Below are 131834 nucleotides of genomic sequence, written 5' to 3'. Positions count from 1 at the left end.
GAAGACCACAGACCATGCTTCAATCGCAGAGCAATGGCCCCTGCGGAACAAGGCCCAAAGGCACAGCCAGGGCTGACCCTCCACAGGGACCAGCTGGTCTCCTCTCTGCTCTTGCCAGGTGGTATCACCTGGCACTTCTACATGGTCTGCACTCCCGAGGGCCCCGCAGGATTCCAATGGGCCAGCCCGACTCCCCAGTCTCCAGGTCCACCCCCTCTCTTCCTCAGAAGAGCTTGGGAACTCAGGAGCCTAGGATGTGGGATGAGGGGCAGCCTTGAATGGTCACAGCTTTGCAGGAAGCCGCAGGGTGGCTTCAGAGCAGAACTAAGGAGCACACTGAAACCCCAAAACCCATGTGAAACCCCTGAACCCCCAAGGTCTCAGGCGCCCTGTCCCAGGGGAGGGGTATGTCCTCAGGTGGGGAGCGGTCCCGGCCCACCATCGATGGACTCAAGCTTGGCGGGGCTGGCGTAGGCCTTGAGGCGGAAGTCCTGCACCCAGCGCGCACTGCTCTCGGTCACGTCCACGAAGTCCATAGCCTTCCCCTGGAGGAGCAGAGCCCGAAGGCCGAGTGTCAGCGACAGGATGTCCCTGCTGACGGCTCACAGGAGACTGGAAACACTGAGATCTGTAACCCCATGGCAGCCCCTTGGGCCACAAAGGCACTGACTGCCCAGACACGCTCACGGCATCCCCGGGCAGAGGCCTCCTGCGGCCACTGTGCCATAAAGACGAGCCTGTCCCAGCAGCCACCAGGCAGGGCCAGGCACAAAGGACCACAGCTGAGGAGGGACCAGTGGGCCAGACCCCTGTGTGAGCCCAGCGCCATCCCACATCCATATCGGCACACCCCGAGGTCTAGCCGCAGGCTCCCCCACACCCCCACTCCCTCCTAGTCCTCAATCCCCTGCCTATAAAGCAGCAGCAATTATCCCACCCACCTTGGAGGTGACCTGGAAATGTGCAAAGGGATACACACAAAAGCCATCCTTGCTGTGACCTATCTACGTCTGACACTCCTGGGCCCCATGCCAGAGGGTCGAGAATTCCTCCAGTGGAAACATCCGTGCACGTCCTCACGCTGGGCCTAGCCTCATCTGCTGCTCGCAGACCCACGGGAAGAGTGGGGTCAGAGCCCAGGACTTAAGGAAGCTACTGGGGCTTGGCTACAGACCCCCCCCACCCCAAGCCATCTGCCTTGCCCCTAGAGAAGTGGGGACCCTGAGCTTCCAGTGTGTGTGGGGTGGGGGTGGCTGGACTTACCCCTGGGGTGGCTACCTGCAGGTTGAAGGCAGCACTGGCCAGCGTGAAGCAGTGGAGGAAGGACTGGGCAGACACACCTGAAGGAGAAAGTCCCTGGTGGGCGTGGACATGACAACAAAAGTGCCCACCCCAGAGGCAGGAGGCAGGGAGCTGCCCAGACTCCCCGGGCTGCTCCTGGTCTCAGAACCACCCCGAGGAGCAGCCCCTCTCCCCAATCCTGCAGCCCACTTCCCCCAGCCCTGGGGCTGGGGCTGCCACCATTTGGGTCCAGAAGACAGAAGGTCAGAGGGTGTAAGCCAACCAGTGGCCCTGCACCCCCAGGGTGGGCTCTCACCCCAGCCTGGCCCCTCCACCTCCCATCCCCCAGCCAGAATTAGGGACAGAACCCAGCCCACCTCAACTGTCCCTACCCTACCCCCACCCTCCGCCCAAGCCTCACCCCACCCTCACACATGGCCACTAGAGGCCTTTCCGGAAAGTAAACATAAGTGTCAGGTTCCCACACACTCAGCTCACCCACTCCCTGACCCATCAGAGACAGAGGCCCCCACGCCCACACCCCGAGCTCAGCCAGGGAAGGGCGGCAGTGAGCAGAGCCTGTCCCCATGGAGGTGGGGCTGCGGCAAGAGTGTCCCGGACAGTAGGGTATGTCCTGGCTCCTCCGCACACCCCCAGGGGGGACACTCACGCTCCCTCTCCTCACAAGGGCTACAGGATTCTGCCCCTCCCACCACGGTGTTCCCAGCTCCCTTCTGTCCATCAAAGGCCCTTTCAAAAAACAACTCGACCACACACCCAATCCAGAAGGTTCCAGGCTGCCAGGGACGGGGGTCCCGCCAGGAAAAGCACACGGCCCTGCCCACCGCGACCGCTGCATCTCTTTAGGTGGTGTAATACACATCCTTCTACGTTTTTTAAAACGTAGAACCCAACTTCTCCACCTCACTTTCATCTGTACTCTCTCTTACCAATTAACACACTCACCGGAAGATGTCCACATACCACACCGCCCTCAGCCCCCTCCCGAAGCACTGTCCCCACCCCGCGTCCTCACCGTGCTTCCCCGAGGACGGCCGGCCCGGCGCGACCCTTCCTCGCCCTGCCTGCTCCCACCAGGGCCGCCGGTGAGCAGCGGCAGCCCGCGGACCCACGACCCCCAGGCCCACGTCGAGGCGCGGACTTCCGGCGCGAGACCCCGGTCTCCGGCCACACTCCCGGGCCGGACTTCCGGCGGGAGACCCCGGCCCCACCTCCCCGCGGCGTGACCCCGGGCTGATCCCGCCGTGACGGGGACGAGGGCTCGAGATGGTGCCGAGCAGCAGCTGCCCCGAGGGAGAGAGGAAGGACTCGCTGCCTGGGCCGCGGCTCACCTTCGGTGGCACCGCTGGCCACGAGGAGGCAGGCGGGCCGGCTCGGAAGCCGCTCGGACGCCATGGCGCGGCGGGCCCGGCTCTGTCTGCGCGTGCGCGGTGCGAGCCTGCTGAGGGGCGGGGCAGCTGTGTGAGGGCGGGGCGTGCGTGCTGAGGGGCGGGGCGGCTGTGTGAGGGCGGGGCGTGCGTGCTGAGGGGCGGGGCGGCTGTGTGAGGGCGGGGTGTGCGTGCTGAGGGGCGGGGCGGCTGTGTGAGGGCGGGGCGTGCGTGCTGAGGGGCGGGGCGTGCGCGCTGAGGGGCGGGGTGCGCGGACGGGCAGCCTCGGGTCAAGTGCCGCGGCGGCTCGGGGGCGGGGCTGCGAGCGGCGCTGGGCACGGGTACCCGTGTCAGGGTCGCGGTCACCGTGCGCTGCACCGGCTCCTCAGGGCCCGCAGCCGTCTGAGCTTGGCGCAGGGCCGCAGGAGGGAGGCTCGAGGGTCCGCCCCGGCCGGTGCCGCCGCCGCACGAGCAGGCCCCTGGCCCGCTTCGACCCTGCCGGAGGACGTAGGACGACAGACGGAGTGTGAAGGCCGCGACTCTGAACTCGGCTGCCCACCGTCCAGGGGTAGAGCGAGGGTTCCGAGGAGCTGAGCGGGGGAGCGCGACCCTCTGGACACAAAGCGGGCTGAAGACATCGGACACGCAGATGGTCATTTCAGGTCCTGTCCTTGCCAGGAGCGGACAGACAGACGAGGACGGGAGAGTGACCATCTACTTAGCGTCAGGTTCTGTGCTAGGATTAAAGCAGAGGGAACTTCAGTGTCATGCCCTTGAAGATTTAAACTGGTCTGGTCGGAAAACTGGCTGTTATCGCTCCTGATTTTCCAGAAGGTCAAACATCTTAATCTGGGTTTGGTGATGTGCAACTTTGGCGGTTGCGACTCCTTTTAGATTTTTAGTCTGGTCTGTTGGGCCTAGTGCAGGAGGTTAGTTCAAAACGGTAGCCTCTTAAGATTCTTGTTTTAACTCTGGGTACTGGGGAAACAACACAGGGATGCCCGGCCCAGTGCCTGCCCCGTGGGGCTCATGTCCTGGGGTGGGGGCCAGACCACACACCTCCTGGAAAGGGGACTGCGGTTTGTTAGAGATGAGAAGAGCATGGGGACAGTGGAAGGGTGGGAGCAGAGATGTAACTGGGGTTCAGAGTAAGCCCCCTGGAAACCCACCCTGGGGGTAGGCCAGGAATCGTGGGTCCCTGGTCAGATGGCTGGGGCCCTGGAGGTCCCGGAGACCAGGGACGGGGAACCGCAGGCATGGGGGAGTGTGGGTGGGTTCCGCCTATCCAGGAAAGTTGGAAGAGGCAGAGGGGTACCCAGGATCCCTCGGGTTTGGCTGAGCTCCTGGGAGTATGGTGGCTCAGGGGTGCTGGGTTTGGTGAAGAAAATCGGGGGTGTCGTTGGGCCAAGCTGCGTTTGAAGCGTTTTTCCTTAGGTTGCAGTTGCATGGGCTCAGCAGGTAGAAGAGAGTCCTTTAAAGCCTGACTGGGGGTCGACCCCGTGGCTCACTCGAGAGAGTGCGGCACTGGGAGCGCAGCGGCGCTCCCGCCACGGGTTCGGATCCTATATAGGGACGGCCGGTGCGCTTACTGGCTGAGCGTGGTGCAGATGACACCAAGCCGAGGGTTGCGATCCCCTTACCAGTCACAAAACTAAAAAAAAAAAAGCCTGACTGGAAAGAGCAGGGAGGCCAGAGGAGGTCTAGGGGCCAAGTTGGCGGGTAAGGGGGTGGCCAGTATGGAGGTCCCACCAGCCTCTGCTCTAGCTAAGAACACTTTACCATGGTTGGGAACAGCTGAAGTGGCTGAGTCTAAGGGTGAGGAGCTTTCCCTGGGCACCCACTACTTTCAATCCACTGGCTTCTGCCTCCTGTCCAGCCCAGCCTAAAGCAGGAGGCCCTGACTACCCCCAAACACAGTCAGGAGCACCCTGCACTCACCCACTGTAGGGTCCTCATGGGTGGAGTGACGTGGGATCTGGGGCTCTTGGCACAGGCAGGGCCGAGGGTTGGGTCTAGGAGAGGAGGACACCTGAGCCCGGTGCCCCATGTTGGTGCGTGGAGGTGTTTGAGGACCCAGAATCCTGAGGTCAGACCACAGGCTGGGCCTACGCATGCAGGGAGCTTTCTGGGCCTGCAGAGGGTCCTGTCCCACACAAGTGTACGTCTGTGGGCATCGAAGCTGGGAGCTGGAGGGGTTAGGGTTAGAGCAGAGAGTCTGCCTGCTCACCTAGCCTCACCCGCACTGCCACCAAGGCATCCCCAATGCTCTGGAGCTGGTTGAGCCAGCTCCTCCCTGGGCTGTGGGTGGCACCTGCTGTCACCTCCTTAGGGGAGTTGTTTCTCTCTGTTTCTAAGGAAGAGGATGGAGGAGGAAGCGGGTGGCCCCGATACCTGTGGCACGTGTATGCATGCACCCTAGTGTTCACTTGGGACATTGCAGAGTGCCTGCTGGTCAGTCCACACCACAGCTGAGCCCGGTCCAGGGCAGCATGCGTGTGCGTGAGCATCACTGGCTCCCGGCACGGGCGAGCCTGTGAGGGTGCACGTCCCGCGGAACATTCAGAGTCCAGGGTGGGCGGCCTGCATGGGGGCGGCGGGATGGTGTGGACAGCAGCCAAACAGCAGCCGTATTGTGGGTCTGCCTGTGGCCTGCTTCTCTGTGTCTTCTCCTGTCTACAGTGGTGAGAACAGGACAGGGTGACCCCCAAGGCCCTATCACATTGATTGGGGTCGAGCCCTCACCACTGACCAGCAGCCCCAACCCCATGTGCCCTCGGGTTGCACTGACACATCTGCTCCCGTCCTGAGTGGCTTCCTATTCCGATGGGCTGGCCCCCTGCCTCTCACACCCCCCACCCCTGGCGGGTGAGGGAGGGGCTACGTGATCACGCTGCTGTGGGGGCGGCAGTGGGCAGGTGGCTCCTCCTCTGGGGCCAGAGCACAGAAGGCCTCGTGACCAAACAGGTGTGTGGTCAGTGGCCCAGGGCAGCGGGGGGGGAGGGATCTCACTGATATGGGTTCATGGCCCCAGGGTGGGGGTATCCAGAGCTGCACCTGTTGGACTGGTCCCCTCCCCATCCTGCCTGCTGAGCCTCCTCCCAAGGCCTTGCTGGGGGCAAATCTGAGGTCTTCATGGCAGAGCTCCTGGACCTGCCCCTGGAGTACTGGGGCATCCTCTGCGTGCTGCTTAGGTTCGCGATGCATCGATGGTGATGCTGGTGGGGGGCAGGTAAAGGGGGCACCCGGGGCTCTGCCAGAGTGGGTGACAATGACCTTGAACCTGGGGTTTTGCCTTTATTTGGAGACCCTGAGACACAAAGTGTGTGAGGATCACAGGACATGGTGTCATGCACCAATGAAGAGGTTTTGTTTTTTTTGGCAGCTGTCAGTACAGGGATCCGAGCCTTTGACCTTGGTGTTACCAACACCACGCTCTAACCAGCTAAGCCAACCAGCCAGCCCTTGTCCATTTTTAAATTGGGCTGTTTGTCTTTTTATGAAGTTGTGAAAGTTCTTTATATATTTTGAGGGGTTTTTTGTTTGTTTTTTTTTTTGACTGCCCAGTACAGGGATCCAGACCCTTGACCTTGGTGTTACAACACTGCACTTTGACCAGCTGAGCCAGCCAGCCCTGGTTTTGTTGTTTCCTTTCCTGTCTCTAGAACTTGCTTATGCCAGGATCCAAGGATGAGTGGAAGAAGCCGTTCCTGGGGGACTTCTGTCCCATGGGGCTGGCGGTGCCTCAGGGCCTCCAGTGTCTGGGCGCCCCTGCTGCTTTTCTTGCTGAACCCCATTTTTGGAGTGCTCCTGAGCCTCCCCAGGCCTCTGCAGCTGCTCCACCTACCTCAGCCCGCAGTGCCAGAGCTCTTCTCTGCCCATCACAGTCCTGACCATCCCTCAGAGCCTGTGGGCACCAGAGGCACTGTCCACCCAGTGCTTCCTTTCTGAGAACACCCTGCATATGTGGGGTCACCCCGAGTGCCCTCTGTGAGCTCAGCCTGACTACCACGTGAGCCTGGGATGTGGGCACTCGGACTGGGAGATGGGGTTCTATCAAGGTGTGCATGTGTGTCATGGGGAGCCCTCCTTGCCCTGTAGACAGTCCTCAGGGTGGGGGTGGGAGCACTGCCCAGAGACCAGAGGCAGCCCTCCAGGTGGCCTACGTCCCAGGGCCTAGATGCAGCCCTCTTCCCAGCATGGCTCAGGCTGGTTCTCCTTTGACCGAGGCTGGGCTGGGTGGAGTCTGGAAACTTAGACCCCAGCCCCCTTCATGCAGACCCTCACAGTCCTTAAAATGTGAGGCTGCTGAGGCCAGGGCAGTGGGCTGGGGGCACGAGGGTGCCTTCGCCTTGGGATGGGACGTCAGCAGTACTGATGGGAGGACCAGAGCAGCTGGGTCCACTGTCTGCCTCCAGGCTGGCAGGGTCTAGCCAGAGGATGACAGACCCATGGGTGGGCATTAGTGTTTGTGGCTGGAGATGGGGGATGGGACAAGGAAGCAGGCTCTGGCCCAAGTTGGCAGCTCCAATGCCCAGGACATTGGAAAGACAGGGAGTAGCAGGTGCCTGCGAGGGTCCAGAGGAGGGGACTGAACAGGCTCCCCTCAAGCACGCCAAGCCGGACTTACCTTGTGCCTCTGTTCCCATGTGCCAGGGGTGGGTCCAGGGGATGTCACCTCGGCACTGACTGCACCACCACAAGCCCATGCTTGTCTCCTGCCAAGACTGGTGGAGCCTGGGGAAGGCAGGTGTCAGGTAGCCCCTCGCTCTTCTCAGCAAGCCTCCAGAAGCAGCCCAGAGGGAGGGTCCAGAGCAGGGAGTGGCCTACCATGTCTGCCCTCTCTTGGACCAGTCACTCTGCCCAGTTCTGGAAGACTCCACCTGGCCCCTGCCCATATCTTGGGGAGGTGATTGGCAGTCACACCAGGAATGCATTCTAGGGTGGGGCCCCAAGGAGGGGCTTCCTGCTCTTGGTAGGAGGGAAAGGATACTGGAGTGGAAACAGAAAGCAGACCCCCAGCCCACACGTTTTAAAGCCTTGTAACATGACCACACGCACTCTAAGAAGCCCACGCATGAGTCACTGGCTCGTGACATGAGGACAGGGGAACTTAAGATGCTGGTGCAGCTGCTCAGAAAGCAAAGGCACGGGCTGGCCGGTTAGCTCGGTTGGGTAGAGAGCGGTGTCATGACACGAAGGTCAAGGGCCTTGTACCAGCCAACTGCCAAAAAAAAAAAAAAGCAAAGGCTCAGGGTCTCCAGGGAGTTCATGCAGAGCCCTGGCGGGGTAGCTCCTTGCAGTGGCACAGCCTAGGCCTCGCTGTGGGGCAGGGCCTCCCAGAGAGGCCCTGTCCGTGGACACATCTCTTCCTGGAGACAATGCTGCCCATGTGAATTTTCCTGTTTTCCAGATTTCCTCGTGGGTCTGATTTGGCATTAGTGTGTACTTTTATGCACTGAATACTTTTTATATCTGGTATTTGATTAGGCCTTAAAAGTAGTTCTATAATAAAAGTAATATAAACCCAGCGCTGGGTGTCCTGACAATTTTTTTTCCTGAGCATCAGAATCCCATGGGGCCTCAGAGATATCTGATTCTAACATTTCCCTGGAAGGGACTCCAGTAACTGAGCACATGTGGAAAATTGGAGCGATAGTGCAGAGCCACAGTCACAGACGCAGTGTGGCGTTGTGGCAGGTGCAGGCAGACACAGCTCAGAACAGGCTGTGCTGGGAGGCGAGACGGTGGGAGGTCCTCATCCTGATGCCAAGGCCATTGTGTCTCCTGGTGGGAAAGCAGGACTGTGAGATCCCTGGCTGACTCCCTGCAGAAACCTGAACTCCAGATACATTGAAGGCCCAGGTGCAAGTAAATGCCACGAATATTACCCTGGAGGACGGCAGGATATCCTTCCAACCAAGATTCCAAAAGTAGTCAAGGGACAATGGTGATGTTTATGAGCTCAGGTTTCAGGACTGCTGTGCACCAGAAACAGTGAAAGGCACGTCAGCCACCGACTGGAGACGTTTGCAATGCACGAAAGCAGCAGAGGCTCAGTGTGCAAAATACATAAAGAAATCTGACAAAAAGTAGGGAGAAGGCCTTCCAGTCAACAGAGAGATGGACTAACCACATGAAGAGGCGAGACCCGAGTGGTGAAGAATCTTGTGAAAATCACGTGTAGGATCAGTGCAACGGGACGACCAGGAGAGGCCAGTTTTCCCTATTTGGACCAGCAAGAACCAGAGGGCTTTGCCCTACCCTGTGTCAGCCAGGGTGGGGGAGAAGCACGTCCCCCGTGACCCGCTGGCAGTGGGTGCAGCAGGCACGTGGCGCCTGGTAGAACTTAAGCTGGGCCCCCTGCAGATGATCCAGCAATTCCACTCTGGGTATAGCCGAGGAGAGCGGAGAGCAAGGTTTCCAACAGACCCTTGTTGCAGTGGATTGAATTGTGTGCCTCCAAAACTTAATGTGTTGGAAGATCGTTCCCCACGGTGTCAGTGCTGAGAGGGTGGGAAATCCTAATATGGTAATTGAAAGGTGGGGCCTTGAAGAGGTGATTAAGTTAATGGTTTAATGGTGGTCACGGGCATGGTTCTGAGGGCTTTAAAAGAAGAGCACATGAGAAGTTCTCTACCTGCACTGCCATTTTCTGCCATGTGGGACCCCTGGGTCACTGTCACCACCACCAAAGAAGAACTTCACCAGATGTGTTCCCTGGACTTTGGACTTCCCAGACTCTGAAACTGTAAGCAGTAAATTTCATTTTGTTACAAACCACCCGGTTCCAGGTATTATTGTGTTATAAGCAACAGAAGTGGACTCATTCACTTGTACACCCGTGTTCACGGCAGCATGACTCCCAATAGCTAAGAGGTGGAAGAACCCATGTACCCATCGACAGATGAATTGATAAAGTGTGGTCCATGCATACAGTGGAATATTATGCAGCCTTAAAAAGGAAATTCCGACACGTGCTACAACGTGGATGAACTCTGAGATGATGCTGAGTGAAATAGCCAGACACAAAAGGACAGAGGCTGTGCGACCACACTCACACGAGGTGCCTGCTGCAAAAGTTTGAATGTTTGTCCCCTGCAAAGCTGAAGTGAAGCTTCATCCCCAACATGGCATTTGAAAGGTGATTGGATAGTGAGGACTATGCCGTCATGAGTGGATTAATCCACTCGTGGGTCAATGGGCTAATGAGTTAATGGGTTATTGGGTAGTAGACTGGGGGCTTTACGGGGAAAGGAAGAAGTGTGTTAGCACATGCTCTTGCTCAGCCCTCGCTGGGTGACACCCTGCATCACCACAGGACTCTGCAGAGCCCCCAGCCTGAAGACCCTCACCAGATACGCAGCCCCGACCTTGCCCTTCCCAGCCTCCCAAACTGTAAGAAGTAAATGTCATTTTCTTATCAATCACCCAGTTTCAGGTATTCTGTTCGCAGCAATAGGAGACTGACTGACACACCTGGAGCGGTCAGATTCATAGAGACAAAAAGTACGGTAGTGGTTGCAGGAGCTGGGGGAGGGTGAACGGGGAATTAGGAGTGTCTGGCAGAGACAAACTGACTCTGGGGAGATGAAAGGCCTGGGAGTGCACGGTGGTGATGGCTGCACAGTCAGCACACTGACTGCACACGTAAGCATGGTTAAAGGTGGCTAATGTCGAGCCCGTCTCATCACAGTGACACGAACAAAAGGGCGTGAACGTTGTGCCCACAGGTGCAGAAGGGCTTTACGAGGGTTCCATTCCTGCTGTCTAAAGTCACAAAAATTTTGGAACAACCTAAATGTCCTTTAATAAAGAATCGATACATAACAAGGTATTGGCATGGGTGGAAGGTCACAGAGTCAAAAGGCCGGGCTGTGGTCAAAGATGACAGACCTGTCCTCAGCCACCTCCACTCCCTCCCACACCCACCGTAACGTCAGGGGGGGTTGGCTGATTTGTTTTAAGGCACCAGCCACAAATGGAGAGATTGAGAGGAGCATGGAGGGCAGGAGGAGGGTGGGTGGCCCAGTGACCACTCAGAGTGGCAGCGCTGGCACCTGTGGGGCATGTGGGCTGGAAGCTGCAGGTGGGGCCCTTTCTCTCCACATGGCCTGGCTCAGGTAGGTAGCTCAGGTGGTCTGTGTGAGGGCAGTGGGGCCCGTTTTGGGTGTTTTCACCCCTTGGGGGCTATCCAGATTTGTCCGGGCCTAGATGTGGGTACACAGATGGGGGCTGCCACTCTGGGGAGGGCGAGTACCAAGAGGGCTGAAAGAGATCTGTGTCTCCCCTCACCAGCCACAAGGCAGCCTGGGGTAGGAGGTGGTTAGCGAGCTCTCCCGAGGTCCAGGATGACAGACGCTGAAGCAACGCTTCTGGGGCCCAGCAGGGCCTTGTTCCATTCCAGCCCACCCTGGAGAGCCTCGCCTACAGCTGGGAAAAAGGTAGCCCCAGCCAGTTGGACACCTGGTCAAAGTGGGCTCAGGGAGCTGTGGACCGGAGGTGACCAGAGGAAGAAACCTCCTCCCCGCAGCCTCTTCTGCACCCCTCTGGAGGTGGGGGACCCATTGCAGAGAGGGGACTGAGGAAGGGCCCTCCTTGGCTGGGGAGGTCAGCCTGAGGAGCAAGGCCTCCCCCCGCATGTCCTCGCTGCTGCGCCTGCCCCGTGCACTGTGGCTGGCAGCCCAGGCCTGGAGGTTCATTCTGCAGCCCCCGGGTGTCCATCTGGGATCAGGGCTCCCAGGAAGGCCAGCGTAGGGTCTTCTAGGATGGGGCAGGACCTGGGCAGGGCTGTGAGACGAGCCCAGCAGTACTAGGGCATGGTGGTGGCAGGTGGGCCCAGTCAGGGGGACGTGGGGCTCCCGACCTCCTCCCTGGAAAGCCCGGGGTTGTGGATCTGTTACCCCCACCCCCCAACGCCCTGTTGGGAAGCCCCTGCCTCTCCCAGCCTCATGCAGGTGAGGACACCAGGCCAGCCTTTAGACAACAGAGTTTATTTCAGACTCAGCCTCCACTCAGGCCCAGGGTTCCTGTGGCCACTGCCAGGTAAGGGCACATCATGTTCCCACGGTGCCCACCGCCACCTTCTGGGAGCCTGCCCCCTGCCACTAGGCTCAGATCCAAGCTGGGATCAGATCCGCTGAGGAGGGGCTGCACAGCGGGTCTCCCTGCAGGCATCATGGGGCAGTGGACGGTGGGGCATGGTCACCTGCCAAGCGGCTCTACTCTACCTGTGTTATTGCATTTATACGCTTGTTAGAGGACTCGGTGCAGGCAGGAGGGGGCCGTCTAGGGGGGAAGTGGGCAGGCACAGCTGTGGGGTGGGGTCCTCGATGTTCCCCCTGCCTCCTTCTCAAGACCAGCCTTTAGGCTCCATCTGTCCACCCAGCCAGGGCAGGATGATGGTGCAGGTGGCACTGAGGCGAGGCTCTTCCTATATGACACCCGCCACAGGGCCACAGGTCAGCCCCACTACATCGGGCCCAGACAGACCCCCCCCCAGCTCCACACAAAGAGCAGAAATGGGAGAGTGAAATAGCCATGCCCTTTAATGTCCCCACGAGGGCCAGACCCTGTTCAAAACCCATTCCAGTGGCCCCCCACCCGCCGTACTTCAGAGACCAGCCCTGGGGGCTTCTCAGGATGCTGCTACCAGGAAGGCCCAGGACCACTGGGGCCTGTGGGGACAGACACCCGGGAGGGCGTTCACAAGGACACACGTCCAGCTGGGCAGCAGGCCACGCTCAGGGTCCATTCCTTCCTGGCTTCCCCCGGCTGCCCTGGCCCAGGCTCGGCCCTCTTGCCGATGCCGGAGCTCCACCTGTCCTACCCTGGAAACCCCAGAGCCTCGGCTCCTTCTGCCAGCCCTCTCCTGCTGTGTGTACGTGGGAAGCATATATTCATATATATGTAGAATACGTATGTGCGCATGTGTAGCTAAACACGTGTGAACTCTGCATGCACTAGTTTCCCCAGGTCTGTACAGGAAGTGGCTCCATGCCCCCACCTGGGCACCAGGCATCATTTCTTCCGGGCCAGGAAGGCCACACCAAGAATCAGGGCCACAGCTGCCACAGCCACACCCCCAGCCACCAGCAGGGGGGTCAAGTTCTCAAAAGGCCAGGGACCATGCCCCCCTGGGCCCCTGCTGGCGGTCTCCTCTTCCTCTGCCCCGTCCCCAGGACCCTTGGGCTCTGGGGTCGCATCAGGACTGCTGGGTGCCGTGGGTGCCGTGGGGGGTGGCTTCAGGTTGCTGTGGTTGTTGAGAAGGGCGGGGTCTGCCTTGGCCGTGGTCTTCTTGGCAGGTGCTGGGGCAGGGGCTGCCGGCTGCTCCTGCTTCTCTGCTTGGGCTTCCTTCTTCATGGGCTTGGTCAAGGGGGCTTTCCCATCCACAGCCAGGGGAGCCTTGGCCTCAGTGGTGGCCTGGGGTACCTTGGTGTCAGGCTTGGGGCTGCTGGCTGACTTCCCTCTGGACTCCATGGTGAGTGGTGCTGATGCGCTCAGTGGGGGCGTGTGGGACAGGCAGGTGGCTGGACCACGTGGATCAGAACAGCTCGCCCCTGGGCATTATATGAGCCTGGAAGGAGACACAGTGAGGCTGTGGCAAGGGACGCGGCCCCCTCCTGTCCAGCCTGCACCACCTCGTGCCCATGCAGACCCTGTCCAGTCCTCTGGACTCCCCAGGAATCCCAGCTCAGGAGCTTCCTGTGGGCCTCAGACCCTTCTCTTCTGAAATCTGGACTCCATCCATTCTGGACCATCCCCGGAGAAGCCCCTGCAGCCACAGAGGCAGGGGGCTTTGGGCCGTGCACAGGTGGGAGCAGGAGGGAGCTGGATGAGACCTCAGAGGCCTCAGTTTTCTCATCTGCAAAACCATCTTGCCCACGCATGTGCTGCGTCCAGCCTGCTGGTCTGGGTAGGGAGGCCCTGATGGGGGAGTGAGGGTCAGCCCTGAGAACTGGAAGGGAAAGTGTTCGCTCAAGGGGCGGTGGACGGGAGCCACAACTGACTGCAGACCCTTCCCAGGAGAGCGTTCCTGTTGCCCAGAGGTGGACGCTGAGACTCCTGGACTGTGACCTGGCCTTGGACCAGGGTCCCAGTGGAGAAATGGCAGAGCAGGACAGGTCAGGGCGGGAACTCAGGGTCTGGGCCCTCAGGTGCTGCTGGGTGGGAGCGGGCCCAAGGCCCCAGGACCTTGAGGACCTGATGTGATAGACTGAGGTGTCCCCCGGGAGGCTGGAGAAGCCAGGCGGGAGGAATGAGCCTGTGCCTCCTAGTGGGCCATCTGCCCCTCTACAGCCCCTGGTGCCCACTCCCCAATCCTGGCCTCACCAGCACCCAGCTCAAGGGCAGGGAATCCTTGCTAAACTCAACGCTGTGCCTGCCTCCGGGGACAAAGAGCGTCCAGGCATGAGACTCAGGTGGGCATGCGCCATATCTGGGTCTGCGGGTCAGGACAGAGGATAGGGCTCTGGGCTGCAGGAAAGGCCTTGCCCAGGTTCTTAATGCCCAGGTGGGGGCTGGAGTCCTGGGGGCCTAGCCAGCCTGGACCTGGGTTGGTCTCCGCCTGAAGACCTGGAGGCCCCCTGTCTGCCTCCCCCAGGGAAGGGTGGGAAATCCCTCCACCCACAGGGAGAGGGAGCAGGTTCCGGAGGCTGCAGCTCAGGTTCCCCATCCCCCGGGCAGGCAGGCGCCTGGCCACACTGAAGGTCACCTGAAGGTCACAGCGTGATGAGGGTGACCCGGGGAGAGCCCCAGCCGCCCCTTCCCCCTGAAGTTCTGGATGGGGCCCAGCTGCTGGGCGTCAAGCTTGCAGGGGGCAGGGGTCTGCTCTCCCCCTCACCCCCGGGGTATTTTTGGTTCCCACTTAGGCCCCGGCCGCCTCCTCCCCCTCCTCGGAGCCGCTGTGCCCGGGACAGCGAGGGGACCCCGCACAACTCCGGTGACCTTCCAGGCCAGGGAACCGCCGCCTCGCCCGCTGGACCCAGCATCCCCGTCCCCGCCTTACGCCGTGCTGCGGGCCTCCCACCTCGGCGGCGCCGCGCTCGCTCGCTCCCTCCCGGGCGACGGCGGGCGGCGGCTGCGGAGCCAGGAGAGCTCGCGGGGAGTTTCCCACAATGCACCGCGCCCGGCGCAGGACGCGAGGACCCGCGGGGGCGGGGCGGGCATCGGGGCGGACATGGGGGCGGGGCGGGCATGGGGATGGGGCGGGCATCGGCGTGGGCATGGGGGCGGAGCGGGCATGGGGCTGGGGCGGGCATCGCTGCGGACATGGGGGTGGGGCGGGCATCGGCGTGGGCATGGGGACGGGCATGGGCGCGGGCGTGGGGCGGGCATCGGCGTGGGCATGGGGACGGGCATGGGGGCGGGGCGGGCATGGGCGCGGGCATCGGGGTGGGCATGGGGGTGGCGCGGGCATGGGGGCGGGGCCGACATCGGGGTGGGCATGGGGGCGGGGCGGGCATCGGCGTGGGCATGGGGACGGGCATGGGCGCGGGTGTGGGGGTGGGGCGGGCATCGGGGCGGACATGGGGGCGGGGCCGACATCGGGGTGGGCATGGGGGCGGGGCGGGCATCCGGGTGGGCATGGGGGCCGGGCGGGCATGGGCGCGGGCATCGGGGTGGGCATGGGGGTGGCGCGGGCATCGCGCGGCCCTGCCCGGCTCCAGCGCCGCCCCAGGCGGTTTAGGGTCGGGCGCGGAAGCCGCTGAGGCCGGGCCTCCCACACCCCAAACCGGGCTGAGGTTTCCGCCAGGATCCCCGACCCCCCAGGCCAATGTTCCCCTCACTGGGTGGGTAGACTTAGGTCTGCAGGAGAAAGGAAAGGAGCCAGTTATGGGAAGAAGGGGCTGCCCTCCCCACTTCACCCCCAAACAGACTTCCAGAGAGGAGGGGTCTACATAGAATATTTATTTATCCTCTCACATGACAAGACACAAAAAATTACTTCTTAAAACTCTTCAAAAGAAAAAAAATATAATTCTGTAAGCAGCAGCAGCAGCTTCCAAGGTACAGATGTAATGGGAGGGGCAGCTCCCAGGAACAACCGTGAACTGGGGGGGACTCAGGCCTGAGCCCCAGGTAGTGTCACTGGAAGGGGCCCCGCGGAGGGGGCCGTTTTGGGGACACAGCACCAGCACATCAGGATCAGTCACCAACACAATCACAGGGCAGTACTGATGGGTCCGGGGTCCTGGGAGGGGGTACTTTTGGACTGTGGTCAGAGGCCTTGTGTAGAAGCCCAGGGAACAGGGTGGGCCCTGGGAGGACTGGGAGTCAGCTCCTGCCCCCTCCACAAGCACAGCAGGTGTCCCCAGGCTCCATACTGGTCCCCATGCCTGCCTGTGGCCCTGGACAATCCCAGACCAGGTGGGGATGGGGGTCTCAGAAGAGGAGCTGAGATGGAGAAATAAATTCCTGAACGGGATCAGCAGAGCCTGGGGCGCACACGGTGCATGGCCACGTGGAGAAGGGAAGCAGCCCCCACCCACAGCCCCATTCTGGAGGGGCCGGGCCAGCTGAGGGCTGGTGGGCACGAACTGCTCCCCTCAGCACACGCACATTCACACACACCTCATACAATCTGGGCCCCGGCCTGAGGTGGGAGTCAGAGTTCAGCATGACCCCCCCACCTCGGATTCCTAGCTCCACAGCGGGGACAGGACTCCCCTGCAAGGCTGGCTGGGGAGGCAGAGTCGAGTCCTGGCTGAGACGGAAGAGCAGCAGGGGAGGACGGATGGGCGGGTGGACGGACAGTCAGGTGGGCAGGAGGACGGATGGGTGGGCGCGTGGGTAGAGCCACTGGGGCTTGGCAGGGTCAATAAATAGGTTTGTGCAGGGTCCCCTTTGTGGACCAGGAGAGCCTTGGAGACAGGAGCTGATGGACTGGGAGGTAGGGTCCAGCCTGCCAACCCCAGACCTGAGGGCCCCCAGCTCAGAGACCAGCTCCGACCCTGGGGGTGTTCAGGCTGGGACAGGACTGGGACAGGGGCTGGCTTCAGGAATGTAAAGATTTCTGCATTTTCTACATAGGACTTGATCCCAATGGTTGTGCAGGCAGGACCCCCAGGGGGCCTGTGTGCGCGCCACCCACGTGGACCCTTCACCCCTCCCCTGCCTCGCAGTCCAGGGCGAGGGCTGGGGAGCGATCTTCCCTCACGAAGCCCTGGGCTAGCCAGCCAGGGGGCTCAGGCCTGAGGGTCCTGCAGCAGCCCCAGCAGGGACTCGGCGATGCCCAGGAAGTAGACCACCTGGGCAATGCCAAACAGCGGGGCGATGACCAGGGCTCGGCAGTAGGCGCCCTTCAGGAAGGCCGAGGGGCCCTCGTGCCGCCAGATCTTCCTGTGGGGGAGGGGAGGGTCAGAGCTAGGGCAGCGGCCCCGGCCCCAGCCCCCTGCCCTCATGGGATCTTGCCCACCTGGCACAGTCCAGAATCCCCGAGTAGGTGTCCTCATTGATGCCCCGCTGAAGCGACTGGAGCCGTGTCTTCACCACTGCAAGGAGGTGTGCGGGTCAGCGTGGGAGCCCCCCTCACCTCTGGAGCCCACCCTCTCTGCCCCATCCCCAGCCTGGGGCCCAGGCCCAGCACTGACCATCACAGGGGTTGACGGCCACAGCGGCCGCACTGCCGGCCACACAGCCAGCCAGGAAGGACACGTAGAAGGGCGACTTCTCCTCAGACGCCGGGCGGCCCAGCTGGTTCAGGTTGGCAAAGAGTGGGAAGTAGACAATGGAGAAGGGGACGTCCCTGTGGGGGGGTTGCGATGGTGACCAGGACGTGGCGGGGTAGGGGCAGGCCTCCTCCTTCTGCCCTCCCCGCCCTCCCACCTGAGCAGCGTGGCCCCGAGTCCCTTGTAGAGGCCGGAGATGCCGCGGCTCTGCAGCAGGTCGCGGGTCAGCTGGGTGGCCGTGGGCCGGGGAGCAGCCGGCGTCTCCACTGAGGTCTGGGCACCCCCCTGGGCTGAGAGCTGGGCCTGGGCAGCCAGTACCTTCTTCTGGGCAGCTGGGGAGAAAGGGGCTGCTGTCTCCTCCTCCTGCAGGGGGCAGGTGACGGGGATCCAGCTGTGGCCGCCCCCAGCTCTCTGTCCCTCCCACTCGCCCTCACCAATGCGGCCTGCGTCCTGCAGCTGGATCTTCAGCATCTCCATGGGGGTGGTCACGATCACCTGGCAGGTACCAGCCCCGCAGCCAGCCAGCATCTCCCTCAGCAGGGTCAGCTTCTGCCTGCCGTGGTGGGAGTGGGGCCGCGATGAGGGGGAGGAGGTCCCCACCACTCAGGGTGAGACGGGGACTGCCTGCCACACACGGGGCTCCCTGCTCCGCCTGGGTGTAAAGGGGGACGGGAGCAGTGGAGCAGACGCAGCCCAACCCCCACCTCGAGCCCTCTAGCAACAGGCACTGAGCCCAACGGACAGATGGCCCCATGGCAGGGACCTGGGAAGGGCAGTGGGGCCAGCCTCCTACAAAGAGAAATGGGGAACTGGGGGTCTTGAGTGCCCCGAGAAAGGCCCACCCTTGCAGCTCCACCCTCCAGGGAGGGGAAGCTCATTGGTGGACCCCAAATCCTGGCCTGCAAGGAGCAGCACTGCGGACTCAGCATCTGCTCACACCTCCCCTGTGGGGGTGGGGTGCCCACAAGGTCAGGAAGCCCCGGGAAGGGGCCTGAAGGAGGGCAAGGTCCCCAGGACCTCCCAGGTGGGACTCAGCTGGCTGGGCGGACCTCCCTTCTTTGTCTGGGGCCTAAGGCCCACTCAGGTGCTTGCCACAGTCCATGACCGTCACAACCTGAGCCCCCAGCAGCCAGGCAGGCTGGAGCCCCTCACCCATCCTTAGAGAGCTGATGTCGGAAGAAATCGTTGGCTGCCAGCTTGATGGCTTTCTCAGGGGTGACGAGGGTCAGGTTCACAGCGGCACCTGTGGGGCACACGGGATTAGACCGTGATGGAAAGCAAGTGGGTCAGACAGAGCCAGGCACCCGGGGTCAAGTGGGGTCTGGGGAAGACAGGTAGGGGGACAGACACGCACAGTGGCCTGGGCTGGGGAGGCTCTCGGCTGGCACTTGCCTCCCACTGGCAAAGTCCTACCCAGCATTTGTTGGCCACGGCCTCCTGCCCTCTCACCCACATTAGGGCTGGGTTTGTGCCAGGTGGGGGCGGGGACCAGGCAGGGATAGAGTGGGGTGGGGCGGCCCGGCCTCCCCCCCGCACACTCTGCTCTCCCTCCCTTGTATGATCCACCCCACCCCACCTCCATCTGTCTCTGGCAGGAATAGGCTTCACCCCGTGCTAATGAGTAGTGGGGACCAAACCCTCAGAGCCCATAGGTGGGCCTTCCTGGGGAACACCTCCATCCCTGGGGGACAGAAGGTGCTACACTGGCAGGGGGGCTGGGGTGAGAGGACACAGGTGTGTGTGGCAACGGAGAGCCCCCCACTCAGTGCCGAGGCTCAGGGCTGCACAGCATCTGGGCAAATCCAGGCTTGGGGATTGTTTCCTAAGCTGCTTTGCAGTAATGCCCCCCACCCCCTCCCAGTCTCCAGGCACAGGGTCCCACCTATCCCAAAAGGCAGGGGAGGAGACTGCAGCACCACGGTGGAGACCCAGATCACGCGTGCTGCCACACAGGCCTTGGCATCGAGTGGGCAATGGGGGTGGTGCCCAGAGGAGGGGCTGAGCACTGCTCCTCACCAGAGACCCGGCCCCTCAGTCTCTCCCCACAGTACCCAGGGCTGGGCCAATGGCCCCAGGAGAGGTGCAGCCAGCCCCCATGGGACAGGTCCACACTTACACAACAGGCCCAGGCTCAGTTCACTGCCCCTGCCCCTGCCTCCGCCTCCCAGCGAGGCTGTGGAAGGTGCTACCCAGGACTGCCCTGTCCCAAGCCTTACCCCGGTACATGCCAAAGTAGCCCTCCGAGCGGATGGTCTTGATGAGGCAGTCAGACCTGCAGCCAAGGGGATGCGGGTGAGCTGGGGGCCAGCCTGGCCACCCCTCCCCACACTCCTGAGTGCAGATGGAGGCCAGCCCCTTCCCTGCCAGGCCTAGCACAGGGGCTGGCCTGGGTCCAGGGTCCCTGGAGCATCTAGGGTTGACAGAGGCCAAGTCCCAAACCCAGCAGTGACCCCAGCCCTGACCCAGATGGGATCTCCCCCAGGCCTGCCCTGCCCTCAGTTTTCCCTCTTGTTAAACTGGTGGCGGGGGCACAGGAGCACAGCTCAGAGGTCTAAGTCTCGCCCTGCCCCCACGGCCCTGCCGGGCACACTCACATGCTCGAGTACATGCGCTGGCCATTCTGCTGGTTCTGTAGCCGTGTCTTGGCCAGGTCAATGGGGAACACACAGGTGACCCCGATCAGCCCAGCGATGCCGCCATTGATGAGCTTGGCTGGCAGGCTGTGTGGACAGAGGGGTGTCAGGACCCGCTTCCTCTACCACAGGTCGGGGGCAGGTCGGTGGGGGTGTGGGGGTTGCATCTGACCTGATCTGCTTATCAGCCATTTAACTCGAGTGCACCCAGGTAGGAGCTGCAGAGGTGGACGGAGACGGTGGTGGAGGTGGACGTGGAGATGGGGGAAGAGGGAGAGGCAGCGGCGGCCGTCCGAGGGTGGGTGGGGCCAAGCGGGGAGGGGCAGTCCTCCACCTCCAGAGGAATTTCAAAGCCACCACCACTTCTGTCCTGGAGGGAAGAGGGGAAGGAATCAGCGGAGGGCGGGCCGCACCAGCCCCCTCACCGCCACCCAGGGCTGGAGCCATCACCGTGTCCTGGGATGGATGGGGGAGGGAAGGAGCCTGCCACCGGGCCCCATCCCTAAGGCTCACACACGCACACGCGCTCACGCTCACGTGCACGTGCACACGGGGTGCGCTCTGGCTTTTAAAGGGCCAGGCGCCTCTGGAAGGAGAAGTGGCAGGGGCCAATCAGCCCACAGGAGCCTTGACGCTGGACTGGGCTATGGCGCCCGTCCCCCTGGCTTGAGCTGAGGCAGCCAGCACCTCCCCTCCTCAGGATGGGGGCTGAGGTCTCCTCACTGGCTCCTCCCTGGCACCCCCGGATGCCCCAGCTGGGCTCAGCTCACGGCTGCCCAGATGGACTCGGCCAGGTACGGCCCCTGCTCCCATGGCAGCTCCACTCTGGCCCCGCAGAGCCCCTGCCCACCCACTCCCAGCCCTTTGCCCACCCTTGTCCTCCCCACCCCTCCCAGGAGCTTCACTCCCAGACACACGGGAACGCAGCAACCGGACTTCTGGAGGCCTGTGTGTGGCATGAGGGGAGGGGTAGCTGGGGTGAAGGCAACCCCCGTCCACTCCAGGGGTAAGGGGAGAAGGGGCCTCTCCCGCTAGGGGCAGGGCTGGGGAGCCACATCAGATTCAGGGGCCTCCCATGGGGGACACAGCCACAAAGACTGCGCTGTGGGGGGCCTCCCCTGTGTCTCCCCGCTAGGCTCCTGGAGGCCAGCTGTCATGGGCTCACACCGGCAGCGCTGCCCCAGGTCACACGGCTGGCTCACATCCGCAGTCCCTCAGAGGACTTGTGACCTTCACCCCAGATGTCCAGGGCCCGGCCATCTCCCACCTCCCGCAGCCCCGCTGCTCCAGCCGCTGCTGGGTCCTGCTCACCCCGAGGTGCACACAAGTCCCCTCCAGGGCTCCAGCAAGCCTGCTCACCAAGGAGACAAAGTGGGAGGGGAGCAGGAGAGGGGCTGCGGGGATTGGCCACGGGGCAGGGGGGGCGGGCCTTGGGGGGGGCGACTTTCTCTTTCACTTTGGGTAAGCTGGGGCTTCCTGCAGCTTTGGGAGAAGGGATGGAAGGTATGAGACAGCTTCTGGGGGACAGGGCCTGGCCTTGGAGCCCGAGGGGGGTCAGGGGGCTGAGGGTATGACTCAGGCCAACCCAGCAAGGCCAGGCAGCCCACCCACAAGGACCCCAGCCCCTGGCCACTATGCTTCCAGCCACCTAGTGGGTTCCTGTCTACAGCCTGTGGGCTGAGCCCAGCAGTGTTTTCGGGCCCAGAGCTGCTAGGGCCCTGGTACCGAGGATGGGGCTCTTTCTGTGTACAGGCACCTGGGTGCCCCTACGTGGGGAATCCAGCACAGTGGGGTGGAGATGGGTTGATACCCACTATGTCTGTGGGATCTGTGTCTATTAGGGGCAGGTGCATATCAGGGGAACCTCACAGTGGGACACAGAAGGCATGCCCATCCCCTGAAAGAGGCAGGGAAGGGGTGGCTGCATCTCAGAGGCCACGGGCTGCCACCCACAGGCCCTGCTCACCTGGCAGGTCCAGGAGGCACGGAAGCCAGCATTCAGAGCCTCTGCCTCACCACCCCCACACCGAGGAGCGGCCTGACCTCTGAACTTTCACCCGAACTCTCTCTCCCCATCCCCCCATCCCAGGTGTAGAGTCCTCTGGGCCTTCTCACTCTTCCTTCCCTGGGGTCTGCCACTGCCCTCCGGGGACTGAGCGAGCCCTGCCTCCCTGAGCAACACCCTTCTTCCCCAGACCCTACCTCCTGTCTGGGGTGATGGACACCTAGATGATTGGGGGGAGGCTCCTGACAGACGTCTACAGTGGAGAGGGGCGCAGTTTTCCAGGCCCAGAGATGCCAAGGCCTGCGAAGTCAGCAGGAGCATGGTTTCTGGGCTGGGAATGACAGTCAGGGGCTTTGCCTGGGGGGCCGTCTGGACCCCAAGCCCTCCTTTTTGTGTCTTCACTCTGAGATTCCCACCCCTGCTATGGGACAGCTGTCTAGGGCCCTCCCCTTGCACTCCAATGTTGCCATAGAAACTTGGCAGCTCCAGCCAGGCCGCTGAGGCCCCAGGGATAAATGAGCCCTTAATGTCCCCCCTTCCAGGCAGGTAAACTGAGGCTGCAGGCAAGCTGGAGAGCAGGAGAGCCCAAAGACCACCTACCGGACAATACTGCTTCTTCCAGGGCTGCAGAAATAGAGTCTCCCACAAATAAGGCCACCAGCTTCCCCTACCCCCAAGAAAGACCACAGGCGTGAGGCTCAGGGGTGGGGACTAGCCACCTGCCCCCCTTCAGCCTCCCCCAGTCCCTTTCTTCTTGTAGAAGTGCTTTCTGTCTTGGTGATGGAGGGACCGGAAAGAGGTCTCCAACCGTGCCATGCCTCACTGGCAGACAAAGGAGAAGCGAGTTGGGGGACACACGTCCTGTTCCGGGCCGGCTCAGGCCCCTGCCTCGCTGTTGGGGCTCAGCCAGCCTCGCCGCCCACCCCACCTCCACGAGGCGACTGCGACTCAGGCCACGCACGTGTCCACACACGTCTGGGGGCGCCTCCTGTGCGGCCCCGCAGCCTGGCTGCTCCTCCTGGGGCTCCGGCCCCAGCTCCCACCCCGCGGGGACACGTGTGCGCGGGGAGCGCGCCCGGCACTGCGGGGCGGAGCGCGGCCTCCACACCCGGGCGGCAGCGGGTCGGAGCATCTGCTGGTTCAGGCACCGCCTGCGCCACTTCGTCTGGGCAGCTGTCGCCCCTCCCGCCCGGGCCGCCGCGGCCCAGCCCCTACCCCGTCCCCGCAGCCCCGCCGGCCGGGCACTCACCGCGCTCCGCCGCCGCCGCGCCCGCCTCCCCGCCGCGCGCCTGCACCTCGGCCCGGGGAGGCGCGTCCGCTCGGCGCCGCGCGCTCCGCCCCCGGTCCTGCCGGGCTCTGGCTCCCCCTCCCGGCCGCGGCGGCCACTGCGCCCAGCCTGGCCACAGCCCACGCCCACCCGCGCCCGGGAGCCTGGGGAGGGGACCGGTAGGAGGGCAGGGCGGGGGTCCCGCGCGCAGAGGGCCGGCTGCGCGTCGCCAGGGCCCTTCCTTGGTCTCCGGTCCCTGTGTGTGGCAGGTGGCAGGGAGTGCGTGGATGAGGGTGTCCTGGGAGAGGAGTGGGTCCCCAGGCCAGACAGTAGGTGCTTGCATGGACTGAGCTGGCCAAGCTCTGGCCGGCAGGGCAGATGCAGAGCTCTGCCACTCTGTATCCGTTCAGGCTGTTATCTTGCAGCCCCTCCATCCCTGGGAAGATCAGGACTAACGAGGCACCGGCATGGTGCACGAAGGGAGCAGGAGCAAGGGCTGTGGGGACATCTGTGCACGCGGGGGCACCCTCCCAGCAAGGGCTGGGTCTCTGATCACCCGCCTGCCCTCCAATCGCCAACAAACAGACGGAGCGCTGAGATGGCACAGCCAACAGTGCAGGTTTGTTGCCCATGGAGGACCACCAACCCCATTCACAGGACAGGCTTGAAGGTAGGGGGATCTGCCCATCGGCCACGGTATGTCAGGGGCCAGCCTAAAGTCTGGGGCCTAGGCCTGGCCAGGCTCTGGGGACTCTGAAGGCAAAGAGCCAGGTAGAGCGGGGTCCTCGGAGGCCAAGCCCGTGCGCCGGATGCCATCTTGGTACTTGCGGCGGCCGAGCTCCAAGACGGCGCGCACTTCTTCAGCCACGTCCTGCCGGTCACTCTGCTCCAGGGCCTGCACCAGTAGCCCTACAGCCCCAGGCTGCCCAGCCTGGCGCTCAGCCCAGGAGAACAGCATATGGCGGATCTGCCCGTCCAGGTCGTCCCTTGTAGAGAGGAAGAATGGTGACGGAGGGATCCTGCCCAGGACCACCCACCACACTCAGAGTTGCGCTCCCCCTTCTAAGGGGTTCACAGCTCCTTGGGCCAGTTGTGGCCAGACCCTCCCTTTCCAGATTGCTGTTTGTCCTGCCCCCACCTCTGCTGAATGCAACTTCTTGCATCAAGCAGGGCCCTCTCCCCAGCCAGGGCCTGGCCCTGAGGCCCACAAGGCACCAGCAGAGGAGGCTCACCGGAACTCATGTCGGATGCGCTGCAGCTCACGGTAGGGCATGCCCAGGTGCAGGGCCACAGCCGGCCAGTCAGGACCCAGGCGCCCAGCCACGCTCAGCAGGTTGCTCTGAGTCAGGAAGCCGGTCTCAGCATCGCCCAGGTTCAGAGGTGCCAGGGAGAGGCTAGCCCCCCACCCTTGCCCCTCGGATCCCCGCAGTCTCTGTCAGGAGGAAGGGGTGCAGTGAGCCCCAGCCCCTGCTCCTGATTCCACTCCCCTACTCCTGTCACCGCCTAGGCCTCCATCCTGCCCCCGCCCCTTCACCCTGTCCCCCAGCCGCACCGGCAGCTTGATGGGCAGAGTGGCCATCCACAGAGCATCCGCATCCTTCCTCCGCCGGGCGGCCTCAGCCTCCTCGGGCACTTCCATGGGCACCGTGCCCCGGTAGAAGGACACCTGAGGGCGGATTAGGTGGGGTTCAGAGCTCTGGCCTCGGCCCACGCAGCTGGGGGGAAGGACCCCGTTGGCCTACCTGGCCCCGCACAGCCTGAGCCTCCCGGTCCAGAGTGGTTGTCACGTACACTTCTTTCACGTTCTTCAGGTGTGAGTAGAACACGAAGCAGATCCTGCCCTCCACGCAGTCCGGGCGGTCTGGGGAGCGGGAGATGGCTCAGCAGGGAGGGATGAAGGGGCAGAACGCAGGCCCCCTCTCCAGGGGCAGGGACGCCTACCAGCATCCACGTCAATGCCCCTCTCGAAGGCTGCAAAGAACTGCTCGCCCTCAAACATCCCCACGGTGTCGGAGGGCTCCGGACCACGGTACCGCTCGAGCAGCCGCCGCAGGGTAGCGTCCACCTGCAAGGGCACCCATGCAGCTGGGAACCCAAAGCTCTGCACCCCACCCCACATGCTGGTCACCACCCGCTGCCCTCCCGCCCACCCCCCACCTTGTTTCGGGGCAGGCACTGCAGCAAGACCTGCTCCGGGTCCCGGCGTCTCTGCAGGGCAATGAGGTTCACGCGGTGCAGCCGCAGCCGCTCCCAAGCCTTCCGTGCCAAGCCCCCCACACAGGTCTTGGTGGTGTACCAGAGCCAGTACCTGGGAGGGCTGGAGGGTGAGGTGGGCTGTACAGACTGGGGAGGGGGCACTTAGGAAGTTGGGGGGGCACTGACCAGGAGAAGTGTGTGACCTGGAAGCGAGCATACAGGTGGGTGAGCTCCAGTACCACCTGAGCTGTGATGTCATCCCAGGTGGCTGCAGGAGGGGCCAAGTACAGCAGGTGCAGGCGGGAGCGGTCCACACTGAGGCCTGGGGATGGGAGGGGGCAGCGGGCTGAGGCACCCTGGGCTGGGGCTCCCCCTCCAAGCACTGGTCCCTCCACCCTGTGGCCAAAGGCCAAGGGATGCTGCATGGCCACCTCTCACCTGTGACGCCAGGGGGCAGAGGAAGCTGCACAGTGACTGGTCGGAGGAAGCTGGGGGGGCCGCTCTGTGAGAGGCACAGCAGGGGGCTGACTGCAGTCTCCGGCTCCCCCAGGAGAGCTCGCAGCTCTCGGCTGGCCATGCGCACCACCTGGGGTAGACAGGCCCCCTGAGCATCCACCTGTGCACTGAGACACCACCTGCCACCCTGTGCCGCCTTGACCATACCTGCATGGAGACTTGACGAGGCTCCTCGGTGGCCCCAGGGGGGAAGGTGACCTTGACCCCAGGATGACCTGAGGAGCACAGCAGTGTCCCCTCTGGTGGCACCAGGCAGGTGTTAGACACAGGGCGCGAAACCACGAGGAACCAAGAGAAGTGGGGCACCTGGCAGTGAGCCCAGAGCCGCTGGGTATAGGCACACAGAGGGAGGGAGTCAGAGACATGGGGTCAGTGGGGAGACTGAATCAGGACAGAGTTGCCAGAAGGGAACAGGGTCAAGGCAGAGATGGTGGGCAGGGGTAGGCAGGATCAGGGCGGGCTGCTCCCCACCGCCTCCCCCAGGCAGGCCCGGGCGGCCATTACCTTGGGTGCCTCTTCCTCCAGGTGGGTATCCAGGTCACTCCAGTTGTTGTCTGTCCGGGTCCTGATTACCACCTCACGGCAACGCCGGGCCCGTGGGGGGACAAAGAGCAGCCACAGGCCAACATCCTGCCAAGCAAAGGTGGTGTGAGGGCTGGGGCCAGGCCTGGGGCTTCCACACCTGCCCCCTGCCCCACCCTGGCCGCACCTGCTGGAAGGCCACCCCATGGGGCCGCAGCTCTAGGACACCGCTGAGCAGGGAGTCATGAGGACCCAGGGGGACGAGGCCTGGCTCTGGTAGCCACAGCTGATAGCCGATGGTGATGGGGATAGTTGTGGCCCCCGCAGGGAACTGTAGGCGGACGCCACAGGCCAGGGTCACAGAACAGCCTTGGGGGGTCACAGGGAAGCTGAGTGAGGTCAGACACAGAAGGGCATTATGTGTCAGAGCCTGCACCCCAAGAAATCTAGAAGACCCATGAGACACAGGCAAGGTGTCCAATGTGGCCAGGGTGACAGGGTGGACAGATATTCCTCCAACCCTCCCCTTCCCCCCATACCTGTCCACATCTGAGGTCAGGAACAGTCTGGGCATTTCCAGAACCAGGAGTGTCCCTGTGAAAGAGGCAGATGAGACATCAGGATAGTGACGGCATCTGCATCCTATCTGTGGCTTGTCCCTACCCCGCACCGAGCCTACCTGGGGAACTTGGGGGCTCTGGTGAGGCCTCACCCAGGGGGTTCCCCTGCAGCCGCACAAAGGGGGCACTTAGTAGCTCAGGGGGCACGTCCCGGAGCTGGTTGTCCCTCAGGTCGAGTCGGGTGAGCAGCGGGAGGTGAGCCAGGCCAGCAGGCACCGAGGTCAGGAGGTTGCTGTGCAGAACAAGGAGCCGCAGGGACCGCAGCCCCACTGCAGGCAGGTGCTGGCTTAGAGTCAGCAGAAGACCCCTCAGGGGTCTGGAGTGCCTGGCTGTGGGTGGGGTGGTCAGCCTATGACGGAACATTCATGCTACTGCCTCCCAGAAAAGCCACTTCTATTCTGTGATTAGATTCCAAGAGCTCAAACACAGCCACACAGGGAGGTGGGAGGGCACCCAAGGGGGCCACCGACGAGGAGCAAAGGCTCAAAGGTGGGCCAAGCCTATGGGTGCAGGGGCCCCTGCAGAAGAGGAGACAGGGCCAGTGCCACAATCCAGCGAGACTATGGGGGCCCAGGCAGGAGTGGAAGCCTGGGCGGGGGCTGAGGGGTACTCCCACCAGGCCCAGTGAGCCAAGGGGGTGCGGCTGCTACTCACCAAGGGAAGCCGGGAGGCTCTGCAGCTGATTGGAGGCCACACTGAGCTCACAGAGGCTGCTGAGGTCTCCAACCTCAGGGGGCAGAGTGTCCAGGAGGTTCTCAGAGAGATCAAGGCGCTGCAGGGTGGACAGGGCCCCTAGTGCTGTGGGCAGCGTTTGCAGGCAATTGTGTGTCACACTGAGGAAGGTGAGGGCCGGGAGGGCCCCCAGGGCCTCAGGCAGCTCTGACAGGCGGTTGTGAGAGAGCAGGAGAGCGTCCAGGCCATGCATCTCTAGGATGCAGGCCGGCAGTGTCTCCAGGCTGTTGAAGCTCAGGTCCAGGTGGGCCAGGGAGGCCAGGCCACTCAGGCTGTCAGGCAGCGTGTTCAAGGTGCCACGGAGGCAGGCACCCAGTGCATCCCGGCATTGCCCACCTGAGAAGGGGAGAGGCAGATGTGGCCCTCAGAGCCAGAGTCCCAGGTCTCAGCTTGGCCCTGACAGCCAGAGAAGGAGCTGCTTGGGACGCACAGACCCTCCCTCCCTGACTCCAGCCAGACAGAGACACTGGAGGGGCACTGGTAGATGGAAGGAGGCAGGAACAGGGACCACTAGCTCATTTCAGCTGACAGCCATCACCCGTGACCTACTCCAGGAACAACACCCACACTGGGGTCTGCGAGAGACCCCACTGGGCAGCTTCAGGGTCTGGGAGCCCAGCCTGCTTCACCTTGGAGAAGAGGGTTGAACAGGGCTGGGCTGAGGACGGTGATGGGGCTGAGGACAGGTACCAGGAGGAGGACTGGGGTTTCACACCCAGGGAACAGGGACGGGAGGGCTGGAACTGGGGTGGGACAGGAGTTTGCCTTTGAGGAACAAGAAGCAGAAGCAGGGAGATCTAGAGACGCAGACAGGATCAGGGATTGGAGGGGCTCACCTTTGAGGACCAGGGAACGGAGGAGTGGTAGGCTCCAAGGCACCCGGGCCAGGGTGGCCTCCAGCAGCTGAGGGTCTTCGTGGGTGCTCAGCCGCAAGAACTCCACCTGCAGCAGCTGAGGGGGCTGCTGAGCACACAGGTGCAGCAGCCGGTGACAGCCCCCAGGGTACAGGTCCAAACTCAGCCGGTTCCCAGCCAGGAGAGGAGGTTCCTTGGGCCCTGTATCCACAGCCTCCGCAGCATCTCTTGCAGCATCTTCTGCAGCAGCAGCGGCTGCCTCGAGCTCCAGCCCCTCCGCCACTGCAGACATCACCCACCAACTGTCCTCGGGGGCCAGACATGTCCTAGCTTGCCAGGCAGGCCTGCTCAGACAGTGCCCAGGGAGGCTGCAGAGGCAGGGGGAGGAGTGGGTGGGAGTGGGGGCTGGGCCCCTCCTCCCTAACAGGGGAACAGGGACTCTGGATGGCATGGGGGATAGCCCTTGAGCCAGGCCATCTGGTGTAGAGCCCAGGGCCTGGGCTGGGAGGAGTGGGGGAGACCCTGTGGTCACTCTGCAGCCCTGGGGCCTGGATCATCGCCGGAAATGGGGTTGGGGAATGGGCCCTCCACGGCTGGGAGGGGCACCAGGCAGGAAGACTCTTGGGCGCAGCAGAGCCTGGGGAGCCGCGCTTGGGGTGGGGGTGAGGGTTGTGGGCAGTGAGGCTTCACATCCGTATCCTGGAAATCTGGCCCAGTGACCCTTAGACCTATCAGGTCACCCAAATGTCCCCCTGATTTGGGGAGGTGTCCACCTTCAACCTTCACACACACCGACTTTGACGGGAGGGCCCGTGACTCTCATCTACCGCAGGGTGATTGTGCCCCGCACGCCAGAGAAATCAACGTAAGGTGGGGGCACCCGGGGCGTGAGCCATTGGGCAGCTTCGGGGTCCTGGGGAGGGGACCCCACTTACAGTTGACACCCCGGTCCGCTGGAGAGGGCGATGCAGGGCGCGTTCCGGGCTTAGCTGGCATTGGGGGCCGCTCCCAGCCCGGAGAGCGCTCTGCCCCGTCCCCTCCGCAGCAAACACCCCCTCGCCGTCTCGGGCCAGCAGCGGCCGGTGCGTACCTGCGCTCCCGGCGGGGCGCCGTCCCGGGCGCCGGTCCGTGAACCCTCGCGCGCGGTTCCCGCCTTTGCGCTTCCGGGTGGGCGCGGACTCCGGGCCCCGCCCCCGGGCCTCGGCCCCGCCCCCAAGGGCGCCCGCTGCGCCGGGCTGGGGTCCGCGGCGTCCCTCCCGGTCCCGCCCTGCCCGTTAGTTCACACACGTGCGTGCCGTCCCGCCTCCCCCGGGAGGCCGGCGTTGCGCGCGATGGGACGCGCTCTTTCAGAGGTTCTCGGCTCCCAGGCCCAGGTGCGAGCCCAGGGCGGGGGCCGGAGGGGTCTTTCGAGGGTCTGCCGCAGCCGCTGCCCTACGCCCACCCCTGCTAGAAGCTGGAATTCTGAGAGTGCCCTGCCCCAGCCAGCCCCGACGGCCTCCTCCGCGAAGCCTTCCGGGACCTCCTCTCGGGCCCTGCAGAGAGCCGACCTGCCTCGGCTCAGATGACCCTGCTTTATGGGCCATCACTCTGGGCCAGGTGCCCAGGCTTCCTGGCGCTGCCTCCTTGAATCCTCCTCTGAATCTCCCAAGGTTAGAAAAGGATGCTCTGAGGGCCGAGCCCGTGGCGCACTCGGGAGAGTGCGGCGCTGGGAGCGCAGCGACGCTCCCGCCACGGGTTCGGATCCTATATAGGAATGGCCGGTCCACTCACTGGCTGAGTAGCGGTCACGAAAAAGACAAAAAAAAAAGAAAAGAAAAGGATGCTCTGAGATCAGATTTTGCCAAAGGCCCTGTAGCTGATGAGTGTCAAAGCCAAGAACTTCAGACCGGGTCTGTCTGCCTCCTCCACCGAGGGTAACCTACCTACTGGATGGGGCCTGTGCTTTCTTCACCCAGCATTCTCATCCAGCAGAGCAGGTGCTCTGGAGAGGAACAAACGAACACATCCACTTCTCTGCCTGTTCTATTCCACATTGTATCATGTGCCCCCCACGCCCCCCAGCTACCATTGTCCCTCACACTACGATGAACAAGTTCCTGCCAGGCCTGCTTCCATTCCCCCATCCCCTGTCTCTCATTCTGAATTTCCCCATACCTGCTAGGGGGATCTTTTTAAAAGCCAACCATGGGATGGCTGGTTAGTTCGGCTGGTTTAGAGTGCAGTGTTGTAACACCAAGGTCAAGGGTTCGGATCCCCATACTGGCCAGCTGCCAGAAAAAAAGAAAAAACAACCACAGAAATATTCAGCCTTCTTAGACATGTTACAAACTGGATGAACCTCGAAAACATGCTGAAAGAAGCCAGACACTAAAGGACAATTGCTGTAAGATTCCACTCACACGAGGTACCTAGAGTAGTCAAAATCACAGAAACAGAAAGTAGAATGGTGTTTGCCAGGAGCTCGTGCAGGGGGAAACGGCAGTGTAATGGGTACAGTTTCAGTTTGGGATGATGGCAGAGTTCTGAGATAGACAATGGTGATGGCTGTACAACAACGTGAATGCACTTAATGCTATGGAATTGTACACTTAAAAATGGTTAAAATGACAAAATTTTAAAAGTGTTATTTTGCCAAGGAAAAAGAAAGAAAGAAAGGGGCAGCCAGTTAGCTCAGTTGGTTAGAGCATGGTGCTGATAACACCAGGTGCAGGGTTTGATCCCTGTATCGGCTAGTCACATACACACAAAATAATAATAAATAAAATAACAATAATATCGGGGCTGGCCAGTTAGCTCACTTCGGAGAGAGTGGTGCTGGTAACACCACGGTCACAGGTTCCGATCTCTGTGCTGGCTCACTGCCAAAAAAAAAAAAAAAAATCACAAAATGCCACATCCCTGCTTGAAACACTGAATGGCTTCTTATGATTGCAGTACAGCTCCATCTTTGCCAGGATAGTGTTCCCTTTACCCCAGCTGTGTGACCCTGAGCAAGAAAACCTTTCTGTGCTCAACTTCCTCATCCATAAAATGGGGATAGTGACAGGGGCGACACCGGGAAGTTGTGAAATCTGAGTTAACGCTCGATGCACTACACGCAGGAGGGTTTGCAGTGTGTTCCAGCCCCACGCGGCTGGGGCTGACTGCACGACCCACTTCCTCCTTACAGAGCCCTGGCATCTGACCCCTCGGCCTGGTGGCCGCCCAGAGCTTAGCAGGTCCGGCTCCTTCTCTCTCAGCTCAATGTCACCGCCTCAGGGAAGCTTTCTCAGGCTGCCCAGGCCGAGGCCTTCTCCATCCCTCTCCCTCGGATTCCCTGCTTTACTTCGTGTGTCACTACAAAAGCGTGCTTTGTTCCCTCTCAAGACCCAGAGCGCAGCAGGGCCCCCGACTAAAAGGGGAAAGTGAGGGAGTGACATGTGCTGATGTCCACGTGAACACCGAGGTCAGTTCTGGGCCGACACGGCCAGCGCGGAGCTCTGCCACTCGTAGGCAGCGGGGGTTAAGGGTTGCTGGGGCGTCGGGTACACAACCTGGCAGCGGTCCGCTGGCCAGGCCCCCTGCCCTGCCCTGCCCCACGTGGGTCGCGAGGCCCGCCCTGGCCCGCGCACTTCCGGCCGCGGAGCATCACGGGACCGGACGCTCGCCCCGATGGCTGCGTGCTCGCACTGCATGCTGGGAGGTGTAGGAGCCGCGCGGCCCAGGAGCGCCAGGCGCTGACGGCAGGAGACGTCCCCTTCGGGCTCGCTCGCCCGCCGGCCCACGCTCCAAGGGAAGCCGGTCCCGGAGCCACCCTTCGCCTCGGCCGCGGCGACCGCCTCTGTCGTCATCGGTGGACGCCCCCGGCGCCCCTTTCGGCGCCTGCGCGATCCCGGAGGCTTCTGGGTAGCGGCTCAGCCCCGCCCCCGGCGCCGGGCCTTCCTTTTCCTTCTCCACGCCGCCGAGGTCGCACGCGTGCGCCTGTCCCCTGCCGCCGCCGAGTGAGTGGGACGGCCGGCCCGGGGCGCAGGACGGGGGTGCGGGGATCCGGGGAGCAGGACGGGGTGCTGGGAGTGGGACGGGGGTGCGGAGTTCGGGGTGCTGGGAGTGGGGAGGGGGTGCGGGGTCTGGGGTGCTGGGAGTGGGACGGGGGTCTGGGGCCTGGGGCGAGGGCTCGGCGCCGATCCACGCGCGGCCTCGGAGTTGGGGTGCGAGGCCGCCGGGTGACGCCGCCGCGCACTCCCCGCCCTCCTCAGGATGCGCTACGTCGCTTCCTATCTGCTGGCTGCCCTCGGGGGCAACTCCTCCCCCAGTGCCAAGGACATCAAGAAGATCCTGGACAGCGTGGGCATCGAGGCGGACGATGAGCGGCTCAACAAGGTAGCTGCCCCCGCGGCCCACCTTCCTGATCCGCTCTTGCCTTCGGGAAGGTGCACTTGGCGTGCTGGAGAGTTTGGGGGGAGGCCTCTGCCATTTCGGGCTTTTATTTCCCCGGGTGGCCTTTTGGGGACCCTGATAGGAGCAGAAGTAGTGAGGAGAGCCGTGGTCAGCGTGGTTCAGTAGCATTTAAGTGCGAGTCAGATGTGTAATCTGAAGTTCCTGAACAAGGCGAGGTCAATTTTAATGCCACTTTATCTCCCTCAACTTAAAACGTTGTTGCAACACGTTAACACAATCAAGAATCGTTTTGTGCCTTTTTCTCACGACCAAGTCTTAGGACTTCGGTGTCTAGTGCGCTTACAGCGCGGATCAATCCAAAGAACCCACGTGTGGTGGTTAAAGGCTGCTTTGTTGGACAGTGTGGCTCTGGAAGTTTAAAAAGTTTTCTGTTAGTGCCCTCACCAGCCCTATCCTGAGTCTAGAAAGAGCGGATGAAGCCAGGGGTGCCACAGCATGTCTCTGATCGCTGCTGCTTGTGGTTGTTTAGGTCATCAGTGAGCTGAACGGAAAAAACATTGAAGACGTTATTGCCCAGGGTGAGTTTATACGGAGGAGGCTTTTGTTTCCATGGTCCATCCTAATTCCTGCTGGTCAACCTGTGGCCTGCCAGGTTTCGCTTGTGGACCAGAGCACTCTGGAAGCCTCACTGAAGGAGTGAGCAGGGCTTTAGTGAGCTCATGCTGTGGGTGCTTCTAGACACTCCCAGAAGCCGGTGGCAGGGGGCGCACTGTGTGCTCACTGGACCTGCTGGTGACCCCGCCTGTAAAGCCTGACTATCCCTGTCCCTGAGCTTTTTTGCCAGGATTTCTCTGAAGCTTGGTTTCTGGAAAACCAGGCTCTTGAAAACAGTTCTTGGGGCCGAGCCTGTGGCGCACTCGGTAGAGTGCTGCGCTGGCAGCGCGGCGACGCTCCCGCCGCGGGTTCGGATCCTATATAGGACTGGCCGGTGCACTCACTGGCTGAGTGCTGGTCACGAAAAAACGACCAAAAAAAAAAAAAACAGTTCTTGGGCTGGCCCGTGGCTCACTTGTGAGAGTGCAGTGCTGATAACAGCAAGGCCACAGGTTCAGGTCCCTATATAGGGGTGGCTGGTTCGCTCACTGGGTGAGCGTGGTGCTGACAATACCAAGTCAAGGGTTAAGATCCCCTTACCGGTCATCTTTAAAAAAAAAAAAAAAAAAAAGAAGAGAAAACAATTCTTACCACATGCTTTTCGTGAAGGGGTTCGGAGAGGAGGCTGAGGGTGCCAGGCGTGGCCAGAGGCTCCTGCTCCCATTGGCTGGGCAGATGGTTTTCTGGTGACATCAGGTTGCAGCTCATGGGAATTGTTTGGAAGCTGAGCTGTTGAGGCAGCCGTTCCTGTCCCAGTGCATGTGACCAGGGCAAAGCCAAGTCAGCAAACAGCCTGGTCCGTGACTCATTGCTGTGGCCAAAGAGCCGGACACTGGGGCAGCAGACTCATTCCTTGCCTAGTTAGTAAACATGTTTGTCCAACTTATCTCTGAGGTGGGGGCCGTTGTGGATCCCATTCCTAGAAGCTGAGTTCCTGCATAGAAAACTCATCAGTGGGACAGGGTAAGGGAAGAGAAGCCCCTGACAGTGAATATCAAGGAGCCTCTGGTTTGGGGGGTGGGGCAGCCTTGTGTTCTGGAAGGACAGGGGACCCTGTGACACTAGCACTGTATACCTGGGTCTCCACCCCTGTGGACCAGCCTTCCAGACTGGCCACCTGCTCTGGTCTCATTTCCTCTCTGCTTTCTGTAGGTATTGGCAAGCTTGCCAGTGTGCCCGCTGGTGGGGCTGTGGCCGTCTCTGCTGCCCCTGGCTCTGCAGCTCCTGCTGCTGGTTCCGCTCCCCCTGCAGGTAAGTGGAGGCCTGGTGGCTCGGCAAGGGTCTGAGGCTCATACTGTGTCACTACTGGTAAAGATGGGGTCTGCACTGAGTCTCGTCCTGCAGTGTGGGCAGTGTTTACTATGCCCTTTATTTTCTCTGCAGTAGAGGAGAAGAAAGCTGAGAAGAAGGAGGAGTCCGAAGAGTCTGACGACGATATGGGATTTGGCCTATTTGATTAAACTCCTGCTTCCCTTCAAATAAAGTCTTTTTATGTGTTTCTTGAATGGCCTATGAACACTTTGTCAGAGCGCCACCTCTGCACTCTTGCCTCAGCCTAGCTTCCATGGCAGGGGGCAATCATGAGGCTGAAGTGGGTGGGGAAGAGGAGCTGCCTAATGAGTCCAGGGAGGGGTTCTCTAGTGCAAAATTGTTGCTTTGCCTCCCACGGATTTGTCACCCCTTTTCCCTTGGGTGACGAAGCCGCCAAAGATTACTCAAAGCCCATCTCTTCTGAGCAGTGAGAAGCCCTGAAAAGAGGTTAATTCTCCAGAACCCTCAAGAGCGAGGCATTTCTTCGATTTGGGAAACTAACCACGAATTGGGGTTCTCTTCCCGCATTTATTCTCCAGACCAGGAAGTTACAGGAAGAGAACATAGGTGAGGTTTTGCTAAGTACAGTTTTAACAAGTTTAACAATAGAAGCTGGTAACATTCAGTAAGGTGATCTTCCATAACGCAGTTTGCAACAAAAGCTTGATTTTAGCAAACGTTCTCTTCTTACAGCAATTTCTCAGTATCTTTACATATCAATCAGTAACCTGTCTGTCTCTGAGCCAGCAACCTTGCTGTGCTACAATTCTTTATCTTACAACAGAGACTAGCCTGGGGAAAATTTCCTGTCCTTTGCAAGGTTAACATTTGAAACCGCAAGGCTTTGGAAAACCATGCCCTGTGAGGTACATTTGCTTTATGTATATTCCACGCAAAATGAGCATGGGGAGGGGTAGTCTGGTCATCCCAGCTGCCTGGGGTCACTTCCTGTGGGCCTGGAGTGTGGTTAAGCTTTAGGCAGGCTCCTGGCTCCTGAGGACTATCAAGACCTTCCCAGGGAGTGGAATCCTCGTAACTTTTAGGGGAGCACCCAGGAAAACATTTTTCAGAAATGTGAACAGCAGAGGCTGATCTGAACTGGAGGATTTGAGCGATATCCAGGGCTCTGCTGGGAGGTGGCTTGGTTCCTGGCTAAGGCCAAGATTGATGGTCCCTGAGTTTTACAGATGAAGGCAGGACCTGAGTCCAGCTGGGGGGCGGGGCGGGGTGGTACCTGAGTCTTGGTCACAGCTCCACCCTAACCCCCTGAGCAATTTGGGCAGCTACTTAGCTCCTCAGGGCCTGGTTTCCCTGCTGTCTCATGGGCCAACCCCTGTTTTGATGGGCAGATTTGGACAGCGTTTTGTGGGCAGTGACTGGAGGGCCATGTGCTCACTAAGTTCTTTTAGGGTGGGTCCGTCCCCTTCCCCCCACCTCACCACAGGCTCTGGCTTGGAATGTGGGGCTGAGGACAGAGGTTACAGCCCTGCCTCTCCCTCCCCATCTGGCCTCCTGCCCTGTTTCTGTGCAGTCTCAGGGCTTCTGCCCACCAAAGCCAGGCACCCCAGGAGCTCTGGTCCTCCTCCCCCAGGCTCAGGATCAGCAATGCGTCCTTTGGCTGTAGTGTGTGGTGTACTAACTGTGGGCCAGGCCCACCTGGGAGCGGGGGACACTGCAGTGGCTGCCTTAGTTCTCCTGGGGAGATAGAGTAACAGAGGCTGGCGGAGGCCACCCTCAGCCAGGGGGACAGACGAGCAGAGGCCGTGGCGTGGGGCGTGAGTGTGGAGTGTGGAGGAGAGGCAGGGAGCCACAGAAGGCCCTGAGATGAGGAGGTCTGAACTGCGTTTGTAAAAGAGCCCTCTGGTTGCCCAGAGGAGCAGGGGCTAGGGTGGGAATGGAGCCAGACGAGCCATGGGGGCGTCCCAAACCCTGGGTGGGGGGAGTGGATGGAGGAGGGAAAGAAATGATCACACAGGAGTCCGAGCCCGGGTGCAGCAAGCAGCGTGCTGCAGGCGGCGGGTGAGGGAGGAGATGTGGACGCCCCGTGCTCTGGTAGGAGCCCCCCAGAGGAGTGGACCCAGGGTTCAGGGTGGGGATCTCATAGTTCCAGCCTCAGACCCTGAACGGAGGGGGCTGTGTCGGCCAGAGGGCACCATGGGAGCGGGAGTTGGCCTGGGTGGGGGATTTTCTCCAGTCGCCCCATGGAGTTCACGCTGATGGGGGGGGTCCCAGCCCCAGCCAGGATTCCAGGAAGGACCGCCCTGTTCCTGGCTCCCAAGCCTCCCAGGGGCCTGGAGGGAAGAATGTGTACCCAAAACAGCCTGACCCAGCTGTGGTAATGGGGGCAGAGGTCTCCCTGCACTGGCCTGACAGTTCTCTAGACGGAGGCAAGGCCTGCATCCTGGCCCTTCCTGGGCCTCTCCTTGGAGCAAGTTGTTAGGAGAACACTAAAGTCCTTGGCTTCCCCTCAGTAGTTACCCTGATGAACCAAGCCCTGGATTTACCAGGCCGGCCTTGGGGGTCCGCCCCCACCCCTACCATACTACACGCTCGAGCCCTGATGCCTCCAGTCGCTAGGTTTGTACTGACAGCCCCTCATCATCCTGATGGAGTCACACCCTCCACAGCAGCCGCTGCTTCCTTCTCCCCTGCCCCAGTGGGCTGGGTCTGGGTTGACCTTCCCCGCTGCTCTGCCCTGTTCTTGTCCCCATGTCAGGCACATGGCCGGTGCTGAGGCTGAGGGCTGGATAGCATAACCCCAGATGGCCGTGTCCTGGGAGGTCCTGCTCTGGCTGGGCCTGGGTGGGGGGCAGCTCCAAGCCCCAGCTGGGACCCTCTGCAGCCTTGGCACCAGCTGGGTCCAGGGCTGAGCTCCTGCCTAACGAGTGAGTGCTCCTGGGAAGACCGACGCCCACTGCCTCCCGCCCCCCAACCTAGACTGGCCCCTTGCTGCGGGTGGAGGGGCGGGTAGGGTGAGAGGCAGGGCTGAATCCTGGATCCAAGCCACGCCCGGCCGGCTCACAGTCCGGGAGAAAAACGCGGAAAAGGGGCGGGAGGGTGACCTCACCCAGGAGAGCTCCACCTCCAGGGGCAATTAGCGGGGGCGCGGCGGGGCCCGCCTGAGACCCAGGTGGACCCCGCAGCCTGAGGAGCCAGGGTCGGACCCAAGCGCAGACCGAGGTAAGTGGCGCGGGGGCGCGGGGGCCGTGGAGCTGGGGGTGTCTGTGTGACTTGCATCCGGCCTTGGATGTTTATGGGTCAGAGTCTGTGGATCCTGGGGTTCTCAAGACCCGTGTGGCTGCCGTTTGCTGGTCCCGGTGGGGGCCGTGGGTGTGTCCCTACCCAGGGGAGAGCTCCTTAGTGTCCCGTGTGGCTGCCGTGGGTGGACCCCGGAGGGAGGGGGCAGCGAGTGCCCAGAAACCGGGGCCCTCCCCTCGCGGGCACCCGGGCCGGTAGGACCCCCAGGCTCCGGCCCGAGCTCGGCCCTCCCCACACCCCGAGGCCACCGCGTGCCCCCCGCCGTCGCCCCCGTGGGAGCTCGTGGGGCCCGGCGGTGGCTTCGGCGGGCGGGGGCGGGGCGGGGGCGGGGCCCGAGGGCGCGGCCGTTCCCCGCGCGCCCGGATAGGGCCGCGCGCGCCGCCCGCCCCCGCCCCGCCGCTCGCCCCACACTCAAAACGCCGCCTCCGCCGCCGCCGCGCGCAGCGTCTCGGCCTCCGCCTCCGCCGGCGGGGACCCCAGCACGAGGGCCGCGGGCCGGCGCCGCCGCGATGTTCCCCGGGGAGGCCAAGTGGAACATCTCGTTCGCGGGCTGCGGCTTCCTCGGCGTCTACCACATCGGCGTGGCCTCCTGCCTCCGCGAGCACGCGCCCTTCCTGGTGGCCAACGCCGCGCACATCTACGGCGCCTCGGCCGGGGCGCTCACGGCCACGGCGCTGGTCACCGGGGCCTGCCTGGGTAAGCGGGGCCGGCGCGGCCGCGGGCGCCGTGGGTCGGTGGGGAGGGGCGCCGTCCGGCTCGTTCTGCAGCCAGGGCGCGCGGGGACGGGGGGACTCGGGGCGCTGCCGCCCGGGGCCCGCCTCTCGGGCGCCAAGGCTGGGGCGGGCAGGTGCAGCAGAAGCTTTTTCATTGGAAAGAGAAAGTAGCTCGTGGGCGGGACCGTGGCAGCCGCAGGGGGGGCTCACGTCGCCCCTGCCGTCCGGGTCACTGACCCGGTGCCAGCGGTCACTGTCTTGGGGCTCCGCAGCTCCAGGCGACCTTGGCCGGGGCCTGGCGTGGGGTGGCCTCCCAGGGCATCCGGGTACTGTGGCGCCTGGAGAAAGCGCCCAGCCGAGGTCGGGGCCTGGCGTGGCAGGCGCCCTTCTGTCCTCTCTCTTCCTGCGCGCGGTGCCTGGGGGGCCTGGCTCCCCGGCCGCGGCCCACCCCCGCCGTTTTTGCCCACTCAGCGGGGTGCGGGTGCTTGTGGACTCCCGTGCCCTGTGTCTGGAGTGCGGTCTGTGCCGGGCCGGGCTCCTCCGCTCACACACACTTCGGGCTGCCGCCTGGGAGTGGGTGGTATTTGCAGCACACAGCGTTCGTTCTTGGGGGGCTGGGAATCGCGGCCCAGCCCCCAGCCTGCTGGGCAGCCAACGTGGTGCGGGTGCCCTGCCCAGCAGGATCTCCCTCGACCCCTTCCCGTGGCCTTTGTCCTGAGGGTGATGGGAGTGGGCAGAGCACAGCTCTAGTTATGGAGGCCTCACACCTCTCAGTCTGCCTGCTGCCCCCCCAGCAAACCTCATTCATACAAGTGGTCTTAGGCAGCTGGAGCCCCCACGATGTGACAGGTACCAGCTGAGGAGAGCCCCTGGCCTCGCACTGACCCATTCGGGACCAGAGTGATGGTCCTGGAAGAGGGTGTGATCCTCAGCTCCTCCCCCAAGGCCTTACTTTTCCCTGACCAGCCTCTCCTCTTCAAAGAGCATCGGTGTGCTTGGTCTTGGCTGAAGGGGGACACGTTTTGCCTTCCAAGGAGATGGGCTCACCTACTTCCAGCCCAGTGCCCGCAGGCCTGTGAACCCTGGGCTGGGCTGAGCTGGGCTTTGCGGGTCTGGCCCCCCTCTCTGGATCTGGCCAAGTGGGTTAAGGTTGAGACCGATTAGAGTCGAGCTTCTGCCTTATCCCCTCTCCTGGGCTGAATGCCACATCACACCAGGCCCAATGACTCATGGGGACAGCAGTTGGGAAACACTGGGCAGAGGGCAGGTCCTGGTCCCAGCTGGCCAGCCCGTGCTGTCTGCCATCCCAGGGTGCTGGCCTGCCTCTTTCTCCCCAGTGGCAGGTGGCAAATGTGCCAACTGTGGGCCAGGCTCCATCGCAGGCACTGGGAATTCTCCAGAGAATGCCAGGAGTCTGTTTGCCTTGGGACCCTGGGCATGGAGCCACTGGAGGAAGGGGGATTACTAAGCCCACAGATGCCAGACCCTGAGCTTGGCCCTGCTGCCCCAGGTGAGGCCGGTGCCAACATCATTGAAGTGTCTAAGGAGGCCCGGAAGCGGTTCCTAGGCCCCCTGCACCCCTCCTTCAACCTGGTGAAGACCATCCGTGGCTGTCTGCTGAAGACCCTGCCTGCTGACTGCCATGAGCATGCCAGTGGGCGTCTGGGCATCTCCCTGACCCGTGTCTCAGATGGCGAGAACGTCATTATATCCCACTTCAGCTCCAAGGATGAGCTCATCCAGGTGGGTCCTGGTGGGGCCATGCGGGGCAGGGGTATGAACCCCAAGGCCCCTGCTCACTACCCCGTCTGTGTCGCTGCCCTGCAGGCCAATGTGTGCAGCACCTTCATCCCTGTGTACTGTGGCCTCATCCCTCCCTCCCTCCAGGGGGTGGTGAGTATCTCTATCTGGTCCTGCCTTGGGCACCTTTCGTGGGGTGATAAGAGTCAGCTACTGTCTGAGCTGTGGGACAAGGGGCAGAGGCAGAGGAGGAAGGCTATCTGAGCCCCACCTTAAGCCCTCGCCCCACCATGGCCACCTGTTGCCTCACTTCCCCCATGTTGCTCAAGAGGCGCTCCAGCCCCAGCAAGGTGGAGGTGCCCACTTCCTGTGGCTGTCCACCCTCTTCCCCCACTGTGGCTGCTCAGTGTCCTGGCCGGCCCGTGGCCAGTGCCCAGTGGGTAAAAGGCCCTAGTGAAATAGCCACTGGGTGGGGGCCCTCAGTGGCGGGATGGGGAGGCCGGCACGTCCTGCAGGCTCCTCACCATGTGACTGTGTGTCTGCGTTTTGGCGCGGAAGCGCTATGTGGATGGCGGTATTTCAGACAACCTGCCGCTCTATGAGCTTAAGAACACCATCACAGTGTCCCCCTTCTCGGGCGAGAGTGATATCTGCCCACAGGACAGCTCCACCAACATTCACGAGCTCCGGGTCACCAACACCAGCATCCAGTTCAACCTCCGCAACCTCTACCGCCTCTCCAAGGCCCTCTTCCCACCGGAGCCCATGGTGAGCCCGCCGCAGCGACTCTGTGACCTGCACAGTCTCTCCTTCCTGAGCCCTGGGGAAAAAGCTGCCTGTATGGCCTCCCTGAGTGCCCGCGGGGGGTGGGCTGGAGGACGGTGCCATGGCTTGCACGTCCTCTGCAGGGGCAGACCGCCTGGATCCAATACAGGTGGTCGGTGGTTGGGGGCAGAGGTGCTGTTGCAAGGATGACGCCACCGTCTCGAGGGGGCAGAACAGGGCATATCTGGCTCCCTCTGCTTGAATTTACTCATCCCCTGCCGCAGGTGCTGCGAGAGATGTGCAAGCAGGGCTACAGGGACGGCCTGCGCTTCCTGCGGCGCAACGGTGTGTGCGCGGCCCCTGGCCCGTGGGGTGGATGGGGCTGTTTGTGTGCTGCTGCCCTCTGCGGGCAGGCAGGGGCCACAGCCGCGCCAGTCTTGTCACTGCCCCTCCCCCTGGCAGGCCTCCTGAACCAGCCCAACCCCTTGCTAGCCCTGCCTCCTGTGGTCCCCCACGCCCCCGAAGAGGAAGACGTTGAGGCCGCGGCCGCAGGGAGGGCCCGAATGGAGGGTCACTTGCAGCTGCCCAGGGAAGATCACATCCTGGAGCACTTGCCTGCCCGGCTCAATGAGGGTGCGTGCCAGGGCGAGGGGAGGAGAGGGGAGACGGGAGGTAGGGGAGAGTGGCTGGTATGTCTGGAAGCCCAAGTGCAGAGAGGTCCTGGGCTCTGTGTCCCCGACCTGCTGCCAGCATCCCACCCGCACCCTATCCCACCTGCAGCCCTGCTGGAGGCTTGCGTGGAGCCCAAGGACCTGCTGACCACACTCTCCAACATGCTGCCTGTGCGTCTGGCCACGGCCATGATGGTGCCCTACACTCTGCCGCTGGAGAGTGCTGTGTCCTTCACCATCCGGTGCGGGTGCAGGATGGGGGCTTGGGAGAGGGGGCGCTGGGGACAGGACTTTGGGATCATCTGTGAATGATGGTCACCCAGGGCATGGGCGGGTAGGTGCCCGTGTCAGGGCAAAGAGAGGGCCCCCACAGGTGGGCATAAGGGCCTGGCCATAGCCCCTGAAATCGTGCCTCCCACCCCCTCCACAGCTTGCTGGAGTGGCTGCCTGACGTCCCTGAGGACATCCGGTGGATGAAGGAGCAGACAGGCAGCATCTGCCAGTACCTGGTGATGCGTGCCAAGAGAAAGCTGGGCAGCCACCTGCCTGCCAGGTGAGCCAGCAGTCAGGGCGGCCCAGACTGCCTGACCCGGCCCTGACTGCTGTGTCTACCCGGCCCTCGGCCTAAAACCTCTCTTTCTCTCCCACCTGAAGGCTGTCGGAGCAGGTGGAGCTACGCCGCGCCCAGTCACTGCCCTCGGTGCCGCTGTCCTGCGCAGCCTACAGCGAAGCGCTGCCCAGCTGGGTGCGCAACAACCTCTCGCTGGGGGACGCGCTGGCCAAGTGGGAGGAGTGCCAGCGTCAGCTGCTGCTGGGTCTTTTCTGCACCAATGTGGCTTTCCCGCCCGACGCTCTGCGCATGCACACCAGTCCCCCTCCTGCGGACCCCGCACCCCCGCAGCACCCGCCAGGTCTGCCCCCTTGCTGAGGGCCCCAGTTCTGGCTTTCCCCAGCACCCTGGGGTCCTGGTGCTGAAGGCCAGGCCCTCCAGATTCCCTGCCCCAAGCATTGGGGCGCTGGGGCTGGCTGCGAACCGGATCCCGGCCTCTCTCCGTTACCCAGTCCAGTGTGAGGAGACGGGGCCCACACGGCTGCGAAGAGGGAGCTTTGCTGCAGATCTCCCTCCACTGACCCCTCACATGCTGCGCTGGAGTGTCCCTCCCCTCGGGGCGGGCCCCTGCCCAGCCTTGTCAGTGCAGTGTTACTCCCGAGAACTTTGCACCTGCTCCCCGTCCCCACTTTTCATGTTTTGCTGAAGAAAGTGTATGAAAATTATTTATTTTCGCCAAAGCAGATGTAATAAATGCCACAGCTCAACCTTTGCCTACTTTACTTGAATGTGACTGCTGCACCCCTGCTTGGGGGGCTTGGTGAACAGAGCCTGCCTTTCACCCCACCCCCACCCCAGGTGACCCGTGTCTCTGCAGCACAGGTCGCACTGTTGGGCCTGGCTTCTGTAGCCTGCCTGCTGGGCCTGGGGCTTTCTCCTACAGGTGCGCGTGAACCTCCTGGGTTTCCCTACCCCTGGCTAGGACCCACACGTGTGCTCCCACTCTGCCCTGAGGCCTCCTAGTTGGCTGATCCTTGGGTACAGCTTTCTGAAAGCCAATGGAAATATCTGGGACCAAGATCCTTGCTAAATAAAAACTAAAATGTTTACGAAAGGTGGTGTCTGCCGTCTGCTCCACGCAGTGACACAGTGGGGGCGTGGAGCTGATTTCAGAGGGTGAGGTTCTTGGAGCTGAGCGCTGGGGCCTGGGAATGTCGGGCTCTGCTCCACCTTGGGCTTTGGCCCAGCGCTCTGAGCTGGGCCTTCCTGGCACCCCACCCCCACAGTTCCCTGTCTCCTGCCAGTACATCGGAGGGGTCAGAAGGGGTCTGGAATACTGAGGCAGGGTGAGGTCCTAGCTGAAGGGAGCTTGACCTTGTTGTGGAGGAGACATGGTTTCCTGAAAGTGTCCTCTGTCCGGCGGGAACAAGGCCAGCAAAAAGGACCCAGTGGTGAGGAGTACTGGAGCCGTGGGCTTGGCTGGCTGTCCGGAATCCCGCCAGGTTCAGTCCCCACCTGCCCCTCCCAGAAGGTGTGGTGCAGCTGCGGTGGCAGCCCCCAGCCAACAATAACGGTTGGTCCTGGGACCTGGTACCTGGGACTGGGCAAGCCGGCCTGGCAGGTCCCCGTTGCACCTGTGCCAGGGGCCGCCCCCCTCTAGGTGTCAAGGTCCTGTCTTGTATGCCCAGGCTGTTGTTCAGCAGGATCCCATGCCCCTTCCTTTGAGAAGCTGAGGCCTCCCAGCGCCGCGGGCAGGACAGTGAAGCCAGCCTTCCAGGTGGGTGCCGGGCCCGATGGGCTGGAGAGGGGACCCTTGGGAAGTAGATGGGATTTCCTCCCCCAGCAGGAGGACTGCGCTCAGGCCTCCCCCAAGCGGAACCCTAATCAGGGCGGTGCCCCCAAAGGGGCTCTGGGGGGGCTTCCCGAAGTGGGGCTTCCCTCTGCCCCCACACAGGCACTTAATGCTTGATGGTGCAAAGGTAAATTCCACCTTCTAGTATCACGTTTATTCAAAAATCGGAAAACCCCAAACTGGGACGGTACTGTGTAGACAGACCAGAGCGAAGTGTCCCCAGCCCTAGAGACCCCCACTGAAAACATCTGGTCTGTTTGCTGCCGGCTTTTCCCACGCGCGCTTCTGGCGTCTTCAGTCGGGGTCCTCCGGGCAAGGGCGGCTGCTGGCGCGACACTGGTGTCTGCACCGCCGCCCCCCGAAGCCTTGGCCCTGCTCCGGGAAGGCCGCCAGGTCCCCGGGGGATGTCGCTTCCGCACTGCTCGCCCGGGCTCTGCGGGACAGAAGCTCGGGCCCGCCGGGGGTCCGGCCGCCAGGGCAGCGCCCGGAGGCGGTGACAGCGGGACAGCTGTCGGGGTCTCGGAGTCTGCAGGGCAGCAGTCGCGGTCGGGGCAGGGGCGGGCGCTGCGCCGGCGTTTCCGGGACGGCGGCGCTGGCGCGGCAGGTGCCCCGCGGCTCGCAGGTGGCGCTCGCGATCCCGCCGTGGGGCGTCGGTCGGGGACTCCGGCAGCGGGGACGAAAGCGGCCTCCGGAGGGGCGGGGAGCGCGGGCGGCCGGCGGGCCCCACCCGGCCCTGTCCTCCCGGCTCCCCGGGGCTCCGCGGGGCACAGCCGCAGCGCAGCTTCCGGTGAGGGCGCGGCCTGAGGGGCGATGACTCTGGTCCGTCGTGTCCCCCCTGTCGCCTACAGCTTCCTCTGACCTGCCCTCTTTGGTGATCGCCCCACCCCAGGTATATGGGTGGGGGGAAGATCACAGGCATGGACTGAGGCCAGAGAGTCCCAGAGTCCCAGAGTCCCCGCACTAGGAAGGAGCTTGGGGAAATCCGGCGTCAGGACGTTCTGGGAAGACAGCTGGCTGTGCCTAGGGGGCGGGGCGTCCCAGCCAGGAGGTGGGGACGGAGGCTCCGTGGAGGTTCCAGGACGTGGAGGGGCAAGTGTGGGGGAGGACAAAGGCCCAGGTGCTAGCGGGCGTTAAGCCCAGAACCTGGGGGTGTTCCGGACAAGGGCTATCAGAGATACCTGGTGCCCGAGGCTGGAACTTGGCACCTGCCCCCGTGGGGCCTGAGGGCCGGTGGCAGGAAGGGAGGAGCTTATACCGTCTGCCAGCTGTCAGGAGGCCAGGGCTGCAGAGCCAGGCCAGGGGCTAAGGACTTCGCCAGGATCACTGGGTCCTCCCAGGGGGTCAGCCCCAACGCAGGATCCCCAGCTCTAGGTGGGGAGCTCCCCCCAGACTGACCACTTCTTCACCCAGGCTCTCTCCTCCCAGCTGCCAGGAGCCCACCTCTCCTCGTCACAAGGTCTTCCGTGCCTGGCCCCTGGTTTGCCCCCCAGCTCTTCCTCTCCTGCACTGGCTCCCTTCCGGGGCCACAGCCTCTCCCTGGGTTCCGGCCTCCTGCAATGTCTGGTCCACGCCACCCCAGCGACTCCCCAGGCCTGCAGCCCTTCCCACCCCCACCCTGTGCCTTGCTGTCCGTCCACTTCCCGCCCAGCGCAGGGAGGGCCCCTCAGCGCAGTGCTGGGAACGAGCCGCCAGCCACACTCTACCCACCCTCTCCCTGCTCCCGTCCCCCTCTCTCATCTCTTCTGATGCTCCGCTTGGCCTCGCAGCACCCAATGGGCCGCTGAGACCCCCACGCCCATGGCCAGCCCTGGGAAGCCTGGAGCTGGGGAGGCCCAGGAGCAGGACGGGAACAAGGAGGGGGGCTGCACGGGGCCGCAGGCGATGCTGGAGCAGGCCCAGGAGCTGTTCCTGCTGTGTGACAAGGAGGCCAAGGGCTTCATCACCCGGCACGACCTGCAGGTGGGTCCCCAGCCCGCAAGGCCGCCCCTGCCCAGGGCTGGCCTTACCTTCTCACCGTGCCACCCTCGCTGTACCAGGGCTTGCAGAGCGACCTGCCCCTCACGCCCGAACAGCTGGAGGCCGTGTTTGAAAGTCTAGACCAGGCCCACACTGGCTTCCTCACCGCCCGGGAGTTCTGCCTTGGCCTGGGTGAGCCTGGGCCCTGGTCACCCGCAGACATCCCAGGACCCTCTTCCTCCGGGGCACGTGCCGGTGTCTGTACCCGCAAACGCCGCGGGAGCCCCCACCTGCTGTGCAGTGTGTGCAGCTGACCTTTCTGTCCCCGTCCTGTGCCAAACCCACGCGGGACTGGGAGTCCGGCGGCTGTCACCTCCCATTCGCAGGCCGATAGGACCAGAATCAGGAAGAAAAACAGGAAACTGGGCCCTGGCAGGAGCAGGATGTGTGCTGGGGGGCAAGCAGGGCTGGGCCAGGCTGGCAACGTCTCCCTCCCATGCCCGCAGGGAGGTTTGTGGGGGCGGAGGCGGCCCAGGGCCCTCCGGTCTCCCGGACTCCCGAGGAAACCTTCGAGTCGGGCTGGTCCGACGCGCAGGGCCCCGGGGGCTCTCCCGAGGAGGACGACGAACGAGTCTGCGCCGCGCTGGAGCAGCTGGGGGTGGCCCGGGTCCTGAGCGAGTGAGCCGTTCCCTCTCCCGCTGTCTGTCCCCGCGCAGGGTCCCTAGGCCGTTCCAGACTCCCTGGGAGGGGCCGGGCGTGATTCCCCGCAGCGTTTGCATTTCAGGAGGCGGCGGCCGCGGCCGCGGGGACGGGGGGCGGCACCGGGCACGTGGCCACGCGCGCGCAGCCCCCGCCTGAGTCCCCGGCCGCCCCTCCAGGCAGCGGGCCGTGAGGGCGCTCTGGGCCCGGCTGCAGCGCGAACGCCCCGAGCTGCTGGGCCCTTTGGAGGACGTCCTGCTGCGCGCGTCCGACTGCCTGGAGGCGGCGGCCCGAGAGCGGCGCGGCCTGGAGCGGGCGCTGCGGCGGTGAGGGCTGCGGGCCGGGGCGCGGGCCGGGGGCCGCGGCGCCTGCCGGTTCTCATCGCCGTCGCGCCCCGGTGTCCCGAAGGCGGGAGAGCGAGCACGAGAGGGAGGTGCGCGGCCTGTACGAGGAGCTGGAGCTGCAGCTCGGCGAGCGGCGCCAGCCTGTGCGCGGTCAGGTGCGCCTCCGAGGGCCGCGCCCCGGCCCGGCCCCGTCCCCGTCCCAGCCCGGCCCCTCCGCGTGCCTCCCTCGCAAGGCCTGGCGGCCGGCGGAGGCTCAGGTGCCCCCGTGCGTCCCAGAACCGCCCCCGGGAGGAGCGGAGAGGCCGCCTGGAGTTGGAGCTGCAGAGCCGCGAGCAGGAGCTGGAGCGCGCGGGGCTGCGGCAGCGGGAGGTGAGCGGCCGCCGGCCCGCCCGGCCCGGGCTCCCCGTCCTCACCGCCGCCCACGCGCGCCGCGCTAGTCTGCACCCCCCACACCTCCCCAGTTGGAGCGGCAGCTGCAGGCCCGGACGGCGGAGCAGCTGGAGGCGCAGGACCAGAACGCGCAGCTGTGGCGGGCCCACGAGGCGCTGCGGGCGCAGCTGGAGGACGCCCAGGAGCAGCTCCGCAGACTGGAGGGCGACGAGCGGAGCCGCCGGGAGCAGACCCAACGGTGCCCGGGGGCGGCGCTACGAAGCGTCCCCAGAGGCGTGTCCCCGGGGAGGGGGCCGGCCCGGCGGGCGCGGCGGGGCCAGGGCGAACCCAGGGTCCGAGGGGTGGAGGAGAGACGGAGGGTCTTCTAGGGAGTCCCAGGGCGCCCCGAGGAGCCTAGCTGCAACCGGGTCACCACCTGCCACCCACAGAGACGTGGTCGCGGTCTCCAGGAACATGCAGAAAGAGAAACTCAGCCTCCTACGGCAACTGCAGCTGCTCAGGTGCGGCGAGGCTTAGGCCGTGCCAGGAAGGGGGCTCAGTGGAGCTTGGGGGCTCCGAGCTCCCAATTATTCCTGGCCAAAGCCCCGTCTCGCTGAGAGGAAGTCATTTCTTAGGTCTGCCCTCGACCCCTCATGCTGCAGCCCCAGCTAGACACCCCTCTTCTGGTGTGAGGGGAGCCAGAGCTCGCCTTCCCCGCCCCAGGTTGCTGCCTCCTTGAGATCATGAGATCCCTCAGACTTCTGAGAGTCCTCACACTCCCTGTCCCCCAGGGAGCTGAACGCACGGTTGCGCGATGAGAGGGATGCCTGTGAGGCCCAGCGGCTGGCCAGTAGCCGCAGGAAGGCTCTGGCCACAGCCCGCCTGCCTGGGCCCACCTGCTGCTGTTGCTGCTGCTGCTGCAGTTGGGCTCGTTCTGAGACACGGCTCTGGCCACCTTCCCAGTGCTAGATGACCAGCCTCCCGTGACTCACTGGGTGTCATCTGGAGAAGCTGCCCCTTGGAGGCGACTCGTCCTTGGGGGGGGGGACTGCCCATTCAGGATGTGGCTCTACCCAGCGGGCATGCCTGAGGGAAGACATGTAGGAACTAACCTGCGGGTGGTCAGGGTCTCCTGTGCCCCCTGCCAGTCTTCATCCTGTCCCCATCCCATTAACCATCTCCGCCCAGCAGAAAAACCTCCTCTGCCAAATAAAGTCCATTGACTGCACTGTGTCCTCCTTGGCTTTCTATGTGTCTGGGAGCCCCAGCACGTGTGTGGTACACAGCACATGCGTGAGGTGTCCATGGCACACGTGTGACATGTGAGTGGTACACATGTGCTCATGGCCCTGCAGGGCTTTGGCTGTGGGTTCCTGCGTGCATGTGTGTGTCCTCTGTGTCTCGGGTCATGCCCTAAGCCCTCATGATCCATCAAAGCTGAAGCCCCATGGGGACTGAGCCAGCAGACACTTCCCACTGTTTCACCAGGAAGCACCAGGTTGGTCTGCCACCCCGTCCCCATGCCAGTCCTCACATAGCCCTGGGTGGACCCCCTGCAGTAGTGCTGGAGCTGCCCACCTGGGGCTATGAATGAACGAGCCTGGTGGGTGGGAAGCCCCCTACCCCTTCCCCACTCCCATCCAGCTTCCTTCCGGGACCAGCCCAGAGGCAGGCCCTGTCCTTCCTCCCTGGCCACTGCCGGGCCCCACGCTGTCCAGACTGGGGCGTCTCTCACAGAGACGTCCACGCTGTCCCCCACGCTGGACGCAGAGTCGCCCCTCTCCACCCACCGCACCGCCGGATCCTTCGCCGACGCCCGCAGCCCCTGGGTGGTTCCTGGGGTAGGAGAGCCGCGTCTTAGCCAGGTTGGGGCACGAAGTCGGCAGGGAAGTCTCCGGCCACTCGGGGAGTCGAGAGTCAGAGGGTTTATGAGGCGCGGGACCCCGGTGAACTCTCGCTGTGAAGTCCTGGGACCCTGAACGTGAGTGTGACAGGGTCTTTATGGGCCTTCAGCTGATCGTCTTAGACAGCAGCTGGTTTAAGTTTCTTCTCACCCACTGACTTAGGCGAACCGGCCAGTTAGAAGGGCAGGCGGGGCAGGCTCCAGGTGACAAAGCCGAGTGCCCGCAGGCAGGCGCTTGTTGGCGCGGCTGAGCTCTGGGGGCCCCGGGCGATGAGCACAGTTAGTTACGGCGGCATTTACTAGTTGGTCAGAATTTAGTTTTGAATTTTCTCTACAGCCGCAGTCCAGGGCCTCCAGCCTGGCTCTGCCTCCCGCCCAGCTCCTCTGCTTCCGGCGGGGTGGGCCTTGCTGGGCTGCGGGCGCCCCCGGGGCTGCAGCTCGCCAGGCCTCCGCCGTCCCGGGTGGGCCCCAGCGCCAGCACCGCCCGGTTCAGACCTGCCCGGCGTCTGCGGGTCGGGGGCGGGGCCTAAGGCGGGGCCGGGGCGGGGCCTCGGGCGGGGCGAGTCGTGGGCGGGGCCTCGTGTGGGCGGGGCGGGGCGTGTCTCCCGCCCGCCGCCCGCCGGTCGCGCATTCTCAGCGCTGGGAGCTGCCGCCCCCGCAGCCGCCGCCGCCTCCTCCCGAGCTGCGACTCCGGCGCGTGGTGGGTGAGTAAGCCGCCGGGCCGGGCCGGCCTAGTGGGGCCGAGTGCCCCGGAGGACCTGCGCGCCCTGGTCGCGGAGTTCCGGCCGCAGGCGCCGGGAGGCCCCGGGAGGCCGCAGCCCCCTCGCAGGCCCTTTCCGGGGGCAGCCGGACGCCGGGCAGCCGGGCGGACACTGGGGCGCAGGGGAAGGGAGAGGAGCCTTCCGGGTCCTGGGACAGGCCTGGCGGCCCCCTTCGCACGAGGTGTCCCGAAGTTCGCCGCCCGAACGTCCCGCTCATTGTCCCCGGACGCCGGTCCCCTTCCCTCCCCCGCTGGCCCGCCCACTGCCCGGGGGGCGGTGGCGGCGGTGACCTCATCGCGGTGACGCGGGGATTCCTCACCGAGCCTGGCTGGAGCGGAGTCCCAGATCCCCCTGACTGGCCCGGTCAGGTCCAGGGGACTGGGGGTGGGGCAGCTCCGTCCCAGGCCGCAGGAGCTATTTCTGGCCGGTCCAGGGTCCCGTGCCGGCCCTTTCCCAGGAGGGTTAGATCCCACCAGGCATTCCCGGGAAGAGGGGCCACTCCTCAGCCCGTCGCTCTGTGCTGGCAGTGGGGGCTAGGTCCCTGTCTGAAACCAGCCTCCCCAGAAGGCCTGGGACCCCAGAGCCGGGCCCAGATGCACATCCTTGAGTGGGTGGGGTCGGTTTGTGTTACCCTTCAGGAATGGGACATGTATTTGGGCCCCAGCTCAGCCATGGAGGGTGTATGTGCACCCCCAGCTCAGTGATGGAGGTCTGTCCCCGCACCCCAGCTCAGAAGTGCAGTTCCATGCCCCCCACCCCAAACTCAATGGTGGAGGTCTGTTCCCTCTCTCCACGGCTCAGAGGTGCAGTTCCATGCCCCTCCCCACCCCCAGCTCAGTGTTGGAGGTCTTTTTCCCCACCCCGGCTCAGAGGTACAGTTCCATGCCTTCCCAACTCAGTGGTAGAGAGGTCTGTCCTCACTTCGTCAGCTCAGGAGTCCAGTTCTATCCTTGGAAGTCTTTGTGCCCAGAGCTCACTGGTCAGGGTCCGTACCTTTCCCACCCAGCTCAGCACCTTCTTTTTTCCCCAGGGTGCAGCTGCTGCTGTTTGGTGGGGGAAGGGGTAGTGGCAGGTCTGGAGCTAAAGCCCAGGGCGGGGCTCCTGGAGAAGGCGTGAGGTCCCTCCCAGGATCAGACTGTCCAGAAATGTCCTCTGTTCTGCCCCACCCTAGCCAGGACCAAAATACTGGGCCTGGCTGCTCCCCTCTCTGCCTGCAGAGTGCTGCCTGCTCTGTGAATTGTCCCTGTCCCTCTAGCAGAGTGTCCTGGGGAACTTCTGTCCACCTGTCCTACAGAGGAGCCGTCCCCAGCCAGCCAGGTGAGTGCTGGGTGGGGCAGAGCTGGCAGGCGGTGAAAGTCCAGCCCTGGCAGCAGCCTGTCTGGAAACATGGCCCGGGGCACTCAGCTGCTGTCTGCGCCCCACGCCCTCCCTGCCCTCCCCATCACAGAACAGCCCAGGGGGCAGGGTGACCCTGGGGGTTGCTGGGGTTGGTGTGGCTCCTGCCTTTCCAGGAAGAATAGTGCCCTCCACCCTCAGATCTGGAGGAGAGTGTGGGTCTACCGGACTGGTGGGCTCCACCCTACCTGGCAGGAGGGAAAGGAAGGGCTGCCTTTGACAGAGGAGGAAACTGCCCAGAGAGCCTTAGCAAGGGGCCAAGCTGCGGTGGGCAAAGCCCCGTCCCTCTGCTGCCTCTTTCCCTTGCTCTCCCCACCCCCGTGCCGGCGGCAGTAGGTTCCTGCCAGCCTGTGACGTGGCGCCCAGGGAATGCCATGGGGAGGCGGGAGGGGCCTGCATGAGCTCACTCCTAGGTGCCTGCTGGGGCTTCTGCCCCCAGCTGCCAGCAGGGATGAGTCAGCTGGTGACAGTTGGGGGTCCTTCATGACCCCGCCCTGGTGGCATGGGGGTCAGGGCTGAGCTGGCAAGTGTTCTGGTTCCCAGGGAAGCTCTCTCCCAGGTCTTCTCCCAGGGCAGCTGGTTGGCTCAGACCCCGTGTTCCCTCCTTCTGTCCCCCTGGTGTGCTCCCAGTCAGGGGTGGGTGCTGTGGGCCACCTGACCCCCTGCCCCACCTCACAGCCCCAGGATGGGTGAGTTCAGCGAGAAGAAGGCGACGTGCGGCACCGTCTGCCTCAAGTACCTGCTCTTCACCTACAACTGTTGCTTCTGGGTGAGGAGCGGCCTGCCCACCCTCACCTCCCCTTCCCTCCTTGGGCCTGTATCTCAGCCCTGGGCTAGATATGGTGACCAGTGTGGATTGCCTGCAGCTGGCTGGCCTGGCTGTCATGGCAGTGGGCGTCTGGACGCTGGCCCTCAAGAGTGACTACATCAGCCTGCTGGCCTCAGGCACCTACCTGGCCACAGCCTACATCCTGGTGGTAGCTGGCATTGTTGTCATGGTGACTGGTGTCCTGGGCTGCTGTGCCACTTTCAAGGAGCGGCGGAACCTGCTGCGCCTGGTCAGCAGGGCGTGGTGGGGATGGGGGCCTGGGCAGGGGCTCTTTCCCTGGCTGCCTGGGGCTGGCGCTGGCACTAGGGCCTGGACTGGCGGGGGTCAAGTGTGACATGCATGTTGGCCTTGCATGCTGGCATTGTGGTGCTCACCTGGGGGCCTGGCCCCTCTCTGCCTGCCCAGTCCCATGGGCCCCACATCCTGGCTGCTCCTGCTGAGGGAAGACAGCAGCCCCATGAGAAAGCATCCAGGAGCGGGGCCGCCCCCAGCCCCAGCTCCCAGCCACTGCCTGCAACCTTCACGCTGCGGCCATAGGAAGCTGGGGGCACGGGCTCTGCTCTGTGGGGTCCTCCCGGGATGGGGAGTCTCTGCCCCGCCCACCTCACCAGGTTCCTGCCCCCCAGTATTTCATCCTGCTGCTCATCATCTTTCTGTTGGAGATCATTGCTGGTGTCCTGGCCTACGTCTATTACCAGCAGGTGAGGTGTGCACACACAGACACAGACATGCACACATGACACCCCCTGCCGCTCCAGCGCTGGTCATTGTGCCATCTAGCCTTGGAGGTGGGGCCCAGGTCTCACAGGAGAGGGTGGACTGCAGGGGTAGACCACCTGCCCGCAGCACCCAAGCTGCCCACCTTAGGGTTCATGGAGAGGCAGGTGTCCAGGGGATCTGGAGACTTTCCCTGCCCCTCCCCACAGTGACTCTGGTTACTCTCCCAGTCCCACCCAATACCCCCTAGAGCCACAATCAGACCCCAGTCCTTCCTTTCTGCTCTGAGCCCTCCACGGGCCTCTCTCCTGCCATTCTGGGCTCTCCCAGCCCCACCTTGGACATCTGGGGCTTTGAGGCTGAAGTTCCCACCACCCCACCCCCAGCTGAACACAGAGCTCAAGGAGAACCTGAAGGACACCATGACCAAGCGGTACCACCAGCCGGGCCATGAAGGTGTGACCAGCGCTGTGGACAAGCTGCAGCAAGAGGTGGGTGCTGGGAGGGGCACATGCACCCAAGGCCTCCCTGGGCCTCTTGGGAGCAGGGGCTGTGCACAGTGGGTCTGCAGGGGCCTCTGGCCCTAGGGCTCAGCCTATGCCGTGTTCCCACTGCAGTTCCACTGCTGTGGCAGCAACAACTCCCAGGACTGGAGAGATAGTGAGTGGATCCGCTCGGATGAGGCAGGTGGCCGTGTGGTACCTGACAGCTGCTGCAAGACAGTGGTGGCCGGCTGTGGGCAGCGGGACCACGCCTCCAACATCTACAAGGTGGAGGTAAGTAGGCGTCCCAGTGAATGGCCGAGCTGGCTAGGGCCCGGCTGACCAGGTCCTGCGGTGGGGTGGGAGCCAGTGGGCCCAACCTCTGCAACCCACCCCCACCCCACCAGGGCGGCTGCATCACCAAGTTGGAGACCTTCATCCAGGAGCACCTGAGGGTCATCGGGGCTGTAGGCATTGGCATTGCCTGTGTACAGGTGACTTGGGGGTGACTTGGTGGGGGACATGGTTGGCTGGTGGCCCATGGCACCCGCTCATGCCCACCGGCTCTGCACACAGGTCTTCGGCATGATCTTTACATGCTGCCTGTACAGGAGCCTAAAGCTGGAGCACTACTGACCCTGCCCTGGGCTTGGCCCGAGGCCCATCTGTGTTCTGCTGCAGCTTCCCACCTGACTACTGAGCTGACACTACTGATCACCCGGGGGGCTGGGGTCCCAGGACTCCATTCCCTCCTCTCCGCCCCCCTTCCCTGCCAGGGAGGTGGTTGTGCTCTCATGCCTGCGGCCCCCAGCCCTGTGCACCACCAGGACCTCTGCCAACCCCACCCCCAGAGGTAGCTTCAAGTGCCTTTTGCTGCACGCCAAAGTCCTAGGCCTCTCCTCAGCAGTCAGGGACTGTTTGGGGCCCAGGCCTAGAAGCGGGGTGGTGGGGTTGTGGGGTGCTTCTCAATGCCTGTGTTCAGTTTGGGGTTGGGTTTAGGCAGAACTCGGCTGGCCCGGCCCAGCCCCCTGGACACCCCCTGCAAGGAGGTCAGAGACTGCCGCTGAAAGGGTCCTTGGTGGGTGGAGTAGGGGTAGGGGGTGCAGGGCACTGGGCCTGTACACAGGCCAGGAGTTTCAGGTATCTGGTGCCTCTCCTCAGAGACGTGTGGTCTTGTCCCATTCAGGGGAAGCCAAACGTGCCCTGGTCCCCCTGGCCTACATCCCTGCCCACTCCTCCCAGCCAGAGCCCCGGCTGTTTTCCCACTGCTGTCACCAGCATCTGAAATGCCATGTAATCACTGTGCATCACCTTTCCTGTTAGAACATCCCTGTGCGGGGGCAGGAGACTTATTGGTTTTATTCACTGCTGTACCCCAAATTCCTAGAGCTGCTCCTGCCACCTAATAGGTGCTCAATAAACGCGTGTTGTGGACTAGTGAACTTACAAAAACGACAGATGGTTCTGTCTTCAGGGCCCTCGCGTCCAGCAGGTGGACAGACCCACCCACTCAAAGCAGGAGCCAGGTGGGCAGGCATGAGCAGACAGCTCCCAGGGCTGGGGGGGGGGGGGACGGGTAGGCCAGTGGCAGGGACAGCTGAGCACAGGCCTCCAGGCAGGAAGAACCCAGTACATTCCTGAAGATCGGAGCCCCTTGTGTGGAGGAAACCAAAGGAGACCTTAGAGGTCTGCGGGGTCTCACAAGAAGTGTAGTCTTGGACCCACTTGTGGTTACAAAGATCCTTCTGGGCATTGGGGAATAGATATTGGGGGTGGCGGCCTGAGAGGCCACACCCAGGCAAGAGCTGTGGCAGGCGGTGAGGGGGTGGGGTCAGATGGTGGGGGGTTTGAGGAAGCCTGAAGGGCTGAGTAGGGTGTTTATGGAGGAGCCTACAGACTGTGCTGGGGGTCAGAGGGCACAATGCATGGTGCAAGTGCGACCCGGGATGGAGCCAGGGTGGGGTGAGTGCTGGGCCTGAAGGGGCAGCCAGGCCCCAGCCATTGTACCCTCTACCTAAGCTCAGAATGTACACTCCTGGCAGACCCCATCTTCTTCCCCATCTAAGCAGCCAAGGCCAGCCCTGAAGGTGCCCAGAAGAGCTGCTTCCCCCTCCCCTGCAGTCAGCACACTCTTGCCTCCTGCCAGCTGGAGGGCACCAGGATCCACCAAAGCCCAGGGCGACAGCCTGCAGCTTCCTAAGCCTCAGCCTGAGTTGGAGCAGAGCCCTCTGGAGCCAGCTCTTCCAGCCTGCACACAGCCTTGAGTGCTGGTCAGCAGAGCCTCCTCAGGGCCACCCCCTGGCCCAGCAGTGGGGTCTCAGGGCTGGTTGTGGAGGCTGAGCGCTGCCCCTCTTCCTCTGCAGGGACCTGGCCAAGGGGCAGGGTCTGCCCTGCCTGCTGGGCTTCGGTGGAGCTGGAAGGGTTATGGGAGCAGGACCGTCTGGAATGGGCACCAGGTGGGCAGAGAGCCAGCTGTGACCGCAGCAGACACTGTTCAGGGCCCAGACAATCTGGTTCTTTAGATTCTGGGAGAGAGGACATGGGGGTTTCTGTGCTCAGCCTGAAATGCACCTAAAACAAGGGGGTGGGAATGCCAGGATCTCCCCCAAGCACCATTGGTTGTCTGTGCCTGTCAGACCATGGGCAGACACACTCCAAAGGGAGAGCGCCCTCCCCCGCCACCCCGCAAGATTGAGGCAGCTGCCTTGAGGATGGCACTCCCTCTCAGACTGTAAGGACGGCAACCACTCTGGGACGCCCACCTGATGGAGAGCACGAGGAGCAGGGGTGGAAGGCTACTGACTGTGCCATTTAAAGGGGAACCATGTGGGGCCAGCCTGTGGCTCACTTGGGAGAGCGTGGTGCTGACAACACCAAGTCAAGGGTTAAGATCCCCTTACCAGTCATCTTTAAAAAAATAATAATAATAAAGGGGCACCATGGGAAACAGACTAGCCCTAGGACTGGGGCTAGCTAGGGTCCAGCCAGCAGGGGTTCTGCCTCCTGCTGTGGGCTCTGGCACAGTGTGAGGGATTGGGCCTAGTCCTTGACGCTGACATCCTAGTGGAGTGCTGGGACTGGAGAAGTGGAAGCAAGAGCCTCTAAGACAGACCAGGCGAGACCAGCCCCAAGGAAGGGGAGGAGCTGCGCCAGGCAGCCTCAGGCATGAGACGGGTGCAGGAACACACAGGGAGCCTCACAGAGCCAAGCAGGATCTCTAGGTGGTTCTGCAAAGACCTTTACTGGCTGCTGCCTTCCAGAGTGGAGACACAAGCCCACACGGCTGTGCTCAGGCACTGCTCCCAGCTCCCTGACACCCCTGTTTCGTGAGTTCTGGGCAAGACACCCCCTGCCCGTAGTCAGCACAGCTATTTCTCCAGGGGCGCATAATTGAGCAGCTTCTCGATCAGGTCCACGTGGGCGAGCAGCATGCGGCGGCAGCAGTAACGTTTCAGGCCCAGCGCATCCAGGGCATCCCTGTATCAAGGGGAGGAGCAGTGAGGCTGCTGTGTTTTCCAGTCTTCACAGGCCTGGAGTCCACATCCAACCCGCTCTGGGCATTGGGCCTGCTTACCTTCCACCACCCACCCCAGGTACAGGCAAGGTGGACAGATCCACCTGCATCAGGGGCTGAGGCCCAGCACTGACCTGGTTGGAGTAACCTGGACACGCCCACCTGGGGTACAGCCTGGGGCGCCTCCTCTCTGACCTGCTCTAGCCAGCATCCTGAGCCCCTGGGCTCACACCCCCATACCACGTGTGTGCCCACATTCCAGCTGCTCCAGCCTCTAGCTCCAGCCTGTCTTCTACCCGTGTTTCTGGCTCTTGTATCCAGGGCTGGGGCAGCTTCTTGTGGCGTTATTTGGGTGAGATAAGACTGAGCCCCCTGCCAACTACCATCATCTAGGTGCTGATTACTGGACTCCCCTCACCTAACACAGACCTCCCACGGCTCGGGCTCTCTGGGATGGGCCCCATCCCTTAGCCGGTTTCCCTCCCCCAGGTGAGAAAGTGCATCAGTGGGGCCTGCAGACCTCCCTCCATCCTGGTGTCCCCAGCAGATGCAGGTGGCTTGCCCTGGCCAGAGCAAGCCCCTCTCGGCTGCTGTGGATCTTTCCTCAGCTCTGCTCACCCAAATCAGGGAGAGAGACCATCTCCAGTGAGCCACCTCTCCCATTTCCCACGCCAGCAGGAAACCTCAATTACCCTGGAGCCTAGCCCCAGTCACCGCAAGGCCTCCAGGAAAGCGCCACACCGTTGGCTCCTATGGCAGAGGACAGACGGGGAGGCTTCCACCCACAGTATCCCTGCGGGGGGACCAGCCACTCACTCCCATACCGGTCATTCTAGCGGCCTGCTCGGTCCTTCCATTCACTGTCCTGGTCCACCCAGCACACGTACACTCGCAGTCTATGGTAGACTGGCACACGACAGCCTCAGGGCTTTGAATGTGACCGAGGCTGGCCGATTAGCTCAACGGTTAGAGCGCAGCCTTGTAACGCCAAGATCAAGGGCTCAGTTCCTAATGCCAGCCGCCCAAAACCCCACAATAAACGAAAGACACACAGCTGTCCACGGTCAGGCCCCAACGGGGGTCAGAGGCTTGGACAGGCGTGGTGGCAGCTGCGTCGGTAAGGGACAAACACAGGAAAAGGATCCCATCCCCACAGCCCTGAAAGCCTGGAGATGAGGGCCCGGTGGTCGGGAAGTTTGTCCTGCATCTTAAAAGACAGCGAGGCTCGCAGGACAGACGGTGGCCTCACAGCAGACAGGAGGTTAGGGAGCAGGGGGACAGCGAGGAGGCTGAGGGGAACCACGACCGCCTGAGAGCGGTTCAGAGAGCCGGGCCCGCCGCGGAGCCTCACCCCTCGGTGTACTCGGCCTGCAGCAGCCCCAGGTAGGCCTCCCACTTGTTGCCGACGATCTTGCCGCAGGTGAAGCAGCGCACAGGGATGATCATGGCGGCGGCTCGGTCGGGCAGGTCCCGCGGGCGTGCAGGCCAGCGTGGGCGCCTCGCAGACCCCGCCCCGGGCGCGTCCACAGCGCGGGGGGACCTGCTGGGAGGGCGGGGGCGCCCCCGGGCGGCGCGTCGGCGGGGGGAGCAGCGGGCACCCCCGCCTGCCGCCTTGGTACGTCCCGGGCTACGGCGGCCGAGCGCGGCCTTAAGGGCTCGGCGCGGAGGTTCGCGTTCCTCGTGCGCTTGACTGACAGCGGGTGGCGGAGCGGACGGCGCGGCGCGCGCAGGTACGGCGGCCGCGGAGGGGGGCGGCCGGGGTCGCGCCAACCGCGGCGACCGAGACGGGACGCCCGGACCCCGCCGCGCGCCGGGGCGCTCGAGTCCGATCCCGGAGCGCGGAGCCCGGAGCAGAGACGCAGCAACAAGTGGGGGCCGGGCGGGGGGCGCGGCGGTCCCGGCGGGGCGGCCGGGAGGGGCTGCCGGGAGGGGCTGCCCGGAGGGCGCGCCGCCGCTGGCGAGTCTTCCCGCCGACCCTCCTGGCCCGGCCGGGAAAGGAGTCCCTCGCCTGGAGCTCTGCCCGCGGGGTGCCGGGGTCTCCGCTTCCAAGTTTGGGGTGCCCCGTGCTCGCCCGCGGCCGAGCCCCGCTGGCCGGGAGGGTGGACGGCTACTCCCACCGCGCCGATCCGCCTCTGCCCGCGCTCGGCCCGCTCCTTCCCGGGAAGGGCTGTGAGGGGTGCAGAGGGGACTGTCCCGCCTGGGACGCTGTGCTGTGTGACCCGCACCTGGGGCATCGGATGCTCAAACGCATCTCTGACGGGACGGGGGCGGGTGGTCAGGGAGGGCGTCGTGGAAGAGGTGTCCTTTGGGCTGGCACAGGAGACTCTTGGGCAGAGGCCTGGAGGCTGTCCCTGCAGGACCAGCTGAAGGCGGCATGTCAGCCTCACCCTGGAGATGATGGGCCACTGAAGCAGGGACAGGATGCTCGTGTCTCCGAGATGGAGTGGAGTGAGCCTGGCACCAGCACCCCTCCAGCTGCGCCCGTGGGTGCCCCTCGGGGACGGGAGAGAAGGAAGCCAGAGTGCAGTGAGAGGCAGGGAAGGCCTCTAGGAGGGGGTGGGCACTGGGCTCTGGGGTGGGTGTTGCAAATTGGCACCCATGGGGACTCCGGACTGGTTTGCTGGCCTCAGGACATCTGTTTGGGGTGGGGTCTATGCTGGGTCACAGGCATCAGTTAACTGCTTTCTCAGGGCAAAGGCTGGACTCCTGCCCTAGGCGCGAGGAGGGTATGAAGGGTCTCTTGGGTTCAGAGTGGGACCAGCCAGAACCACTACCCACTTGGGGTTTGCACCCCCACCCTTGCCTGGGCCCTGGACAGCCTCTGCAGCTGCATTTGCCATCCCCCTCCCAGCCACGTGCTGAGCCACGAGCCAGGCCACTTCCCTTCCCTACCCCCTCCTCCCAGGCCTAGTGGACGCACATCCTGCCCTGGCCTGGCTGGAGGGGCAGGATAGGGGCTGTGAGTCACCATGACCTGGGATCAGACCCAGGTTCAGCTGCGGAGGCTTCTGGTGGCCTTGGAGGTGAGGGAGGCAGGGGAGTGGGACCCGGGATGTCAGTAGGGTGGGCCCTCAGGGGTGGGTGGGGGCTGAAGGCTTCCTGGAGGAGGGGCCCAGGGCCTGTCCTGCCCCTGCTTCTGCCGGGAGGAGTTGTTTATTCTGGGAGAATTGGGGGAGCGAGCCCCCCTCCCAACACCCCAGCAGAGCCGAGTTCACATTCCAGGAATTCCGAGTGTGCGTGCACACGCCCCCGCCTCCTCCTCCCTACTTCCTCCCCCCACTGCCTGATTTCCCAGGAAGCCACGAGAACTCGAGGTTGCCCCTGTCCCAGCCCCTGTCCATCTGCGCCCCGAGTGTTCATGGAGCCCCCAACACGCCCCTGCCCCGCCCTGCACTTGCTCCTGCCTGGCTCTGCTGTGGCTCAGGCCTGGCACCCTGACCAAGCCAGAACTTCAGACCGTGGGGAGCTCAGAGGTCAGCCTTGCCCCCTGACTAGGCCCTGGGTGGCATGTCCCCCACCTGTGTGTTTGGGGCAGAGCAGGGGCAGGTGTGGAGTGTCAGCACGGAGGTGGCTCAGGCCCGAGGGGAGGTTCAGAGATGGGGCCAGGAAGGTGAGGTGCGGTTTTATGTCCAGCCTGCTATGGTCGGTTGGGGGGCACAGGGAGGGGGAACATGTGCTTACATGTGGCTCGGAACCACTTGCCATGGTTCCTGCCAGAGGAGGGGTCACTTCAGGGCAGGAGACCAGAGGAAACCCGTGAATGAAGTTTTAGCTGCTGAGTCCCTCCCGCCCTGGGCATTGCCCTGGAAACAGGCCAGCTGGGGCAGAGAATGGGCTGGGATTCAGCTGACCGTTCCCCCTGGTCTTGGATCATAGCCTCAGTTTCCCCATCTGCAAAACTCGAATGGAACCAGAGGCTACCTGGAGGTCCTGATCCCCCTCCACAGCCCCACCATGAGGTTGGGCATGACCTTGGGTGGCGGAGGGTGGTGATGGTGACTCTCCTCTAGGCCTGGATTCTTCTAGGCACCCCCGCCTCCCCCCACACCTGTGCCCTCTGGCTCTGCCCACGCCTAGGACAGACATGTTCACCCGGAGAATGTGCCATGGGGCAGGTTGGGTGCGCTGTAGCACAGGGGCCGTGAACATACATGTTGGGAATCCTCATTGGTACACACACACTGGGGGATACGTGTTTAGTGCACACAGTCCGAGAACGTTCTATGGGGTCTGGGTGGCTGGAAGGGCACCCGGCCATGGTGGGATGGGCAAGATTTTTTCACACTGTGGGCACCTGAGGTGCAGCTGCTCTGGGGGCCCGGTGAGTGGGAAGGCGTCCTCCCCCAGAGTCCTAAATGTGTCCCCTCCACCCCCCACTTCCATGTGACTTCCAGCAGAGAAATACCTGAGGGTGCTGGAGAGGAACAGGGGAAGGCACTGAGATCGGAGCCTGCCTCAGTGGGCCCAGGAGAGGCTGGGAACCCCTTGGTGACCTCTCTCAGTGGGACACCCCCTTCATCCCTGCACTCTGTCTTTCCCTCGCCTGGAGCAAGTGGGGAGGCCAGATGGGTGTGTCCAGCCTCCAGAGGCTCGGGTTTGGGTGGGAGAGAGATAGCCCCTCCCCTGCTCTTTGCAGACCCCTCAGACCCCGCTCCTGTGTGTGTGGGGTGGAGGGGTGTGCCAGCCTGCCCGGCTGTTTGCGGTGCCCCTCCCCCAGGGTGGGGGCCTGGGGTGGGCAGTGGGGCCCAGCTGGGGCTGAAGCCGCAGCAGGAAGGCTGACACCACAGCCTGTTTGTGTTGGCAGGGCCCTCCCTGCTCCTCAAAGCCGCCTCACAGCCTGCCTGGCCTGGGGGGCCAGGGTGGGCGGGCCCTGCTTTCCGCCCTGAGCTGCCCCTGCCGTGCTGTGGGAGGAGATCCAGGGGTCTGAGCTCCGGGCCAGGACTGCACTGCCCCCGCCCTGCTGGGGCTCAGGGTCCTTCCTCTGACGACCGCCCTCTCCCAGGCTGCTGTGGGCAAGGTCCCTCTTTCAGTGGAACCCTGGTCTGGCCAGGTGGGTGTCCATGGTTTCCTATGGCTCACACTGCCCCAGGGCTTCCCACCTGAACGCCCCTCAGCCAGGGAGGGATTTGGGACCTCTGTGCATCCTTTCCTGCCCTTGGCTACTGCAAGACCACCCACCCCACTCCCAGGCTGCAGTAGGCCCCTGACTTGAGGGGCGAGGGGCTAGGGGGATGTGTCTGGGAGGGTGTTGAGCTTGCAGAGCCCAGAGAGGTAGATGCCTCATTTGGGCCCAGGTGAGCTTGGGGTGCCCTCCCTGCGCCACAGTCCTTGGGTTGGCTGGGAGGACAGAATCCCCCCATTGGCGTTGATGTCAGATGGACGGTCTCGTGGGTCCTCGCGGGCTGGCTCCGGGTGTCTGTCTGCTCAGAGCCAGAGGGGGCTGGGGTAGGGGGTGCAGGGTGCTTTGGGGATGTAGACGACACAGGCTGGTCTCAGGGGGCCGGGAACACTGGGGGGTGGCACACAACTGCATGTCCCTGTGTGTGTGGCGTGTCTGCATGTGTTTCTGTTTCTGCGTGTCCCTGTATCTGTATGTGAGTGTGTCTGAGCACACGCGTTTTTTGTGTGCGCATCTGTGCCGTGTGGACCTGCAGGCCTGCCTGGGCATCTCAGATGGGGGCCCGAGCGAGAAGTTGGGGAACACAGCCCATGCTCTAAAGCTCCCCTGTTTTGGGCCACTGGTCAGTGGGCTGGTCCCTGCCTCTGGCTGCGCACCCCCTGCCCGCTCTGGCTGCCCCTTCTGCCCCCGTAGGGACCTGAGGTGGGCTGTCCTTGTCCCGTCTCTGGGGGCGTGCCTCTTTTTGTGGCTGCTGTGCAGCTCAGGGTGGAAGCTGGATGCAGTGGCCTCCCTCCTGCCTGTCTTTCCTTCTGCAGACCTCCAGCTGGCCTCAGCCTCGCTGAGCGCTCGCCCACCCACTGGCCAGCTTCTGGGGCACTGAGGACCACCTGGCCTTCTTTCTTTGGCAAGCCCAGGTATGTCATAGTCTGGCTGGGCAGTGTGTGACAGGGGCACCACTGGGCCTGTCCCCTGGTCTCACCCAGGCCAGGAAGAGGGGTCTTGACAGCTGGACACTTCTGGTGCTGGGACAGAAGCCATCTCCTGAGCATGTCGTGTTGGGGCCCCACCTGGTGGAGGAAGGGGACTCCTGTAGGGGAGGGGTTGGACTTGGGGGCCTGCCTGTGCATCCCAAGCACCCTGGTTGGGTGCTCCAGCTGTGCGCTGACACGGGGGCCTGCCCCGGCCCCTCGCCGAGTCTGGCCGGCCTGGGCACCATTGCATGAATTCCGGGCTGCACAGTAGAGGTGCTCCCGGTCTTCACTCCAACTGGCCCCCAGTTTCCCGACATGTCATCCCAGATTGGCCTGATCTGCTCACGTGGGTGATGCCTGCGGGGGTGTAGATGGGAGAGGGCGTGGCTGGGATTTGGGGGGACATTAGGAAGGCACCCTTGGTGCTGGGCTCAGTACAGGAACCAAGACTGGCTCCCCGTTCACTCCTGCCTGCCCTGAGACCCTCGAGCACCTCATGGGGGTCCCAGCCCATCTCTGTTTCCCTCCCAGCCTCTGCCACCCTGGGGTGCAGGATAGATTGGGCCTGGGATGCCACCTGGCCTGGAGTAGCACGACCCCACTCTTGCCCTTGAACCCCCTGGGTTCCCCTCTCAGCCTGGCAACTCCTGTCCCCTCCCCCTCAGCCCCAGCTGTCCCTCAGCCAAGTCTACCTGACCCTGGGCTGCAGCGGTGTCTCGTAGGGGTTGCCTGATAGCCGACCCCTTCATCATCGTGGGGTTGGTGTATGTGGTGAGGTGGCACTGGTGGTGTTTCTGGCTTCTCTGAGGGAGGGGAGGGTGGGGCTTCTCCCTGTCAGTCCTGGGTCCTGCCTGGGCCCCCATGGCTCTTCCCCTTGCCTGTGCCCACCGGCGCATGCTTCCAGCACGCATGACATCGCTGGACACAGTGCCCATGGCCCTGAGTATCCACCCTTGACTTGGATGTGTGGGGCTGGCTGAGTTGGGCCAGGGGAAGAAGCCAGGGGCCTCTGGGGGTCACCAGAGGTCTCTAGGGGTCATCACTGCCACTTGCTCCCTGGGCAGAGCTGTAGGTGGTAGTCTCTACAGGGGCTTGGGTGGGGGCTCTCTGCTCCCTGCTTCTCTGCTGGGATCCCAGTACACAGTCCCCACTCTGTCCCTTTCCTGGAGTCCAGACACGCCAAAGAACCCTCAGGGGAAGGACAGGGTAAAGGGCCATGGGAAGCCCCAGGCTAGCCATGCGGGCTGAGCAGGGACCTCTAGGTAACCGGCTTCCTTTACTCTGGGGGCTCTTCTGTCCATCCCCACACCGGGGAGGACCAGGACACTGGACACTGCCTTGGGGGCTTTGCTGCAGTGCTCCACAGAGCCCTCGGGAGGCAGCTGAGGGCTGATGCTAGCGAGCCAGGTCCTCAGAGCTGGGCAGAGGCGCCAGACCTCATGGGGCGCCCAGGGGTTCCCACTGCAGCCCCTCCGCAGACCAGCTGCCTCCACCTCCACTCAATCTGTCACTAAGTGAGGGTCCAGGCCTCCAGAGCCGGTCAGCCCTGCTAGAGGGCGTCCCTCCCTTCCCCTCTGACCCCCTCCCATCCCCTTTCCCCCATTCCCCCCTCTCCCTCATTCCTCCTCACCTTGTCCCCTTCACTGTGCAACTCTCAGGGACCTTGAGCTGGGTCTTTCCCTGTTACACTCCAGTGTCTGGTGGGTACTCCTAGTGGACCACCATGGTGGACCCAGAAGGCCTTGTCCACAGCCTCAAGCCCGGGGTGCAGGGCCCATCATGCCTGCTGCGGCCCCCTCCCCCAGGCAGGTCAGATGGGGGCATCTGGGCCGCATGCTGGTGTCTCCCCCACACCACTGGCCCTTCTTCCTGCACCTTTGGTAGGGCTGGGGCTTCAGGGACATGGGGCGGACTTCGATTGTGGTGCACGCACACCCAGATGATGGCTAGTGTGCACCAGTGTGCACCACGGGCACAAGGTGCATTGGTGCGTGTTCCCGCGTGTGTTTGTGGGGTATCTCTCACCTGGCCCCGGCCCTGTCCAGCTCTGCCCCTGCCCTTCCCGCGCATCTTCCTCTCCCGCCTCGCGAGGGTGGGGCTGGGGGCCTGGCGGGGGCGAGCCGGGGCCGCCTGGGATTGGCGGGGCGCGGCGGGGGGCGGGGGCTGCCTGGGATTGGCGGGGCGCGGCGGGGCGGGGCCGCCTGGGATTGGCGGGGCGCGGCGGGGGCGGGGCCGCCTGGGATTGGCGGGGCGCGGCGGGGGCGGGGCGCGGCGGCCGGCCGGGCAGGTGTCCGCGGCGCTCCGCCCGGGTCCGAGCGGACCGCGCGCCCGCCGCCGCCGCCGCCGCCGCCGGGGGCCGGAGCAGGAGGGGAGGGCGGGCGAGCGGGCGGCGGGATGGGGCGTTCCGGGGCGGCGGGCGCGCGGCGCTGAGCGGCCACCGGCGTCCCCGGCGCGATGCGGCGCTCCAGCACGGACGAGTCCACGTACCGGCGCAGCCCGTCGCCCGCGGGCGGGGAGCCGGGCTTCCGGCGCTGCAGCAGCCTGTGCGGGCGCGCGGGCGCCGGGGACGGCGCGGGCGGCGGCGGCCCCTTCCTCGGCCTGCACGGGGACCCCGGCGCCAAGGCGGCCCAGGCGCGCGGCACGCCGCCCAAGGGCCACAAGTACGTGGTCTTCTACCTGGACCTGTCCTTCATCTTCCTCCTAGAGCTGAAGCGCTGCAGCATGGCGCGCGGCTGCCTGCAGAGCGTCAAGTACCTCATGTTCGCCTTCAACCTGCTCTTCTGGGTGAGTGCGGGGCGCGGGGGCCCCGGCTGTGGCCTGGCGGCCTCCCCTCTCCCCTCGTGCTGAGACCGGCGCGCCGGGCACGGCCGTCCCGGCGGCCGCACCTCTCGCTGGTCGGGCTTCGAGTCCCCGTGGCGGCCCCTCGGCCCTGTCCCCTCCCTCGTGCAGTCTGCATCCTTGCCTCGCTCCCCGCCCTGCCCAGCGGGCCGACCCACCAGGTCGCGGGGCCTCCGCTTCCCGAGGGGCTGCGGGCCTGGGGGTGGGGCCGCCGCTGCTGAGGGGAGGTGGTGTCCCGGTCGCCGGCAGGCGCTGCTGGAAGCGGGAGGGTGAGGTGTCCCGGACTCTGAGCAGGGCTGTGGGCCATGAGCGCGGAGGCACCCGGCTTCCCCGTCCCTGCTCCGGCAGCAGAGGTTTCCCTAACTTTTGCCGAGGTGGGTGGGGCTTGCTCACACGTGGAGAAGCGGTGTCCAGCGTGGGACTTGTGTGCTGGCTGGAGCAGAGCTGAGGGTGTCCACTCTACCCCAACCGCATGGCAGTAGGGCGGGGGACAAGGTGGGGCAGTTCTTACATCTGGCCAGGGTGCAGTGAGCCTTGTCCCGCCCTGGATCTGCCCTGTCCCTGCGCCCTGTGAGAAGGGGGCTGGAGTTGAGGTGACCCCTACTGATCTGGGCCGGGGCTTCCGTGGCTTGGTGGAGAAGTGATGCCTCAGGTTACTCTGTGCTCTGTGCTTAAGTCCTGGCCACCTCGCCTTCCACAGCCGGGGTTGAGGGGTGTGGCTTTACTCTTGCCTGGCTCTGGACTTCAGAATGAGGCCACTCACTTCATGAGATCCACTTAAGGCCAAGTGCCCAGAAGCCTGGGTCCATCTTCCTGCTCCTCCCTTCACTCCTGGGTCCCGGCTTTCCTATCCCCAGCTTGGAGCAGGGCTGGGGGGTTACTGGGAGAGGTTGGCTGCTGGGTGTGACCCAAGGAGGCTTTTGCCCCAGATTTCCAACAGGGGTCACCCCAAAGCTTTGTTCTCTGAAAGTGGCTTCCAGGAGGGAGAAGGCCCAGGACCAGGGCTGAGGGGTACCCTGGAGGCAGGGAGGTGTGTGGCAGAGGTGGGTGGGGTGGCTGGGGCATGTGAAGAGGTGAATGTCTTTGCTTGGGAGGGCTGGCCAGCTGCAGGGGCACGAGTTTGGTTTGTGCCAAGTGGTTGGCAGGATCGGCATGAATCGGGTGTGATGGTGGGGTGGGGGTGGCTGCAGGTGAGAGTATGGCAGCTGGAAGAGGCCCAGGAGCTGCAGGTGACAGCATGACCAGAGCTGACAGCCGTAGGTGTCGTGACAGTGGCAGGCAGGGTACGTGGCAGAATGGCTGAGGGGAGCAGTGGGTGTGGGGGATGGGCAGGCTGCCAGATGTGCATTCAGGAGATGGGCAGGTCCTTTCTCTCCCCTCGTCTGCCCTCGTCAGTGACCTGGCCACTTGCCTGGAGGGAGAAGAGGAGCCCCTCAGGGGGAGGTCTGTCTGCTCTGAGGGCAGCCCACCCTCCCAGGTCCCCAGGTCGAGTGAGCTTTGCTGTGTGAACCCGGCAAAGCCTCCCTGCCAGCAGCAGGGCAGACACGCCCACCACATCCCTGTGGATGACATCTCCAACCAGGAAAAGAACCAACCAGGGACCCCCTTGGTCCCTTCTGGGCTGGAAAATCCAGTTCCCTTTCATTATCTAGTTACACCCCCTCCAGCCCAGCAAACTGGAGACCCCTGCTCCTGGCCTCAAACACCAGCCTTGGCTTCTCTCCACCCTGGCCTGGTGCCCACTGGGGGCTGAGACCTGGGGGCCAGAGCAGGAGGCCGGGGTTGGGCGGTGGGAACGGGAGGGAGCTTTGCGAAGAGACATCTGTGCTGGGCTTGGCCCTGGCAGTTGTGACACCCTCCACCTTGCCCCTGAGCCATTGTGGACTAAGCCCCTTCCTTCTGGTGACAAGGGCTTCAGGTGGGAGGGAAAGGAGCTAGAGCACCCCTGCCCTGGGACCCCTGCTCCTTTGCTGTTGGGGTGCCGGCCCCCTGTAGGAGGGGCTTTTCCCCCAGTCCATTTCTCACTTGTATTGGGAGTCCGAGGATAGAACCTGCTCCCCAACCCCAAATGTCTGTGCCTCAGTCTCCTCTGGAGCTAACTGCCTAGGCTGAGGCAGTGGGAGGGGAGTCCCCACCGGCTGGACCTCAAAATCCCCACCTGTGTCTGTCCTGACCCCACCCTACCGGGCCAGGTGCTGGGCCACTGGCAGCACCCCGGCCAGGGGGAAGGCATTGGCTGGGCCCCAGTGGTGGGGGTGGGGTTGGGGAAGTCATGTCTGGAGTGGTGTCTGTGCCCATCTTGGGTGTGACTCCCAGAGAGGGGTGGGTGCTGGGGACCCACAGAGTGGGTGGGGCAGGTCTTGAGGCTTGAGTAGACACCCAGGGGTGAGGGGTCCCGCAGGCACCAGGAGAGGCTGGAGAGAGGTGGGAGTGGGGCCTGCGCCGAGCACCTGCTCTGAGGTCCGGATGTGGAGACCTCGGCCCCTGCCTGGCCAAGCTCCCCTCGTCTCTGCTCTCCTGCCCCCCGAACCCAGCCTGGCACCCGATCTCCTGCCTTTGCCTCAGTACTCAGCTGAGAACCCCCAGTCTCCCAAAAGCAGACTACCCTCCTCTCTCCCCCAGGCCCTCACACTGACATCCTGGCTTCCTGAGGTCTCTTTCTAGGCTTGGCCTGGCTCCTCCCGCACACTGGGTGTCCCTGGCTGAGGCCGGAGTCCCTGATGGCCTGGGGAGGCATCGGGGTCCTACTTGAGGGAGGCAGCGAGAGGGAGGAGCTTGCTCCAGAAGGTTAATTGATTCATTTATGTGCCGTGTTTGGATTGGATTTCTCTCGTCCTTGATGGGGTCTGGAAGGGAGGGCTGCCAGGAGGGTCTGTGCCCAGGGCCTCCAGCCTTGGTCTGAGTGGGGCAGGGCCCTGGGGGAGCTGGGAGGGTGAGTAAGCTTGTCTGTCACCTGTCTGCCGCCTGTCTTGGGGCTAATGTGATCAGGGGCTCTGGTGCTGGTGTTGGGGGACCCAGACATGTGCAGACCAAGTGGGGCCCCTCAGAGTTCAGAATGGCACAGACCCCTAGACCCATGTGCAGCACTTGAGGCCCTTCCCGGGTCACAACAGCTCTGAGGGTCACAGTCCTCAAGCCCTCCTTTGAGGAGGTGGGCAGGTTAGGGCCAGGGTCCCTGTGATGGGGCAGGGGTGTCTCCCAGGAGCCCTGTCCTTGTGGGAGAGGGCTGAGTGCAGGGCCTGTGAGCGGTGGGGTGGGCCGCAGGTGGTGCCGGGTGCAGGGCCAGCAATGATGTTGGGGCGGGAGCTCTGCAGGCCCCAGGAGCCCCCTGTATTGAGGCCTCCAGCTGCACTGTCAGCTCGGCCCCTGCCAGCGAAGCTCTTCCCGTAATGGAAGTGGAGGTCCCGGGGGTGGAGGGGGAGGACGGAGGCTCCTCCTGCCCCTCCCCTCCTCCGCCCTGGGCTCGGGGCTGCCCACCCACGTGGACAGTCGCTCTGTCTGAGGGGCAGTCTGGGTGGGGCAAGGGTGGTGTGGGAACGGAGGGAGGGCTGAGCTCCTCAGCAAGGTGAGGACATTTTGGCTGCTCCCCGTGGCCAGGTGCCAGCCATGTAAGGGCTGTCCATCTGCCCACCTGGGCCCCAGCCATGCATCCGGCTCCTCTTGGACCTGGAGTTGGCCAAGCTGAAGGTCCCCTCCTCTCACCGCTCCTCATGCAGACTTCCCTCCCTGTCCCGTCTACCTTCAGCACAATAGCTCAGCAGAAGCCTCAGGCTGCTCCCTGCACTGTGTGGTCAGGGCCCGTCCAGGTGGCTGGGGTGAGTGTTGGAGCCCTGTCTACCTATCAGGCATCATGGGACCCTGGGCAAGTCCTGTTCTCCTCGGGGCCTCAGTATCCCCATCTGCACCACATGGGGGCCGTGCAGCATGATCCATGGCTGAGTGGGCCAGGATCCCCAGAACTCTGGCCTGATACAGGACGGGAACAGAGATGTGGGAGGCTTCCAGCTCCTGCCCTGACAGTGCCTGCTGACCCCCAGGTGGATCCCTAGGTGGGCAGAGGCCCTGGGCTGAAGTGTCACAGTCATATGGTCCAGGGCCCGAGCTCTGCCTGCCTCCTGCCCCAGTGGGAAGGGGACTGGGGTCTGCCTTGGCCCTGCCTGGGTTGTCAACTCTGGCAGGTGTGGGGGCTCCCCAGCCTCACCACCAATTCTGTTGTCCCAGAGAAAGGTCCTGGCAGTGCTCGGGGCCTCTGCTCTAAAACTGGTAGCAAATTGTTGGGGAGAGGTGCGGGCCTGGCTTCTGGTTTTCTTTCCTTTGATGAACTGGGACCATATCTGATGGACAGCTGTGGCCCAGCCTGCCTGTCGCTGGCCTCTGGTCAGGGCACTCTGAGTCCTGGTGGGGCAGGGACCCCAAGTGTGGTGAAAGGCTCTGCATCCAGCTCCCAGTGCCTCCCTCTGCTGCCCTTAATATCCTGGGCATTTGTGATGCAGCAGTCCGTTTCTGAATAAAGGCCCCGACACTGGAAGACACAGTCGTGTCTGCTTGTTGGGGGGTCTGTGGTTCCCTAAAGGGTCAGAGGTGGCAGTGTTGGTTAAGGGGGACCAGGTGTGGGCTCCAGGCAGCTCCTGGGTGGTGTGTCAGATCTGTCCACCTGGTGGCCCAGCTATGCTGCCATGGGGCCTCGGTCTGCATGTCCTGGCCAGGTCTGTGCAGGTCCCCAGAGTCCAGCCTGGCGGCAGGGCAGGAGCTCCATGTGGACAGAACGTTCTAGACATAAAGCAGAGGTGGAGAGGGAGGCCCAGTCCCTATCCCCCTGTCTCCCACCCTGGCAGTGGCTGCTTCCTCTCTACTCCTAAGCAGCCCTGCCGTGGTCACAGTCTCTGCCCCGCGTGCCCCCTTGGCTCTACAAACTCCTACTCACTCTGCCATGCCCAGCTCTGGTGCCTGGGAGGGTGAACTGCTGGCGAGGGCTGCTCTGCCCTCAGCCCCCTTGGACACTTGCCTCAGGGTGGGTCCTCAGTCAGTGGAGCGGGGCCAGTCTCCTCATCTCTGAGCCTTGGGGGGTCCCTGGGGTTGGGGTGAGTGAACAGAGGGTGGTTGATGATGTGGGGACATGGGTATCTTGACCATTTCCTGCAGTGCACATGCTTGGCACTCACTTGCATTTAAGGAAACGAGCTACAGCCAGCTAAATGGACAAATTCATTCTACCTGGGTACCCAACGTCCCAGCCAAGATGGGCTACACTCCCACCAGGCCAGAAGGCCTGAGGCTGTGCCAGACACCTCTGGACTCAACCTGGGCCCCTGCGGGGACCCAGCCCTCTATCCCATGCCAAGGACGAGGCCAGCTTCCCTGCCATCTGTCACACTGAGTCCTGTGGCTGGAGGGACAGAGACCCGGCCAGCACCTTCACCCAGGGGTCTGGAGGGGGGACCATGTTGGACAGCCCAGTCACCGTGTGGTGCCTGCCCACCCAGCCTGAGACCTCTCAGGGGCTGTCACAGGCTTACGGTCTTTAGCAAAGTGGAAGCTCCGTCACTGCTGAGGGGCAGGGTGAGCAGGTGGCCGATGGGCTGTGCCGGATGGACAGCGGTCAAAGGACAATCTTGTGCAGGCACTGGGCTGGGTGGGGCGGGGGACAGATGGTGGGCAGTGGATAAAGTGGGAGCTTGTGGGTGGGAGGGAGACAGGGAGGACTCGGCCACAGCTGACCTCAGAGGTGAAGAAGGCTGGGATGGGGACCTGGGAGGCAGGGGAGGTATCTCATAGGTGCTGCCCCCCCCAGCCACACCCCCGTAGGATCCCCACGGTTGTGAGGCAGACAGGGCTGGGTTTCTCAGTGGTGGGGTGGTGGGGGCAGGATCTGCCTCCCAAATGGGCTTCTGTCTGGCCTGGTGGGGTGGGGAACATTGGAAGGTTGGGGTGGCATCCCAGCCTGGCCCCCGGCCGCTGCTGCCCTGGCTGTGCTTGACCTGGGAGGGACCTGGTGCACCTGGCCTCCTGGGGCTCATCTTGCCTTTGATGTTCTGAGTCTAATGGGGCCTGTTTTCTCCTGCCCTTTGAGGCTGTAATTTTCCTGCCAAAATGTTTTAAAAGCTGCATATGCAGAAACATTTTCAAAATTATGGGCAATTCTATTAACCACGTGCATGCATTTCGTTAATACAAGGACATGTGTCTGCGAGTGTGCAGGTGACTGGTCTGTGGGAACGTGAGGGCTCCTGGGGCAGCCTTGGGGGCTCCTGGGGCATGCCTGGTCACAGGCAAGGCAGCGTGTGCATGACTGTGTGTGACGCCGTGTGCCGGTGCGGGCATCTATGGCAGCATGGCTGGTGTCCTCTGTGTTACAGTTAGGGCGACAGTGAGTGGGGTCTCTTTCCTGCTGTCTCAAGTGGTGAGGATGTTTTGTTGAGGGTTAATTAAGGCAGTAAGTTTCCACTAGGGCTGGGGCAGTTGTGGAAGGGGCTGGGGTGTAGGTCCCTCCCTGCCCAGGACCGGCTTCGGCCCCCACCCGGCATGGCGCTGGCCGCTTTGCCTGGTGTCCTCCCCACACCCTTTGAGGCATCCCTGTGGGGCGAGGGGAGCTCAGAATGGCTCATTTTCCTGCTGACAGGAGGGGTCGCTGTTCTTGGAAGGCAGAGGTGGATGGTGCAGGCAGTTTGGGTTTTCAATGACAATCTTCCCCGTTGTACCAGCACCTCCCCTCTGCTCATGGACCAACACCACTCTGTCTGGGTGCTCGGCTTGAGGTGTGACCCGCCAGGGCCAGGAGCTGCCTGGTTCCTTGAGGGCAGGAGCCCACTCTGAGCCGGGTGTTGGGCTTGTGATCAGCACCGTGGACAGCATGATCCCAGAAACTGCTGGGCCCAGCCCTATCTCAATCCCACAGCAGGAGCACAGGTCCCACAGGAAGGGGGACATTTCTGTAGCTGGCAGACCCCTGCCCCACTCTGGGGCTAGGCCCCAGGCCTGGCTCTGCAGGTGAGGACAGACCCCCTAATCTGGCACATCACCTGGCACCTGTGCCATGACCCGGGCACATCAGCCCCTGGCTTGTGTGTCCCTCCCCAGGGTAGGCTCCTGGGTCACTCTCCACCAGGCTGTGCTTGCTCCCACCTCTGAGCCTTCTCCAGGTCTCCCAGGTCTGCCATCTGGGCAGTCTCCCCTCACCACTAGGGCTGGGTTTGCTCAGGAGCCACACCCAAGCTGGGTGCCACACTGAAGCCTCCTGTCAGCTCCACGGTGGCCCTTCCAGGAACCACCAGGGACTGTGCAGTTAGAGCCAGGGGCAGGTAAGCCCCTCCATCGGGATCACCCTCCTCAAACCTGGTGCCCAGAGCACAGGGCCGATGCCTTTTCCTGCAGCTGGTTTGTCTACTTCTTTTTTTTTTTTTTCTGTCTTTTTCGTGACCGGCACTCAGCCAGTGAGTGCACCACCGGCCATTCCTATATAGGATCCGAACCTGCGGCGGGAGCGTCGCTGCGCTCCCAGCGCCACACTCTCCCGAGTGCGCCACGGGCTCGGCCCTGGTTTGTCTACTTCTACCTAGGCCCCTTTCCTGTGCCAGACCTGGAGTTGCAGCCACCTGCCCTGCCCTGGGGAGAGGCCCCACGCTCAGCAAAGCTTCCCAGGGCAGGCCCTGAGCCAGGAGCATCCAGAAAATGTTTTGTTTCTAAATGCTAAGCAGAGGAAACCACAGGGAAGGACACAGGGGCAGGGAGAATTGCTGGTGTTTGCTCTGGAATGGACTGGATAGGTGGGGGGTCACGGGCTCTCCAGCAGAGTTTGGCTCTGTGGGGCCCAGAGGGACCCAAGCAAGACACCAGTGAGAGGCCCGAGCCGACACCCTGGGCTGGGAGCCACATGCCCCTTACCCCATCGCAGTCTCCTGCCAGCCTGACTTAATGCACTGCACCGTGTGCTGCTGCCCACTAGCTAGTAAGAATGGAGTGGCCGCCTGCCGTTCCCCAGCCCCCAGCCCTGCTGGCCTGGTGTGACGTGTTGGTTGGGCGAGGGGCCAGGGAGCTTGCACATGGGGAAGGGGCAGCATCCTCCCATCCCAGGCCTTCTGAGACAGGGATCTTGAGGCCCATCAGACCTGCCTGAGTCTTGGGGTCTCTCCAGGGTCAAGTCCCCAGGCCTGTCCAGAGCTGGGCTGCTGTGGCAGATGGCAGGTGGGTGGGAGGCTATGGGTGCCTGGCAGCTCATCTCCCAGCACCGGTTTCTTTGTCTGGAAAACGGGGTGTGAGAACAGTCATCAGGGCTCATGAGGCTTTTGTGGGGTGATGAGGGCCTCGTGGGGGAGCCTTCTGTGAGCTCCCTTGAGTCTGGGGTTCAAGCCTGTCCTGGGCATGGGGTCTGAGTAATCTGAGGCTGGAGGGGTGGCTTTTCCAGCCCATTCCCATGTCCTGGCCAGTCCTGAGTGGGGCAGGTACCCCCATAGTTGCTTGGCCTTTCCCCAGAGCCCATCAGCCATCCCAGGCAGTTGCCTGCTGCCTGCCCAGATGTGGAACACATTCTTGTTTCATCCTAAACCAAGCCAGAGCCTCAGGCCTCAGAGCTGGGGGCCTGGAGCCACAGGCCCCCACTGGTCAGCGTGGCTGACCCCCGCTCCCCTGAGACTGGGTCCCTGTCACCATGCCAGTCCAAGAGCCCTCTCTGGATTCACCACCGCCTTGCCTTCCCCCAGCTTCCTTTTTAGTTGATTTTTGTAATAATGAGCAATTATGAAATTCAATAAAAGCTGCGGTTGTTAAGGAGGTTGCAGTGGAGGCCGCCACGAGGTGCCCACGGCAGGTACTCCTGCGAGACCCTCCTGCTCTGCTCCTGCTGGGAAGCATGGCTATGATAAATTGTAACTTGATTATGAGCAGGAGCATGTGGGGGTCAGGGCTTCCCCTCCTAGGGGTGACTGGGGGACAGCTGGGGGTACCACAGAGCCCCACAGGGATGGCCACCTGGGGTCTGATGTTTGTAATCCTCGGGACCACCCACCCAAAAGTCTGATTGGAGAAAGAGGGTATAGGTGGCCTGTCTGGTGGGGGAGTGAACTCTGTTTGGCAGACCTGAGGGCAGCATGGGGGGCTGCAGGCAGGTTCTGGGGTCCATAGGTGACCCAGTCCCTTCTCCAGGCAAGGGTGTAGCTGGATGCTTCCTGGGGATAGGGTGCCTGGGGGAGGCACTAGGCCTTTGTCTTGGGCTACCTCAACAGCAAGGTCATCTCTGGCAGGGGCAGGCACCCTGTCACTGTGACCGTGGAGTGTGGGTGTGCGTAGGGTGTTGGGAAAAGACTGGGAAGATGTGCCTGGCTCTGGCGACCCTGGAGGATTCCTACCCTGGAAGGCCATCAGGGCAAGCAAGGGTGGGCTAGGGGCCTGCTGTGGACCCCCTGGGGACTCTGGGTGGTTCTGCTTAGGCTGTCAGGCAGTGTGGCCTCAGGCTGGTGGACTGGGCTCTGTCCCAGGGGCCTGGAGCTTACGTGCAGCATCTCACCCTGTCCCTCTCCTTTCCATGGCCGTGGTCAGCTGGGAGGTTGTGGCGTGCTGGGCGTCGGCATCTGGTTGGCTGCCACACAGGGGAACTTTGCCACCCTGTCCTCCTCCTTCCCGTCCTTGTCGGCTGCCAACCTGCTCATCGTGACTGGCACCTTCGTCATGGCCATCGGCTTCGTGGGCTGCATCGGGGCCCTCAAGGAGAACAAGTGCCTCCTGCTCACTGTGAGTGCCTGGCCCCCGAGAGAGCTTGCCAGAGCTTGGAGGGGGTCTCCCTTGACAGGACACGGATACATGTGCGCACACGCGTATGCAGCCTTCACTGGGCTTGTTCTCTCTGAGACTCATCCTGACCACCCCCTAGCCCCTCTCCAGCTCCTTGTCCTAGGCCTGGACTCTCAGCTCCCTGAGACTCTCTGTTGAGACCCTCACGGCCCCCTTCTCTGCCTTGGTCTTGGCTTGGCCTCAGAGATGGATTTACAGGAAGGGATGTGTTTCCCCTCCTCAGAAATGTTAGTCATGGATAATTAGAAAGGACAAAGATTCCCGGATGAGGCTAGTTACCTATTAATATGCCCAGCAGAGGCCTCGGGGCAGCGGCAGTGGGTGGACAGCTCACAACCTGCTGCAGTCCTAAATTACGAGGCTTCAAATTGTTCCTTTGTTTGAGACCCTGCCCAGGGTGGGGCCTCCCTCAGGTCTCTGAGCCCTGGTGGAGCTGACCTGCTCCCCTCCATGCCCCTTCCTGGGGTGTATGTCCCCCCATCTGTGTCAGCTTTCTGGGTGACCAGTGTTTGGGCTATTCCCAGTTGGGCTTGGAACCCTTGGGAGGCAGTGGGTGGGAGGCACGGGGCACAGCCAGGCCCCCGCAGCCCTGCCGGGAGCTCCTCAGACAGTTGAGGAAGCTGCAACGTGCGGGCCCCACCTGGCCTACAGGGACAGAAGCCCAGGGGTAACCTGGCATTTGGAACACCAGGTGCCTCCTAGGGGCGGCATGGGCCCTGTGCACTGAGCCCAGACTAAGCAGAGACTGGAGAGGGGACCCCAGGACAAGACAGTGTCTGCTCCCCTGGCCCTGGTCCACTCATGCCCACCCCATCCAGGGCCCCCTGATTTGTCTAGCTTTTGCTGTCTCTTTGGGGGTATCAGAGACCCACAGGAAGAGCAAAGTGGCTGGGGCAGCCATGGAGGGCAAAGGCCACCTTTGTCTGCTCAGCCTGGCCAGGAGCACCCAGGGCTGAGCTCAGGGCTGTGCCTCTGGGGTGCTTGGTATAGGTGAGGTATATGTGGCCAGAGGTGGGGGCTACTTGTGGCTTGTGGTCTTGATTCCTTCCCCCTACTTTGGCTGCCCTGAGAGGTATGACTCGGGCTGTGGGGGCCTCTGCATGCCGGCCTTGCCCGCTGGGCCCCCTCCCACGACACGGGGATGCTGGCACCTGCATGAAGCAGAGGAAACAGCCCTTGGACAGGTGATGTTTGGGATCCATTTCAAATGTCCCAACAGAGGTGTCCCTAAGGCAGCTGACAGGGGCTGGAGGTTGGGGCCTTAGGAATGGGGACTTGTACCCAACTGGGGGTTTGGGTTGCCCCATGAAGATGAAGGTAGAAGACAGGAGCCCAGGCCCAGCCCGGGACACTCACGCTCAGAGGCTGAGCAAGAGACAGCCACTGTCCCTAGACTCGGGACTGAGGCTGAGGGTCCCAGGGGTGGTAGTGGCAACACGGGGATGTCTGGGCGCAGGCATCTGGCAGGGGTTTCCTGGCAGCACCAGGTGTCAGAGACTTGTCGCTGCAGCCCTTGGACTTGAGGGTGGCAAGGGCCAGGGTCTGGTTGGCTGAGTGGCCACAGCCCATCCTCCCCCCACAGTTCTTCGTGATGCTGCTGCTCGTGTTCCTGCTGGAGGCCACCATTGCCATCCTCTTCTTCGCCTACACTGACAAGGTACAGCTGCAGGTGTGGGGGCTCCACCCTCCCCTTGTGAGCACCACAGGCTCAGAGCAGGACAAGAGCCCTGTGTCCACCCCACCCATGGGGACCAGCAACCTGGGTTTGGATTCACCCAGGGGCAAGGCCCGCCTGCCGCATGAAGCGTTGCTCCCACCCTCCACTGGGGCTGGGTTGGGCCAACCTGCTGCCCTCTGGCGAGCATTTACTTATCTGATCGTTTGTACCAGGACAGCTTGTTTTTGTGTTTTGTGCTCTGGGCCATGACCCAGCACTGCTGTTTTGTGCACACACTGGTGCTCTGTCCAGCTGGCACCTGGGTCCCACTGACCTGCCCCCAGCCTTGCACGTGTATGGGTGCTTCCTGACTTTCTGGCATGACAGGACCCTCCAGGCTCCTGTACGTTCCCTGCCCCAGCCCTGGGTCCTTTATTGAGAACGGTCTGAGATGAAGATCCACGCTGGGTGTGCCCGCAGCTGCTAGGGTGTCGTGGCCTCTTGGCCCTCTTGTGTCTGAGCACGTGTTTGTACCAACAAGTGCGTGTACACATATCTACTCACCCTGTCCCCCCAGGCCATGGAGACCCAGGGGGAGGCGAGGGCACAGGCCTGTGCCTGTGCCCTCGGGCTCTATGGCTGGCAGAGGCAGGTTGTGACTTCAGGCAGCAGGACAGCAGGGCTCAGGTGGGGGCGAGCATGGGGTCTCAATGAGGGAGGTGGTACCTGGTTTAGGGGGCTGGAGGGCACGGTGGGGGGGCCTGCTGACACTGCCACACCCCCAGATTGACAGGTATGCCCAGCAAGACCTGAAGAAGGGCCTGCACCTGTATGGCACACAGGGCAATGTGGGACTCACCAACGCCTGGAGCATCATCCAGACTGATGTGAGGCGCAGGCCAGGGTGGGCAGTGGGTGGACCTGGTAAGGGTGGGGTGAGGGCCAGTGGGGTGTGTCCTCGCTCCCCCACCCAAGCCCGAGGCTTGCACTCCCCCCAGTTCCGCTGCTGTGGCGTCTCCAACTACACTGACTGGTTCGAGGTGTACAATGCCACACGTGTGCCTGACTCCTGCTGCCTGGAGTTCAGTGAGAGCTGTGGGCTGCATGCACCCGGCACCTGGTGGAAGGCGGTGAGCAGACACCCTCCCTGGGGCCCACGAGGGTTGGAGGGTGGGGACCGAAGGCCAGGGAGGCCCAGCGGTGACACTGCCCTCCCCCAGCCATGTTACGAGACGGTGAAGATGTGGCTCCAGGAGAATCTACTAGCTGTGGGGGTCTTCGGGCTGTGCACAGCACTGGTGCAGGTATGCAGGGCCCGGGGACTCCCAGCACACCCATACTGAGGCCTCCTGAGCTCAGGAAGCAAAGCAGCAGAGACCTGCCCCACAGAGCCCAGATCGGGGGGGGGGGGGGGGATTGGTGATAACGACAAGATTTTAAGGAGCCAGTGTTGTGAAGAGAGGTGCGGTTCACGGGATGGTCAAGAATGACCTCCACAGGAGGTGACCTTTGATATCTCAGGGACAGATGGGCTGCAGTGTGCTCCTAGTGGATGGAGGATGGGTAGGGTGGGTATCCTGGTTCCTATAGTCCCAGGCTTGGTGTGGGGGCCAAGGCAGCAGCTCCAGTGTGGCAGCTGGGCCCTGGTGCGCAGCCCCTGAACTCCCTCCTGGCTTCACAACCCCCTACAGAAGTCCTGAGGGTCAGACCCACTCAATATCTGGAGTGCAGACATGTGGGGCCTGTAGCCAGGTCACAGATGGGGCAAACAGGCACAGTGGGGCAGGCCACAGGGGCCTCGGGCCAGGTGAGGAGGGGGCCCAAGGCCTAGCACACTGGCCCTGAGAGCTGCCAGTGGAGCCCAGTGTGGCCAAGCCCACAAGAAAGGTGGGTATCTAGGAGCTGAGCCCTAGAACCCCCTGGGTGGACCTGATGCCTGCAGTGAGCAGGCACTGCCCTGGGAGGCTTGCAGGAGGCGTCACCCAGGCTGGTCAGGGTCAAGCACCTGCTGAGGGCAGCCCTCCACTCATGATGTGAGCCTGCAGGCAGTGGCCTGTGGCCTCCTGGCCAGCCCTGCCCAGCCCTCCTCCTATCCCCACAGATTTTGGGCCTGACCTTTGCCATGACCATGTACTGCCAGGTGGTAAAGGCGGACACCTACTGTGCATAGGCCACCTGCCACCCTGCTTCTCTGCCAAAGGATGCCACCCACCAGGGAGATGGTCACATCCAAACCCGCTTCTCCCACGGCAGGACTTGGTGCTATGCTCCAGGGAGGGAGGAGTAGGTGCCTGGAGCCCCAGCCTGAGCAACTGCAGGGTCTCCAGACCAGGTGGGAGGGGGTGGCCAAGTGCTGACCGTGGGGCTGGGGCTGGGGCTGGGAGGGGCTTCTGGCGTTTTTTATATCCATGTATTCTCCAGAGCAGTATTCACATGGGGTGGGGAGGCAGCTGAGCTGTGGTCCCCAGCCTCCTGGGGACACTGGAAGGACCAGGTCTCAGCTTCCTGGAGGCCCATCCACTGGTCCTGGTGCTCCAGGCAGGTCCACAACCTGGTAATCCACATTCCACGGGGCCCTGAGGGCCCCAGGTGCATCTTAATAAAGTGTGTGAGCAGCAGCCCTGTGTCTGTCACCGCTCTGCCTACTCCCCACCCCCACCCCATCTCCACACTGGTACCCGGGCCTGGGACAGGGCAGATCCTGAGACCCTTCCCCCCATGCAGCCTGTGCCTGCTGTGAGACTCACTGGGTGTGCACAGGTCCAGGTGCTGCCACAGAGAACACAGCCACAGACTTTAAAGAAATCCATTAAATTTGAAATGGTACAGAGGTCTTGGGCAGTGTCCCTGAGCCTCCCTGTCCTGCGGGTGGCCCCGTGCCAGCGACAGCTACTCTCCACCTCATCCCCCCGTGCCCTCCCAGGCGAGGCCCAGCTTCATCTTTCCCTGTCATCTTTGTGTTCCTGTCTTGTTCCTGGGAACTCTGCCCTGTAAGTGTTAATCTTACATATTTTGCAAAGTGGGCTGTGGGGAACAGGGCAGCTGTCATGGGGCTCAGGATTAGAGAAGTGGCTAAAACGCATCAAACTGCCTCAAAGACAGGATCCTCATGACTGGGGGTGAAGGGGACCGTGGGTGGGGACTGCCGGCCACAGGGAAGAAAGGTGTTCAGGATGGAGGATGGGCACCTCCCAGGAGCCTCACTAACATGGGTGTCTGATCCTCCCAAACTGCACCCACAATTTCAATGTCCAGCCCTTCATTCCTGCCACCTCCAGGCCCCACCATCTCTCCATCACACACCAGGTGTCGACACCCTGTGTGACCGCCCCCCCAACTCTGCCTGCACCCGCTTGCACCATGAACTGAGGGTGGCTTGGGAGAACATGACCCAGATTGCCATGTCCCAGCTGTGGGCCCTGAGCTGGATTCCCGTCTTACCACTCCAACAGAAGCCACAGGACTCCAGAGAATCTACCAGAACTAACATATGGAGTTAGCAGGTCTAGGGACACACAGTTAACACACCAAAACCAACTGCATCTTGTACACAGGCAGCAAACAACAGGAAATGAAGAGAAAGCCACATTTACAGCAAAGCCCAGGGAGTGGGACCCTCCCTTAGGCTGAAGTCCTCTGTCATGTTCCCAGAACACAGCACCCACCCTGGTCCCCTGCCCCCCATGGCCATTCTTGGCAGCTAGAAGGACCTACCCAAGGCCCTGTCCACTCCTACCTGAAGTCACTTCCATCCCATCCTGCAGCCTCCACCCCAGGACCCTGCCTGGGGTACTCATCACCTGTGTGCTGGGGTCTGTGGCTCTGATGTTGACCTCTGCCCCCAAGCACTGCTGGTTACTCCATCTGCCCATGAGGACAGTGCATTTCACTCCACTGCCCCAGCACCTGCCGTGTGCCCATGCATGGGTTTTGATAACCAAGGTGCAGTGGGAAGTGAGCCCAGGACTCCCAGACCTTGCCCTCCCCACCCACTCAGGCTTTTGAAGGTGGGGAGGGGGCTGGGGGGACCCTGGCTGGCTTTTGCCATGGCCCACCAGGCCTTACTGTGAGTTGGGCCAGGCCCTGACTCTAAGGACAAACATCTGTTCTCTAAAAACTCTCCCCCACTCCCGTCCCCACCCCCAGAACCCCCAGCCCCCGACACCAAGGAGCCTCATGGAAGCTCAGGGCAAGGAACAGGACTTCACCAGGCAGATCCTTGACCAGCACTTATGAAGGGATCCATCTGCTTGGAGCCAGCGGGAGAGAGCACACCTGAGACAGTTTACCTGGGAGGAGCTGAAAAGCCCTCGTGGCTGAGGGACAGGGATGGGAGAATGAGGGTTGGCCCTCCCTTGGCTTGCGGAGCTTCAGAGTTCTCAGACTTTCCCAGCATCTGGGCCTCAGTTCATCACTGGAACCTGCCCATCAGCTGCTCCTCACGCTGCATCGTTTCGTAGGCCACAGTTTCTGTCCCAGCATCTGCCCAGGGGCGCTGCTACCATCCTTCGAGAAGGCTCTGCCCCTCACCACATTCCACATGTGGCCAGGCCAGCTCAGGAGGTTGTGTCACCTGAGCAGAGCTGGTCCAGCCCAGAGCCAGGGTCCGAGGGGGTGGGGCTGGCTTCTCTGAGCCCCACTTTCCAACATGGCCCCTACACTCCAGCCACGCCAGGCTTGATGGAGACATCTCGATGACTATGCCAGGTGTCAGGCACCTGTGCATGTTGTGTGCCCGTGGTAGGACAGGCATGATTGTGGGTGTGTGGGAGGGACCTCAGAGCCAGGTTGACCAGTGGGGCGGGGTCTGCAGGTCCTACCCCCACCCAGCTGACAGCAGGCAGCCAGTGAGTGCCTGAGGCAGGGCCCCCTTTGCATGTGGGCATGGAGCGACCCACTACATCTAGGCCCCCACCCCCCACCTTGGACCGCAGTAGATGTGCCATGGCACACAGAACAGAGGCCTGTATTTTGCACCTGGTCAGTCACTCCATTGCTTAGAAACGTACACGTCCACCTTGGAGGCTGTGCTGCCTGGTCTATAGCAGGTCAAAGAAGTAGTCCAGGCCCTGGCCCAGCTCCCAGATGGAGACCCCGACGCCCAGCTCCCTGGCCAGCTCCAGCCGCACCTGCAGGGACTGTGGGTACAGAGGGACGTGGCAGCACCTGCCAGGGCCCCCTGCCCCTGAACCATCCTATAGGACATTTGGGCAGGGGGCAGTGTGATTTAAACTCCAGGACTCCAGGGGTGGCAAGTCAGCCTCTGCTGAGTCCCACTGTCTACCATGGAGGGCAAGGGTCATTGTGGGGAGGGCTGGTGCCTGCTGCATCCCTGTGTATCTGACCAAAACCGCTGCCCTCACCCCAACACCATGGCAGCCACAGCACACGGTGCACGCACCTTCAGAGTTGGGTAGAAGACGATGTGCCTCCCGCCGCGGCTCCTGCAAAACAACTGGGACTGTCCACCTGCCGGTCTCAGGCCGTCCTGGCCCATGTGTTGCCCCTTCCTGCCCCTCCTCCCCTTCCTGCTGAGGTTGGTGGGTCTGTTCTCCCACCTATCAGCTGTCTACCTCCTGCCCGATTGAGCTTATGGTTCTGGGGACCCCTGGCCCCCTAGGCTCCCCTCCACCTCACCCCCAGAGCTGCCTGCTGCACACAAGGCTGAGGCAGGCCACCCACACCCCAACACTCACTTCTTGTACTCGAAGAAGTGCTCTGCAGCCTGGTGGTCCCATGTGATCCGGGGCCTGTGGTCCTTCAGTGTCTGGATGTACCTGGGGAGGCAGGGGAGTGGGTGCAGGAGCCCGCCACTCTCCTCTCAGACCCTCTGGAGGCTGCAGCCATCACAGAAGGGTGAAGCCAACTGGGGGGCAGCAGGTCCCAGGAGCCACTGTCCAGCAATGCCATGTGCTCTGGGGGAGGGCCAGTGGCGTGGCCAAAACCCTGGCCCCAATGCACACATGAATCCTATGTTCAAGGAAACACCATAAAACACATCTTCCCAACAGCCTCCTCAGCAATGCATGGGCCTGAAACTGCCCGACTCTGTGGGGGCTCTCGGCCCATGCAGTGGCTGCTGTGGCTGGGTTGCAGGCCCAGGGCTGAGGGACAGCACCTCATCCCAGAGACAGCAGGCTGGGACGGGGACTTCCCAGCCCTTCCAGGCTGGGCCTCCCTTGGCCTTCCTTCTCCCACCATGGACAATGGCCGCCCCATGCCCACAGCCGCAGCATGCCCTTCCTGAACGCCAGGAGCCAATGGTTTGTCCATCCACACAGAGGAAGGGCTCATTCCCAAGGTGCTAGTGCCAGTATGGGGGTTCCTAGAAGGTGGTGGAGGATCCCAAGCACACACCACACCTCACACAGACTCAAGGCTGGGGCAGGTGGCCCCAGATACTATGGGCTATGGCCACCAGCAGCATGAACAGACAGTTCTGGAAGCTTCTCATCTCTGCAGTCTGCACAGATAGAGTGCTCCTCCCTGACAGGCGCTGATGACAGAACATGACCGGCACCTGCTGCGTGAGGACAGGGCCTGCGGTGCCCAGGGGGCTGCAGCCTGAGGGAGGCACAGCCAGGGCTTGCAGCCTGCGCTCCGAGGAGGGAGGAAAGGTGGTGGGGGCTGCAGGGGTTCCATGGCATGGACATTTGCAGGACCATGGGGGACTGGGGGCTGGGCAGAGCAGTGGCTTATCCAAGGGAAAAATGGTGGCCGGTGGGGCTGAACCTCGGGGCAGAAGAGGAGCCGCCTTAGCTGCACTCCTGACCCTGAGGTGTGGGTGTCCCTGAGACTCCTGGACAGGCAGAGGCTGTTGCTGTCCTGAGCAGAGTGGAGGCCCACCCAACCCCTGGAGCCTCTTCCAGAGAGAGCAACTGTCATTTTAGAGCTGGGAGTGGGAGCAGCCATCATGTTGTCCAGCAGTGCTTGAGAGAACGCTGGACCCTGCAGGTGGCCCTAGCCTTGTGGGATGTGGGGGGGAGTGCTCTGTGGGCATCAGGGCCTCCCAGACCCCAGCAAGACACTGGGATGAGCATGGGGGGTTGGGAAGGAAATAAGCACCCCCAACAAAACAAGCACCCCTAACTAAACGGCCTGGGCAGCATCCTTAGCCAAACTGAACTTCCTCCAGACGCCTGTAATGAGACAGCATTGTTGTCCTAATGGGCACCACCCTCCCTGAGCCCCTCAATGGCCACATGCAAACCATGGCCAGCGATGCTCATCTACAAAAGTGGGTTCTGGTGGGCCAGCTGAGGGCAGAGGGTGGGTGAGGGACTGGAAGATCTAGGGGAGGGGTTGCAGTGACACCCACACCTCGAAAGGTTAATGCAGGACACTGGGAGTGGCCTCATCCACACCCTATGGCAGCTGCCCAAGGTGGCCTCAGGCAGTAGTGCAGCAGGGACACCACACTGCTGGGCACCAGGGCAGGGATTTCACAGCCACACCTTGAGAATTGGCCACTCCCACCAGCCTGGCACGAGTCGCCCAGCACCAAGGCTCTGTGGGCACTTTTTGCTCAGCCAGAGGTCCACAAAACCTCTCGTCTGTGCCTGCGCCAGGCCTTTCTGGTCCTTGCCTGGTTCCTGGCAGCCCCTCCAGGCCAGGCCCTTGCTGATGCCCAGCGGCCATTCTGGGGGATGCAAATGCCCAGGAAATGTCCAGGGGCTCGTTGGGATCTGCTCCTCATGGAGGCTGCTGCAGACACAGTTGCAACCAGCAGACCCCATCAACCAGCTTTAGTCATCTACAATTACTAGATTATTCATAATTAAAACACCACTCAAGGTGTTGTTAATGTAATTTGCAGCTTTTGATCCAACGTCTGCTAAGTGGCTCTCTGTGAGAAGAATCCAAAATGCAGGGGTCATGGGTAGATGCTGCAGGGAGGGGTTTGCCCTTGGGCCTGTGGGGAGCTCTGACCGCACCACATACTCCTCCAGGGAGCCTCATGCTTGCCCCTCAAAATCTGCTGCCTATGGGAGGAGGTGGGGGGTGGGGCAAGGCAGCCAGGGCTGGGGCCTCAGCCAGAACCCCTGAGAGCACTGGATTCCTCCCCCTCAAGAGGGCCAGGCCCAGCAGTGCAGGGGGTGGGCACAGGGTTTGAGCCCCACTGTGGGGGGCAGACATGGAGAGGGCCCTGACTAGAACCCCACGCCTTTCCTGAATACAGGCCCTAGAGACAAAGAGAAGTGAGACAGAGGTACTTGGTCTGGTGGTGAGAAGAGTGGGAGCCTGGCTCCTGAGAGCCGGAGGAGGGGCCAGCAAGACCACCCTGGGGCAGGGGTGCAGCCACCCAGCCTCAGCGTCGGGGTGGGTGGGGCAGTGGGGAAGGGCAGGCACAGGCTGCCCTGCGATCCCCCTCCCCAGGCCCAAGGATGACCACAGTGGAGGGAGGACAGTCCTCAGAGGGCTGCAGGATGGATGTGCAGATGCCTGGGGGGCCGGGGGGCCACCAGACTGGTGCTTGGAACCTTCCTCCAGGGCATCTGTGAGACCCCTGAGGAGCAAGCCCCACCAGGTGGTCCAGGCTCCCCGGAGGAACAGCAAGGGCCACACACGCCTTTCAGGGTAGCAAGTGCCAGCCACAGCAAAAAATCTGCAGAGACCCAGCAAGGGGCCTGCCTAGGACAGAGGGAGGGACACAGAGAAGGCAAAGGGGAAATGAAAGCCCAGAACTGGCGACACAGGCATTGTGGGAAGCCCAGAGGAAGGGGAGAATATGTGTATGGGGAAATATTTAAGAAATAAGGACTGAACACTTCTCCAAACTAAAAATAAGGCCTTAGCCACATGCCGTATGATCGCATTTACATGAAATGTCCAGAATACGCAAATCCACAGAGACAGAAAGTGGATTAGAGGTGACAGGGTGCAGGGAGGAGAGGGAGGCGCAGCTGCTAGAAGGGCACGGGGCTTCTTTCTGGGGTAATGGGAGCGCTCTGGACTCAGGCAGTGCTGAGGGCCACACGACTCTGAGCACTGAATGCCACTGAACCACACAAATGGCAATATTTCACGGCAGTGAATTATAACCGCCTCAAAGACAGTGACAGGCCTCAGAGCAAAAAGGTCAAGGAAACAGCCCTAGGTCACACGAAATTTAGGAGCACCAGGTTTCTAGGGAGAAAAGAGCAGTCGAGCATGAGACGTTCCTAGACTTCCCCAGGGAGGGGAAGGTCACCCCTGGAGAATAGCCTGGAAGCTTCTCTTGGAGAAAGAGCTCCCCCAGGAGAGAGAGGAAAGCAGGACATGTGGGGTGTGGGGCTTGGTGCAGAGATAGGGGCCAGCCAGTTGGCTCAGCTGGTTAAAGTGCAGTGTTGTAACACCCAGGTCAAGGGTCTGGATCCCGATACCAGTAAGCCACCAAAAAAAAAAAAAGGATTGGTTAAAGTGCATCCCCAACCAAACTCCATGTGGGGCCTCAGCCCTCTTTGGTGGGGCTGCAGTGGTCACTTAGCTCTGTGCTGTGACACCCGGCTGAAGTGGTGGTGCCGGCCCTTCCTAGAAGAGCTAAGTCTAAGTGATCTCCTTGTCTCACTGAATGAGAGAGGGCCCACTGAAGGCTGACCCACGGCTGGACACGTGCTGGGATGGTTCCAACAGAAGCTGCCACTGTCTGGCTGGCCTGAAGACCTGAGCTTGGGACGCCCTGGGAGGGCAGTGGGCAGGCATCTCTGCTACCCTGCCATGGTTGAAGCCTTTGCACCAGGGATGGAAACAGAGTTACCAGATACGCTGACCAGGGAATGCCTCTGGGACCACACAGTTAGCACAGGTAGGGCTGTCCCCTGACCCTGACTACCTGGCTGCTTCTGCTGCCCTGGCTCCCAAATGCATTGCAATGTAACTACATAGTCCCTGTATGTGACAGGCATCGATAATGCCATGCCTGGAGGATCCCACATGCTTCCCGGCCAACCAGCCTCGCCGCCGTTTATCACACCTGTGACCAGGTCAGTGCTGCTATGAGTCCATGTCCTGGAGGCAGTGCAGAGAGAAGACAGCCCACCAGGGTGCAGCTTTCCTGCGGGAAGAGGGTGAGCGAGTGGCTGTCCCAGTTTGGAAGCTGGAAAAGCGCAGTCTCCAGGGGGACCCTATGAAGAGCCAACCTGCCCAAAGGGTCCCTGAGACTCCCAAACGGCAGGGGAGGCCAGTGCTCAACTGGGAGCAATGGAAAGTCTGGTTCACCCAGCAACCAGGCCAGCCCAAGAGGACCCTCTGCACCCTGCCAGACCAGACCCCGAAACCTCAGTCTCCCAACCACCAACCCAGTGGAGGCCCCCGGTCCAGAGTCCAACAGGTGCCCAATAAACAAGTGGTGGCTTCCTGTTCCTGCTACTGCCATGGCCTGAGCTGCTCTGCCAACCCTGGCCCAGGGCTCCCGGGCTGCCCCTCCCTTCCCACAGAAGGAAAATGGGGCATGTGCTCCTGATGGTCCCTGGGGTGGGGGCACTGCTAAGGCCTGCCCCTTCCTCTTCTGGCTGCTGGGCACGTCCCTGTCTGGAGGCCAGCCTTGCTTTCTTCCCCCCAAGCCTCTCCTTACAGGGGTTCTCCTGTTTGTGAGCTAGTGACCATCTGACCCTGACATCCATGGGTCCTTGTCTCTCTCATGCTCTCTCTGCCTCTTGTGCTCAAGTGGCCTCCTTGGACCCCAGGCTGGCAGCAGAGCTTGGGCCTCACTTGGCCAGCAGTGCCTGGCTCCCGTGCAGCACCACACCTCCAGCCCACGAGAGCCCTCTTTTCTAAGCTCTGCAGCTGCCCTGGGGGCCATCAGCTGACATGTGGCCTGCCAACCAACTCCATGAACCTCTCGGCACAAATGGCAAACTGAGGCTGGAGAGCACACTCAACCCTCATCAGGCCAGCGGGTGATGGCCAGGTGAGTGATGGGCACCGAGTGGCAGGTCTACCTGTTACTTGGGTGTCAAGACTCCTGCTAAGGAGGCCTCACCAGTGGCTGGGGGTGAAGTTGGTATGGTCTGTGCATCTTGGCAGGAGCATGCCAGCTTGCAGAAAGGGCTGTGCAATGGGCCATGCGGCCCCATCAGAAAGGACAAATCCAGGGCCGGCCCGTGGCTCACTCGGGAGAGTGTGGTGCTGAGAACACCAAGGCCCCGGGTTTGGATCCCATATACGGATGGCCGGTTCGCTCACTGGCTGAGCGTGGTGCTCACAACACCAAGTCAAGGGTTAAGATCCCCTTACCGGTCATCTTTTAAAAAAAAAAAAAAAAAGAAAGGACAAATCCAGACTGGAAAGCACTCCCCAGTCGCATGGGTCAGGGGGAGGGAGCTGCATCTGTTTATGCTCCCAAAGGAAACCCCCCAGGATGCAGACAGGAAAGAGAATGTTTGGGTCTAGCTGCAAATACCACCAATCTTTAAGAAGATGATTTCCAGGGAAAAGCACAGCCTGCAGACATTTTCCTTTTCTTGGTCCTTGTGCAAAAAAAGATTGCCCGCCACTGCCCAGCCCACACCCCATGTGGACCCTCAACTCCCCAGCCCAGCCTCATCAGAGGCCACCTTCCAGTCGGGAGCAAGTGTGACCTCAGCGAGGGAACTCAGTGCTGGCAGAGGGGACGTGCCCCAGGCCCCCCAGGAGGCAGAGCATGGCAGGGAGGGAAGGGCCTAGCCTCCCTGTGCCAACCCATCCCAGCCACACACAGATACCTCCCTGCCCTGCCCAGTGGGGCCCTAAGCAGAGACCTGGTGTACTCCTAGGGTGCGGCCTTGGTCACCAAGCACTGCTGTCTCAGGCTAGCAGCTGCTGGGCATGTGGCCTCTGAGGGCACTTTAGCACCCTTGCCCATGTGCCCTGTGTGTGGCCTTGGGGCAGAATGCTGAGCTGGGGGAGTCAGGCCTGAGGGGAGCTCCTCCACACGCTCATCCCACAAGAGGTGCTGTGGCCCGCCCTCTGGGGACCCATCTGGCTGTGTCCCTGGGCTGGGCTGGCTTGCAGTGAGGTCCCCAGCAGGCTCCCCCAGGGGCAGGGGTAGGAGAGGCCCAGCAGGTTGGGGGATGCCTGTGGAGCAGTGGGGGCCCCAAAGATTCCCGAGGAAGGCACCCACGTGGTCCTGCCCTGCAGGCTCTTGTGCAGTGGCCTTGCCACTGCTTCTGCTGTCTGCCTGGCATGTGCTGAGGCAGAGCCTCTGGGCAGCAGGGGACATCCACCAGGGTAGCAGGACAGCCTTTCAGTGTCGAGCTTGGCAGCCACAGGAATGCACAGATCTACACCCACACCTACCCATGGGTACCTGCATCCTCAGAGAGGGAACCTGTCCCATCTGGGCAAGACATATCCTGGGATGCTCCACACCGCTTAGACTCCTTTAAAAACAGAGGAATGACTAGGCCACACCCCCAGAAGCCCTGACTTGTGGTCATGCAGGACGCTGTTCTGTAGACCAGGCCCCCACGGGGGCCCTGGGAAGGCACAGACAACAGGCGTAGCTAGCAGAGAATAGACATAACATGGCGCCAGCCTGAGCAAGCTGCCAGTTGCCCCATCATGGGATCCTGGCCCTATCTATGGCCGAGCAGATGGCTAAGTGGCTGATCCCCTCCCCACTTTCCTCAGAGTGACAAGGGACACCTGCCACAAAGGGCCGGGGTCCCAGTGCTGGAGGCTGAGATGGGAATGGCAGATAATCCTGGGAGAAGCTGCCTGGGCTCTGTTACCAAAGAGCAATTTCATTCTGAAAGAGCTGGAGGGAGCCCAAGCGTCCACCAGGCTCACCCGCACCTCACACCTGGCCTGTCACCTACACGGGAAGAGGGGCCATGGGCAGTGGTTCTGATAGTGACTGGCAGGGGCTGCAAGAGCTGTTTTGGTGAGCTACGTTTCTGGGGGTCTGGAGCCTGAGTAAATGTGTTCCCCTCTTTTCCCTCCCTCCCCTGTAGAGGCGACCCTCCCCTCAACAACTGTCCCTGGCCTGGGGGCCAACTTGCAGTAGCTGGGCTGCTCATCTCATTGCTAACCTCTTCTGGATTCACTGTCATCAGAGGGATTGGGCCCCAAGCGCTGGTGCTCTGCAGCAGCTCGTGTCTGAAGTGTGGGATCCAGTAATGACCCAACTGACACCCCCACAGCTGACAGTCCCCCACCACAGGACAAGAATAGCTGAGGGGCCCCACAGGCACAAACTGACTGCCCCGACCCACCTCCTGCCCAGCAGACAGGGGCACACCCGAGGTCTTGGGCTGGTCAGTGAAGGCCACATTGAGCCCAGGGCCCCCAAAGTCAGTTTTGGAGACATTGGGGGGATGTGGGAGTGGGGCACACTTGACCTCACGTCACTGGCTATCTGATAGGACTCAAGAGCATCAGAAGAATGTGCTAAGTATGAGCATGTGGACGCAGGAGCTGGTGTTGGCTGAAATCCTCAGTGCTGCGTGGGGCCAAGTTTCAGGGGGCTGTGAGGGGCTTGACACACCATTCTATGAACTTTCATGCTCAAAGATTCTCACAGTAAAAGACCAACAAGAAAGAAAAGAAGAAAACACCTAGTGCCACCGAGTCATGGCAGCAGGGCCACAACAGTGGTGACAAGGGCCGCAAGCACTGGATTTGTTCCCTCCTGCCACCTGCCTCACAGATGTCCCTTGGGGAGGTGACAGAGACGGGATGAGGGGATGATGGCTGTCCACTCTGGGGAGGACACAGTGTGGGCTGGAAAGCCAACTAGTGTCCAGCCTGGAGAGGATGCCCGGCAGCCACACCAGTGTGGCCACACCAGTATGTGGGGTGTGGACAGGCTGAGGGCCATCTCTCTGCTCCCCCTGGGCTACAGGGGCGACTGCAACTAACAAGTAAGATTTCAGCAAGACAAACAGAAGTTTTGTGCCAATAGCAGAAGGCAAGAGCACAGGGTGGGGCGAGGTGTCTGAGTTCGGGAGGAACAGTACAAGTGTGAGAACAGACAGTACCGGAAAAGCCAGGGAATGACCAGCTCCAGCTAAGGATCCAGATTTGGAGGACCCACAGGACACCACAAAATGAGTGGCCTGTGCAACCCCCCGTGCATTTTATGTGGCAATGAGCCCTTAGGCTGAGCTCTGTATGAGAGGGGATGTCACCCACCTGGGGTGTGGCCACGGGGGCCTGATGGGTGGGAGGGGCCCAGGGAAAGGCCCAAGGGTTGGGTATGGGCGGCTGGGTCCACACAGGCAGCAGGCCAATGGGGAGGGGCCAGACATTCACTGGTAGGTCAGGAAGAATGCTGTAAGGAATTGCTGGCCTGGGGAGGAGCGAGCGGCTGGGGGCAGGGCCCCTCCCCATCTCAAATCTTCCAGCAGCCAGAGGTGGGAGCACTGCCTGCTTGAGAAGGCAGAGTTGTGAGCCAGACGCCTGGCTCCCGGAGGCAGTGGCACCTGTATCTGTCATTCCCACATGTCCCCCTCAGTCCTTCTTGCTGCAGGACAGACCTGCCAGCCAGGACCAAAGCCAGGGTGCACCTTCCCACCACACGCCCTTGAGGCAGGAGCACAGCCCTGCCACGTCAGCACTCTCTGCCTGCCTGCAGCTTGAGGACAGACGTGTCAACAGGTCTCGAGTCTTGGGCTGGTTATTTATTTTAGCCACGCGGGAGGTGGCCCCGCGGAGCAGCATCTGTGCTGCTGCCCCAACCAAGGTGAGGCTGAGCAAGCAGAGTCCTTCGGCAGGACCAGGCAGGCCAGAAGCTAACAGCCGTCCAGGGGACCCTGGGGACCCAGCTCTCTCCACCCACTGCTCCCCTCTCCAGGCCAGGGCCCGCCCAGTGCCCATACCCCTCCTCTATACTCCTAGGCCCAGGAGTCATTAGCAAAAGGCACTTTGGATGGGGGAGGAGGGAAGGTTAGGAGGGATTTCTTCCTTGCCTAGCTGCAGTGCACCCAGAATCCCAACGTGAGCAATGCCAGGAGGCCTGAGGGCAGTCTCTGTGTGTTTATGTTCATGTGTACACATGCGCACACACATTTGCACAGTCATGTGCAATCCCCACTCATACACACTCCTCTGTAATTGGAATTCCTTAACCCCCACAGCCCCCAGCCCGTTCTCAATCACATGTGGGGCACTGACTGCTGGGGAGGCTACTGATGCCTCCTGTGATATGGCCTGGGCTGGGTGCACTGTGCTTGTCTCAGGAGCTGGGGTGTGACAACCCCACTAGCTCATGCTGGGCAATGTGCAGCAAGCAAACAGCAACTCCTCACTCTTGTGTGGTGCCACAGGCCGAGCTCTGTCCCTGAGCCCACAGTCGCAGTCCTAACTCCCATTGCCTCCAACTGCACTTGGAGATCAGAGTCTTTAAAGAGGAGATCAAGTTAAACAAGGTCAGTCGGGTCGGCCCTGATCCCATAGGACTGTGTCCTTGTAAGAGGAGATCAGGACACAGACACACACAGAGATGACCACATGAGGACACAGGGAGAAGACGCTATCTGCAAGCCAAGGAGAGAGGCCTCAGCAGGAACAGCCCTGCGGCACCTGGATCTTGGACTTCCAGCCTCCAGGATGTGAGAAAATAAATGTCTGTTGTTTAAACCACCCAGTCTGCGGATTTGTCACAGCAGCCCTTGCAGACTACTGCAGATGGTAACTCAAGGCCAACACCTAGTCTTCCCTTCAAAGGCCTGAGCAGAGGTGAGGCCCCTCACAGGCTAGGAAAGTACAACCCACACTGGAGCAGAGTCAGGGCCTGGCACTGGTGCCCTCCTGCTCCTAGCTGACCGGTCAGCAAGCACCATAGCCAGGCTTCCTGAAGACGCCAGTGCCTGGTGCCAGGAGCCCAAACTCTGGAAATGGCCCCACCTGAGCCAGGCATTATGTTAGGGGTGTGGGAAGGTGGGGGCACAGTGGGGACACCGGCAAGTCTTCCAGAGGCTTCCAGGGATCCCAGTGTCAGAGAATGGCTGGGTGTTGGGGGTGCAGCATACAGAAAGACCACAGTGGGGGTAGTGGCCATGAGCCCAGTGCCTCACTGCACTGCAGAGACAGGGCTCAAACCCCAGCAACTGACCTGTGCCCCCTCTCAGCACAGGGCTGCCACTGACGGGCAGGGGACCCCTAGGAGCTGGGGCGAAGAGCCCTCACCAGTGTGGCAGCCCTACTCATCTCTTCTCTGCTTGTGCCCTATGCGTCTCCACACAGCTATGTGGCTGTGTGGCTGACTTCTTGCCAACCACTGGAAAAAAGCAGGTGGCCCCAGGGCCTGCCTGCCCCCTGTGCTGGATCTCAGACTCCAGGATCAGCTGTGTGGACATGGAGTGGGGAGAAAGCCCCCCACGGGTCCCACCCTTGCCTCAGAGCATAGACCACCCTGACATCACACCATGGAGGGACGGCTGAGTGAGGGGTGGTCTCACTCCTGGTGAGTGCTCCTCAGAGGAGAGTTGCGCTAATGCACTACTCTTCTGACTACTGCTACCCACCAGAACCTGTGAGTCTAGTCAAGGGCCAGCCAGGTCATCTCTATGTCTGCCCTGGGGCCAATCTAGAGGGAAACACCATGGTGGGCCTGGCTGGGACATCGGCACTCACGCAGGGCAGACAGCCGGCCTCTGCTCACTTGCCCTAGGTTGACATGTGCCATGCTCCTCATGGAGAGCAGACCTGCGGGGGACCCAGAGATTTCCACCAAAACGACAGCTGAGATCAGCGAGTAGGTGGCACCAGATCTCAGATCTCAGTCTTGAATGCCTTTCTCCATGAAAAAGACCAGGTTCTCCAGAAAAGTGGATGGTTCAAACCGTTTCCAATTAAGTTAACTGCACTCAGAACAAAGATCAAGAATACTTATAGGAATGCCAAAATACCTAGCACCCAACAAGGTAAATTTGCAATGTCCAGTGCCTAATCCAAGAGTACCAGGTCTACAGAGACAATATAACAAGACCCCCAAGTGACGAGGAAAACCAACTGTAACTGACTCAGAACTAACCCAGGTGTTAGTATCAGCAGATGAAGACCTTAAGCAGTGATTATAAGTGAATCCCATAAATGCAAAAGTTTACTTGAGGCATGGAAGATATAAATGTAAAAAGACCCAAAACAAACCTTGAGGGCTGGCTGGTTGCTCAGTTAGTTAGCGTGTGGTTCTGTTACACCAAGGTCAAGGATTCAGATCCCTGTATTGGCCAGCCACTAAAAATACCCCAAACAAATCCCTAGACATGAGAATTACAACATGTGAGACGAAAAGAGCACCCAATGGAACGAATGGCAAAAGAAATGACCAGCGAACTACGAAAACAGCAGCAAAAACTGACCAGGAGAAAACAGAAAAAAGAATCAGCAGAGTAAAATGCATATCACTGAGCTGAGGGACCAATCCGATCAACCTAACACAAGTATTTACAGTCCCTGAAGGACAAGGAAACAAAGGGAGGAACAGAAATAATATTTTAAGAAACTAGCCAAAATTTTTCCATATTTGATGAAAAGTATAGATGCACAGATTCAAGAAGCTCAATGAACACCAGGCACAAGAAACATGAAGAAACATCATAAACTGCTCAGAACCCATGATAAATACAAAATCTTAAAAGCAGGGCATGAAGGGAAAAGAGAACATGGACAACACGTTGCCTGTTGGAAAAATGCAAGTGAGAAGACACAGAGGCAACATCTGCAAAGTACTGAAGAAAAACCAGCAACCAGAATTCCACACCCAGGAAAACCATCTTCCAGAAACAGGTAGAATAAAGCTGAAAAGAATCCACACCAGCAGAACCACAAGGAGGAAATGGTACAGGAAGTCCTTCAGTAGAAGGCAAACGATACCAGATGGAGAAAGGAGCATTCGAAACACAAGGGTGGGCCCAGGCCTCGGTGCCTGGGTCCCAAGTGAGCCCCAGACATGCATAAACTGAAGGAGGGGTCCCCAAACCCAGCAGCTGCATCCAGCTCTCCGCACACACTCCTAAGACCACCAACAGGTCAGTCATGTTCAGGAACAGCATGAGGCCACACTCATCAGCTAATGCATCAGTGCTGCAGGGAGGGTGGCAACCCTGGCAGGGCAGGCACAGGTGCAGGACCCGGAGCTTCCCACCCAGCCCATATTTCCAATCCCACAGTCCATGAGCCCCTGGGGACTGGACCCCTGCCCTTCCCAGGCCGACTTCTTCCTGCCTTTCCTGGGGTGTGACAGCACACACCCACCTGAGACTAGCAACACCCTGAGCGTGGTGGGAGAATCCTGGGCTCACCTGGCCCCGATGACGGGCTCCCGGGCGTCCTTGGAGGCTGCATAGTCTATGCCATAGAAATTGAGCCCCAGGAGGATCTTGCTCCGCCAGTTGGACTTGGGGTCCAGGACCTGGACACAGGCTCGAACCCAGGACAGCGGTGCATTAGGGCCAGGCCTGTAGGGGCAAGAGGGGGAGCACTTTCAGCACCAGGCAGGAAGCCTTGTACCTGAGCTTGGTGCTCAGCTCCCATGGGCACATTCTCTCTCTACGGTGGCCCACACCTCCCAAGAGTCAGGAAGAACCAGAAATGACTGATCATGAACGGCATCAGCAAAGCAGTCCAGGTCTCTAGCACCTTCTGCTGGGATCCATGGGATGTCCCATGCCCAGGGCAAGGTGCTCATGTGCAGCCTCCCTGTCCCCAGAGCAAGAAGTAGGAGTCTGAGACACATGCAGGGGAGGAGGGATTGCAGACATGTGGCCTTTGGGTGTCCTTCCTACTGGACACCTGCGTGCGTCTGTGGCTCAGGCCAAGGCCCAGCCCACACGACCACCTCCTCCTGGACACAGGGTAGGAACAGCACCACCAGCTTCCATCAGGCCATGCCCCGCGGTGTCCACAAGCCTACACTCACTGCTGCGCCGTGGAGTAGTCGTAGGTCATAAGGCTGAAGCCATCCAGCACAGGGGCCAGCTGCTCAAACTCCTTATGTGTGAACATGCCCAATTGGTCGGTCCTGCAACAATACAAGTGTGGCTGTGTCAGGCCATCACACACAGCCCTGCCAGCCCCTCCTCACCTGCAAGCACAACTTGCTACGCTACATAGCCAGGCAGCTCCCCATCTAAGGGGCCCAGGGTGGCCTGTCTGCTCTGCCCATGGTAGCCCCTACAACTAGGCCATGCCCCTGGGTGGCTCCTGCTTCCCCTCCCACAATGTGAGCAGAGACAGGACCCCCCTTCTCAGCTGAAAACACTAAACTGCTTGGTGTTCTGAGTAAGCCAGGACCCAGCCGGCCAGTACCCCAGGCACCCCAAGCCCCAGACGGGGGTCCTACTGCAGGGACCTTAGACATGGTCACCCCTGAGCACTGGAGGGGTTCAGGGAGTGGCACGTTCTATGGGACTTGGGTGACCCTGAGACATCCCCACTTAAGGCAGCCCTATGCCAGGTCCAAACTCCCCAGGGAGCCACCTCCAGGGAGTTGGGGAGTAACCACAATACCACAGTCCCCTAGGGACATCAGGCAGCTGCAGGGCCTCGGGCAACCAGCACCAACAGAAGATGACCCAATGACCCCATGATCCCAGACCCTTCCCAGATGACATGGCTACAGCAGGGGGCTCAAGCAGCCACATGGCTAGGGCAGTGACATTCACACTCCTCAAGGTTCACTGGGGACCAGCAGGAGATTAATTGCCCTGCCTGTTGCTTAGATCCTGTACCTGACTCCAGGCCAGGCCCTCAGGCTGTTTTTCTCCCCCCACCTGATGTTCGGGTCCCCCTTCTCCATTGGGAAGTCCCCACTTCATGTGGGTCTCCCTGCTGTCAGGGTTGGAACAGCTCAGAGAGATTAAGGGAATCTGAAGACACAGTAGGGCACAGTGAGAACCCTAGGGGCAGGTGGGGGCCCCTGGAGCCTGGAAGGCTCTAAGCAGAGAAGCTGCACCCAGCAAAGCCCCATGGAGAGTTCTGGAATGACACTGAGAGCAGCCCCCTGCACTTCTTGGAAGGATGCACCTGTCTCTGCTGCTGCACTGCAGCACCAATCACGCCCCAGACTCCCACTGCAGACACAAGCAGGCCCCTCCCGATGGGAGGACAATCTGCAGTGACATTTACACCTGGTGCAGGATGTGGCATGAATCCTGTGTAACAGCTCCCAGAAGAGCCTCTTCTGAAAAACTGGTAAACCACATGCCTTGGGCTGCAGGCAGCCTCAACCCCCAAGCCAGGAGCCTGAAGGGGGATGCAGACGGACGACTGGTCTGGCTAGTACGGACAGGCTGGGCACTGCTGCCCTCTAGGTAAACTCAGGCCCTGGAGGGCCCTGCCACCAGCTGCTCTTTCCAGGCCTGGGGCTGGCTAGCCTGGCCCCACCTACTCGCCATGCTCAGACCAAGCCTGAGGGACCCTGCAGGGCTGCGCTGGCCCTAGAAGGTCTGAAGACCCTGTGCCCTGCCCAGGGCCAGCTCCTGTGTCCAGTGTTGTCTGCTGACCTTCAGGCCAACTCCTCAGGCCCACCCCTTTCCAGGGCATGGCCAATGCCCAGCCGACCCCTACTGTCACCTGCGGATCTTCCAGGCAGGGCTGTGACAGCAGCTGACTCCCTCACCAGGTCACTGGGATGTTGAGCAGGGGCCAGGCAGGGTAAGGGGACAGAGTACGGGGTGGATGACAGGGGTGTGAAGAGCCTCTGAAGAACGGGGGTGAAAGGGCAAGAGGCTCTGCCCCAGAGTGGGAGGCAAGCCCGGCTCAGGGACACGCGGGGTCAGGGCCAGGAGCCGATGGGGACATGGGGTGCCCACTCTGAGATACTGACAAGGGTGCCCGTGGGTTCCTGCAGGGGGCTGGCTCTCCTGGAAAACGCCAAGCCAGGGACCAGTGGCGGGAGTTGGCTTTGGCCAGGAACGACCTTCCCTGTCCTTTGGCCACAGTGGATGGCCTAGTCCTGCCCTCTGGGTAGCACGTTGCCTCCATCCCTCAGTGGTCCTGTCCCCTACTGGGTCCATTCTTCTCCAGACCAGAGGTTCTCTGGCTAGGGCTGGGACTGGGCACTTACGGGTGAACCAAGGTAGCGGGCACACCCTGTGGCACCAAGAATTCATAGGCAGTGGCTGCAATTCACAGAGAATTTCTCCCTCAGCTCCCTTCTGTCCAGCCGTGGGCATTCATAGCACAGCATGTAAGGGGACAGACCACATGGCCACCAAGAAGGGGACCTGGCGCCACAGGAAAGAGCAGGCAGCCCTGGGCAGACCTCCCGGGAAGGACAGGGCTCCTCCCAGCCACTATGAGGAGCTTCCCTCCCACATGCAGAGGCCTCTCCTATTAACTACTTGAATTAAATACTGCCATGGAGGGGGTGCTTGTGTCTGCCAAATCCATATGTTGAAGCCCTAACCCCAATGTGGTGGTATCAGGAGGTGGGGTCTTTGGGAGGCAATTAGGCAGTATCAGTTAGGTGAGGTCACAGGGTGGGGCTCCAGGATGGGATCAGTGCCCTTGTCAGAAGACAATGAGAGCCTGCTCTCTCTGCCATGTGAGGTCATGGTGAGGAGGTGCCATGTACACCAGAAGGGGCCCTCACCAGAGCCTAGCCCTCCTGGCTCCCCGATCTTAGAGTTCCACCCTCCGGGATTGTGAGAAGATGCATTTCTGTCATTTAAGTCACCCGGTCTGTGGTATTTTGTTGAGCTGACAAGGTTGGCCTGAGCCAACGAAGACAAACATAGTGAATGTTAGAGAAACTCTATCTAAAGTTCTGCACAGGCCAGTCACGCCCACCATAATCTGACACGCCAGGTGAGGGCTGTGCCCCGAGTTTTCTCTCTGAAAAGACTGTCTGGGCCGGCCCATGGCTCACTTGGGAGAGTACGGTGCTGATAACACCAAGGCCCCGGGTTCGGATCCCATATACGGATGGCCGGTTAGCTCACTGGCTGAGCGTGGTGCTGCCAACACCAAGTCAAGGGTTAAGATCCCCTTACCGGTCATCTTTAAAAAAAAAAAAAAAAAAAAAAAAAAGACTGTCTGTGTTCCACCTCATGAGGGCTCTGCATGTCTGTGAACCTAACTCAGAGGGGCTCTACCTTGGACGCTCCCAGGCATGCCCAGCCCTTCCCGGGTGGGGTTGGGGGGTCCCAGGCACACAGGTCCTCCACCACACTCCCGTGGCATGCAATGTCCCGGCAGCCAACACTCAATACCGTCGCATCGACTCCATCCCAGCCTGGCTGCACGTGGGCTGGCATCTCCCTGGGGCTTTAACTTGTTTCCCTCATTACTGAGGCGGCTGAGCAGCTCTCTGCCTGTCACTGGCTACTTGCAGGGATCCACCGCGGCCTCCTGAGTTTCAGACCACAGGTCTGCTGCCCGCCTCTGCCCAGGCCCTCGGTGCATCCTCACCGCCGTGTCGAGTTTCTCTCTCGCCCTCTCCCTCTCTCTGCTCAACAGTCACTTGCTCCTGCTCGGTGATGTGGCTGCAGTGTCTTCCCAGCAGGAGGCTCTACTTTTTGCTCCTTTGTGGAGTTTTCTAATGTGTCGACATTCTGGTAGGAACTCTGGAGTCTTTCGGAGCTGCCCTTCCATCCTACATATAGTATGCAGCTGGCCCAACTCCCGGAACCTTCCACCCTTCCTTTATCAGCCTGCCAGGGGCAGTTTCCACTCTGTGAAGGTCTGTCCCATGGCCTGACCCCTCCCTGTGTCCATCATGCTCTTACCAGGGTGCCTGGCTCTTCTGGCCTTCCCCACCCCCCGGCTGCTATCAGACATGCAGCCTCCTGCTATGAACCAGGGTTGAGTCCCCCCACGCCCGTGGTGCTGCCACACCCCATCCCCTCTTGTGGGTGCACATCAGGGCCTCACCAGGCTTCCACCACATGTCCACATCAGGCGCTCCTGGCAGAGCTGGCTTCATCCTGTGAGACTCAGGCAGGTGTGGCTACTTGTCCAGGGCCCAACTCCCACCAGCCACAGGTGGCATAGAAACCACACAACATCCCCCACACATCCACCAAGGACACAGCCATGAGTCCCCCAAGCAGAAAGTATAGTCCTACCCATGTATGTGGCTCCACGCATGCCTGAGTACAGCGTACCCACACATGATGAACACGTGGTGTGGCATGGCTGCCATCAGACCCTCACACAGCTGCTTGCTCGCTGACCTATCACCCATGTCCTACAACTGGGGCACTGACCGCAGCCACAGACCGGGATGGCCTTCATGCTTCAAAGGGTTGTAACGAACCAACAAGAGCACAGCAGACATGGTGGTGGTCATCAGGGGGTGGGGTGGGCACCACCAGGCCTGTCCCCTTCTTTCTGCCTGCAAGGCTACGAGGCTACTGCTGGGACTAACCCTCCCCAGCCTGTGCCTCACCATGGCCACCCCCAGACACCCTGGGGACCCGGCAGCTGAGCTGGTTGTCTCTGTGATCCATAGCACCCTGACAAGAGAGAATCTATGTGATTGGGAGACACAAGGACAGCTCGTCAACAGATGAGATGTAGCGTGACTTCAATAAACAAGTTACTGCTCACACCAAAAATATGTTCTGAATTCATTTCTGAGGAATGAAGGCCCAGGAAGGAGGGAGGAAAAAGTGAAAAACACATCACAGTCAGCTAGCCCATCAGGGGCAGGCCCCAAGCAGGCGGCAGAGGTAAGTGTCCACTCAGCCTTTTGACTGGAACTCGGCTTCACATCCTCACCCAGGTGCCCAGTCCAGATGGCTGCATGGTCCCTGCTTCTGGCCAGGATGCCCTGCGCCTGCCTGGGATGAGACAGTGCTCTGCACCCCAGGGCCCCGGGGTGGGCTGCCCGGCTACCTCACACCCTCTGCCCACCACCTCTTCTTTCTCATTGTGGGTGCCCCTTCCTTTCCATAAAGCGGGGATGGGTTGACATCGCAGGCTGGGGCCTGACCAGTCTCTTCAGCCACGTGGGTCCCTTCACCCCAGACCACACGGCTGCCAAAGCTGGGGAAGGTGCCTCAGGTGGCATCTGGGGGCACACTGTGCAGCTGTGGCCTCCAGAAGGCTCCTCCTGGACACCGAGATGGCTCACCCCATGGGTGGAGGTCCAGCAGCCTTCTCTCCCCCACCCCCTCAGAGACCTGGGGAGGGACTGTCAGCCCCACCCTCAGGGCCTCCTGTTCTCCACCCTCCTCATCGCTGCAAGGGCAGCATGCTGTGTTCTACCTGGATCTCCTAAAGACCCCAAACCCGCCGACCAGTTCTTTGATACTGTGGCTCTGCCCCTGGGTCTCATCCACTGCTGACAGCAATCACGCAGGGTGGAGGCTGTGACCTTGGGAGCAGGGCTCAAGGTCAGCACATAGCTGCCCAGCTCCAGAGCCAGGCCTCTGAGGGGCGAGCCCTCTCCCCAGCAGCTGAGTTAGGCTGCCCCTGTTTACAGAATTTGCATTTGGTGACTGAAAGCTGCCTCCACACACCGCCACTGCAAACAGACCTCCCTCCTGGAGCTATTGTTCTGCCAACACCAGCAAAGCCCTGGAAGTCTATGCACTAGCAGAACAGCGGCCTTTGTGAGGTGAATGACAAGCATAATTATGTCCTCCTCCAGAAAACAGAGAGGGCTTTATCAGGCTCCTTTGTAGCACCGATCTTCAGGGGAGGATAAAAATCAACACTAAAACAGATTCCCAGGGGGCAGCCACAGCCTCGGGAAGAAGCTTGGGGCCTCCTCACTGGCCCCACTAGCCCCAAGGGCTCAGCCGCAAACCTGCCCAGGTGAGCTCACACACACCGGCAGTGCCTGGCCCCTATGTCAGCTTGGGGTCCCACTTCCCCTGCAACCCACACCCACAGGCCTTGCCCCACTTTCAGCCCAGCCACACTGCCCATGGGCCCCTCCCTCCAGGCATCCCACCCCGCAGGGCCCCCCAGGCGGCCTTCCCAAGGGAGCTGTGTGCTTTGGTCACTGAGGAGCAGGGTGTTGGCCTCCCCCAACAGCTCCCACTGTCTACTTCCTGCCTAGGGCTGGGAGCTTGGGCGGCAATTCTTGGGCAGACAGGACACTCCCAGAAAGCTGCCCCCATCATGAACCCAGGCCAGGCCCAGAGGGTGTCCCCCCCCGCCAGGCTTCAGGAACTGCCCTGGGCTCCTGTGCCCGTCCCCACCAAGACTGCTGCTGCACCCTCCCACAGGCCACCCTCTGATAGTAAAGGGCAAGTGAGTCTCCTGGCTGTGGCACCCCACCCCAACCCCCCACCGAAATCAGGAGACCCAGGAAACAAGCGCCATGCTCTGGGCACCCTCCCAGGAGTGTCTGCCGCCCCTGGGGGACCTGGGAGCTCTGGCTCTTGCTGCTGTCAGCTCAGGAACGACATGTCCTCATGGCTGCACCCCCCCCCCCACAAAACCCCGTCCCTGGGCAAACAGTGGGACACAGGTTAGACACTGTAAGTGCCCCACATCAAAGAAGAAAGAGACTGTTTTGGGAATGACACAGGCCTCTCCCACTGGCCTGCAGGAGCAGCCTGGGCTGGGAACCCTCAAGGAAGAGCTGGTCACCTCCCTGCCCTGCACCCTGCAGGTTGGCCAGCCGGCAGAGCAAAGGAGGTGGCAAGCAGTGCCCAGAGGCTCCAGTGAGGCCCAGCCATGCGTGGGAGGGGCACATGGGCTCAGTCTAGAGCAGGACCCCTGAGTGGGTAGTAACCAGGGAAGTCTCTCCACAACACTGACTGAAAAGACGAGGACGAGTGGAAGCGTGCAGCACACGTGTGCCCCGTATACGAGTCCTGTGAGTGCGTGTGGGAAGAAGCTCAGGCCATGCATGACATGGCCCCTGGGGTCACAGGCAATTCTCCTGCTTCCTGCTATCCAGCGTTTTGTCCTGGGTCATCAGTGCCCACGGGAAACAGGGACCTGCGTGTGCCCAGTGCCTGGAAGTTCTGAGCATTGCCCACCCCAACCAACAGTAGGGCCCCCAGGACTGAAATCAGTCTGCAAGAGCCCAGCTGCAGCCCACACTGATGGGTTGAGGACCCTGGAAAGCTTGGGGTGAAGTCAGAGGGCCAATGCTCAGGTTGTGCAGCCAGGACAGGAACCACCTGGAATTGGGATGCTCACCTCTGAGCTGTCTGCACAGCCAGGCCTGTGGGGACATGGGCTGCAGGTGGGCAGTGGCCAGGTGTGCGCTGCACTAGGGAGCAGCCCAAGCACTTGGGGTGAGTACAAACTGGCTCTTTTGCGTGAGTATCTCTATCAGACTGAAACATCACCACCCCAGCCACCTGCGGGCCCTGAAGGCGGCCCAAACCACATCCCACTACTTAGGGTCTAAGGATCCCTTGAGCCCACACTCATCACTCTGCTGCTGTTTCCTTCCAGAGCAGTGGGTGGGGAGCGCAGCATTCACCTGAGGGCCAAATGGCTGACCAGACAAGGCTGGCCTCAGACTCTGGTGGATGCTGGGAAGAACCTCAGGACTCCCACCCCGATGTCCTGGAGCACGCCCAACTGGCCCCAGCTGGGCTCTGCAATCCCTGCACCAGGCCTGCTCCAATCCACTCGGCCCCCAGGGCTGTCCTTGGCGCTCACGTCATGAATCGGACCCTTCTCTGTGCCCTGCACAGGGCGAGACACTTGTGGCAGAGTGGACATGGGAGTGGCCCCCACCAGCTGCCACAGCACGGGGCTCTGGAAAAGCTGCCTCATGGGGTTGGGAAAAGTGAATGAGTTGGTCGCCCAGGATGATGGTAGCTGTCACTGTGCAGCCCAGCCCCGGCCGTGGCCTTATCTCCCACAGGGGGCTCAGGGGGTGCAGATTCAACCTAAAGCACCAAATACTCAGTGCTCCAAGGCTCTGAGTGCAAGGCAAGTGAGCCCAAAGCAAACCATCTCTCACCGTAATGGATTTCTCAACAGTCTTTAAGGACTGCAGGCGAGAATGTGCGCCTGCTGAGAAGAGCCCCTCCCCTTTGGTAACATGTTCCAAGCACCGTGGACACAGCTTCCATACAGATGGGGGTTGACTGGAGGGGGCCTGGGTCCTGGGCCCCGGGCCAGTGCCCTGCACTGACTGCCCCACACCCCCAGGGCCCTCAACAGCCTCCCCTGGCTCTGCCCCTCAAGAAAGCGCCACTTACCCAGGGGTGACGGCAGGAGGAATGACCAGGATGGCCCGCAGCCGGGCCTGGTGCAGCGCCTCGGCCAGGTGGGTTAGCATGTGGATAAGGCCCCTGCAAGAACCGAGAGGTCAGCAGCGCCAACGCCAAGGCCACGCTGAGACCCTGCTGCAGGGAAGGCGAGACCCACTTCACGGAAGCTTCCTCTGGGTGTGTCCCCAAGCGATGCAGACAGGGCAGCCCCGAGGGACCCTGTGAAGGGCGCTGGGGATAAAGGCTGCCTCCCCCCACACTTCCGTGGGCCCTGCCCAGAACCCAGAGAGCCTCAGACCACCCTCATGCTCAGGGGTCCCCCTAGAGCAGGGATCTGTGTTGCGCCCCAGGGGGCACCCAGAAAGAGGGACCCAAATGGCCAGAGACAGAGCCCATACATGCACATCACGCTCTGGATCCCCCAAAACACACAGCAGGTGAGGAGGGATCCAAGAGAGCCCAGTGTGCTGACCAAGGGTAGCCTGGACAGTCTTGGTCCACAAAACCTGCAGGTCACTCTGATGACCTCACCAGGTAAGGGCTTGGGGAAGGAAAGAGGGGGCAGGGCACCTGGAGTGCCTGGACACGTGAGAGGAGTCACAGTGGGCAGAGGGCCACCAGATGGGGGAGGATGGATGGAGAGGGAGGTGATAGGCCTCCTCTGGCTCCAGGAGGTGGGGAGGCAGCAGTGTCTCAGAGCCTGCTGGGGGTGTGTCCCCAGGGACTGACACCAGCTTCCCTCCTGGCACAGCCTGGGAACACCTGTCAGGACACACCTGGGCCCACCTTATGCCCTTGACCAGCATGGGAAGTGTGTAGATCGCTGACCAGTGCACCCAACACAAGCTGTGCGCATGAGTCCCTCCCTGAAGTGGCTCTCTTCACATGACACTGCAAGGTCAGGTTTCAGGGTGATGTATCCACTCTGGGCCGGCCCTGCTGTCTCTGCGTGTGGGAGACCCTCACTCTTCCACCACAGGCCCCTCAGAAGCAGCCCCGCCTGGAGAGCAGATGGCAAGTCCCACCCTCGCTGGGTGCCAGGAGGAGGACCAAGACTGGGGCGGGAGCTGGGCCACAGTGCCACTCCCTGCCCCACCCTGCGCTGTGCTCCAGCACAGCTCTGCAGAGAGTGAGTGAGGGCTGGGTAGAGACACACAGGCTGCTGGGTCTTCGGCTGCAGTCCCCCGAGGCCGTGGTCCTCTTCCTGGTACATGCCAGCTGTGGACAGTGGTGGCTTCTCAGAATCCCCCTGACATGGCTCAATTCAGGCTACTACTTCTCAAGCTAAGGGCCCATGACCCATGTAAGGAGAACTGTGGCCATGACTGAGGGCACTCAAGGCCCGGCTACCCTTCCCAGCCCAGCGCCCACTCTGCAGGTGGCAATGCAAGCATAGACCGCAGCTGGGAGCAGAGCCTGGGGGCAGGCTTCACCTCTGGCCTTTAGGGAGGATGGCAGGTCCCCTCGGGCGCCTTCACCCGTGGTCTGTCCTTTTGTCACCCAGAGTGCTCCCCACCTGCAGGGCTCTCAAGGGCCCGCATCATAGTCACTCTGGGCACAGGAACACTGTAAGGGGCCACCCTAGGGCCCCAGAGAGACTAGCAGCAGCATGTTTTGCCAAGGGTGTCACAGACCCTGCAGGCAAACCCACCCCCCAGCCTGTGTCCAGGGGCCAGTGCCTGAGACCAGAACCTGCCTCGCCCAGCCTCAGGGCTTGGCAGGCTGGCAGTGGGGTTCAGGGGGTAGGGAGAGGGGGCAGGTGAGGACAGGGCAAATGTCCCCCTGGCTGGCATCCCTCCACCGCCTCCCTGAGGTCCTAGTCTCCCCCCAGACATGCTGTGGGGGTTTGCTCAGGGCTAGCGTCCCCCCAGAAACTACCACTGCCTCCAAGGGTGCCAAGCCGCTTTGTGAGGACAGAGGAGCTATCAAAGGCTGCCTGAGAACCGAGCACTGTGAATGCAGTTGGGGCTTCTGGCCAGAGCTGGCCAGCGTCACAGGCTGTGGCCAACAGGACCACCCGCTTCAGCTGTTCAAACCGCCTGGAATTCTGAGAAGGGAGCTTGTTCTCTTCCCCAGAGGACTTTGGTGAGAGGCCCAGGGGGACCCAGGAGCCCAGGCAAGGCCTGCCCTCATGGGGACCAGCAAGACCAGCCAGCCCTAGGGCTGCCCTCACTGCCCCTCATGCCAGGCTGGTGGCCTCGGCCCAGGGGTGACCATCCCAGCAAGACAGTTCTCTGAAAAGTAGACCCTGGAGCTCAGCCAGGCAGCTCCTGGACACCTCGTCATCCCCAGGAGAGCTGAGTAATAGGGGCCAACTATGAGCCCATGTCAGACACTGGACCACTGTGCCATCACCGTGCTGTACTGAGGATAAGCACATGCATGCCCAGCGTGCTTGCCAACAGTGACCTTTCCAGACTGACTTGGCACTTCTGGGACCCAGGGGCCGCAGAAATTCAGGCTAAACACCCACAAAGATGACGGGTGGGGGCAAGACGAGGCCAGAGTAGCAGTCTCGTTAAATATTCCCTCTACGTCAGCATGGCCGGGTTCATCCCAGGAGCTGGTTCCCAGGCAGCAGAATGCCCAAAGGAATCTGGTCCTTGCTGCTCAGAGTCTGGACACTGCCTACCCCTTAGCTCCGTACCCGCACCGCCAGCAGCTCCCCATCTCCCCATCAGGAGCCTAAACTTGAGGGGCCACACAGGTTGCTCCCACCTCCTCCTCCTGGGATACAGCCTCTCACTTGGGCTTGGCGACTCCTCACCACCACCCGCCTCACTCCCCACTGTGATATTAATGACCCACTGGGAACCCAGACACAATGAGGCTGTGTCTCCAGGGGAGCAGCCCTTTAGCTCCATCTTATTGCCTACTCAATGCTCTGAAACAGAAATGAATTGTGGCAAATCTGTGATTAATAGATCCATGCTCCCAGGCTTAGCATAATGGGAGCTGGCAGTCTGTCTCTTGCTCAGAGGGTGCTTGAAGGTCAGCTTTGGCAGGGCCCACTGCCTCCTGCCCAGTAAGGACCCAAGGCAGGGCTTGGGGGTGCCTCACAGCTGAGAGCCAGGGCTCCTCAGGGGCTATGCAGGTGGAAGGCTCCTCTCACAGGCTTGTGGACACCCTTGCCCCACTGTGGAACACCTCCTCCCCATCCTGCACTCAGCTCTCACTGTCTTGTCCCCCCACTGCTGGGCCCTCCTAGGGTGGAAGTGGACAGAGGAGCCTCTCAGAAACACCCTCAGGGAGTGGCAAGTGAGGGCCCTGGCTGAGGGCGGTTTGGGGGCCTGAGGACAGGGAAGCAGGACCCCAGGGCTGTTCTTCCAGAGCCTGGGTGGGGCTTGGGGCAGCCACTGGGCCCAGATGGGGCGTGAAGCTGCAGCGGCCTCAGATAGTCCTGGCCCCTGGTGCTGATGGCTGGAGCCCCCTACCAAGGGCAGAGCATCCCAACATGCCTGGCTCCAGGCACACCTCCTCTGGGCCAGGAGGTAGGAATCTCCCCCACTTTCACTCCCACCTCCCACAGGGCTCCAGGTCAGCAACAGGAGATGGGTGAGGGAATGCTGCCTCCACATGGGCAGAGTGGGACCTGCAGCTCCTCGACCTGTAGCTCCTCTACCCGCAGCAGCAGCAGGATGGAGGGTGATGAGGACGTGCCTCTGCAGTTCGCTCTGCAGGGGACAACCAAACCCTTCCTGCTCTGGTGGCTCAGGCCGGGCTCTGAGCTGGGCCCTAAAGCACAGTTGGAATTCCTCCAGGCAGAAAAGGGAGGGGACGACTGACTCCAGAACCTGCGGCTTGCACAAAGGCTGAGGGCTGGACACTGGGTACAGGCCCCCGCTGGCTGGGCACCTGCTGTGTGGCTGCACCAGCCTCTCCTGAGCATGCATCCAGAACAGCACCAGACCCCCGTCATGGGCAGAATGATCCCTTTGCCATCTTCTGCACGACAGACCCCTTTGGCAGAAGCAGGGAAGGTGGCTGCTTCAGCAGATGGCCTGAGCAAGACTAAGGAGGGGCTGTTCCTCGGGGCTGTGGCTAGCCCCAAGCTGTGCTGGACTGGCAGGAGCTTCTGGCACTTTCCATCACTCGTTCCCTTCCTGGTCAATCTGGCTGAGGCAGGTGGGAACCATGAGTCTTGTGGGAGGACAGCACGGAGTTGTGGGGGAGCCATGCAGCCTCCTCCCAGCAGACTGCCGCAGGGCCTGTGGGCCTGGACAGCGCTCCCCAGAGGAGGCTGTGGCTGTCCACACCAGTCCTGGCCATGCTTGGCTGGCCTGTTCTTGACACCCCCAGGAAAGCTTCTTCGTGCTCAGTGAGAAAGTCTCTGCCCATGTCCAAGCTCCACCTCTGCCTTCACCTTCACCAGCTCCTTCACCTTTCTCTTCGCCTTGCCCTCCCTGTGCCACCCACCAGAGGTGTTGGGGCCGGCACAACAATGCAGTTGGAGCTAGTTGCTTGCCCTGTGGCCATTCCTGGCTTCACTGAGCAGGCCTCCGCCTCTTGTGAGGCCCCATCTCCACCACCACCATGGCCCACTCACGCGTGCTTCTGGCTCAGCAGCTGGCTCCAGACCTCCACCACGAAGCCATCAAAATGATGGTTCTGAAAGAAACAGGAGCAGGTGAGGAGGGCCTGGGACCAGGAGGCATGGATGGAAAGACAGACACAGAGCCCGACGCCTCTGTCCACCTGGTGAGGTCACAGCCCAATCACTCAGGAGGCATGACCCCAGCCCATGCTGCATGCCCAGAAGCACCTCTCCAAAGGGAGCAGTATGTGGGTCCCCATAGGGGCTAGGAGCAGGGGGCCTGGACTCTCATGCATCCATCCCTGGGACCCCCAGAGGACCCTGTGGTCAAGAGAGAGTGCACACAGCCTGAGCTGGGCTGATGCCATCCTCCCTGGAAGACATGGTCTGTACCTGAAGGTGCCCAAGGAGGAAGCCAGGCAAGAGTGGCCAGTGCTGGCCCCGCGGGAGCCCTAGCTGGGACTGGGTGCTCAGGCCAGGAGAGGTGCTCAGTCCTCACCTTTGCCACCTGGACCACAGTCTTGCTGAGCTCTTCTATCTCATCCTCACTGTCCAAGACGTTCCGGAAATCGTCGTAAGTCCAGTCTTCAAAAAGAAGCCGAGGTACTGCGGGGCAAGGAGACAAACACGTAGAGCCTGTGACTGGGAAACGCCAAATCTGCTTGTCTGGGAAACCTGCTCCACTTGTTCCCTTGGAAGGGGCATTCTCTTGGACTTCAGGGCAGAGTCAGTCACAGTTTGGCGAGGGAGGAACAGGTCTCCTGCTCCTGAGCCTCCTCAGCCCCCTCCCCACACTCTTTATCCTCTAACCCCAAGGTTTCTACTGCACTTGGGACATGTGTCCCTCCCTCACCAGCTGTGAGCTGCAGGGGCCTGGGTGGAGCAGGGTCAGCATCACCCTCAGGCCTAGCCCAGAGCCTGGCCCAGTGGCCCTGATAACACACGTAGGGTGAAGGAAGAAAGAAATGGGAGGGAGAACAGCACGGGGAAAGCCACTGGTCAAGGAGGCACAAGCTTTGGTGGGCCACGGCCTGGGTGGACGGGAGAGCCCAGGACTCCAGGTGGACAATGGTGGTAAATGCCGGGCAGGGCCAGCTTGCATCTGAACAGTCAGGGGAGCGACCCTTGCTTGAACAGCCCAGTCTGGATCACCAGGAACATGCAAAGAGCCCAGGGCCCACTGTCTACCCACAGGAAGGCCAGGATGTCAGGGCCTCCACACTGTGCAGCTGGGGCAGCTCCCTGGCCTGCTGGACTCACCTACGTGCAGGCCCTTGGCGTGCTTCCTCACTGCTCGCATCCACCCTGTGGGACATGGAGGGGACGCTCAGCCCAAGGCCCTGTGCTGGCCAGAAGACCCCACCCACCCGGAGGGAAACGTGGCAACCTCAAAACAAACACCAAAGAGGGAGGCTGGGTGTGAGAACCCATCCATCCCCTACCAGGAGCAGCCACACACACCCCTTCTCGTCCCGAAGAGCAGCTCTGAGCTTACCCTCCTTGCACTGGGATGGCTCAGTGACTGTGGCCAGCCATGGGGACAGGGAGCTGCCTCCCGGGCCAGGGAAATGTCAAAGCTATTTCTCTGAGCTGACAGGTGGCCAGAATCCACCAGGCCCCGACATTTTCTGATACCTGATTTTGGGACTCCAAAACTGGCTAAAACTTGGGCCAGCCTGTGGCTCACTTGGGAGAGTGTGGTGTTGATAACACCAAGTCAAGGGTTAAGATCCCCTTACTGGTCATCTTTAAAAAAAAACTAAACTGGCTAACACTCCCCCTTTCTAGTTCTCTGTCAGAGCCCAAATGTGAGGCTCAGCTGTACAAACTCAGGCACATTCTGACAGGATGTGCCACCAGTGGAGCTTCCCCCTGCCCGGTCCCGACTTCCTGGACATCGAGTGGAAACTAAGGGAGGGACGGGGTTGGGGGTGGGCAACGACCTGTGCCTTGCACTGCCCAGAGGCTGCCTGAGTCATCTTGGAGCTTGCCCTGCACACGTCATGCACAGCTCAGACGTGTAAGGGAAGGACCACCCCACGGCCACCCAGACCACTGGGGCAGAGCCAGGTGGACCATTCTGAGGCACTGACATGGGCTTGCACAGGGTCCCACAGTGGTGACCACCACAGGGACCACCTTCACCCAGCCCGCCCTGCTCCACTTGCCTTCCCACTTGTACACCAGCCCATGCCACGGGCCTGCTCTCCAGGTTCAACTGTGGGGGATGGGGAGTGGGCCACATGTTCATCACACTCACACACGTGTACTTCTACCCCCATACCCAGAGTCACACCCACACGCTCACACTTCATGGGCACACACAGAGAAACACACCCACATTCACACTCAAAGACACACTCTCACACTCACATAAACACACACTCTCTCTCATACCCTTCTGAGCCCACGTGACAAGCACAGAGAAGCAGGAAGGTGAGAACCTTGGTCCACATCATGGAGGCCCGTGACCTCGAACATCTCACGGCCACGTCTCTTCAACTGCAGCCAGACCGGTGAGATCTGCGTGAACTTGCTCCCGAAGACCTTGGCGATGTCGTAGCCATGGCTATTCCACTGGCAGAGGAAGGAGATGGCAGATGGGTGAGCGCACACCTGCCTCACCTCTGGCTGCTCTGGATGTACCTGGGGCCAGCTGCCCTGTGCAGACAGCTCTCAGCTGGGCTGACATCAGCCACCAGCTGGTGAGACCCTTCTCCCACTCTGGAGAGCTGCTGGGATCCTGGCCATGATGTCCCCTTCACCAAGGGAGACTGGTGCTCATTTCTACAAGCCCCTGCCCTGAGCTGGTGCACAACCACTGCTGCAGGCTGGCAGCTGGGGCCACATGGCCTGAGAGCCCACCTCTGGACACAGGGGGGTACCAACAAGGGTCACCTGCAGCCACTAGGAGCAAGCTCCCAGAGAAAATCCGAGTGCCCTTCACTCTGCCATCTCCAAGATAGCATCCCTCCCACTGTGGCCTCAGAATGGTGGCGGTCCAGGAAGGTCAGGCCTGACCAGGAAGAGCCCAGGCCATCATGGGGGCCGGGGAGAGGTAGTCTGAGCCTCAGGCCCTCCCTCTGCACTGTGAGGGCCACAACTTACTGGAGTGATGTAGCCCAGGACATCTCCAGCAAAGTGTCTGTCCCGAGCCCTCGCTGAGCAGTAGCTGCGATGCTCAAGAACCACATCCTCAGCTTTGAGGTCTGTCACTACCAGACCCCGATCTTGGACGGGCTTATCTGAAAACTGAGCCTGAAATGAAAGAAATGGGAGAAAGCTGTCAGTCATCCGTCCTCAGCACAGAACGCAGCATCCCAAGCAGCAGTGGTAGCAAGTCCTTTCTGTTCAGCCAGGGACTGTCTCTCTGGATGGATATGATGCTGCTGACCTGGAGTCTGTGCAGGTGAAGGATCAGGGTCACAGCAGGTGATGTGGTTCAGAAGGGCTACAGTGGTTCCCTCTGCACGTGAGGATGGACGGTCAGCTTCAGCTCAGGCCACTTTCTACTCATGTGGGCACCCCAGGGCCACACACCTCACTGGACAGATGAGAACATGCCAGGCACACACTACCCCACTGGCAACCCCACCTGCCACTGCCCACCCCAGTATGAGTCTTCTTGCCCGTGAACACACCTCTCACTACTCGGCCTTTGCTCCCGGCAGCCCTCCACAGTTCTCAACTTGCCTATTTTGTCTACATTCCAGGCTTCGCTCAGCCTCCTCTTGACACCACCCACTCATTGGCCTCACCCCGGAAGACCCTGCGGGGGACAGAGGTGCCCACTGCACAGGTTCATCAATCAGTCCAGGACTAGGTCCTGGGAATGGTCCTTTAACTGTAGGTCTGAGAGTGGTGTGGGGAATGCTGGGGTTGTGGGGTGGGTTTGATGGGGACCCACCATTGAGTTTACAATCCCCAGGACCATCCCAAAGAATAGGACAAAGGTCGTGACGCAAACACAGCTTATGGCCACGAATATTCAAGAATGTGACAACGGAGGGCTAAGAGTGCAGGTGTTGAAAGCAGGAGGTGGAAGAAAGATGGAAATGGTCACAAGAGAAGCCCCAAGTGGGGCAGTGGGAACACCAAAGAGCATGCCCGCCCACCCTCAGAATCTGGCTCCAGAGGCTGCTCACTCAGAGGCCTTGACTGGCCAGAGCCCCAGAGCCGCGCAGGCCACCTGCCTGCCCATAGCTGGCTCGTCAGCTGGTGGCTCGTAAGCCAGCTGCATGAGGAGTCAAGCCCCTCTAACCTCCTGATTCACAGGCCCCAGCCTGGCTGGAGGGAGAAGAGTGTGATGGGTCAGCCCCTGGCCAGTGTGGTCACCTCGTTTCCAGGACACCCCTACCTTTTCCAGCAGCGTCTTTGAGGCAGCTTTTTTGGCGTCTGACTTTGACAGGGTAGCATGAACAGAGCTGCAGGCTAGAGCCAGCCAGAGGATGCTGAGGGGCCTCCCCATGGTCAGCATATCACAGCAGGATCTAACCTCCAGGTCCAAGGGGCTGCAGAAAGAACAAAGTACATGGAGACTCTCAGCAGGGAAATGCAGCGTGGGGCATACCCTCTGCTGATGGAAGCACTTGTCTTAATAGGGCCTGGGTCTTTCATGGCACTCACTGGGCCTCGGTCCAGGTCAAGTGGCGGCCAGAGTCAAGTCTCCAGCCCTTCTGGGCACTGCTGGCTGGGCCACCTGTTCCTCTCAGACACCCAGAAATGAGCTTCCTCATTGCCAGCCATAAAGCCTTTCCCCCACTGCCCAAAGCCACTGTGACCATAGCTGGCCATCTAGGAAAACCTTGGCTCCCACCTCCTGCTCGAACTCCCCAAAATCCCAGCCATGATAAAGCTTAAGTGTACAATAACAGAGCCACAGAAAGTACTAGAAAATATGGACACCTGTGTAAGTAACCTCAGGGTGAAGACTTTTCTAACTATATCAGTAGGAGAGATTATAAAAGAAAATACCGTTAGAGTTTACTACACAAAAATGTAAAATTTCTATTTAGGAAACAAAAAAGCAAATTTAAAAACAAACAATAAACCAGAAAAAAATATGTGGAACATACTTGACAATGAATTTCTACCAATAATCTATCCACAGCATGCAAAGAAACCTCACAAATCAAGAAAAGACAGACATTCCAATAAAAGATGTCCCGGGCTGGCCAGTGAGCTCAGTTGGTTAGACCACAGTGTTGATAACACCAAGGTCCAGGGTTCAGATGCCCATACAGACCAGCCACAAAAACCCCAAAAACAAAAAAGGTGTCCCACTACAAAAATAAGAGACAAGAAGAGATATAATACAGAGATACCCAGAGCCTCAGAAATGAGCAAATCAGCTTCACCAGCAATCAAAGAAATGAACACTGAAATAAGATGGCATTGCCACCCAGTAAGAAAGATTAGAGAGAATGATACCACGAGGACCTGGGCAACAGCAACTCTCTGAGCTGTTAGTGGGAACTCAAGTTGAGAAAACCTTTTTGGATGATAGTCTGGCCATAAATATATTTTCCAACATGCATTTCCTTTCTTTCACAAATTCCACTTGTGGGGAAGGCCTCTCACACATAGAAAATATGAGGGTGCTCATGGACCTGTGCCTCTGGACGCTGGAACACAGGCACTGTGTCTCAATATGTACAGACAGAAATGTTACAAAACTGCATTTATGCTGCACAGTCCCATTTTCATGTGTGTCTATTCACAGAAAAAAGTATGTAAGGAGGTGCGTAATGAGCAGTAGGTATGTGGAAGTGCATAAGGAGGTATGTAAATGAGCAGGCTATCAGGAATTACTTGGTCATTTTGTTTCTTTTTGCTTTATCTGTATTTTCTGATTTCCCTACACTGAACTTTTATTAATTGTACTGTTCACTTTCAGGTTCTAGAAATCCCCCTCCCTGGAGGGTGGTATTCCTTCTTGTCTTTCACTCTCAGAGGGCAGCTGACCTATCAGTCTTTCACAAAGATTCAAAGTATCAGGTGTGAAGAAGTGTGTTTGTCTAGTCTTATACCCTTGGCAGTGCATGACCCTCCTCACCAGCTCAGTGGCTCACATGGCCCAGGAAGAAGCAGAGAAGGCCCAGCAGGTTGGTGTGTGGCCTTCCCCTGGAGAACAGGCTGAAAAGAAAAGACTCCAGGAACTCCAGCCAGACAGGGAGTGCCCTGTCAGGAGATGCCAGAGCCAGGCCCACTTGCAACGCCCACCCTCCCACCCCGATGACTTCCTGGCCAAGAACCTGTTTTCATTCCCTCCAAAACCCTTCTCTCAACCTGCTTCAGCCCCTTGGGCAGTCGGTCTGGAAAGTTCCACAGTGAGTCGGAGCAGCCAGCATTCAAGAGCTTCATCTCAGAGCTGGCCTGCTGGGTGCAGGTGGTCAGCGGCAGCACGTGCCCTGGCCTTGTGCTTGCCCTGGTTCTCTCTCCATTGCCTCCTCTGCTGGACACAGAAGCTGACAGGCCCATCTTCCTCTTCCATGTGTCCAGACTGGCCCCATCCCTTCACCCTTCCTCTTTCTTCCTTCCCAAGGTGTGAAATCCTAGGTCAGGGAGGCTGTAGACAGAGGGGCCTCTAGATGGGTAGACAATGGCCCTGCTGCGTGTGCAAGACAGCAGGTGGGTGTGGATACCCAATCTGCACATGGTGGTCAGGCACCTGGCGTGCCCTTAGGTTACACTTCCCTATAGCACCATCATCCTGTTTGGTTTCTCATCCCTTTCATTCCTCCATGACCCAGACTTCCATCCTGGAAAAAGGAGCCTGTGGTCATGGAAGGGGCTAGAGTCAGATGGGGTACCCGTGATTCTGGGTTGCCCACCCCATGCCATGGCCAGAACTACCCCCTCCTTAGGGCTGTGGCCAACCCAGCTTAAGTCTCACAGTTGTGGCAGTAAGATCGTGGGGGTGAGGTGAGGTGGCAGGAGGCTGTTGCCCCTGGATGATTCTGATGGTGGAATGTGCCACTGAAGAGAGGGGTTGGTGGGGTGCAGGACCAAGGGGCAGAGGGTGGCAATCTGGGCCTGGGTCTTCTTATCCACTCCCCCCCACCCCCTCAGAACTGCTGTAGCTGTTAGAGCAATCTCTGCCTTTACCCCAGGCTCCATGCACTGGGCACTGTTCTAAGTGCCTTGCAGATTCCCTTCTAACTCCTCGGAAGCACTCTGGGCTCGGCTCCCACAGCTCCCCACTATCCACGGCTGCTTGGAGCAGAGCAGCCGAGGCCAGTGAGGGCAAACTCTCCATCATGCTCTTCACACAGCACAGACTCCTGGGCTCTCACACACCGTGTTATTGCATCAAAACAGGTTTCTTCCCCAAACACCAATGACCCTCCTTTGGACAGAATGGCCTTGCACAGGAGTGTGATGTGTTAGGACAGGGCATGGGCCATGACCCTGGTCACCAGGAGGGGGTCTCAGACCCTGCTTTGTAACAAGCTAACAGTGGAGAGTCCACTGTTCCACTATTCCAGGGCTCCAAGTCCCAGAGTTCCAGGAGTACCATCTCAGTGGTGTCAATGGAAACTCTGGAAGTCACAGCAGGGGCTTCCATGTTTCTCATAGAGACCTACAGTAAGAAATGCACTTTTTGTCAAAGCCCAGCACAAACAACATGCATGTCACGTGTACACATGTCCTGCATGTGTGCATGCACGGAGAATGAAAAAAACTGATCGGAGCTAGCCCTACTCTGTGACACACCAACAACTTCTGTTCTATTGTTTTGTTTTTTTTTTAAAAGATGACCGGTAAGGGGATCTTAACCCTTGACTTGGTGTTGGCAGCACCACGCTCAGCCAGTGAGCGAACCGGCCATCCGTATATGGGATCCGAACCCGGGGCCTTGGTGTTATCAGCACCGCACTCTCCCGAGTGAGCCACGGGCCGGCCCCATGTTCTATTGTTTTTAAGAAGTGGTTTTTACCCACAGACCGATCTCACACCTCAGTAACACACCATTTGGGGAATGCTGATTGAAGTGTCCTGAGTGTCTGCCACCGGGGCTACTGGCTGGGTCCCTGAACTGACTTTCCTAACAGAAATGCCACTGTTGTTACAGCAAATAGAGTGGTCATTATGAGTTTTCACCTTTCAGCACAAATTTTGGAGCCAGCTGTGTTCCTATGCTGAGGGGTGAGTGTATGCTGGGAAACAAAGGTGTTGTAAAAGGGAGGATGATCACAACCCCAGGTGACATTTATAGACCACATGCTGTGTGCCAGTCCCTGTGTATTACTCACAAGTTCTCTTCACAACCCCAGGACACAGGCACCACGGTTATCCCCATTCACAGATGAGGAGATAGACTGAGTGGGGGAAGGAGGAAGGGGACAGCCTGCCCAGCACTGGGGCATGTGGCCAACTCACTACACCAATTCCACAGCACAGTGGAAACAGGACTGCTACAAGATGGCACAGGGTCTGGTTCTGTCCCCAACCCTCTGTCTCTTGACCTCTCTGGGCTCAAGCCTAGTAACCTATGAAACGAGGGGCAGGCGAGTCACCCTCCAGTTTGGAAAGTCTACAGCCCTGGAGCTTAAGGCTGTGGCTGAGCTGATGGCGGGATCCAGCCTGGTGCACCCACCAAGCACGGGGACCACTTGCTCTCCACTCAGAGGACAGTCGTGGGCCAGGACTTGCACCCTCCCGCCTGTGCTTGCCCCCGACCAGATCTAGAGGTCCTGGGGACATGATGGCCACCACTTTGCCAGGCTGTCTGTTCACACACTCCCTACCCACCCACCACCTCGGTCAAACTAACTTGTTTGCACATGTACGTTCTCGCTACCTTCCTTCCATTCGGGGCTCCTCACCTTCTTACTAACTTTTGTGCAAACCTGCACTCCGTTGCAGTCTCATTCACTCTGCTTCCCACTCCCACTCTCTTGCACACTCCTATGCACACTGGCTCTCACAGTGGGTCTCATCCACGCTCACCCACCCCCTCGCCGGTACTTGTTCACGCACTTGCTCGTTCACACACAAGCTCGCTCTCGCTTTTTCACACTTGTTCTCACACTGCCTCACACGTGTGCTCCCTCTCACACTCACACACATGCTCCCTCATGCGCTCCCTCACACGCTCCCAGTCACATGCTTGCTCTCACACTCACAAGTTCTCACTCACAAGCGCGCTCCCTCAGACGCTCCCTCTCACAAGCACTCTCTCCCTCTCACGCTCCCTCTCACGGGCGCTCCCTCACGCTCTCTCTCACGCGCGCTCCCTCACGCTCTCTCTCACGCGCGCTCCCTCACGCTCTCTCTCACGCGCGCTCCCTCTCACTAGCGCACTCTCGCGCGCTCCCTCTCACTAGCGCGCTCTCTCTCACTAGCGCACTCACGCGCGCTCCCTCTCACTAGCGCGCTCTCTCTCACTAGCGCACTCACGCGCGCTCCCTCTCACTAGCGCACTCTCACGCGCTCCCTCTCACTAGCGCACTCTCGCGCGCTCCCTCTCACTAGCGCACTCTCGCGCGCTCCCTCTCACTAGCGCACTCTCGCGCGCTCCCTCTCACTAGCGCTCCCTCACTAGCGCACTCTCACGCGCTCCCTCACGCTCTCTCTTGCGCGCGCTCCCTCTCGCGCGCTCCCTCTCGCGCGCTCCCTCTCACTAGCGCACTCTCACGCGCTCTCTCACGAGCGCTCCCTCTCACAAGTGCACTCTCACGCTCTCCCTCTCACGCGCGCTCTCTCTCACGCGCGCTCCCTCACGCTCTCTCACGCGCGCTCCCTCACGCGCGCTCCCTCACGCTCTCTCTCACGCGCGCTCCCTCACGCTCTCTCTCACGCGCGCTCCCTCTCACTAGCGCACTCTCACGCGCTCCCTCTCACTAGCGCACTCTCACGCGCTCCCTCTCACTAGCGCACTCTCACGCGCGCTCCCTCTCACTAGCGCACTCACGCGCGCTCCCTCTCACGCGCGCTCCCTCACGCTCTCTCTCTCACGCGCGCTCCCTCACAAGTGCACTCTCACGCGCTCCCTCTCACGCGCGCTCCCTCTCACTAGCGCACTCTCACGCGCTCTCTCACAAGTGCACTCTCACGCGCTCTCTCACAAGTGCACTCTCACGCTCTCCCTCTCACGCGCGCTCCCTCACAAGCGCGCTCCCTCACAAGCGCGCTCCCACACGCTCCCTCTCACGCACGCTCCCTTTCACACATTTGTTCTCACACTCACACGCTCGTGCTCTCACACACGCTCGCACGCTCGCCGTCTCACACGCGCTCCCTCTGTCACACGAACAGACACGCTGTCCCTCCTGCTCCCAACGCGCCCGCCTGGCGTCGCCCGCGCCGACCCACGCCCGTTCGGTCCCGGACAGAGCCTCGCTGCCCGGCGCGCCGACCTCGCGGGGGAAACTGAGGCCGTGCGAGGAGGAGGAGCAGGCGCCGGCCACCCCGGGGCTCACCTTCATGTCAGGGAGGCCGGCCGGACCACCCTCGCGCGCGGCCGGAAGACGCTCCAGAGCGACGGAAGTCCCGCCCTCAGGCCGCCTGCCGCATCCCGCCGCGCCACGCCAGCTTCCGTCCGCCGCCGCGCAAGGCACGCTGGGCCGGGGGCGGGCCGGGGCGTAGCGGGTCCGGGTCCGGGGCCGGGGCCGGGTCCGGGTCCGGGGCCGGGGCCGGGGCCGGGGCCGGGGCCGGGGCCGGGGCCGGGGCCGGGGCCGGGTGAGGCGGCTCGGGACTTCGGGGATCGCTACGCGCCGGCGGGCTTGAGGGTGGTTGCGCGTCGCTGGAGTCCCCGGCGCAGGGGTTCCCTGGAAGGCTTCGCGTCCCGCGCTACGGCTGTGCAGCGGCCACGGGGGTGACCCCGGGGAGCGCCCTCGACTTCAGGCCGCGTGGGGCCTGAGGCTCCGGGGCCTCTGCCGGCGTGGGCGGTGGCCGCAGGGATCTTCCGGTCAACTCCTCGGCCATTGTCCAGCCCGGCAGGACCGACTGTCTCGCGGGCAGAATCCCCCCTCCGGGCTTTCCTACTGCCCCTCCGGCGGCCGCCCCCTAGTCCTAGCTCTGCCCCGTTAGATCCCGCACCCTTCGCTGAGCGAGCGCATCTCAGTCCCTGGCTTTGGTCACCATGCACAGGCCAGTGGTACACACCACGTTGTCTCCAGCGGGGACTCCCTGTGCTCCAGGCCGTGTGACCACCTGCCTCAGCATGGCCCCTGGGCGTCGAAAACCTCACATGTCTGAAACCTGGCGCGCTCTTTCCTAACCTCCATCTTCCCACTTTTGTAAGATGGAACCCCTAGAGACGAACAGAACCCCATTTCAGCCCCAGCGTCCCAGATGGATCGAACGCACAGGCAGCCAGCACTTTAAGTCACAAGGCATTTTGCGCTTGGCACAAGCTGGCGGATACCTACCCCCATCCCTAGCTGCTCCCAGCACAGTTTCCTGCAGAAAACCGCAAGGCCTGTCCCCACCCTGCCCCTGCTCTGCCGTCCCCCTGTGTGTTGGTCGGCTCCAGGATGCAGTGCATGGCTGTTTCCCCATTTCTGCTGCTTGAGTGGCTTTCCCTGGACCGAGCTTTGTTCTCTTTCTTTCTAGTCACATTTCCTTCTTTCTCTTCCCTATATTTCATGCCAGCTGACCCCCAAGTCTTTGCAGAGGGTCTGGGGGCTGGGAGTGTTTGCCAAGGCACGTCATGCACCAGCTGTCTGATTTCCTGGCACCCAGCGCAGCACCTCGCTCTCAGTAAATCGCCTTTGGAGTGGTGACCCCAAGTCAGGCAGAGCTCTGGAGAGGGCCCAGATGAGCTATGCTGAGTGTCTGAGAGTAGTAGCAAGATCAAAGTTCCCTTAAATGGGAAAGGCATTTAGCTGCTTTACAATCCCATTGAGCAAAAAGGGCCTTTGGAGCAAAAGAATTGTAAAATTCAGTCAGGGTCACTCTGGGCTGGTGTTGCAGACCCAAAGAGCAGACGGGAAGGAGGGACAGGGAGCCCTCTGCAGAGCCCCCACTGGTCAGGGTTGGGGGAGTCCTGTTGAGTTGTGTGCACAGTCAGCCTCCTAGCTGGCATGGCTGGTACCAAGGGGTTCTGGGTACCTGTACTGAAAACAGACTTATTCGGGCCGGCCTGTGGCTCACTCGGGAGAGTGTGGTGCTGATAACACCAAGGCTGCGGGTTCGGATCCCTATATAGGGATGGCCGGTTCACTCACTGCGTGGTGCTGACAACACCAAGTCAAAGGTTAAGATCCTCTTACCGGTCATCTTTAAAAAAAAAAAAAAAGAAAACAGACTTATTTAAGTAGGTGTCTATCTTTTAGCCTCGTGAAGATGAGGCACAGAAATGTTTACCGGTCATTCTTATATAGGATCCGAACCCGCGGCGGGAGCGTCGCCGCGCTGCTAGCGCGGCACGCTACCGAGTGCGCCACGGGCTCAGCCTGAGTATATGAGTTCTTGAAGCTCCTGATATTGTGTTGTCAGTTCAGACAACCGAAAATAGTTAAATAGGAGGTAAAAGATATTTAATTTATAAATTCAGTTTGAAATGTTGAAAATGCTTAATTAACTGAGTTTGCAGATGGGCCCCTTAAAAGTGACTGTAAATTCTTCTAGGCTCGTAAAGAATATAACAGGATTTGTAAAACTGCAGTTAGTAGTTTATGAAATTGGGTTTCAAATTTACACCTTCAGTAAATCGGATCTTAATTATTGAAATGTAATGTAAGGGCCGGCCTGTGGCTCACTCGGGAGAGTGCGGTGCTGATAACACCAAGGCCCCGAGTTCGGATCCCATATACGGATGGCTGGTTCGCTCACTGGCTGAGCGTGGTGCTGACAACACCAGGTCAAGGGTTAAGATCCCCTTACCGGTCATCTTTAAAAAAAAAAAAAAAAAAAGAAAGAAATGTAATGTAATATGAGTATAATCCCCTGACCCAGTCACTAAACCAGCCCTCAGCCCCCATTCCCAATCCTTCCTACCAGGGCTGGGGGTGGGGTGCTCCAGCCAAGGTCTGGCCCGCCCTGAGGCTGCCCTCTGCTTGCTCCGCCTGTCCGCAGTGGGCACTGGAGGCCAGGCCAGGAAGGGGCAGCCCTCAAGGAGCTAGGACTGCAGAGATGAGCCTTTCTGCTGCCAGCTGACTACCCTCCCATCCCCACTTCTGCTCTGGGGACACCCACAGGGCAAGAGCCCTCCACCCTGGATGCACCTAGCCACCTGAGGGTCCCCAGCCTGAGGCTGCCTCTCGGGAACAGCCTCAAGGGCGTCCCTGAGTTACTCTGGGGAGCCCAGCACATGGTCAACAACCCAAGAGCACTCACACCTGGATATTGGAGGTGCCTGGTGGCTGTGGGGCCTCTGGGGCAGGGCTTGTGTCTTTTTCTGACTGGCCAGTGATCCTGGGTGGGACAAGGGTGAGGTACTTGGCCTTGCAATTGGCCCTGAGCTGCTTCTCGTTTGCCAAGTCAGCAGAGGCAAGGTCCTTCCCGACAGTGGCAGCCCCGTGACTCCATCCTGTTTTATCTGGAAGGCCTTAGCCTGGGTCACCAGGAGGGCAGGACACAGGCCACTACTGCTGACTATGTCCTGTCACTCCTGGGCCTCGAAACATTCCAGTTTGGAGGCCGGAAGCCCAGGAAGAAGGATGTGCTGCCAAGCCCTCCCCAACTTGCTAGATGGAGACATCCTCTCTGGATGCTGGAATAAGCAGATCTGGGGTGAGAAGTGAGGGAAGCAGGCATGCTCACATGTCACGGAAGCTTCTGGACATAGCTCCAGAGCCAGCACAGCACGTGTGGGTCGCTGCTGGCCTTCTGGCCTTGGCCAGGGTGTCTGGTCAGCTGTGGGCAGGTGCTGAGCCCTGCACTGGGTGTCCAGGATGGTGTGTGGCTCCTCACTTGGTGCATTTGCACTTTGCAAGGGCCTGTGTGCATCACAGTGTCAGTGTAGGTGTCATGCTTCTCAGGATCCCACAACCAACTTAAATTACCCAAAAACAAGTATGAGGGGGCTGTGTGTGTGGTGTTAGTAAGGCCAAAGAGGCAGCATTTCTCGGTGGTTGTAGTGGATCGAATGGTGTCTCCCATAGATCGTCCGAGTTGCCCAGAACCCATGAATGTGATCTTACTGGGAAACAGGGTTTTTGCGGACATACTCAAAGTAAAGACCTCAGGATTAGTCTATGGCCATACCACCCTGAATGTACCTGGTCTCAGAAACTAAGCAGGGTTGGGCCTAGTTTGTGCTTGGATGGGAGACTGCCTAGGAATTCGGGTGCTATAGGCTTAAAAAAAAACAAAAACAAGAAACAGAACCAGCTGGCTGGTTAGCTCAATTGGTTAGAGCACAGTGTTGATAACACGAGGGTAAAGAGTTCAGATCTTCATACCAGCCAGCTGCACCCTGCCCCCGCAAAAAGGAGATGATCTTGGGATGATATCATCCTGGATGTAAGGTGGGCCCTAAATCCAGTGACTGGGGGGCTCCTTATGTTGGGAAATAATGCAAAAGTAACTTTCTCATAAGCCTATTTTGTCCTTGAAACTATGCTTGCTCCACAAGTCTGGCTATTAATCATTGCTTGCATTTTTGGCTTCTATAAAAGAGTGCTTATCTGCACACACTGCACATGCTAGCTGAAATGCTGAGAAAAGAAAAAAAAATGTGTAAAAAGCCCTGGAGGAGTCTGCTTATAAAAACCTTGTGAGATCTGAGCTGGGGGTCCAGATTTTCAGGCAGTAGCCTGTCTAGGCCCGCTAGTGAAATAAACTCCCAGCTCTCCAACTGTCTGAGTGTTGGGTCGCATCTCGCCTAGTCCGTTTTCTACAACACTTATAAAGGAAAAGGAGAGGGAGATTTGAGAACAGACATGGGTAAGAAAGCATGTGAGGATGGAGGCAGAGACCAGGGTCACACAGGGCAAGGATCAGAAATGCCAAGGATGCCAGCAGCCACTAGAAGCTGGAGAGGGGCATGGAACGGGCTCTCCCTTGATCCTTCAGAAGGAACCAGCACTGCTGACATTAGATTGTGGACTTCTGGCCTCTAGAACTGTGGGAGAATAAATTTCTGTTGTTAATTTATTATAGCAACCCCAGGACACTCATACAGTGGTGACAAAAGGCCCAAAGTAATAATTTTAGTGTGCTTTCTTTCCTAAAGCTGTTTTTCCTCAGAGCAATCTGTTTTTTTGGTTTTTTTTGTTTGTTTTTTGTTTTTGTAGCTGGTGCAGGGATCCAACCCTGGACCTTGGTGTTCTCAGCAACATGCTCTAACTACTTGGAAACAGTCCAGCCTCTCAGGCCAATCTTAAAATTAACATATATTCAAGGGGCTGGCGGGTTAGTTCAGTTGGTTAGAGCGTGGTGCTAAGAACACCAAGGTCCGGGGTTCGATCCCTGTACTGGCCAGCTGCCAAAAAAAGAAAAAAATTTTTTACATATATTCCATCAGCTTACCTTGGCTGGGTCCATAGAGGAAGGAGTCAGGCCTGGATGCCAGGTGCGTGGATGCTGGCCTGGGACAGAAGCATTTGCTACAAAGCACCCCAAACCAGTGAGGCCCGTTGGGTTGTGGACAGTGAGCTACTGGCATGGCTGGTCTGGGTCAAGGGGAGTATTTCTTAAAGGGTATGTCAGGGAGTGTGGAGTTCGTAGGCCCCTGTCCTGAGGTGAGCAGGAGGTCTGGAATGGCAGCATCCTGGGGGGAGGGGCAGGCTTCTCACAGACCTCTCCCCTGCCCTCCCCCAGCTGGTGTCACCAGCTGCACTGCTTCTGTTGCCCTGGGCATCAGGAGTGGAAGGGTGGCCACTCGCTGATGATCAACAAGACCTGTGGGAGTGGATGTGGAGTGGCACTGATGACAAGGTATCAGACAGGAATAGGACAGGATCTGGACATGCCCCAGACTCCTGGAGTCTCAGAAACGTCAGTGACAAGAACCCTGTATTGTTCCTGGGGTTCATCTTGCACCCTCAGGCATGGTAATAGTATTAATTAGGACCTAGGTTTGGCTGGGTGTAACAGAGCCCCCAACCACAGTGGCATAGACACAGGCTGTTTCAGGGCTGGCATGGCAGGGGACAGTGTAATAGTCCATTTATGTGGCTTATAACAAAATACCTAAGACTGGGTGATTTATAAAGAAAACAAAACTTATTGCTTACAGTTTCTGAGGCTGAGAAGTCCAAAGTCTATCTGGTGGTGGCAACAATGACCCAGGGGTCTCACAATGCAAGATGGTGGAAGCAGAGAGAACAAGACAGACTCTCCTCTTCTCTTAAAGCCCTCAGAACCACACCCCTGGCCACCATTTTTAATCCATTCACTACTGCAAGGTCCTACAATCCAATCACCTCTTCAAGGCTCCACCTTTCAACTACCATAATAGGATTTCCCACCCTCTTAACAGTCACAGTGGGGACCAAGTTCCTAATACATAAACTTGGGGACACAATTCAAGCTTCAATGAGTTTTGGGGGGGACATAATTCAACCCACTACAGACAGTGTGGTAACTCATTCTCCTGGCCAACATAAAGCTCCAGCTAGCAAAACCATGTTCCAAGTAGGTGGGTGGAAAAGGGGGTGGAGATTCAAAATCATGTTCCCCAATGTACACACATCACCTCTGTAATGAGCTGAATTGTCTCCTAAAGACTCATGCTGAAGTCCTAACCCCAGTACCCCAAAATACCCCAGAACTGCAAAATGTGACCTTATTTGGAGACATGGTCATGGCAGATGTAATTGGTTCAGATGAGGTCACTAGGGTGGACCCTAATCCAATAGAATTTATAAGAAGAGATTAGGACACAGACACATGCAGAGAGAAGACCATGTGAAGACAGGGAGAAGAAGCTGTCTACAAGCCAAGAAGAACCACCCTGCTGCCACCTTGATCTCGGACTTCCAGCCTCCAGGACCATGAGACAATAAACATCTGTTGTTTAAGCTGCCCAATTTGTGGTACTTTGTCCCTTCACATTCTGTTGTCACCTGGCAATGCTAGCTGCAAAGGAGGCTGGGAAATGTCATCTTTATTCTGGGTGGCCAAATGCCCACTAAGTCAGGAGTTCAATTACTGCAGAAGAGAGGACATTCAATATTGGGGGTCAGGTAGCAGTCTCTGCCTTTGGCATGCCTATGTCTCCCCAAGGCATCCAGGGTATGTGCTACTTCCTGCTGGTTAGGTCATCTTAGTGCAGTGCACAAGTGTGATGACTAATGATGCCATGACCAGAGTCCCTGGGAATTAAACTGTGGCAGAGAGGCAGTGTTCCAGAGAGGCAGTGTTCCCGTGCAGCTCTGTAGGGAAGTTGTAAAGGTGTCCTGCTGTCCCTGCCAGGCGAAAGTAATCAGTGTTCCTAGCATTCTGTGAATATCTTTTGTGGCAGAGGCTGCTGATTGTTTCTTGGTTTATATTTTCTATTCATTCTTTTAACATTAGAACTCCCTGAGTTTTAGGGGGCACCTGGCTGTCAGCTGAAGACTACATTTTCCAGCCTTCTGTGCAGGTAGATTTTGGCCAATGGGATGTGAGTAGAAGTGACTGGGCAACCTCCAGATTGAATTTGTGTTACAGGGCACACTCAGCTCCTGGCTGAGACTCCCCCAAATTTGATACTAGGCATACAGGTCTGGCTGCCTGCCTCCAGACAAAAATCAAACAAATAAAAGTCAAATGCTGGGAGTCAGCTTTATTCAGGAATGCCGGTGACCTGAGGCGATATGTCAGGCTAACCCATCTCTCTGGTCAACCTGAAGGAGAATGGTCAGACCAAAGCCATATCCAAGACTCAGATTTATTTTGGGGCTTTTAAAGAGGGGGCTGAGGGCCGGCCCGTGGCTCACTCGGGAGAGTGCGGTGCTGATAACACCAAGGCCCCGGGTTCGGATCCCATATACGGATGGCCGGTTCGCTCACTGGCTGAGCGTGGTGCTGACAACACCAAGTCAAGGGTTAAGATCCCCTTACCGGTCATCTTTAAAAAAAAAAAAAATAAATTAAAAAAAAAAAAAATAAAAAATAAAGAGGGGGCTGAGGGAATGGAATGTGGGAAATGAAAAGCAGGAGGGAGGGGGATGTGAGCCCCTGAGGGCTTCATGCAAGGAGCCAGGTGCAAGCTCTTGCCAAGATTCCGTCTGGTTTCCCATCCTTGCTGTTATCTTAGGGTCTTGCTGGAGGGTGGGATCACCACAGCTTTATTGCTATCTTCCTGGTTTCTCAGGGTCTGGATAGTATGTGCAAGTCTGCAGCTCCAGGCTGGCTGGAAAACAACTTTACATTCATGTAAATAATGTTACCTTGCCCCGTAACCAAGGTTCAAAACATTAAATAACCATGGGAGAAGAGGGAACTCAGAGAAATGCATGCCAAGAAAAAAACTGAGCCTTTTTAAAATTTGCCTACGGCCCAGGTGGTTTCACATCGCAGCGTGGCTTCCATCCTGCTCACTGGGACACTTGTGTAAGGAGTTTGCTGTCTTTTCACCTTTTCTTTTCCCCTTTCCACTGCCTACAAACAAGGGCAGGGGGATCATGTGCCTTGAACCCAGAGATGCGCCATCTGTCAAGGAACACAGAGTTGCCCTGACAGCCCATGTCTGTTTGCTTCTGGACATTCCGCAGGAGGAAAGAACATGCTTCTCGTTCAAGTCACTTTATGTTGAGGTTCCCTCGTCAAGCATCTTGGTTTCCGCCCTTGTACGTTCAAGAAAGAGAGAAGCTTTTAGCCAGACCAGCAGCTGCATACTTGGGCCTGGGCTGATGGGATTTGCTGCAGTAGGAGAAATGGCTGGGACAGGGGCTTCCTTTGGAGTCAACAGTGAGTGAGCCCAGTGATCCATAACACTCCCTAAGCCCACTCCTCTACAAGGCTGGCCAGGCAGAGGAGCTCAATGGGCGTGTGCTGCACATCCACACTGTGCAGGTGGTTGATGGCCTTGGGCTAGTCTAGGGGCTAGCAAACTGGGTCACACCTCAGAATTGCAGAGGGTGCTTTAAAAATCCCAACACCCAGGCCGTGCCCCACACTGTTAATCAGAACCTCTGAGGGTGGGACCCGACATCAGTAACACCACTGGTCTGCTTTTTAGGTTGAGAAGGAAGCTCCTAGGGTTTCGACTTTGCCCTTTCCAGATGTCAGGAAGTGACTGTGGGGTTTCTGCTGCTGCTGAGGGTGTCAGTTCCAGCTCAATTCTCAGGTCAGATCTATGTTCAGACAGACCCAGGACACAGTGGCATCATCACTTGACCCCCAAGCCTCCCCTCTGTTCAGTGGACTGTTGTGGCAACCTGGGTTCCCAGGAATCGCGATGGCCCAGACTGGTGTCCAATCACCTCTGACCTTTTGGGTGTCTCCTTGTCCAGTTTTACTGATATATCACTGGGAAGGAGGACACACAGGACATGGCCATGATTTTATCACAGGCTCTCTCTTCTCACGAGTGCCTGGCTCCCCTTCTGCAAGGCCCTTTGGTCTGCCTCTTGACCAGCTTCTGGAATCAGGTGAGGGCCAATGGTTCAAATCAGGCCTCTGTTCACCAGGCCTGGAATTTTCTTGACTGTACATCTTAAGCAGGAGCTCAGACGGCTGCCCATCTGATGGCCCAAGGGTCCCCTGAGCAGATAGGCCCCACCAGGGGCTGCTGCCAGACAGACAACCTTGATGACGTCATTGACCTTGCAGCCTCTGTCGCCTTGGGCTGTCCTTCTTTGAAAACAGGGAGCCCACTTCTGCTGCTGTCCCTTGCCAGCTTCAGAGGACCTCTCCTGGAGCCTGTGAAGATGCTGGTCCTCTGTAACACTCGCATTTCCAAGGCCTTGGTGGGAGGGGTCTCCTTAGGGGTGGGGATAGGTTTAACCCTTGAGACCCTGCATTTCTTTCTCCACGTGATATCCAGGAATTTCTGGCATCTCAACCATTTTTTTTTTTTTTTTTTTTTTTTGTGGTTGGCTGGAAAGGAGAGTTGAACCCATGACCTTGGTGTTATAAGGCTGTACTCTAACCGACAGAGCTAGCTGGCCAGCCCCCTCAACCGTGTTTTAACATGGGCCGCCCTGAGTTTGGCTTCCAGGTGTTGGCCCAGCAGCAACGAGAAGGATGCTCGGCTGCCTGAGCTGGCCCAGCTGACCCAGGTCCGCTGGTGGGTGCCTCCTGGGACAGAGCCGCTGTACTGGGCCTGCTCCTCTGTCACAAGATCCATCACATACACTTTCACAGAGTTTTGCCGACATAAACTCAACTTCCTGTGAGTCTCCAGGTGCAAAGCCCTTCCGCTTTGGGCGTGACGTTGCGTGTGGAGGTGTCGGGAACTGACTCTCCCAGGTTTACAGTTTTCTGGGTCTCATGCTCACTCCACACAGTGCTCCTGCTGTCCCATAAGACATTTGAGGAAGTTGTATATTCATCTTCTGTGGCTATTTTGCAACTAAATCCGGCTGTGTATGGCTTTGGGCTCCCTCAATTCTGTGGCTGCAAGAAATGAGATCTGCACAGTCACAGACAGCTTCCCACCCCCCTGAGATTGGCAGTTAAGAGTTTGAGCTCATTATTCTTTCTTCAGGTGGTCTGGCTACATTCAAAGCACCCACCCACCACTGAGTTATAGAAATCCTCATGCCCTGTCCATGGCAGGGGACACTCAGCTTCCAGGGCCTAGGCTTCCCTGAGCATGTCACTCCTGGTGACCACAGGTGATCATCTGACCACAGGGGTAGCCCCCAGGTCTGAGGACTACCACATCCCTGTCCCTGAACATGCGTGGGTGCTCAGTGCCCCAGCCATACCCAGACCAGGCTGTAAACCCCAATTTTCTGGAAGGGTCATTGTCAGCAAATCACTCCAGAGATTATGGGAAAGAAACTGGATCCTTCGTAAAACTGACAGGGGGCAGGCGGGTTCAGGTCTGGCTAGGAGCTGAGACAGCCAGCTAATGCTGCAGGAGCCATCTGTTTGGGATGCCCCTGCTGCGCCCAGACACCATGGCCACGCTGCAGGCTCTGGAGCCCTTGGCCTTTGTCTTCTTCACAGTGCAAATGTTGGGCCCATGTCTGTGGGGCCCTCACCTCTCAGGGGCACAGATGGAGGAAAGAGACTCTCAGTCCCACCCCCACCCTTGGGAACAGAACTATGACCACAAGTGGCTAAAATGTGATGAATGTCCAGTTGAGACAACTTAGGAAATGAAACTGCTTCCAAGCAGTGCACTCTATCAAAGATGGCCTCTCTCTCACTGAACAGTGGCTGTGGTCAGGGAGGCCCGTGTGGACTCAGGCCCGAGGCTGGGGTGGGAGCAAGTGACCTGGAGGGCCCACAGGTCTGGGAAGGTGAAGGCTCTGAAATGGGGTGGGGGGGTGTCTTTCCTATTGCTGCCTGTGGGGCCCTCTGGGACTCCTCGACACACTTGTGTGGACAGGTAGATATGTCTGTGGGAATCCCAAAGTCAGCCCTGAGGAGGGGTCTTCAGAATGCAGGGAGGTGGGACACCTGCCCAGCTCCAAGCCCCTCCTCTGAGAAGACCCTCCAGCCGTGCCTGAATTGTCCTGTGTGGCTGCTGGGGGCAGGGTGGGGTCCTCTGGACTGGCACATAGTAGCGGGAGCTCCATGTAGGCACACCAGGGCTCCTGGTACCCAGAGCCCATGCTCTGTGATTTCCTGGGGCTGTCCTCAGAATGACTCTGCTTATCTTCAGGACCAAGGGAGGGAAGCCTTCAGATGGAGGGGACAAGCTGAAGGAGAAAGATCCCCTTGGCCCACTTCCTCTGCCAGGAGGTGGATGTGGGGGGGTTACCTTGCTGGCATGGGGATGGGGACCCCGGGGATCTCCCCTCCTCCAGTAAGCCCTCTGCTGGCCCTGTGTGTCACCTGTTTTGGAAGGTGGTGAACTTGGCCAGATTATGAGGATTTGGGCCTGTCACGGGTCTCAGCTCCTCTGGGACTCCAGGCACCCCAGAGCCTCAGTCGGGTGCTTGGGCCATGGGGTGGGGGTGGGGAGGTCCCGCCCTTCCTCCTCCTGGTCAGGATCCACTCAGTCCTCTTTTTAATTTTTTTTTTTTAAAGATGACCAGTAAGGGGATCTTAACCCTTGACTTGGTGTTGTCAGCACCACTCTCAGCCAGTGAGCTAACCGGCCATCCCTATATGGGATCCGAACCCGGGGCCTTGGTGTTCTCAACACCGCACTCTCCCAAGTGAGCCACAAGGATCCACTCAGTCCTAAGCTCACATGCGGGACTGGGGAAATGAGCCAGGGCAGGGACAAAAGTCTTGCTGGTGGGTCTGGCCAGTTCCAGGAGGAGGGCCTGGATTACCCCGGGTGAGGAGGGTGCATCTTCTTCAAAGACACCTCTGGCTTCACAAAGGAGAGCTCCGTATGGACATTTGCTCTCAG

General features: G+C 60.8%; 11 protein-coding genes, 1 non-coding gene and 1 pseudogene across 33 annotated transcripts in view; 7 read left to right on the top strand and 6 right to left on the bottom strand.

Annotated features, from left to right (window-relative positions):
- Positions 1-2764, bottom strand: part of GATD1 (glutamine amidotransferase class 1 domain containing 1) — a 5748-nt gene extending 2984 nt beyond the window's left edge. For all 6 annotated transcript variants that reach the window (XM_063093728.1, XM_063093726.1, XM_063093725.1 and 3 more), the window contains exons 1-3: positions 2634-2764; positions 1264-1340; positions 440-545 (exon numbers count right to left, since the gene is read on the bottom strand). In XM_063093728.1, the coding sequence (XP_062949798.1) occupies positions 440-545; positions 1264-1340; positions 2634-2697 (247 nt within the window). In that variant the 5' untranslated portion in view covers positions 2698-2764. The remainder of the gene's footprint in view (positions 1-439; positions 546-1263; positions 1341-2633) is intronic.
- Positions 2765-12686: 9922 nt separating this feature from the next.
- CEND1 (cell cycle exit and neuronal differentiation 1) lies at positions 12687-13145 on the bottom strand. Its single transcript, XM_063092614.1, has one exon. The coding sequence runs from the start codon at positions 13143-13145 to the stop codon at positions 12687-12689; it is 459 nt and encodes a 152-aa protein (XP_062948684.1).
- A 2453-nt stretch (positions 13146-15598) lies between these two features.
- Positions 15599-23252, bottom strand: SLC25A22 (solute carrier family 25 member 22). Of its 2 annotated transcripts, XM_063093841.1 has the most exons (10): positions 23223-23252; positions 20141-20338; positions 19930-20055; positions 19552-19607; positions 18488-18578; positions 17770-17888; positions 17493-17667; positions 17258-17412; positions 17083-17158; positions 15599-17006 (listed from the first exon to the last, which is right to left on the bottom strand). In XM_063093841.1, the coding sequence occupies exons 2-10, from the start codon at positions 20158-20160 to the stop codon at positions 16853-16855; spliced, it is 972 nt and encodes a 323-aa protein (XP_062949911.1). In that variant the 5' UTR covers positions 20161-20338; positions 23223-23252; the 3' UTR covers positions 15599-16852. The 2 variants fall into 2 exon arrangements, with proteins under 2 accessions (XP_062949911.1, XP_062949909.1); XM_063093839.1 differs by having other exon boundaries at positions 17493-17888.
- A 667-nt stretch (positions 23253-23919) lies between these two features.
- PIDD1 (p53-induced death domain protein 1) lies at positions 23920-29806 on the bottom strand. Of its 2 annotated transcripts, XM_063094268.1 has the most exons (16): positions 29771-29806; positions 28663-29048; positions 27749-28162; positions 27154-27363; positions 27014-27068; positions 26662-26863; positions 26457-26582; positions 26100-26279; positions 25875-26022; positions 25623-25758; positions 25398-25548; positions 25182-25305; positions 24983-25101; positions 24793-24906; positions 24473-24672; positions 23920-24226 (listed from the first exon to the last, which is right to left on the bottom strand). In XM_063094268.1, the coding sequence occupies exons 2-16, from the start codon at positions 28970-28972 to the stop codon at positions 23968-23970; spliced, it is 2748 nt and encodes a 915-aa protein (XP_062950338.1). In that variant the 5' UTR covers positions 28973-29048; positions 29771-29806; the 3' UTR covers positions 23920-23967. The 2 variants fall into 2 exon arrangements, with proteins under 2 accessions (XP_062950338.1, XP_062950337.1); XM_063094267.1 differs by lacking the exons at positions 28663-29048; positions 29771-29806 and having other exon boundaries at positions 27154-27423; positions 27749-28141.
- Positions 29807-32372: 2566 nt separating this feature from the next.
- RPLP2 (ribosomal protein lateral stalk subunit P2) lies at positions 32373-35216 on the top strand. The gene is made up of 5 exons (XM_063093966.1): positions 32373-32660; positions 32916-33039; positions 33587-33635; positions 34864-34962; positions 35095-35216. Exons 2-5 carry the CDS (start codon positions 32917-32919, stop codon positions 35169-35171), a joined length of 348 nt encoding a protein of 115 aa, XP_062950036.1. The 5' UTR covers positions 32373-32660; position 32916; the 3' UTR covers positions 35172-35216.
- Positions 33668-33801, top strand: LOC134377453 (small nucleolar RNA SNORA52). Its single transcript, XR_010023495.1, has one exon. It is a non-coding gene; the product is annotated as a small nucleolar RNA SNORA52 (small nucleolar RNA).
- Positions 35217-38724: 3508 nt separating the features above from the next.
- On the top strand, positions 38725-43486 carry PNPLA2 (patatin like phospholipase domain containing 2). Its single transcript, XM_063093875.1, has 9 exons — positions 38725-38976; positions 40504-40736; positions 40821-40886; positions 41292-41501; positions 41783-41843; positions 41961-42131; positions 42279-42411; positions 42600-42722; positions 42824-43486. The coding sequence occupies exons 1-9, from the start codon at positions 38790-38792 to the stop codon at positions 43095-43097; spliced, it is 1458 nt and encodes a 485-aa protein (XP_062949945.1). The 5' UTR covers positions 38725-38789; the 3' UTR covers positions 43098-43486.
- Positions 43487-44393: 907 nt separating this feature from the next.
- On the top strand, positions 44394-49167 carry CRACR2B (calcium release activated channel regulator 2B). Of its 8 annotated transcripts, XM_063095218.1 has the most exons (10): positions 44394-44496; positions 45420-45460; positions 45997-46027; positions 46338-46530; positions 46608-46719; positions 47034-47205; positions 47406-47552; positions 47635-47725; positions 47847-48460; positions 48731-49167. In XM_063095218.1, the coding sequence occupies exons 4-10, from the start codon at positions 46369-46371 to the stop codon at positions 48906-48908; spliced, it is 1476 nt and encodes a 491-aa protein (XP_062951288.1). In that variant the 5' UTR covers positions 44394-44496; positions 45420-45460; positions 45997-46027; positions 46338-46368; the 3' UTR covers positions 48909-49167. The 8 variants fall into 8 exon arrangements, with proteins under 8 accessions (XP_062951288.1, XP_062951287.1, XP_062951289.1 ...); XM_063095217.1 differs by having other exon boundaries at positions 45997-46530; XM_063095219.1 differs by having other exon boundaries at positions 45982-46530.
- A 1266-nt stretch (positions 49168-50433) lies between these two features.
- Positions 50434-55478, top strand: CD151 (CD151 molecule (Raph blood group)). Of its 6 annotated transcripts, none has more exons than XM_063094251.1 (9): positions 50434-50546; positions 51859-51920; positions 52677-52767; positions 52865-53056; positions 53454-53528; positions 53931-54035; positions 54162-54320; positions 54434-54520; positions 54603-55478. In XM_063094251.1, exons 3-9 carry the CDS (start codon positions 52684-52686, stop codon positions 54660-54662), a joined length of 762 nt encoding a protein of 253 aa, XP_062950321.1. In that variant the 5' UTR covers positions 50434-50546; positions 51859-51920; positions 52677-52683; the 3' UTR covers positions 54663-55478. The 6 variants fall into 6 exon arrangements, with proteins under 6 accessions (XP_062950321.1, XP_062950322.1, XP_062950320.1 ...); XM_063094252.1 differs by having other exon boundaries at positions 50435-50546; positions 51862-51920; XM_063094250.1 differs by having other exon boundaries at positions 50435-50546; positions 51821-51920.
- Positions 55479-57248: 1770 nt separating this feature from the next.
- POLR2L (RNA polymerase II, I and III subunit L) lies at positions 57249-59040 on the bottom strand. Its single transcript, XM_063094513.1, has 2 exons — positions 58892-59040; positions 57249-57503 (listed from the first exon to the last, which is right to left on the bottom strand). Exons 1-2 carry the CDS (start codon positions 58984-58986, stop codon positions 57395-57397), a joined length of 204 nt encoding a protein of 67 aa, XP_062950583.1. The 5' UTR covers positions 58987-59040; the 3' UTR covers positions 57249-57394.
- A 152-nt stretch (positions 59041-59192) lies between these two features.
- On the top strand, positions 59193-80526 carry TSPAN4 (tetraspanin 4). Of its 2 annotated transcripts, XM_063094291.1 has the most exons (9): positions 59193-59270; positions 63475-63573; positions 66335-66414; positions 76000-76191; positions 77834-77908; positions 78694-78795; positions 78907-79038; positions 79129-79212; positions 80010-80526. In XM_063094291.1, the coding sequence occupies exons 3-9, from the start codon at positions 66352-66354 to the stop codon at positions 80076-80078; spliced, it is 717 nt and encodes a 238-aa protein (XP_062950361.1). In that variant the 5' UTR covers positions 59193-59270; positions 63475-63573; positions 66335-66351; the 3' UTR covers positions 80079-80526. The 2 variants fall into 2 exon arrangements, with proteins under 2 accessions (XP_062950361.1, XP_062950360.1); XM_063094290.1 differs by lacking the exons at positions 59193-59270; positions 63475-63573 and having other exon boundaries at positions 66085-66414.
- A 1641-nt stretch (positions 80527-82167) lies between these two features.
- Positions 82168-119982, bottom strand: CHID1 (chitinase domain containing 1). 2 transcript variants are annotated; one of them, XM_063093507.1, is made up of 13 exons: positions 119905-119982; positions 113838-113991; positions 112589-112738; positions 111925-112057; positions 110741-110785; positions 109980-110086; positions 109493-109554; positions 104935-105027; positions 96729-96830; positions 96112-96267; positions 83605-83685; positions 83310-83352; positions 82168-83046 (listed from the first exon to the last, which is right to left on the bottom strand). In XM_063093507.1, exons 2-13 carry the CDS (start codon positions 113955-113957, stop codon positions 82948-82950), a joined length of 1191 nt encoding a protein of 396 aa, XP_062949577.1. In that variant the 5' UTR covers positions 113958-113991; positions 119905-119982; the 3' UTR covers positions 82168-82947. The 2 variants fall into 2 exon arrangements, with proteins under 2 accessions (XP_062949577.1, XP_062949578.1); XM_063093508.1 differs by lacking the exon at positions 104935-105027.
- A 3638-nt stretch (positions 119983-123620) lies between these two features.
- On the top strand, positions 123621-123728 carry LOC134377490 (5S ribosomal RNA; annotated as a pseudogene).
- The last annotated feature ends 8106 nt before the right edge of the window (positions 123729-131834 follow it).

Source organism: Cynocephalus volans, chromosome 4 (genome assembly GCF_027409185.1).
Source record: "Cynocephalus volans isolate mCynVol1 chromosome 4, mCynVol1.pri, whole genome shotgun sequence".
In the NCBI taxonomy this organism is placed as follows: domain Eukaryota; kingdom Metazoa; phylum Chordata; class Mammalia; order Dermoptera; family Cynocephalidae; genus Cynocephalus; species Cynocephalus volans.
This window is presented reverse-complemented; position numbering and strand designations above follow the sequence as displayed.

Coding starts and splice junctions, on each gene's coding strand:
- CEND1 (XM_063092614.1), bottom strand. CDS start 13,145: ATGGAGTCCAGAGGGAAGTCAGCCAGCAGCCCCAAGCCTGACACCAAG.
- SLC25A22 (XM_063093839.1), bottom strand. CDS start 20,160: ATGGCTGATAAGCAGATCAG. Junction 17,889..18,487: donor CATCAGCTCTCTAAGGATGG/GTGAGGGGCTCC, acceptor CCACCACGGCAG/GCAGAAGCTGACCCTGCTGA. Junction 17,413..17,492: donor CTCGGGGCCACGCTGCTCAG/GTGGGAGGGCGG, acceptor ACCCCCCCACAG/GGACGTCCCCTTCTCCATTG.
- PIDD1 (XM_063094268.1), bottom strand. CDS start 28,972: ATGTCTGCAGTGGCGGAGGGGCTGGAGCTCGAGGCAGCCGCTGCTGCT. Junction 27,364..27,748: donor GAGCCTCCCGGCTTCCCTTG/GTGAGTAGCAGC, acceptor ACCTGCCTGCAG/TGGGGCTGCGGTCCCTGCGG. Junction 24,227..24,472: donor CGCATCCGACATGAGTTCCG/GTGAGCCTCCTC, acceptor CCTCTCTACAAG/GGACGACCTGGACGGGCAGA.
- RPLP2 (XM_063093966.1), top strand. CDS start 32,917: ATGCGCTACGTCGCTTCCTATCTGCTGGCTGCCCTCGGGGGCAACTCC. Junction 33,040..33,586: donor ACGATGAGCGGCTCAACAAG/GTAGCTGCCCCC, acceptor GTGGTTGTTTAG/GTCATCAGTGAGCTGAACGG. Junction 33,636..34,863: donor TGAAGACGTTATTGCCCAGG/GTGAGTTTATAC, acceptor TGCTTTCTGTAG/GTATTGGCAAGCTTGCCAGT.
- PNPLA2 (XM_063093875.1), top strand. CDS start 38,790: ATGTTCCCCGGGGAGGCCAAGTGGAACATCTCGTTCGCGGGCTGCGGC. Junction 42,412..42,599: donor GCTGTGTCCTTCACCATCCG/GTGCGGGTGCAG, acceptor CCCCCTCCACAG/CTTGCTGGAGTGGCTGCCTG. Junction 42,723..42,823: donor GGCAGCCACCTGCCTGCCAG/GTGAGCCAGCAG, acceptor TCCCACCTGAAG/GCTGTCGGAGCAGGTGGAGC.
- CRACR2B (XM_063095222.1), top strand. CDS start 46,369: ATGGCCAGCCCTGGGAAGCCTGGAGCTGGGGAGGCCCAGGAGCAGGAC. Junction 47,206..47,405: donor GTGGCCCGGGTCCTGAGCGA/GTGAGCCGTTCC, acceptor CCGCCCCTCCAG/GCAGCGGGCCGTGAGGGCGC. Junction 47,553..47,634: donor CTGGAGCGGGCGCTGCGGCG/GTGAGGGCTGCG, acceptor GGTGTCCCGAAG/GCGGGAGAGCGAGCACGAGA.
- CD151 (XM_063094251.1), top strand. CDS start 52,684: ATGGGTGAGTTCAGCGAGAAGAAGGCGACGTGCGGCACCGTCTGCCTC. Junction 54,321..54,433: donor CCAACATCTACAAGGTGGAG/GTAAGTAGGCGT, acceptor CCACCCCACCAG/GGCGGCTGCATCACCAAGTT. Junction 54,521..54,602: donor TTGGCATTGCCTGTGTACAG/GTGACTTGGGGG, acceptor CTCTGCACACAG/GTCTTCGGCATGATCTTTAC.
- POLR2L (XM_063094513.1), bottom strand. CDS start 58,986: ATGATCATCCCTGTGCGCTGCTTCACCTGCGGCAAGATCGTCGGCAAC. Junction 57,504..58,891: donor CAGGCCGAGTACACCGAGGG/GTGAGGCTCCGC, acceptor CCCTTGATACAG/GGATGCCCTGGATGCGCTGG.
- TSPAN4 (XM_063094290.1), top strand. CDS start 66,085: ATGCGGCGCTCCAGCACGGACGAGTCCACGTACCGGCGCAGCCCGTCG. Junction 78,796..78,906: donor GGAGCATCATCCAGACTGAT/GTGAGGCGCAGG, acceptor CACTCCCCCCAG/TTCCGCTGCTGTGGCGTCTC. Junction 79,039..79,128: donor CCGGCACCTGGTGGAAGGCG/GTGAGCAGACAC, acceptor GCCCTCCCCCAG/CCATGTTACGAGACGGTGAA.
- CHID1 (XM_063093507.1), bottom strand. CDS start 113,957: ATGCTGACCATGGGGAGGCCCCTCAGCATCCTCTGGCTGGCTCTAGCC. Junction 105,028..109,492: donor CTGCTGAGCCAGAAGCACGC/GTGAGTGGGCCA, acceptor CGGTTCTTGCAG/GGGCCTTATCCACATGCTAA. Junction 83,047..83,309: donor TCTTCTACCCAACTCTGAAG/GTGCGTGCACCG, acceptor CTGTACCCACAG/TCCCTGCAGGTGCGGCTGGA.